The sequence below is a fragment of the Xiphias gladius genome, chromosome 23, assembly GCF_016859285.1.
Source record: "Xiphias gladius isolate SHS-SW01 ecotype Sanya breed wild chromosome 23, ASM1685928v1, whole genome shotgun sequence".
NCBI classification, from domain to species: domain Eukaryota; kingdom Metazoa; phylum Chordata; class Actinopteri; order Istiophoriformes; family Xiphiidae; genus Xiphias; species Xiphias gladius.
Window position 1 is genome coordinate 16,392,639 of NC_053422.1, and position 142,000 is coordinate 16,534,638.

General features: G+C 41.2%; 11 protein-coding genes across 14 annotated transcripts in view; 4 read left to right on the forward strand and 7 right to left on the reverse strand.

Moving 5' to 3' along the window:
• Positions 1–917: 917 nt before the first annotated feature.
• On the reverse strand, positions 918–13,041 carry bicc2 (bicaudal C homolog 2). The gene is made up of 19 exons (XM_040120778.1): positions 12,771–13,041; positions 11,542–11,588; positions 11,066–11,135; positions 10,836–10,915; positions 10,480–10,641; positions 10,319–10,372; positions 9,858–10,073; positions 9,449–9,700; positions 9,080–9,211; positions 8,581–8,770; positions 7,674–7,807; positions 7,355–7,563; positions 6,550–6,655; positions 5,942–5,981; positions 3,899–4,056; positions 2,893–3,112; positions 2,628–2,797; positions 2,308–2,407; positions 918–2,198 (listed from the first exon to the last, which is right to left on the reverse strand). The coding sequence occupies exons 1-19, from the start codon at positions 13,039–13,041 to the stop codon at positions 2,068–2,070; spliced, it is 2,742 nt and encodes a 913-aa protein (XP_039976712.1). The 3' UTR covers positions 918–2,067.
• Positions 13,042–16,687: 3,646 nt separating this feature from the next.
• Positions 16,688–24,396, forward strand: dele1 (DAP3 binding cell death enhancer 1). Of its 2 annotated transcripts, none has more exons than XM_040119007.1 (12): positions 16,688–16,886; positions 18,786–18,903; positions 19,197–19,299; positions 20,478–20,622; positions 20,808–21,047; positions 21,165–21,253; positions 21,385–21,478; positions 21,610–21,752; positions 21,866–22,024; positions 23,131–23,223; positions 23,426–23,585; positions 23,757–24,396. In XM_040119007.1, the coding sequence occupies exons 1-12, from the start codon at positions 16,856–16,858 to the stop codon at positions 23,990–23,992; spliced, it is 1,611 nt and encodes a 536-aa protein (XP_039974941.1). In that variant the 5' UTR covers positions 16,688–16,855; the 3' UTR covers positions 23,993–24,396. The 2 variants fall into 2 exon arrangements, with proteins under 2 accessions (XP_039974941.1, XP_039974942.1); XM_040119008.1 differs by having other exon boundaries at positions 23,760–24,396.
• Positions 24,397–25,162: 766 nt separating this feature from the next.
• Positions 25,163–65,076, forward strand: LOC120785633 (amyloid-beta A4 precursor protein-binding family B member 2). Of its 2 annotated transcripts, none has more exons than XM_040120504.1 (14): positions 25,163–25,396; positions 28,287–29,585; positions 30,317–30,525; positions 31,471–31,614; positions 32,215–32,300; positions 32,458–32,518; positions 34,369–34,515; positions 35,101–35,228; positions 55,654–55,768; positions 59,390–59,465; positions 61,666–61,746; positions 61,860–61,975; positions 62,474–62,656; positions 63,153–65,076. In XM_040120504.1, the coding sequence occupies exons 2-14, from the start codon at positions 28,319–28,321 to the stop codon at positions 63,327–63,329; spliced, it is 2,790 nt and encodes a 929-aa protein (XP_039976438.1). In that variant the 5' UTR covers positions 25,163–25,396; positions 28,287–28,318; the 3' UTR covers positions 63,330–65,076. The 2 variants fall into 2 exon arrangements, with proteins under 2 accessions (XP_039976438.1, XP_039976439.1); XM_040120505.1 differs by having other exon boundaries at positions 30,320–30,525.
• Positions 65,077–65,152: 76 nt separating this feature from the next.
• On the reverse strand, positions 65,153–87,205 carry LOC120784981 (putative methyltransferase NSUN7). The gene is made up of 13 exons (XM_040119176.1): positions 87,015–87,205; positions 86,005–86,388; positions 81,035–81,093; positions 78,217–78,347; positions 76,626–76,778; positions 75,313–75,496; positions 74,123–74,357; positions 73,354–73,497; positions 72,480–72,581; positions 70,872–71,007; positions 69,811–69,934; positions 66,493–66,757; positions 65,153–65,891 (listed from the first exon to the last, which is right to left on the reverse strand). Exons 2-13 carry the CDS (start codon positions 86,354–86,356, stop codon positions 65,476–65,478), a joined length of 2,301 nt encoding a protein of 766 aa, XP_039975110.1. The 5' UTR covers positions 86,357–86,388; positions 87,015–87,205; the 3' UTR covers positions 65,153–65,475.
• Positions 87,206–90,600: 3,395 nt separating this feature from the next.
• On the reverse strand, positions 90,601–96,393 carry LOC120785727 (neuronal acetylcholine receptor subunit alpha-9-II). Its single transcript, XM_040120599.1, has 7 exons — positions 96,354–96,393; positions 95,403–95,548; positions 94,239–94,289; positions 94,107–94,191; positions 92,844–93,052; positions 92,098–92,449; positions 90,601–91,379 (listed from the first exon to the last, which is right to left on the reverse strand). The coding sequence occupies exons 1-7, from the start codon at positions 96,391–96,393 to the stop codon at positions 90,649–90,651; spliced, it is 1,614 nt and encodes a 537-aa protein (XP_039976533.1). The 3' UTR covers positions 90,601–90,648.
• A 3,348-nt stretch (positions 96,394–99,741) lies between these two features.
• On the reverse strand, positions 99,742–105,816 carry ube2ka (ubiquitin-conjugating enzyme E2Ka (UBC1 homolog, yeast)). The gene is made up of 7 exons (XM_040120814.1): positions 105,451–105,816; positions 104,726–104,819; positions 104,423–104,481; positions 104,210–104,292; positions 103,549–103,648; positions 100,410–100,538; positions 99,742–100,311 (listed from the first exon to the last, which is right to left on the reverse strand). Exons 1-7 carry the CDS (start codon positions 105,511–105,513, stop codon positions 100,237–100,239), a joined length of 603 nt encoding a protein of 200 aa, XP_039976748.1. The 5' UTR covers positions 105,514–105,816; the 3' UTR covers positions 99,742–100,236.
• Positions 105,817–106,104: 288 nt separating this feature from the next.
• Positions 106,105–112,989, reverse strand: klb (klotho beta). Its single transcript, XM_040119247.1, has 6 exons — positions 112,093–112,989; positions 110,165–110,678; positions 109,790–110,058; positions 109,441–109,697; positions 108,300–109,231; positions 106,105–107,808 (listed from the first exon to the last, which is right to left on the reverse strand). Exons 1-6 carry the CDS (start codon positions 112,855–112,857, stop codon positions 107,381–107,383), a joined length of 3,165 nt encoding a protein of 1,054 aa, XP_039975181.1. The 5' UTR covers positions 112,858–112,989; the 3' UTR covers positions 106,105–107,380.
• Positions 112,990–114,658: 1,669 nt separating this feature from the next.
• tlr1 (toll-like receptor 1) lies at positions 114,659–118,042 on the forward strand. Of its 2 annotated transcripts, none has more exons than XM_040119250.1 (2): positions 114,659–114,736; positions 115,494–118,042. In XM_040119250.1, exon 2 carries the CDS (start codon positions 115,501–115,503, stop codon positions 117,904–117,906), a length of 2,406 nt encoding a protein of 801 aa, XP_039975184.1. In that variant the 5' UTR covers positions 114,659–114,736; positions 115,494–115,500; the 3' UTR covers positions 117,907–118,042. The 2 variants fall into 2 exon arrangements, with proteins under 2 accessions (XP_039975184.1, XP_039975183.1); XM_040119249.1 differs by having other exon boundaries at positions 114,674–114,955.
• A 143-nt stretch (positions 118,043–118,185) lies between these two features.
• On the reverse strand, positions 118,186–126,518 carry ints10 (integrator complex subunit 10). Its single transcript, XM_040119251.1, has 17 exons — positions 126,011–126,518; positions 125,804–125,871; positions 125,600–125,703; positions 125,283–125,422; positions 125,106–125,187; positions 124,880–125,020; positions 124,541–124,715; positions 123,624–123,793; positions 123,339–123,478; positions 122,992–123,145; positions 122,238–122,320; positions 121,654–121,809; positions 120,675–120,783; positions 120,311–120,390; positions 119,970–120,132; positions 119,736–119,829; positions 118,186–118,796 (listed from the first exon to the last, which is right to left on the reverse strand). Exons 1-17 carry the CDS (start codon positions 126,137–126,139, stop codon positions 118,640–118,642), a joined length of 2,145 nt encoding a protein of 714 aa, XP_039975185.1. The 5' UTR covers positions 126,140–126,518; the 3' UTR covers positions 118,186–118,639.
• Positions 126,519–126,817: 299 nt separating this feature from the next.
• On the forward strand, positions 126,818–131,449 carry slc25a51b (solute carrier family 25 member 51b). The gene is made up of 2 exons (XM_040119252.1): positions 126,818–126,930; positions 129,534–131,449. Exon 2 carries the CDS (start codon positions 129,607–129,609, stop codon positions 130,534–130,536), a length of 930 nt encoding a protein of 309 aa, XP_039975186.1. The 5' UTR covers positions 126,818–126,930; positions 129,534–129,606; the 3' UTR covers positions 130,537–131,449.
• Positions 131,450–136,446: 4,997 nt separating this feature from the next.
• Positions 136,447–142,000, reverse strand: part of frmpd1b (FERM and PDZ domain containing 1b) — a 15,049-nt gene continuing 9,495 nt past the window's right edge. Inside the window, exons 11-15 of the mRNA XM_040119079.1 lie at positions 141,729–141,821; positions 141,352–141,534; positions 140,862–141,009; positions 139,615–140,586; positions 136,447–139,390 (exon numbers count right to left, since the gene is read on the reverse strand). Coding sequence (XP_039975013.1) covers positions 136,803–139,390; positions 139,615–140,586; positions 140,862–141,009; positions 141,352–141,534; positions 141,729–141,821 — 3,984 coding nt within the window. The 3' untranslated portion in view covers positions 136,447–136,802. The remainder of the gene's footprint in view (positions 139,391–139,614; positions 140,587–140,861; positions 141,010–141,351; positions 141,535–141,728; positions 141,822–142,000) is intronic.

Consider the following 142,000-nt stretch of genomic DNA (forward strand, 5'->3'; position numbering starts at 1 on the left):
GACAACACATGCACAGTGAGGTACAGAATTGTGTGAGTTTCAATATAAGTCTATTAAAATGAAAAAACAATACACAACTCTTCTCCAGTACAGCATGCTTTATACGCCAAATGTTTTTTGGTTATCTTGCCATCATCAGGCTGGTGTATGAAGTTCTTTCTGGTTTCCTACAGTCCATCAATTAGCCATGTGGTAGTTTATATTTCTAATAATATTTCCCATTATATTTGATGTTTTTTTTTTTTTTTTTTGTTGACTAATCTGATCGATGGAGTGTATATAAGCAGACAAGAAACAGCCTTAGACACCACCATGATTAAACCACTGAACCTTAAAACAGCCATGCTTTCATTCATTCAAATCCATATCCTATACTATAAAGCTTGAACTTGTACTGCATCTTCATAATATTTAGAGATTTAGACCACATAAATAAAAGAACAGACTGCTGATAGCTTTACTTTGCATACCCACCATGTAACTGGGCCATGTGCCAAGACTGCCACTTTAGCGGGTGAAAAGTCCAAGTGGCTCTCCAGAGTCCTCAGGGTCCTGCTGGTTCTTCCAGGTAGTTTTCATTCTAGCTGTTTGATCAAGGACTGATTTAGACCTTCGACCACAGGGGAATGCAATTAACTGCCGAGTGGAATAGAAATCCAGCACTGCACCGGGGCCCGAGGACCAGATTTGAGGATCACTAGTCTAAAGCCTGCCTATGTAATTGGCAAAGACATTGTAATAAGTAGGGATCATCTCTCCCTAATCTGTCACAGCCCACCACTTCCACTCACACTCTCTTTCATGCATGACTGCCACTGCACCCCACAGCTTCTGGAGTGACTGAAGAGATCAGACCCCCTCATGCCCCCCAGTGGAGGTTTTTGCGGAACAGTCACTTGGATGCGCTAACCAACAACACTATTCCAAATTTACAAATTTAGAGAGAGGTCATACTTTTCTCGTTAGCACACTGCCAGCGAGGTCCCTCTGATAGTACTTAATTGCTGGGTGTAGCCCTCTGCTAAATAAATTAGACAGGAAACAATCCATAAGCAGTTCCAGTGGCTTCACTCCTGGCAACAGTGATAAAATAAATTGGAACTTTCAGGTGAGCAGTCAGGCAAGACCAAACCACATTAAAGAGTGTCACATTACCTTCACACTAACAAATGTATTTACCTATTTAGGTTTTCTAATAATTTTTGTTTATTATCTGATTATTGCTACTGTATATTTCAAAGCCAACTCCACCTTGTCTACTCAAACGCTATTGTCACCTTGTGTCCTCCGGAAACAAATCCATTATTTGACATGCAACAGAAATGTGATTCGAATTTGTAAGCACAGTGTTTGACAACAGTGCCCTCTGGTGGTCTGATCCCAGCTTTAAGCAGAAGGTAAGTTCAAGCTACAGTCGGTTTGATGTAGTTTTGAATGAAAAATACTGTCTCGAGGGATGCCCTGCTGGCTTTTGGGTGTAAGGCGCTGACCATATAGTTGCAGTTTTCCATTTTTCTGTCGCTCTTTGCTCATGTCAACCCTAATAAAAGCATACATTCTGAAACAATACAGTCTTGACGGATAAACCTTAACAGCAAAATTCTATTTATCATCACTATCATATTACAGTGTTGTTTTCTTTTGTAAATATCTATGTACAGTTGTATAAATGTAGTGGTTAATATGGTCAAAGCACAGAAATAAGTTTGCATAAGAAATGTACTTCATAACAATAAACGATGCCACAATAGAGAAATACAATCAACATTCTCACATGTTCATTTGTGTTTCAAATAGTTTGTTTCTTGCAGAATCAGAAGGGAGGACCTCCTTGTCTTGATTTTGTATTTTAAGTAAAGCTTTGGGTTATGGCTGTAGAGGAAAGGCACTGGATTTAAATGTTTACATAATGTTTGCTGCTCTTCTGGGTAATTTCATGCTTAATCATTTATAAAAAATAATAAGTAGATAAGACCTTTGTAAAGGCAACAGCCTCACTGCATTCATTTAGATATAAAGTAGCTCCATGCTGTTCAGATAGAGCTCAGAGCTGGTTGGCGTCTCCTCTCACCAGCGGTTACTCTGAGCAGCAACTTCTAAATCCATGATTCGTGGTAGTCGACCACTAGCACCGCCCTCCAGGTATCCAGGCTTCACAGCAGGTGTATCCGAGAGCCTCCTCTTGCTCTTGTTCAGGTCTGGATTGAAGGATAAACGAGTTAATCATTCTCACATGTGGAGGCAAGCGACACCTACCACCTTAACAGATGGAGAAGCAGATCCAAATCCAAGCTCTGGGATTCTCACCTGAGATCGCCAATAACATCTTGCGTCTGGCTCCAAAGGTGGAGACACCCACTTCCTTCAGATCTTCATCAGACAGAGTGAGGAATGTCTGGTAGTCAATCTGGATGGGTACAGTTAGCAATTGCATCCTGATGCTCATTCATAGTGCATACACTTTAGGCTGGGGGACAAGAGTGTGCTTGTTTGTTGGTGTGTATCTTTGTGTTTCAAGCTCTGAGGCAAGTTCTCCCACTGAGCTATTCCAACTAAAAACCAATGTGTTTTTATTTTAAAGTTTGCATTCAGAATATGATTGCTTGCAACTCTCTGCATGTGTTTACCTCTTGTTGTTCAAACACATCGATGTACTTGATCAGGCCAAGTAGACCAAGCAGCTCAGGTAGGTCATCTGTCATTTCGGGGGAGGGGCTTCGCTGACTGCAGGTCGACGCCCTCCTCAGTGAACACACACCTTCAAAGTAGCTGCTGCTGCTGCTCAGGAAATTCTCAGCTAGACATCAAAGGTCAAAGTTCACAGGAAAAGGCCAAAATTGGACATGAGAAAGTAACGACCTCAAAACCCCAAGGCACGTGTGTAAAACTTACAAGGTTTGTCATTTCCGCTCCTGTTCATTGATGATGCAAAAGCAGGAAAAGAGGAGGTGGATGAAGAGAAAGTAGAGGGAGGTGAGGAGGGGGAGGAGGAAGAAGAAGAGGAGGAAGAAGACGAAGAGACAGGCAGAGATGAAGATGTGGATCCACGTCTGTCCCTCCAGTTCTCAGAGTCACTCCCATTACACATCTTCCCCATTTGAGCAGCCCAGGACTAGAAAGAGAGTGAAATTTTAATGGCATTAAATATTAGTGTTTCTTTCATTTGCAACCATTTCTCACAACGGCAGCACCTTCTTTCATCTTACAACAAATGACAAATGTCTTCAAGTAATTACAATATCTCTTGTGTGCTGAAGATTGTGGACAGTGACATAATATCCATAGGTCCAAACATTTAAACAGAGAAGCTATTATGTATCTAAACTGACCTGTGATAGAAGCATTCTCTCAAATTATAAATGCAGTGGGCATAGCGAATGCTTCCTCAGAGCTGCCAGAGTCTGAGAAGAAAGCTGAACTTGTCTGAGGAATTCCTCTTGTTCTTATTAACCTTGGTGAGTCTGCTTTTCTATCACTGGATACCGGGCAATCAGAGAGCTGCAGTTTGGGAGGCTTTTAAAGAGCCAGGGAGATGAGCTATAAACAGCTCAGGTAAAAAGGAGTGGCTGTGTTGACCAAGGCGATGGTATCAGACCCCAGGAAATTGAGCGTACAAATTGGTAGTGCTTACCACACAGTGAGATAAATGCCTCAAACTGTTAGAGGGCAATACAAATAAATGAGACTATGTTAGTGGGCCGCAATGGGGGTGCTTGTTTTCACTGCAACAAAAGACAGCTTTGGCAGCTCAAAAGAATTCAGCAAGCTCAGCACAAGTATATAAGTCAAGCCAGCTAAGGCTAAAATTATCGATCAAAATGAACCGAACGAAGCTGGAGGATCATTTCTTTTCAGTTTGTTAAACCAGAGCTTAAGTTAGCATCAAATTCATTTGTACCTGGCTGCTGCTGGTGCTCAGGTAGGGTTTGTAGCTGCGGCGGCATATGTTGCGGAGCTCTTTGACAGCCTCAGCTGGCATGGACTTGGAGAAGCCCAGGCCACTCCAGGTGTCTGTGGGTGTCCGGACCTCAGTGACCACAGGCTTCCTCTGCATGGCTGAGATAACATACAAAGCAGACACAGAGAGGAAAAATGCAGACTTAAACCCGCCTTAACTGATTTTTAAGCCAACTGGGGCAGTGGACACAAGGTGTAAGCAGAACTAACGTATAATCTGCATATTGGTATTTATAAAATTGCTACGATGAACAGTGGCTGATTTACACATATAGCAGACACAGAGCAACATTAGAATTCCTTTTGAGTCATGTTTCTGAGCACCTGACAAAGGTAAGTCAAATATTTATTTTTTTTTAACCCAGTTTTGTTCTCTATCAACCCAGCTCCCGAGGGAAATATCTGGCTCTTTAGCTGCTAAATGCTGCACTATGTTCACCAGCTGGCCACTAACTTTGTCTGCCTGCTGTTTGGTGCTGAGCAGTTAGTGTACGGGGAGTTTTTAGAGCTTTTTGCTGAAATGAGCCATGCGTTGCATCTGACATAATCATTTGTTCCATTGTTAATGTAAAAATATTGATTGTAGCAGCTTCAAGGAGAAAGCTGTATAGAAACATATGCTTAGTACAGTCATTTCAAATTCAAATTTTTAGTCTCTGTAGCATGCAAATATGCTCCTGTCTGCAGTCTGTCCATCATGAAAATGTATTGCAGGTTTTTCACATCTTCTCTGATATTCTGAATTGGACAAGCTGGGTTCAGGTGTTAAGTAATGAATCTCAAGCAGTGCTACTTCTTGCCAGCATTAATAAAACTCAAATTGCTGAGACTGAGGCGGATACACACACTCAAATGACAAACAAGTGACCCTGTGCCTCTTCTGGCACCAAAACAGGATCCATGTGTGAATGTATCATAAAAACTGTGACACCCTTCCACAAAGAGTGCGATATCAACAGGATTTTAACTAGTGGGTTGTCATTTGTGTCCATATGTGTGTGTGTGTGTGTGTGTGTGTGTGTGTGTGTGTGTGTGTGTGTGTGTGTGTGTGTGTGTGTGTGTGTGTGTGTGTGTGTGTGTGTCTGTGTGTGTCTGTGTGTGTGTGTGTTTGTGTTTTGAGTAAATGTTCCATTCATATAATGGCATATGGGTGTCTTAATGACCGCGAGGCAGATGGCCCATTCTAACTGCTAATTCATAATCCCATAAAGCAACACTGAGGGAGTTTAGTACCATTTGGCTGCAGATCTTCCCAGTAGCTCTCATTCTGCATGATGGATGAGGTAGTGTTTCCTGTGTGTGTGCGTCCATGCACGTTTGCACACACACAGCTGTTTGGATGTATGTGTGTATGGTCTGCATTGTGTCCTGCCCCATGTGAATTAAGTGGGAGTGCCAGTGCTGCTCTATTATAACTTTGGCACGGTGCAGCCCATAAACAGGTCCCCTTCATCAGCTGTCTTGGCAGTGAGCAGCACTGAAATGGCCCCCCTCTATCAAACCCCTTCCTCTGCTCGGGATATTAATGTGTTGCGTCTATAACATGCTCAAATAAACTCAAAAGGCTACTTCAGCCAACGTAATAATATGACAGTAAATCATTATTTTAACAGCGATATTACCAAAACCTTTACTTGCATTTATACAGCAAACTAAATACATTCCCTCAATCTAGTGTTGTTTGAGGAGCTAAGTTAAATTAGTTTTCCAATCTGTGCTCTTTTAAACTCTAAAAACAACAACTTGGTTTATAAAGGTGGATGTTTGATGAGCAAAACAACAATGTACAGCAGGTACTGTGTGTCAAATGCCTCTGCAAAATGTGTTTTAATATATGTATCTTCAGTATACAGCAACTATAGAGCAATAAAAACACAGAAATACTTGCTCAGCACTATACCTAATTGTTGCTGCAGAAACTTGTGCAGAGCTCCTGAAACCACAGTATGACAGGAAGAAATATTAAACATTTAGGAGCACTAACCTCTGGTCGCCAGTAGTTTCTTCTTCTCATAGTCATAATCCTATAAAGCACAAATAGGAAATAGAGTAGGTAAATAATGCATGAAATTTAATTATTTTTTCTCTGGTTGCTGAGGAGAGGCAGGGGGAACCTAATTTACAGCGGGAACAAACACTTGCACAAAACCACATTTCCTGCTGCAGCGTCGGTAAACTTGTTAATCGTCCCTGCAGTAACCTTTGAGAGGGACAGATGACAAATAAGAGGGGAAGCAAACAAACATAAAAACTGATATCAGAATCAAATCTAGTCAGGGATGTGCAAATCAGCAGGTTACATAACAACATGCTGTTTTCAGTTTATCTTGTTATCTACAGCTGCCATAAGATGAACAGGAGTTAATCTTGTCTCCTCTTTCTCTCACTCATACCCTGTGCTCCTCTAATAATTATCTCTAAAACACTATAAGACTTTCACACCTTCAGTGTCCTAAGTCTTTCAGAGGGTCACAGAGATTTGATCATCTGTGCACTGAGAATAAATTTTAGCTAAATAAGGTTTTAGATGCAGTGTATCATTTTGTGAGAACACGGGGGGAAAAGAGACCTGCAATTCCTACTTTGCCTCACCTCAGCCTTGGATGAGTCAGCGCGAACATCCTGAGCCAGCATCACGTCTCTCCTCAGGCTGTTCCTCCGCTCACTTCTCCCTCCCTCTGTCTCTGCATTCAGCAATCTGGCACATTCAGGAGAGACACACACACACACACACACACACACACACACACACACACACACACACACACACACACAAGGTTAGGTTCATTTGTGATGGCTGTGTGCAACGTTTAAGAGCTTGTCAACTCTTCCTCTCACCCGAGCAACAACTGCAATATTAGAGGAGGATTTCAGTGTTAAAATGCTAAATAATTATGTATTGTATTAAGGCAGAGCTGCTCCATTAAAACTGCACAGCATTGCAAACCTTTTTCTATGTTTTTCAGAGAACAACAAAAGGGCAGAATAAGTGACTATGCGAAAAACAAAATGTGTGTGTGTGTGTGTGTGTGTGTGTGTGTGTGTGTGTGTGTGTGTGTGTGTGTGTGTGTGTGTGTGTGTGTGTGTGTGTGTGTGTGTGTGTGTGTGTGTGTATGTGTGTGTGTGTGTGTGTATGCGCGTGTGTGTATTTGTGTGTGTATGTGAATAAATAACACAGTAAGGGGCAAAATCTGGTCACAGTCATTGTGAAGACTCATCTGGGCACACACCCTGGGCCCCCAAAGGGTTAATCATTTATTTTTAGTTCATGACTTGGTTTTTGGTTTAGGATGGAGTTACAGATTAACATGAGGGTAAGCCGTAAGGGAGCTGATTTAGGGCATCACAATCCCTTAACAAGTGACAAATGGAGGTGTATAAGTCCACGAATGCTCACCTGTAGGTTAGCGCCTGCCCTGTTGAATGTCGTCTGCCTTGACCGAAGACCTTGGCAATGTCGGGGCCCTGGAGACTCCCCCTCCGACCCATCAATCCCACCCTGCAAATGTTGTTGTTCACCGCATCACAAACCTCGGATGATGAGATCGCCATGACCTTGGAGCTCTCATCCTCTGATTGGCCAGACTGGTCCTCATTTTCTAGGATCTGGGGAAAAGGAGAGAATACAGTGCTGAGTTTTGGTTTTCGTAGAGGTTTATCTGTCATGAAGGATTTATTGTGTACTAATAGCAGCTTGACTATAAACAGTGACAAACCTTCTCCAGTGGCCGGCTGTCTGTGCCCTTCACTCCTGTCCTCCCCTCTTCAGCGGGAGGATTGAGGCCTGGTGGAGGTGAGGGGCGGGGCTTAGTACCAGTCAGCACCTCTGGAGTGGGAGCAGGCACGGGGCCTAATCAAATGAAGGGGACATGATGATAGTGAGAAAAGGATCACACTAGTCTGTACTGAAATATAGACAACAATACACAAAAAACACAGAGTGACATTATTTCCCATCCACCTGTCCCTCTACATATTTTGAATGTGTGCATAAAACACAGCCTGAGTAGAAATACCAAAAAATGAAAAAAGAACACTTAAAATGTATATAATTATGTTGCCCGCCTGAATCTGCTTCTTTTTCTATTTTATATTCATCTGTGAAGATACAATATGAAAGTACTTCTGCAGCCCATGTGTCTCCATGTCTCATTCACCAGAAAACCCAAGCCACACATTATTTGTGGAGAGAGGAATCAAACTACTTTGTTAAAGTACCATAAATACAGCATTAGGTGCACTGTAAAGCAGAAGTAAAATGCCAAGAATTAATAATGCTATTTTTTCTCCCAATTTCAGGATTCTCACGTCACAATAGATTAAGTTGTTTGCATAACCCTTTTCCTTCTCCCTAAAAAATAATATGTATTAGATGATAATGTGAATATAACATCTTGGTATAGTGTTTTGCTGGTGGAAAAATGAGACAATCCAAAAAAAAAAGGGTGCAGCCTGCGTGCTGCTTTGAGCCCATTCACGTCAGTGTCGGCCAGGTTAGATATGTGGGAGGGAAGGGCAGGGAAACAGTGTGCACTGCTGACTGCCACAATTTCTTTTTTGGACAAAATTCGGATGGAAACACACCTACACAGATACATGCAGTATATGTGTGTGAATCCTCACCTTGCTCAGACAGACGAAGCTGCTGCAGCAACATGTTGAGCCAATAGGTGGTCAGTCCATTGCCAGCTAGCATGGGGTCAGGGGTCACCTCAATTACCTTGGCAGTCTCACAGGCATCAAGCCCAAGGAGCAGACGGCGGGCTTCATAAAGACAGGAGATGTTCCTTTCCAGACCTTTCACCACCACTGACTGATAAATATACAACACCACGGAGTTTTAACATCAGTATTCTCACCGCTCACCACAGAAGGGGAGAGTAGTTTAATACTCAAACTCAAAGTGAACGTTCAAGAAATATTTAAATAGACATTTCTTATTTAATCCAGCGTGTATGAAATAAGTAATCACAAAATCTATAGTGTAGTTCTAGCTTGAAAGTGAGTTTAAAATGATGGGACTGGTAGCCATCAAAACAACAAAATTACCATTTTCATTGTTTGAATCAGATGGTGATTCAAACAATGAAAAAGCAGTAAAGCTACATGGATAAAACTGTACCTTGCTGGTCTGTTTTACTTTGGGCTTGACACTAATGAAGACTCCCAGATTTTGCATCATCTGAGCGAGTTTACAAGGATCTGCCTCTCCATCTTCACGCATGTCAAACATCAAACACACAGGCAGACAGTCCTAGACGTGCACACAACAGATAGACAAAACCTTGTTAGGAACTTTGTTATCATAGCAGCAACAAAATCTACAAATAGATCATACTGTGAACAGAAACAGAAGGGCAGAGAAACAAGAAAAAAAAATTACATAGGCAAGCAAACAAACAAAACAAAAAAAAACACATGCACCTGCTAACTCTCGGCAATGTTCTTCAGTATAATTCTGCCTAAACAAAAACAAAACACCCCACTGTACCATGAGCTGCTGCCTAGCCAGACACACCCCATCAGGGGTGCCCTGGATGAGCAGCGAGGGAGGGCTCTGAGGAGCACTGAGGTCTGGTAAGATGATCTGGGTCTGGGTCTGGTGCATGACGCTCAGGAAGTGAGCTCCGTTCTGACCCAACAGGAAGAGATGCTGCTGGGAGGTGACATCCAGCTGGCTGCTCACTATACCGCCTGTGACCTCTGACCCCAGCAGCAGGTCCATCAGGATGCAGGTCGCCTTCTGCCAGATGATGATACGTACATACATGACATGATATTATATGATTTACAATAATATACAATAATATATGATATTCAATCATTTATACTGTATCTTATGCTAATGTTTATCGACTGCAGACAGGATTCAGTTTCTCTCCAAAATGTTTCATGCTGACCTTGACAGCAGCTGCGTTGCCCTGCAGGCCCCAGACGGTGCAACAGCTTCCATAAAAGGGGGGCTGTGCCTGAGGTTGGGGTGGCACGGCCCTGAAGCTCACACTGACCCCCAAAGTCTGCACTACCTGCTGGATGAGAGGGGAGCCAGCATCTGGCAGAGCCTGGGGCACCAGACTGACTGGGAGGTCAAAGGTCAAGGACAGCGGCTGCAGGTCCTAGGATGAGAAAGAGTGTATGGAAGGCAAGAGAAAGAAAGAGCGTGAGACACAGAGATGAAGACGTGAGAGAGAGATGAAGACAATCAGTGGCTTTTTGACAAATATACCAGTCTTCATTGTGTCAACCACGCTATTAATCACTCTATTGATCTCTATGTGACAGGAGTGAAGCAACTGAGTTTTGAAACGAATAAAAATCTATCCCGGGTAGTCTCTCCTTAGATTACACATTGACCACTCACTCTTATCTTCTTCCTGGCTTCCTCCACTCCCTCTATGGGCCCGGCAATGGAGACCTGGTAGAAGTTGAAAAAATAAATGCCATTTAATTGAAGTCGGTTTTTAGTTTCTTCCAAAAGCAGCAGTTAGTGGCTCATTAAAATGCCACTTTAGAGATTGTTACCTGATTGCTTTTTTCTCCTGTAGCATTGTGGCGGTTGGAGTCAGGGAAATGGATGTGGCAGGATGTGACCTCCATCACTTTTTTTATGTTTCCACCCCCTTTCCCAATCACGTGGGAGTGCTCTGTGTAGGCCACATCCATCTTTAGAGTCACCTTGTTCACCTGGATTTTATATAAACAGTGGTGTCGTTTGTGCAGATTACAAGGTACTTTTACAATAGAACAAAGGGATTTTCCAAAAGAACTTCATTTTGGGGTGAAACTGAAACAGTGTAGTAAAGATGTAAAACTATGTTTGCACCAGTACATTGTAGACTTAATTGTTCAAACTGTGAAAATCAAGTACCAGCCCTCACCCTGGTTTCCAGCACTTCTAGTATCTTGCTTTTGGCTTCCAAAACATTGGCTCTCTTCCCTTCCACCTTTACATGTGGATCTAAATGAAAAAAGAAGCTCAGTTTCACAGTAAAATCCCAAAGGGCCATTTTACTGTATTTGACATTTAACAGCAGATTAATCAATTTGTGGGAGACAGAAAGACTAAGCACTGATATGGTGTGTGACTGAAATATAGAGAGTTTGTCACCTTTCTTTGACTTGGCTCCAATCTTCAGCTTGGATGGCCATTTCACCTCAGTGTTAGTTTCTCTCATCACCTGTGGAAGCACAAACAATAGGAGACAGTGAGACAGAGAGACAGAGCAGTCATTGTTTGTGACAAAGATACACACACACATGCACAAATTACAACACCTACAATCAGAACACACACATCTAGACACACAGTAGATCCCTTCAAACTAAGAATACAAAGCTTTATTTGCATTTCAAAGGCTGCAATTATCACCTCCACAAAACTAGTAATCACTGGATGTACAGTATGGAACAAATGTTATAATGGTGGCAGGATGCTCTTGCTGATCTCTATTTTACATTTAACCAGGAGGCTTTATACTCCGCTGATTACAGGTTGCTGTCACTGATGAACGCAGCTGAATTTTCTTTGTTATTTCATTGTCTGATTTATGAATAAAATGTTTCCAGGTGTGGAGATTTACTTACTCTTTCAAAAAACTCCTCGCCTGTCTCAGCATCTCCATGCTTTGGAGCTGATAGACACAAATCGAGCAAACATGAAGAACATATAGATAAAGATAAACAAACATTTCAGAATTCTCGCAGTGTGATTTGTCACATATTCTTCAGTTTACAGCACAATAATGCTCAATATTAAGCATGTGTGCTAACTCAACATTTAAATGTTTACTTGGCTAAAATTTGCCAGGCAACTGGAACAAGAGGTTGCCTGGAACATAAACAATTTTAAAAGGCCATCGCTCCACGGTGACATTTACGGGGTACGGGGGGAGCATTAGGAACGCCAGCAAACGCCCCCCCCTCCCATCACTATGGGTTACGCTGGCCGGAGCTGAGGAATGGGAAGAGAACAGTATGGGGTGGAGAGAGAAGGTGGTGGTTTGGGGGGGGGGGGGGGCAACCACAAATTAGCCTAGAGACAGCTAATCACATTGATGGCATCTGCTGACGCAAAGACCTCCCACTTGACCAAAAAATTAAATAACAACTCCAATATAAAGAAAGAATGTACAAAAAAAAAGAGCTCCTCAACCTATTAGACAGCCATCTCAATTGCAGTGTGACAGATTATCACCTAAAAGGATGAGATTTACAATATATAACGCCTGACAGAGGCTGCTCAAACAGCCACAAAAGCACTGTCCCAGCTGCACACACAACAAAAACAATCCATAGTTATCAGAGCTGAACCTGGTCAAGCGCTTTCCCATCAAGAACCCTGCACGAGGACAAACAGACAAACATCAGCCTCTATCTGCAGCAGTAGCACACTGTCAGAAAGAGTTTCCCCAGTAACACAGGGAAAGCATTTGTTAAGCCTGCCAAGCTGTGATAACTAACAGAGGTAGTTACCTGTGCTCCCCAGACAGGAATGATAATATCAAAAAAGACTCCTGAATGCATAAGCCATTACGGGTCATAAATCATGAGCAACAGGAGTTCAGTGGATGGCAGTTACACTAATGGTAACAACAAGGCCGCCTCCAGCTCGAGGACCTGACAGACACACAGGGTCAGGTAGATAACAGGGAGGGAGGCCATCATAGGTGTCAGCAACTGAATATGTTTCAGAAAAAGCAGCTGTTGATGCAGAATGTGAGAATGAGGACGATAACAGTGCCAGTGGAAAACCATGGAGTTCAGGTGCATGGTATGGACTGTAATATGAACATTTCGCATCTCATCTCACTCACCATACAACATGTTCTCCAGCTTCTTCCTGTCAATCCTGAACCTCTCCTCCACCCACTCTGGGTCCAAACTCTGCCCTCTTGCATTCTCCTGCCCCAGCACAGAGCTTCCTCCCGCCTCCTCCTCGTCCTCTTTTTCCTCTCTGTCACATTGGGCCTCACTGGGCTCAGGCTTTGCGGCTGAGCCGGGTTCTAAGCTAGATTCCAAGTCAGGCTGCTGGGGTGCTACGGTGGCCAGGTCCAGAGAGCTCTCCTCGGTGGTGGTGGTGGCCATAGCAGGACGGAGCCCTCGTCAATGTTTGTGTGTGTGCGAGTAGTGTGTATGCATGTGTGTGACCAAGGAGACCGGCAGGGAGAGAAAAAAGGGGAGAGAGGGGCAAGAAACACCCCCTTGTGCCTTTTCTTTAAATCCTCCGCCCCCTTCACTTAATTTAGTACACAAATCTGACTCTTTCTCTCTCCCTCCAAGCTGTTTGAAGCTTTAAGGATTTGCTGCCATGGCCTTGCAAGCCACTTCTATACTACAACACGGTCTTCTCTATCCGAAGGGCTCCACATAGACAAACAAAATCTACAACTTCAACTGAGGCTCACTCTGCTCCGAACAAATCCTCCATAATCCTCAATTCAACATCCTCAGATTATGTGAATAGATAGTGAAGGCCTATGATAAGACAAGATACACATCTCACCCACACAGACACACGCACACAACCAGTAAACCATCCTCACACCAGTGCACACAGCTAACAAAATAAAGGGGTCATCCATTTGGGTTCATGTCTGCCCTCCCTCCCCTTCCTCTGAATGAGACCTACGAAGGCTTGAGATTCCACTGGTAGGGGTGAAGGGGACTGGAGGGGTGTATCACAGCAGTGAGTGTGTGGCGTTTGTGTTGAGGGGGAGCTTGCAACAATGCTTGGAATAAAAAAGAAGAACTCCAATCAGTGGTGGAAGAAGTACTCAGGTCCTTAAGTAAAAGTACCATTACAACAATGTAGAAACGCTCCACTACAAGTAAAAGTGCTGCATTCAGAATCTCAGCAGAAATACACAAGTATTCTCAGCAAAATGTACTTAAAGTGGTAAAAGTGAAAGTACTTATTATGCTGGAAAATTGCCCCTGTGACCGATATATCAATATAAATTACATTATCAAATGTTACACCTATGCATCAGTGTGCACATAGCATTTTTCTGCTGTAGCTGGTCGAGGTAGCGCTAGATAGGTTAGGTAATATAGTCCAGTGGTGCCCAACCTAGTGGTCATGCCCCCTCCAAAGAGATCATAAGACTGTGATATTATTAATGGGGTAGGGAGAAAGAAGTTCTGCTACACAAAAGTGTAGCCATTTTTAGGTCTTCACTCTTCTCTTTTGCTTCTTTTATCTAAAATCTTAATCTGTACACTAATTAGAGACTACAGCTGTCAGATAAATGTATAGTAGAGTTAAAACTATAATTTCTTCCTGAAATGTAGGTGAGCAGAATATAAAATAGCATGCAGTGAAATACTCTAGTAGAATACCAGTACTTTTAAACTGTACTTAAGTAAAGTAAATGAGTAAATGAAACCCATTTGTTTGTGAACAAGCAGGCAGTCAGAAAGTCATAAGCTGTAGTGACAGAGGGGAAATAGTTTAAAAGATGCAAAAAAAAAAAGGGGGAGGGCAACTGAGATTTCTGAAATTGCTTAGGAATTATTAAGTCCCCTCCCTACTTTAAATTTCTCAAGCTTGAAACCTTGAGTACAGACTGCTGAAACATGGGTAAAAACAAACTGCTCACTTAGTCAGGTCTAGCGGGACCCTGTTTCCAGCTCAACTCGGTGTTTTCCATATTGCCCAGACAAATTTGGCCCCAGGCGAGTCAGTAAACATTATTTGGCAGTGCGGAGATCTTGCTAACATTACAAATTACTGCAGGCTAGACTTATTTGGCTGAGGAGGATGGTAAGTGAAAGTCATGATGACTGTGTCACCATGGAAACTGGTCAAGAAGTGAATTACTCCAAATTTAATCTAACTTCACAACTGCAGAGCGCCTCCCTCCAGCCCCCCATTTAGCCCCGTCTGACTGGAAGAATGTGTGTTTCCAGTAAGTGTCGTGGCGTGCGTCACTGTTTGACCCACATGCAAAGCAGAGAAAAGTCTAGCCCTCCTGCAGGGTGACTGATGAGCTCTGGACAGTTTACTGAAATCAACCCCTGAATCTATGAGTGAATCCTTTATTCATCTAGACAGATAGATAAATAGCTAGATTTCACACACATAATAAGAAATCATTTTACCAGTATCTACCCTCCTGGTTAAAGCACAGTCTCCTTATTCACTACACCACCTCACTGCCCATTATAGATTTACACTAAGACCTGAGCTGGCACTCTAATCCTGAGAAACCTTAACGACATGCAACAAACATTCATGTGTCCTCAGAGAAACTGTGGAAGAGAGAAGTGCTACAGATGCAAGAAGTCTAAGAATTAATGCCAGAAAGGTGGTTAAGTTTTAATAAGACAGCATCATAAAGCCTGGTGGTCTCTATGCCTAATTCATGACTATGCAGAAACTTCATTTAAAAATAAAATGTTGCCTTCCTTCGGTGAGCTGACTCTCTACAAATTATTGATTTTAAAGAAATAATTCCATATTCCTTCAGGTATTTACTTTTTAGCATTTCTGAATCATGAACCTAATCCATTGTGAAGTGTGCCTTGCATTTGAAATTGCATTTTCAAAATACAGTTTCCTATTTATGCAGCCTGTATCTCTAATATGTGCATTTGAGCCTATAATGCAGGGTAGTGTTGTGGTGTAGAATCAGGACTCCATCGGTGTGTTAATACTCCATTTACTATTTTTTTGTAATGTAATACCGCAAAGAAAAATGGCCTTTTCTTCCGATTCTTGATGCTATTTAAACCTAATTTTAAAGTTCACAGGGTCCTGAAAGCCCTGTAGCACAAATCATTTCAAAAAAACAACAAAAAACCTGGTTAGGCCTGGGCCACAGTCAGGATTTTAGATAAACTGAGGTCATGAGTAGAAAAACTTTCCCTAACACATACCCCAGCTCTCAACTGTTAAATTATATTTTCTGCACATTTTCACCCTTTCAGACCTGCATCTTGTTCAGTAGTGTCATGTCATGTCAGGTCACAGGCCTTTTGACATGTCACAGTACGAAAAACAGAGGTGTGAACAGTAAAATTAACGACGGCGGATTTCCATTTACCTGCTTCAGTTTCAGCTTCCTGGTACTATTCATGCTGGGTCACTGTCACACTGGAATGGCTTATCAATTTATTTATTTCGGTTGGGCTAAAGGTTGTCAAAATTAAAAATATCTATCCTAAATATACACAAACCGGCATATATCACACACAGGAATGAAATGAAGGTCTGACCCATCCCTTGTGTATGCACACAGCATCTAACAGCACAACATAGTGACCTCATGCAAATTTGAATAGCCTACATGTAATGGCCCAGGAGATATCCAACAGTAGAACTCAGGCTATATAAATAAATACATTCACACATCAGCCTCCGATAAATACAAAAGTAAACAAAAGCATATACAAATATAAACCAACATAACCCAAATACAACGATACCTACACTTAAATAAACATTCACAAATGATATATCATCAATATAATCCTCATAAAATATGAGAATATGTCTGATGATATTTTCTTTTCCTATTCCACGTTTCAGAAATAAAGTCAGGTTTTTTCATCGACGTTGCTAAAACACTAAAAAATTACTGAGACTCTACCCACAGTGCCTCAACACACTGGTCTGCCGATGTGTGTGTGTATGTGTGTGGCGCTAGCTCCCCCGCCGCGCCGCACGGTGGCGCTGTGAGGTCTTCAACCAGCTTCTCCCACTTTCTCTCGGCTGCGTCGCCTCCGGTGCTCTCCCGGCGCAACTCGTGACTGATTTTATTTACAACCAGCCTCCTTGCCGACGGCGAGGCCACTACAAGCGGCGGCCCTCGGCCCCGACGACTCCCCCCTCCGTATGAATCCAAACATGCCAGCTCAGACGTGACCCGTCAGTTGAAGCTGCTGTAAAAGACGAACCATGTGGAGAGTCCAAGGTTTTGTTGGCAGAGGTGAGGGAAACTCTTTAACGCAGTCCCATGTTGTTTCTGCACGGAGGTTAATTATGGTAAAGTACATTAACACCCGCGTAGCGTAACGTTAGCCGTCCGTTGCCTTTCGCCAGCCGCTGGCGAGGTCCTCTGTCGGTGCAGCTGACGCCGTCAGTCGGTTTATTTTTGTTTCGGCGAAGTTACTGACTTGCTGCCAAAAGCCTTTTGTCTGGACCTTTTCATTTAGGTAAAATTCCCACGGGCTGTGTACGACTGACCCGTATAACCGCCGCACACAGAAACATACGTTAGGGTGTCAAACGCCAACACACGTAACGTCACCTGTGAGAAACACCGGGGCCAGTGTTTACACGTATACCCGTATACAGGACATCTGCAGGTCTTAAAAAACAGTCTTGAAAAAGCATTTGAATACAGCATTCCTCAACGAAAAAGGCATTAAAAAGGTCTCACGTTTCATTTGAAATAAACCCTGTGGAACCCCTAGTATACACACACACACATACCATGTATAATATTTGGTACAGAAAAGCAATACCACAAAATTTAGCTTTGATCCAATAGCAAGTAATACTGAGGCGAGGATCACCAATATCTATACAGATATTGATACATTTTTATTGTTAAAAGCAGCTTTTTATCAACATGTTCGGGTGAGGAGCATTTCATGATTTATGAAGTGAAAGTATTTTATATGCTGAATATATGATAATTACCTCCAAATAAATTGCCAAACATGAAGCACTTCTTTTTACTATTCTCCGTTAATTACGTAATTACACGTATTTTCAAACACAAGACAGTTTTTTTTATCAGTAAATAGCAAATGTTCATTATGCGAATTCTCTGAACTAAAGAGGTCACTGCTGCGAACACGCACACAACAGCAGCAGGGACGCAAATATTGCAGCACTAAGAAGAGTGTTGGTCTTCCCAGGATGGGATCTAACATGATGGAGCCACCTTTTTGGTATCAGTGACTTTGTATCAGTTGTAACAATACTTTGAGGATAGATCAGCCAACACCCAGTATTCGGTCTTTGTCTCTGTCTGAACTAAATTTCTTAATTTCTTGCCTTTTTTCTTGGCTTAGATTTACTTATTAATATATTTTGGGAAATCTATGTAAAATTAGTATTGCACCGCAAAACTACATTTGTCTTTACAAAACCTGGGCAGTATTTGTAATAATATCATGTCTTTTCATGTATATCAGCATACACCAGTTAACCAGTCAAATCACATTATTTGGGTTCTTACCAGCTCTGTGAAATGCATTTGCACAAGGGGAAATTATCCTGTTTTTCAGGACTTTGATACTGCAGGAGTGCCGCTGCACATATTCTGCTAGCAATGTATTTTACACATCTCATAGGTTTCCATAATTTCCTAGAATTTAACTAATATATAGTTGTAAATTCATAGAAAGTTTACTGGTTTACTGGATTAACATCCAGTTAACTAATTCCAGTTAGATCTAGAGAGTCTTTCAGTCTGTGTACAACAGGTCAGATACACATGCAAAAATGTGAAATTTTTCTACAGTCAAGTATACAGTTCAACATAAAAGGAACAATAAAGATTCCAATAATAAATGAATAATGAATTAATATTTACTCGGGTTTAAATGGAGCCATTTTCTTTACAAAAAATCTTTTGGAAATTGACAGTTGCTTGTCACCTAAGGAAACTAACTAAACTGAAATAACTGTCTCAGATGATTAGCCTCATTTTCCCTATACCTACAATCAAATTACAGGAAATTTCCCAGAAATTACGGATCATTTTTTGTATGTTGTGTTTTTCTGAGGAGGCTCAGCCTCCTATCTCTCCCTGAAATTTGAACAGTGGACATTAAAGTCTAATTTCTATGGTTTTTGTCTTCCCACCACTTCTCAGTTCTGCATCGATGCCATGGCAGCACCCCTCTGCGGCTGCCCCAGAATCACTATGTGGAGGACGAGGTCATCAACAGCTCAACAGTCCTCTCCAACTCTCGACACTGCTCTGACAGCAGGTAACTTCCACCTTTTGAATTGAGGTCAAACCTCAGAGACTATCCTCATGCCCATCCTTTCTTGTTCCTTTACCCCTTCTGTGAACCTGTGCTCTCCTCGTGGCACACTTGCTGCCACACAGCTGGTTGCATCATCCAGCAGCATCTGGTGTGTTTATGAACAGGGTTAGTTGAGGGAACAGAATCAAAGCCATCTGCCTTAAACAGTATTTCAATGATGCCTTAATACAACAGACTGGAGATATAAACAGACATGTCATTGTTAGATTGAGTTCGTGCTGTTTTTCTCTCAGCTCTCAGAAAGAACAGGATGGAGAGAGGAGGAAGAAACAGAGGACCTATCAGTTTGCCTACGCTGAGCTTCCACATTACACAGTTCTGGATGCTGTGGGTTGGGTATGTCTGTTGTTGTTACATTTTCAAATGTAGATACATAAACCAAAGACCTAACATATTTACTAGTATGGCCAGTATCACATTTTGTGGATGGCATCAGTTCATCACAGTTTAATGTAAGAAAGATTTTGGGAGGCTACTCTCTTGTAACAGTCTGGACTGATTAGATGAATTATGCATGATGGACTGCCTTAGTATTAGTATTAAATGGTTTTAGAGTAAATTTTGATTGCGAAAACCAACTTCAAACCTAATGATAAAAACAACAGCCAATGAAACTCCCATTCAGCACCTTTAAACTTCTTCTCATTTTCCCTGTAGCCATTTAATACTCCAAGCTTTGTGTGTATTAAACACAAGCATATGTACTTTACTCACAGAACTAAATATGTTTTCGGTATTCTCAGGAATCACATTATTTGCCATTATTTAACAAGGAAGAATAAAATGCAACCATGGAACAAATATCAGTCAGGCATTGTCACATTTGGCTTGTGCCAAAATATGAGCTAATACAGTCTTCAAATATGTTTTATTGGAAAAAATGTTATACAATATCTTGTTTACAAGAGCATAGGTAACATAAAGAAAATCATTACCTGTAATCACCCCTCCACCCCACCCCTCTGAAGATGTACACACTCTCTCACATTACCCAAAGCCAGCAAGTGAAGTAAATAAGAATCCTTTTCTCCAAGGTGGTCACTAATGTTGGAATAAGAGACTGTGAGTAAGAGGATCTTGTTAAACTGTAAAAGTTTACCCCAAACTCTTTATGTCAGGGTTGGGTCCGACTCACAACATGATAATATTCACAGTGTCATACATACACTAATTTCCCACACATATTTACATCTGAAACTAGCGGATTCATTCATTTGGCACCACTCAGTGGTCTCACTTGCTAACTGCTTTTTGAAAGCACTTGTACAGTTCGGGTCTTTGTAGCCAAACTGTACAACGGTTTGCAAAAAACAAATAATCTGCACATCGTCATTCCAACCAAATAACTACAGTGGAAATGCATTGTGGGATTTCCTTTGTAACCTGATTTTTCTGCATAACCTGTTTTTGTGTGCATGTAAACACTCAAACTGATGACTGTATGTTGGTACTTGTAGTACCAATGCACATCCTTATTGCCACAACCGGACAGTAACACTGATGTTTCTCCATAGGGTGCAGCAGCAGTTCTGTTTATGCAGATCTGCAGGAGGATCCACTCTCAGTTCTCTTCAAGCACAGAGCCCAGTCCGACCCCTGGAGCCCTGAGAGCCCCCTCCTCGCTGCACAAGTGTGGCTACCGCATCCTGCTTGAGATCTGTGAGTCCTTGTGGTGTCACTGTTATTAAGCAATGAACCCACCTTTTTCATATCAACTTATGAAATACGTTGTCACAATAGTTTTACAAAACAGACATTTGACATTCTCACCCAAACCCCTTTTCTTTTTAATCCTGTGATCCAAATCCTGACTCTGTTTTGTCGCTTCTCTCTGGGTCGTACAGTAAGCAGGCGGGATGTCCTGCCCAGAGGAAGGAGTGTGTTATGCCTACAGGGGGTGCCAGAGAGACAGAACCAAGAGCAGACTGCAGCTCAGAGCAGCAGCAGCAGCAGCAGCAGCAGCAACAGCAGGAGCAGCACCACAGGTGACACCAGTCTTCACAGCAGCAGTGAGCATCTGACTGCTGACAGCTTCATCTCTGACCACCAGAGGGCACTCCTGAACCAGGATTCACCCATACCCGGTTTGTTCTGTGCTCTGTGCTAAGCATAGTTGAAAGATTGTTTAAAAGTAGTATTTTTCTAAAACTTTTGTTAACCTAGTATTTGGGAGCAGGAAAATAATACATTTCTCTTTCCAGACTCAGAAGAACCATTTCTGTCAGCATCCTGTCCTCTGCAGAATGACACCAACCAGGACAGCACAGAGACAAAAGATGCTGATGACAAGGTGAGAGTCTGCTTCCTTTAGTAAGTGTGAAGTTTATTTTAAAGAAAGCAGCATTTTTTGTTTATTCATGCAAAGGATTGACTTACTTTTCATCTAATCTTTATTGTTTTTTTACTCTTCTGTGTTTCCAGGACATGTTGTCTGACAAGGAGAGGCTGGCAGGAGCAACGATGAACCTCAGACATGTGGGAAAGAGCAGCGTCCCTGTTATCCTCAACATCATCGGTAAGGATTAGTTAAACAAACCAAATATCCTATGTTCTCAGTTGTTACTCTGCAGTTTTTTTTTTCAGGATGTATTTTTGTTCATTTTTTTCTGTCCTTTGCTATTTTCGTCATCTCTCTGTTTATGGCAGGTCTAGAAAATGCCAAAAATGAGAACTACGAGGAAGCTTTTACCTGTTTTCTAGCTGCAGCTGAGCAGGGCTACAACAAAACCCAGTTTAATGTGGGTGTGTGCTATGAGGAAGGCAGAGGAGTCAGCAAGGATAAAGAGAAGGTGAGAATCCACACAGTACATCTTATTTTCTTGCGAGCTTCATCACTCTGAAAGTCATACATACTCTTCTCCTATATTGGAAATCAGTCTTGGGATGATGTTTTCTTTTCCAGGCTCTGTATTACTACTGGCAGGCAGCTGTCGGTGGTCACACACAGGCTCAGTACCGCTGTGCAAAGCTGCTCCTGACCAGTAGGGCGCGTCAGAGTTCAGAGGAGCTGAACACAGCCATCGACCTGCTGAAGCAGGCTGCTGCAGCTGGACTCACCAAGGTAGAAGTCATAACAAAGTTTTCTTTCTTAATTCTATTAGATAATACCCTTTCAACTTTAGCGTAAACACACTTATATACCGTTATAGAACTGCATTATTCTAAATCCCTCAAGATATGTTACTGACAAACTGCTTACTAAGTCATTTTCCAGCACTAATTTACCATAGCACTCTTGCCTTGCCGAAGTGCTGTAATTCATTTTAGTCATTGAATAACTATTTAGAGCTATACCTCTATATATGGCATTTTGACATGGCGCAGTAGGAGAACAAGTGTAAATAATAAAATTAATGACGGCTGATTTTTATTTAACTACTTTGGTTTCAGGGTCATGGTATTGTGCATTCTGGCTCACTGTCACACCCTTGCTTTTCCTGCTATGACAAGAAAAAATGTCTGCTGTGAAAAATGCCTGTCATACACAACTTGTTAAAATGAGGCAGTGAAAAGTGCAGCAGTGTTAAGCCATGAAAATACAACATTTAGATTTAGTTATAGAAATAAAAACTGGCAGAAACAGCTCACTTTATTTTGTCTGTTGGCTGATAGGTGGATGTACAGAAAGCAGTTCCTGATGTAACCACAAATTTGTTTTCAACTTCATTTAGAGAGAAAATGTATAAATCAGAAAACCAGAGAGCTTAACTAAGATGCCTCTTGCTGTCTTGTATCGACATGGCTTTCAGAACATAGATTATTATGATACGATACATGGAATAATTTAAATTCTTAAGCAATTCCATGCAACATTGATCAATGCAATTATCTGCTTCTTATTCAGAGTGGTACATAACCAGTAAGACAGGTCCTGCCACATGCTTTCTGTCATTTAGAGCGAATGAGTGAACCCAACACGTTTGATCTGATCACCAGGTAATGCTTGCACAATAAGTCACACGTGAAAATAGAAGAACTGAAAATATAAAGAATTTGTGATAACTCAAATAATATTGTAATCCCGCTGATAAACAACTATTTAATTGCCCTTAGCCATGCTGGGTTGCTACAGGTGTAAGTAAAGAATCCAAAGGTATGAGGAGATGTTTGTGTGCCTTACTGAACTAAAACCGCCTCTCCCCTTTCATTATTTCTCTTCCCCTTTAGGCTCAGGTCTGTCTTGCGTCGATCTATTCTCAGGAGCCAGTGAGAGACGAGAGGAAGTCTATCTATTACCTGAAGATGGCAGCAGAGAGTGGGGTGAGTTCCCTTCTAGATGCTTCTAGAGTTTTATCAATGGCTTTATCTTGGAGTTGCTATTTACTATCGCTTTGGAGCTACAGCCTTGCTGAATGTCCCAGCGTTGAGTCACAAAGAGCTCCTGTGCGTGTTTTAATAGTGACATCTTCATTCATTTTGAAGATTGTCATAGCTTAAATCACATGTTTGTTTTTGTGCTCAGGACGACACCGCCCTGCTGTCCCTGGGTCAGTGTTACGAGCGTGGCTTTGGGGTGCAGCAGAACCTGAGGACAGCGATTGAATTCTACAAAAGAGCCGCTCATGCAGGCAACAAGCAGGCTAAGAGCTTACTGACGCCTCTTAATGAAACAGACGGAAAGGGTAAGCACACATTCTCTGTTGGAAAGATAGGCATTTGTATTAGTCACTGCCTTTTATGCATTTGTTACTGATGACACTGCATAGGATAAGCTTTTAATGAGCCAAGACAGCAGTGATAATATCTTTGAGAATGAGCAATTGATTTCCCCTCTGTCTCTCTCTCCTCCTCAGCAGCGTTGCGCTCCATCCGTTCAGCTCCCTGTTTCTCTGTAGCCAACCGTCGGCTCCAGCAGCCGTTCTCCTCTCTGACCAGTCGTGTCCCACCCTCCACCACCCTTCCCTTCCTGCCTCACTCCTTGAGCACCGGAAGCCTGTGTGCCCCCCCGATGCAGTCCTCCACGCCTCTTCACCTCCATCCCCACAGCGCAGAGGGAGAAACCTGCCAGTGGACAGTGGGGATCGGATAGTTATCCTGAGCCAGCACAGGCCAAACTGAGGAATGTATTTTATACTGTGAATGTTTTTTCATCAGAGGAGAAAGGTCAAAGTGTGTCTGGATTAGAGTGAACAGATTTTATACATGGTCATGTATGTGAGTGTCGACATGTTAATATATTGGGGATTTTTTTTATAAGCCAGGAAGAGTTGTTGGATACAAGGTCTGACAATGTTATGCGCTGAATGAGATAGAGAGGCTTTTCTATCATGCGTTTCTATATAGTACAGTGTTTTCTTATGAGCTTCCCTGTGATATATATTCTATAAATGCTATTCTGCTGTGCCTCCGGGTGGGTTGAGAATCTAAGGGGGTTTCATGTTTCTCTCTCCACTAACCTGGGATTAATCACATTAAAAAAAAGATTTATCATAATTTTGACTCCTGTGAAATGTGTTGCTGGGTTTACACCGCTGAAACGGACAAAGTGCTTTACATTACTGTCGTATTTTGATACAGTAGGTGAAATGGTTCAGTGCTGTCTTGAAGTTTAAAAACTATGGATGGGGAAAAAAAGAAATTGCTCCATGTTTTTGATAATGTGCCCTATCTGTTAACCATACAACTGCCAAAGTGAAATATGATGCACTCTGGGGAAGATTTTCTACCGCTAAACGCACATGTTCAGTGAAATAATAATCCTAAAAAGCTATTCTATGGCTGTCTGGTTACCTTGTAAATAATATTAAAATTCCCTGATATGCAGTATGTGACTTCAAGGAGCAGAGAGTGTTGTCATCTGTCTGTATTCACAATAATCTTAATTAAGCAGCACTTAAGTGTAGGCTGGACTTGTCCTCTCTTCGGAAACGACTTTACAGGTGATAACAGAATTAGTTTTAGGACCACGTTGAGTCAATCCTCTTGCAATATTTAGCCTATCCAAACAACTACAGCCGCCTGTGTTTCGGGGACAGGCATGTGTAGCACTGCAAACCGTACTCCTCCAGACTACTGCATGACGTAAGACTCCGATGATGTGCGATTTGATTACCTGAGTTGCAAAATAACAGCGGTGGATTTATTGTGGTTGCGTCTCCTCCGTGCGCCGAGCGTCCTGCGTCCGCGGCTCTGATTGGCCGGCTGGCTGAGCCCTCCACAGCGCCGCGCTGCGCCGCGCCGCTCGGGGATCCTCTGGCGCAGAGAGAAAGCGCAGCTTGGCCGCCAGCGAGCACCGAGCCGGGCTGGGAGGGCAGATGATGTGATGTGATCCCATACGGGCGGCCGTCTGCAGCTACGGGCTGACTGGCGCTTAAAAAGCGGCTGTCGACCTCGGCCCTGCTCACTAGTGTTTGCGCGCGGGAGTGTCTGTGGGTGTGTGCGTTCGTGTCGTCGTGGGAGCGGAGGCATAGAAGCCCGGAGGCTGACTGAAGCGGTGAGTGGATGTAAATAGATGCTCTGGATGGGATGCGCTCCCCTCCCAGTGCGGCGGTGGTGATGGGGCTGGAGAGAGAGGGACTAGATGCTGAAGGTTTAACCTACTGCGTCTGTTCACATATCGACAGCTTCGCCTCTGCAATATTGGCGACTCCACCTATGCATGCTCGTCGTTATGGTGCATTTAAAGATGACCTTACGCTGTTTCCTATAGATCAGTGAGGGAGTTTATTAAGGAGGCAGCAAGAAACGAGCGGCTAGGATACTCCACCCATGACATCATCGACTTTTTCAAGTTCATTTTCTCCCCTGCTTGTGCTTTCATCTGTTGCATTTCATTTTTAAAGCAGTGGGCGCAATTCGGAGTTGCTGTTACGGGGAGAACAGTTGATAAAGGATGGTTTCCTTCTGACAGGCCAAGATCGCTTACAATACCTGGAAATGATCTGATGGCGAATGCACGAAGCATGATATTGATGTGAAGTGATAAGAATTTGATCTTTCTTTTTAGGTGACCTTCAGGTGAAAACACTCTTGTCTGTAAACCCTGTAAACAAGGTGAGCAGCCAGTGTAAAGAAGTAGAACAGATGTGGACCCTGTTGTGACACCTTGCCTCAACAATAGAGAAGGAACAGTTTTGTCTGTCAACAAGACTCGTCCTTTATAATCTTGCAAGTACATCTGTAAGAGATCAATGCGTGTTTTTTTTTTGTTGCAAGAAGCAATACAGCACATGCACAAGGAAAATTAGCAACAGAGCAAAAAGGGTTTTAATGGAATGTATTTGTTTTAATAGTATACATGTTGACGCTGTCCTGTGACCAGCTGCTAAAATCTAGTGCATCTCATGAATGACCTCTGCTGTTTTGGAGCACAACAGATTTATTGAGGACAACAGTTTAACTCCCTCTTTGTGGTGACTGACCTGCAAACTGCTGTGTCATTCTCCTTGCTTTCTGTCTATAATAACCATCCTTTCTCCTCCCCACTCCCCTCACGTCCTTTCTTCCCCCCACTTCGTTTAATTAATGGAGACCTGGTTGCACCGCCATGGGAAAAAGAAAGAAAAGGCCTCTATCTCTGCCCAGATGATCCAGTTCGTCCGCAACTAAGACATAATAATGAAAAAAATCGAAGAAAGTGACAATGGAGGGTTGAAATGCTGGTTGCTTATTGCTCCTGGTCAGTTTTGGGGTTGTTTCAGGATGTGTTACTCATCCTCTGAGTCATGCAACATGTTTGCTGTGATTTTCAGTTTCAGTGGCTCAAGGGACAATATGTAGCTGTCTGATGGAAAGCTTGTATCTCCCAAATGTGAGTTTTTCAGGCTTTTAGCTTTGTACCAATGCAATTTTGACATCATCAGACTTCTACAGCGAAAATGTATCTGAGCCTGCAGAGGAAGTTATAGCTCATCGATTAAATGGAAAATATAAAAACTGGAGTTTACATGACACTAGTGATAAGCATTGTTGATGGAGGATAGTTGGTATTCTGATAAGAATAGATGGTTCAGTGCAAGTAGTTTGCACCTGTTGACTCTGTGTTTGTGTCTGAGTCACAGGCCTGGAGCGTGAGCGCAGATTCAGCACAAACAGGTTGTTGTGGTTGTCTGGTTCCGTGACAGAGGGACAACACGACAACCACCCAGGGAGAGGAGAGCGGATAGGGGCCCCGCATGAGCAAAGTGCACTGCCCAGGGATTCTGCTCTCTCCAAAATCCTGCCTCTGTCTTTTCCCAAGATCTTGTTGTGCTTTAAAATCTGCTGCGTTTGTGTTTTCCATGTTTCTGAGAAAAGGCGCAGATGATGACTGCAGCATTGTTTGAGGTGTGTGCGTGTGTATGATTGGGTGAAAGGATGTTTATACATTATGCTTGCGTGCCTGGGCATGTTTTTCTACCTGTATTTGTTGTTTGCCGGCTTTCCTCAGGGTTGTAGCCTAATTAAATCGGTCATAAAACTGAACTGACAGTGATGCAACCCTTACATGTGCCATGTCTTAAGATCATAATGATTCTCTCCCACTGTCTTTGTTGCTATTCCTCTGTTTGTATTTAGCATCACAAAGCTGATCCAGAGATAAAAGAGACACAGCTAGCTAGTTAGCATAAGCTGGCTGCCACTTCTCCTCCCCATAGACCAGGCATACCGCTCAGCCCCAGCTTTGAATGTCAGTCCTGGATGAGGACATTGAGGGTCTGATTCACAGCTGGTATCGTGCAAATGCATCCCAGCTTCATGACTTTGATACAGTGTTTCTTAAAACTAAAACAGTGACACCTTATGTGTAAAAAAGGGCGAGTGGCCGGAAAATATCAATAAAAACCTCTGAGACTGCAAGATGTTTTACCGGCTTGATGTTTAGTTGTAAAATCAGAGAAAAGCAAGTGTGTTGTTAAATCGATCAAAGAAGGTAAGAAAAAACAACATTGTATTATTCTTTTAATTAGTAGTATAGTAGTTTTGGGACAGCATGCAAGCAGGGAGCCCAGAGAAACAAAGCTTTTAAAAGTATACTAACCCAGTGACCGACCATTAGCCAGCTACAGAGATAATTAGGCGTGAAACAAAGCCTGCAACCACAACAAGAAAGAGTATTATCATACTCTGACAGACTCAGCGAAAATAGAGTTAGGAATGTGACCAGTGAATTTTCCAAACACCTCAGTACATACCCAGGTCACAATTTTTTAGAAAAAACTTTCAATAATGCTTAATGAATGATGTTATGTATTTATGTACAAAAATATTGGTCCATATATTATTTTTTAAACTCTCAAGTATTTGCATCAGATAGTACTATAAACCAGGATCACGCTGTAATGTATAGCACATCAGGTTATACACTGAAATGATTTCTGACATTGCATTTCTTCTCCCATCAGCTCTATCACAGCAGTGTATTCACCAGTTGGCCATGATGTCAGTGCAAACCCCTCCACTCTCCCGCTCTGGCTCCTCCCCTTCAAATGTGGGTCTGGCCAATCGCAGCGGCCCCTCCTCCACCCCGCCCACCTCCCTCAGCCTTCGGTCGTCATACAACCAGCTGCTTGGGCGTGATGTCATCAAGGAATCCACGGAAACTGGAAGTTCGGCCACTTTGCCAAAGAGCCGTCAGAGGTACGCAATGACCAGTGTGCGGAGCGCCATGGGGATAAGCGACAACTTGGCTTTGTCCTCTAAAAACCAACCTGTGACCAGAGGGAGAGGCCTCCCCACCAAGTCCTCCTCCAGTTCAGCCCTCTACTCCTCCTCTTCCTCCTCCTCACTGTTTAATGCAGCCAACCCCAAACTGGCCAAGAATGGGGCCAACATGCAGAGACGAGCTGAGAGCCAGCAGCTGGAGCTGAGCAGGGCCACTACAGAGGGCAAAATACACAATGATCTCATCAATAACCCAGCTTCTGACTGGCTGGAATTTGGGAAAGACAACTCACAGCAGCCCCTGTTCCGTAGAAGGACCAAGAGCTTCTTGGAGTACCATGGGAAGGGCTGGGATCTAGACTTCAGCTGGGGAAACAAGGAGGGCAAGGAGGAGAAGAAGCAGCAGTCTTCTCCAGAAAAGGAGCAGGCTAGCCCTGCCAAGGACAGGGAGAGCCTGAAAGAGGAAAAGCCAAGCAACAAACAGACCTGCCAGGAAGAGAAGGAAGAAGTGGAGCCAGTGGTGGAGGAGGAGGAGGAGGAAGAGGACGATGACCCCACACCTACCCCAAGACAGCCCCTGTTACCAGTGGTGGTAGAAGCCCCGCTTTCCTCGGCCTCCTCCTCTTCCACCAACAGCCCAGAGTGGGTCCCTGACAACCACAACAACCCCCAGAACCAGTCTCCAGCCCAGGTCAGAGAGGAGCTCTGTGTCCAGGTTCAGGCTAGTCCACGCAGTCCCGCCAAGCCCCCTCGCAGCTCCCAGCCACGGGTGATCAAGGTGGAGCTGCACCCCAACAATGAGAATCAGTTCCTGCAACAGTACCCACCTTCCTCCCCTAAACAGGCCCGGGCTGCAGAGAGGAACACCCCTACCAGTAACCGAGTACCCTCTTCCCTGACAGATCCAGAACCAGAGATTGGGCTCCCTAAAGTAGGTTTAAGAATGGACCTGACTCCTGACACTCCATCAGAGGATGAAGACTCCAGCTGGACCACGCTGTCTCAGGAGACCCCATCTCCTCAGACTCCACAGGAGACAGGTTCGATATATGTGTGTTTGTCCTTTCATCTGATCTTTCTTTTAAAAAAAAATTGTATATCTGTGTCAGCCTTTAATCATGCCTTTATTACACCCTCCTTTCATTCCCTCTTTTTCTCTCTTCCTCTTTCTACCTCCTACAGACTGTTTGATCTGGAAATTTACCAAAAGCCTCTTCTTAAGCAAGCAAGTCACTCCAGTAATACTGCTGGAACCTTTAAGGCCCCTGTGAGCCCCCTTATGGCGCAGAGAGTGATTAGGATGGACAGAAGAATAGGATACTGCAGATAGCAGGGTGTGAAAAAGGAAGGAAAAAAGGAAAGAGAAAAAAAGCAAAGCTGGATTCAGTAAGCAATGATTGCCAAGGATTTATGACAAAACAATAGTTAGAGAATATGTGGGCATGGAGAGAAATATTAGAAAGAAGACAGGGAAAAAGAAAAACAAGCAGAGATACGAAGGGAGACAGGCTGTTACTCATTGGATCTTACTACAGGGGATTAGCCCCCGAGTTGCTATGACAACAGAAATTAAGTAGGGACAGACTGACCATCTCTGAAATTTACCCACTCCACCCCTGTGTGTGTATGTTTTTGTGTGCGTGTAGCCTTTTGTATGTGCATGGTCAAATGTGTTTTTGCAGTGCCCGTCTGTGTGCATACATACATATGTATGTGTTTGTCTGATAAACTCATGTGCAGTATGTGTTTATATATCACTATCATCCATCAGCAGATGTATGGAGGGAAGGGGACCTGCCCCCAGGCTGGCGGGAGATCTCAGACTCATCAAAAGTCTATTTCTGGCATGTCCCCACTGGCACCACACAGTACCACCGACCTGTTGCCTCTGGCAACCAACACACCTCTCCCAACAATAAGCCAGACACTGAGCGTGACCTACAAAAGGAATCACAGGGCTCCCTCAAACCACCCAACGAGGTCAGAAGACCCACAGATCTAACACACATTGTGGTCAAACATATTTATATTTAACTTCACATGTACAAGGCTACATGTAACCAGGTTCAACCTGTGTGAGTATTTTTTTAATTAAAACTGAAGATTGTTTTTGTCAACATACTCAATCCCCAGAGAGAATATGCAACATTTTATTCTGCCAAATATTAATAACATATATTCAAAGGTTACATGGTCAGCAACCAAACTGATATCAATTTATATATAGACACTTTAACAGAAGGTTAACATCTCTTTCTCATCAGACAGAAGTATATTATTTATTCAAGGCTAAATTTTCAGTGTTGTGTCAGAGATTAGGAATCCTGCGCATCCAAGCGCACCGTCCTGTGAGGAAACACACTTTTGCCCAGGTAACTGCGTAAAGCATATCTGAGGAAAAGCTAATATACTTAAATTTCTTTAAGATCACATTGTTGGTGAAAAACATTTTAAGTTGAGGCCCTTATAGATCCAAGTTATGCTATCCTCATTAATTGGTTGGCAGTGTCTCTAGCATATCTGCTTATAGTAGTTGAACAAAAGAATCTTAACTCAAGGTCCACTTACTAGTCTTTTCCAGTTTTCACCATATCTAACGGGCCATCTTCATGAAAGCTTAGCAAACCCCTTCATCTGCTGATGAACCGTGAAATGCGACTGAAAGCTCTGAAAAAGCTAGTAATTGGACCTTGAGGTAAGATTGCTTTTGTCAAACATTTATAAAATTAGTTTTCAAAAAGCGTTATTTATAAAATTTGTGACATGCAAAGACAAATTTAAATTCTCTGTGTAGTTTTGGTCAGGGAGGAACCTCCATAATTTCAAAGGCTGATGCTTAACTGGCAAATGTACAATCTTAGTCCGATATATTGGAAAGCTGATCGTGATCAATGATGTACCCACCATCCTCTCTCTCTCCCACAGCGCCCCAGCAGTCTGATATCTGACAGCTCAGTGGAGCCCGTCCCCTCCCCCTCTGGCTCCTCCCCCTCATCCTCCTCCTCCACCCCGTCAAATAATGTCAACTCTTCTGGACCAAATCTCAACACCACCACCTGCAGAGACAGCGTAAGACACAGAATCACATTTATTTGGGTATTCACTTGCTGGAATGGTCTATCTCCCTAAAAGTTCAGATACATTTTGTAATTATATTTTTTAAAGGTTTCATTGATTCATTTTGGTCTGATTAGCAATGTTACTTATTGTCATTTACTGTTTATTTTATAATTTATTGGTTATTTTTCTTTTTTTTTTTTTACCATCATAGCTACAAAATCTTCCATTCCCAGTCCAGCTTTTGTGTCTAAATCACACATCACAGTAGGCTTATTAGCTTTGGTTCATCTGAGTAAGACCTTGCATAGAACTGTTTTTAGTCTGCATTTTTCCCTAAAAGCTTGACGGCGTTATCCATTTATCTCTGCTTCCACTGCTGCACTTATTGAATTGAAATGAGCACACAGAAATTTCTGACCAGGCCAGTCTGAAGTGCATATACAAGAATGAATATCTCTCATATTAAGTTAAAATGAGTACTCTCATCTTCAGTTATTACAAAGCAAATAAGATCAAATAAGTTGGTAAAATCAATATCAGAACCTGAGTTTTTCATCTACCACTAATATTTCTTTCTGAACATCTGTCTGCCTGTCTGTTTTGCTCTAGGAGCTGAAGGATTACCCAGTCTATCCAGATCCCAGTCTGAAGGCATTTGAAGGGGCTACCCTCCGCTATGCTTCACTTAAACTCAAGTAATACACACAGACATACTCTACAGTAGAGTATCATTTCTATTTTTTTTCCACTACATTTGTGCAACAAGGCCATAGACTTGATGCTTTTTCATGTACAAGTTTGTGAAATACGACTTTAGTTTGACTATTTGTTATGTCTGATGTTTCCCTGCAGCCCTCCAGCGCAGTTAGAGACAGTGGACCTCAACAATACTTTCTCCAATCCAGAGGCAATGGTAAGATCATATCAACAACATTGAAACAGCAACATACTTGACATTTGTGTCTGAAATACAGTAACTTTGTGACCATCTGCCGGGACTTTTTGTTAGACAAAATCATAATAATTCATTGCTAATGATTGTACTATATCACAGTTTGCTAATTAATATACAAAACTGCAGCAGGCAGGCACCTTTCCATACTGTTTCACAATGATTTGTATGGCTCACAGTGTGTGTGGTGACCAGTCAGGACAAAGTTATAGGCAGTCAAAATTACAGGCAAAGGCCCAAAATTGTGTACAAGTGAGGATTCAAATATTATGACTTCAGTAACCAGCTGATTTACTGTAGCTCCCATAGACTTTCACCACTATTTGGGTGGTATTTCAAACTCTGCATGAATTCAAATACTATTCGGATACTATTAGTGACATTGTATAGCACCAATAAATGACACTATTTGGCACCATACATAACTTTTGATGACTATTCCTCTATAAATAGACCAGTCTGACCTTCAAATAATGTATTTGTCAATGAAGGGAAGTCACCAGGTTTGTTTTCAATGACATAATAAACCTGCTCACTGGTATCCTGTCCTCTCTCTCTCTCTCTCTCTCTCTCTCTCTCTCTCTCTCTCTCTCTCTAATTGTGTGTGTGTGTGTGTGTGTGTGTGTGTGTGTGTGTGTGTGTGTGTTAGTTGCAGTGCACGGTGAACGTGTTTCCAGGCAAACTAGCTTTTGCTGCCCCCATGTGGAAGGATAGTACAGGGAAATGCTCAGCCAGTGTTGACAGTGAAAGTGGAGAGATGTCTGAGCTGAGGAATAGAGAGAGAAAATGTCTCTTTGGTTAGATTTCATTAACAAAAAAAAACAAAAATGAGAATTTGGGATTTGAATGACAGTGCTCAGTCAGACATTTTGGACCCCTTTGAAAATGAACAAATTCCAACAATTTTTGCACAGGGCCTATTTAATTAATTCCACATTAAAAGGTTGAATGTTGCATTGCTCACAGTCATAAAGGCAAAAATGACCAAGTATGGGAAGTGCATTGTTGTCTCCCGCTGGTTAAAAACAACAACACATTTGGTCTTTGCAAAGGAAAATGATGTATGTTTTTATTTGCAAATAGAGTGGGGAGGTGAGATCCGATCACAATTGGTCAATTGAGACACACGTGGAGACGCATTCTAATGCCAGGTGTGAACTGTTTTACTTAGAACTGTTCACATGTGATCGGATCACTCAAGACGCATGTTAATGCCAGGTATGAACAGGGCCAGAGATGATGATGTGTGTCTTTGTGTGTCTGTGTGTGTATGTGCAGAGTGCACGTTTGCTTGACACTGTTACAGAGCCTGAGCTCCTTGTTGTTCTAGAGAGAATGAAAGAGGAGAGAGTATAGTAATAGCTGCTGGCCTGAGGCGGTCACATGTAGAAACAAAACACATATGTAGCTGGTCTGGCCCAATACTCCATTTTGCCACAAACTCTACATTGTGGATGATGAGGAATGAAACAAGGACAACTGCTGCCTTATTTAAGGTTATTATTTATGACAAATTGGTTTTAGATAATCTTGTTTACAATCTTACTTATCATCTACCTGCTCTTATTCCTTGCCCTGTTAGACTTTATTGTAGACATGCTTCTCTATTCTGATATTTTAGCAATTATTTTGGTGAAGTCAGTGTTATGATAACCAACAAAATGACAGCCAAAACTGCTAAACAATACCTAAATTGAAATGTAAAAAAAACAACTGAATTATCCAACAGAGGATAGAGGGAAGATATAAAGTTAAAGCAACTTTGTAAATCCCTGTAAGTATGAAAAAACAAAATTTTGTCTTCCTCCAAGTCATTTCCAGTACGATCTCTGGGCTGGGTGGAGATGGCTGAGCAGGACCTGTGCGAGGGGAGAAGTAGTGTGGCCGTCCACCACTGTATCAGACAGCTGTCCTACTGCAGGAAGGACATACGAGACTCAGCTGGTGTCTGGGGAGAGGTCAGTGTGTCAACAGAGACAGACGGCTACATACAATATACAGCATGTATGCTATTGTGGAGTGGTGACTTTTTGACTTGTGAGCAAAGCACAACACTTTGTCACAGTTTGCAGTCTATTTGGTGCAAGAAATTCAACAAAAGAGTCAATTTGCCTCTCAGTTTAAACATCCATGTGTGTGAGTGGACTGTTGCTAATGGTTTATTTAAAAGGGAAATGTAAGAAGAAAGTTTGTGATTGTTCGCCCTTATACTTATATGTGAATTTGTTGGACTTTAGCTCCTTACTGGTAGCAACCTAAAGGATTTCAAAAAAATTTAAAAGGAAGACAGTGAGTGGAGCTTGTTCTTTCCTTTCTTTTGCTTGTAGTGTTTAGATTGCTGATGAGTTAAAACTATCTATTATGCCATACAAAAAAGCAAAGATTTGAGAAGAGTCAGAAAAAGTAAATATAATTTGTATGGCAGACATCAGTTTTTTTCTAATGTTACTATGTTCTTCATCATCTTGCGACCCCTTGTGAAGTCCAGACCCTCCAGGTTGTGAACCACCGCTATAATGTACCGTATGTTTGTGGTCTTACAGGGTAAAGGGATGCTGCTGGTGCTTCAAGACCGCATGCTAACCCTGGTTGACCCAGACGATCGCAGCCTGCTCCACTCTCAGCCAATCAGCAGCATCCGTGTTTGGGGCGTCGGCCGAGACCACGACAGGTAGGTTTTAGATCACGAATATCTTTCTTCTTTGATGAAACCATTTTTGTGTTGAAGGTGCTTGCCAGGTATGCTTGTCTATTTGATCCCACTGGTTTAGCAATTCCAAATGTCTTATGTCCTCTTGAATTTGAATGAGATGCAAACAAGAACAAGCACATAAATCCTACCACAAACATACACATACTGTAAATGTGCAAACACACAACACATACAGTAACACACTGTAAATGGCATGTGTGGAACATTCTTGCCGTTAGAAGCTGAATCAGGAGTTTTAACTAATCATCAGAGATTGGAATCAGCCTCATTATTATTCGATGCATGTTTGCAAAAACCGCATTCAAAACACCCTAATTATGCTTGTTGCTCCATGTTTACCTTCCACACTGAGGACTTATGGAGCCTTCAGTCATTTGGCAATGTCCCATCGTCTTAACCTTTCGGTAGTGAGCTGACAGTTTGCTGAGGCTAGCACAGCTGCTAATGGAGGGGACAAGCTAAGCCCTCATTGATATAGGTCCCTTAGGGTTTTCATTCACTCGTGGAGCAACCACTTCAAACCCTCACACAAAGCCTATACACATCTGGAAACATTAGTGCTGATGTAATATACATACATGCATGGATTTAATATGTATGAAACATGTATGCATATATGCGTGTGTGCATATACTTATATAAGCTTAACATACACAGAAAGTCATTACTGCAGTATAAACATCGTGTGAAAATCTTTACCTCATAATGCTAAAGCTCTAGGAGCTAAGAGACTTTGGGAGATTCACACTGGAGATGTGTCACACGGTGACTGTACAAATGTGAAGAGTGGTGGAGGTTTGCAGTCCGAGAAGCTGTCTGGTCCTGACATGTGTAATCAGCTGTTAAGGGTGCGGTGAAAATGGAGTTGAAAATAGCATCTGTGTAAAAAGACCTGACCTCACGTCAGTCCCCCATGCCCACTAAGTCTTGGTACCTTTTTTTTTCTTATTTCTCTCTTCCTATCTCTGTGTTTTTTTCTATCTCTTGTCTGTCTTTCTCTTTATCTTCTAAGTGCTGCTATAATCTCACTCACACGCAGCATCCCTCGCACCCTCCCACACTTCCTCTCTCCCTCATGTCTTCCTCCCTTTTTCCTTCCCTCAAACAGCAACACGACCACGACATTAGCTTTGTGTGTGTGTGGGTGTGTGTGACAGATAAGAGGGGGAAAGAAAGAAAAAAAGTCCCTCCACCCTCTTCCATCTCAGAGGATTGAGAAACTTTCAGTGGCTATCTCTCTCAGCGGTAATGGATAAAGCGTGTAGTGGAAAGACGGGAGGGGGGGGTCGGCCCAGGATAACTATCCCTCTTATCCTTTTCTCTCTCTCTATCTCTCTTTCTCACAGCATTACAGCTTCCACTCTCCTCATCCTCTCCTCCTGCCAGTACTTTAAAATCTGCAATCTACAGTCTGATTTCTTCTGTTTGGTTGCACGCTCATGACTCTGTATGCACTATGAATTTACCCTGTAATTTAGAGGATATTTGATGCTCTGGGACCGTTATGTACTTCCCATATATGCAGCAAATTGTTTTAGCGTAACCCACCCCTGGCTTTATTGTGTGTGTATCCGACACAGGAGTTTATTTAGTCAGAGGTTGGAAGTACTTCGTCCTGCCACTAGAACGCACTATAATCAAAGTCTGTGTATCCAGAGAAGCAGATATAATGCAATTGAGTACTGAACAGTGGTGTCTACATACTTGTATTTACTATTGGTCTGAAGCTGTTTCACGGTTTGGGCTAGGCCTCTGCGTTTTAATTGAGGCAAATCATAGGGCACTTAAGGGGCTACAGCATACAATGATATTTCAGACAATAGTGTGCCTCCAGCTTTGTGGCAACAGTTTGGGGAAAGCCCTGTCCTGTTTCAACGTGACAAAGCCAGGTTCATGACGAAATGGTTTTCAAGTTGAATATACAGAATGGGCAATGTTAATGGCAGAGAATGCATCCTTTGAAATATTGATAGAGTCACAAATATTTTTTGTATGGTGCTGTGATATTGGACTTCCACAGTGTTGGTGAGATGGTGCTGTCATCTTGGTCGGTCTGTGTTGGTAGGCTCTTCTGATTATGTGTGTTTTGATTCTGTGTTTTTCTTTTTCTTTGAAAGAGAAAAAAATCACTAAAAAGCTAAATAACATAAAAAATTTAAAAAAGAACTTCAGTCTGGAAGAACTTGATTGGTCTGGAAAGAGCCTTGACCTTGACTCCATCCAGCACCACTGGGGATGAACTGGAGCACCGATTTATTGCCCCCGAAGTGGAGTAAATCCTGCTGCCAGGTTCCAAAGTCTTGTGAAAAACTGGAGTGGAGGGTGTTATAGCAACATATCAATGCCCATGGTTCCGGAGTGAGATGTTCAACAATCACATACTGTATGAGTGTAATGTTCAGTTGTTCAAATACTTTGCTTAAGTGTCCGCATACTCTTTCATACTTTGTAGAGTGTGACTGGCTTGATAAGCAGGGGAAAAGTGTGCTGACCTGTAGTTGACTGACTTGCCTGAAAACTGAGTGTGAATCTTTCAAGTCAGACAGGTAATGGCAGGGATGAAAGAGGGAGAGAGAGATTTCCGAACGGACGCATGGAGGACACTGCAAATTAAAGCTCCCTTTAGTCTCTCCATCCCTCTCTCTTTCCATCTCCTGTCTCTTTCTCTATCCATCTATCTGAGGAATATTCCCAGTCTTGTCCCTGAATGTTCCCTCTCTCCTTCAGCTTGATTCAATATGAATGAGTCCTCCTGTCTCTTAAGCGGGATGGGACGGGGGGGGTTTGCTCCACGATGAAGTCATGAGGCTATATCTGGAGCACTCAGCAAGTCTGACTACGTGCACACCCAGGGTTGCGCGTGTACGTTTGCATGTGTGTGTGTCTGCACGTGGGTATGAACCGATGAAGTCACAGGTCTATATCTGGATCACTCTGTTGTATATGTGTGATGGTGAATGAGTGGGTGTGTGCGTGTTGCCCCCCACTTCTCCATCCCCTCTTTCTGTCTGTAACGCTCTTGCGCTATTTCTACTCTTTGTCTCTGATGCTCTTTCTGCCTCCCTCTTGTTCCACTGGCTGCACAGCTTTGCCTCTTCTTCTTTCTGCCCGTCTTTGTTTGTCCCGCTGTTGCACTTTAGCAGGGTGAAAGACAAAGATAGCAACTGAGAAAGAGGAGAAGATACTGAAGACAAACCGGGAGAGTAAAGGAGAAAAACAGTGGCAGTGTTTTTTGAGAGAGAGTGGGATATAAACAGACCAATGGAGAGCTAGTGAGAGAGGAGGAGAGACGCATGCTTCCCTGCTTGCACTGAGCAGTACACAGCAGGACCTTGCAGGAGACTCTCTGGACCGGGCAAGCAAAGCAAAGAAAGCCGACCATAGAGTTAGATAGGGACAGAAAAGGTGTAGCAGAGGAGGAGGAAGGGGGGAGGGGAAGGAAAGAGGCAGAGGAGAAGGAGGAAAGAAGCCCCAGAGGATTAAAAAAAAGAAGAAGAAGAAAAAGAGGGGAGGCAGACGGGAAGAGATTTACCCTCGGGCAGCACGGAGAAGGGGCTGTAGCAATGTCCCCGTGGCGGAGGAGCTAACAAAGCAGGGAAGTAGTCATCGGTACCGGGGCGAGGATGTCTGCCTGTGTGAGTACCCCAGCTTCTTTTGCATTCGCTCCTCTAGCTCTCTCTCATCCATCCATCCCTTCACAGATTCATCCATTACTGCCTCTCTCTCTATGCCAACACCCAGAGTCTCTTCTTTGTTGATTTCTAATTGCTCTGTTTGTGTATAGGACACAATGCACAGCTCCCACCCTACTTTCATTCATTAGCTTCCCCTTTATTTTCTTTCACTCAATTACTTCTCAGCCTCCTGCCGTGTGTTTGACTTCAAGGTGTGTACTTTGTCTCTCTCCCTCCCTCCCGCTCTGGCTAGGTGTAAGGGTGCAGGCTGAGCGAGATGTTCAGGGAGCAAATAAGACAAAGAAAGAGTGAGAGAAAGAAAGGAATAGAAATGAAGTAAGCAAAGTGGGGATTGAGAAAGACAGGATTAAAGAGTCTGGATGCGCTGCAGGGATTTCTCAAAGTGTGTGTCACGGCTGTTTGGAGCTGTTTAACACTGCACTTGGTTTACGTGTGTGTGTATTCTTCAAAGCCAAAATATTACTATTTTTGACATATACGTCTTGCACTGCCTCCTGAATTTGTTTAAGTGAGGATACACACCTAGGTGAAGTTGTGTGTGGTTACATGATAAATGCTTTCACTGTATGCATATGTGGAGGTTCCCTCTCTCGCTCTCCTTCGGTATCTACCATAACAAGAAGAGGAGGAGGAGGAGCAGGGGAGGGGAGGAGGAGGAATGAGCAGGGAATCACTAAGTGAGAACAAAAACCAGAGTGAAATGATTTACGACATCTGGGGGGCAATTCCTGCTTGTTTTCTTGTCCTTGGCGTGTGACACTTATTAGGGTTGAGATAACACTGTTGAAAATCTGAGCATGTGTGCCACTGTGATGTATGTCTTTGTATAGCGCTGACGTCTGTATGCGTTTTGTGCTATTAAAGTGAACTACTGTTACTTTTCTTCACTAATGGCTCATCAGCTGATAAACGGCACACATGCAAAAACACACTATAACACACTTCTACAAACATCCACCGACTCCACACTTCATTCATAATCATTAGTAGGCAGCAGTGGGGCTCTGCTTTCTTATTCCCTTCAGCTTTCACTTATTTCCCCCCACTGCTGACCTTCTGTGGACAGCTGTGGCATGAAGAGAAGGGAGAGGAGAGGAGAGGAGAGAACACGCAAGCCTCCGGTATCATTAATATTTTAATGCTGAACACACTCCAGCGATCACCTCCATTTATGTCAATGAAGTGAGTTTGTATGTGCATGTTTGGGTTGCGGTAGCGACCCTCCAACCCCTTCCAGTTGTAATGTTCCACTTGAACAGCAGCTTATTTGCTGATGTCAACGCCCTTAATAGCTTTAATTAACATGCAAGGTCCCTCTGACGACCCACAGGGACGGAGCCTGAACACCTAGACCCACTCGATAGACGCCAGAGTGATTGATGGCCTTTTCCTTCTTGCTCATGCTCCGATTTGAGCCCCATACCAACCTCTCTCTTTCCCTGCGAGTCATCGCTCCTCCACGTCAGCTCCTTCCATCTATCCACAATCCATCACTCCCACTTCTCCACACACATACACACACGTCTTGTCAGGATATGTCCACCCAGCCTCCCAGAAACCCTCATGCTCGACAGGGTCACTATGGCAGGACTTGTGTTTCCACTCTCCAGCCCAGAGTCATATGTCGGACACAGTCACAGGAACAAAAACACACACAGAATTACACACAAAGGTTTACAACAACCTTAAAAAAACATCTCCTCCTTCTCCTCCTCCTCTCTTGCCTTTACTCCCTCAGCATCTCTCCCTTTCCCTCTCCCTCTCTCTTACATTAGCATTGTTAGGCACACCTGCTGTAATCCCCATCTTCCTGACAGATTACTCCCCCTGTTCCTCTTATAGATCCCCTCCCGTTTCCCAACCGGCCAATAAATCTCCTCCCGATAAAAACCTCCCTGGTCTCGGCCGTGGCCATGTGAGGTGATGCTGATGTTCACTGATCATACAGGGCTGAACACAGCAGGATGCTGGCACCGTCATCGTCTGCCAGTAGCTCGTCTATCTATTCCTACTACGGATGGCAGAAGCGGCCACACACTGTTTAAGCTGAATACATTTGAATCCTCAACATGTTTGGAAGCAGTTGATTTGGGTTTTTGATTATTTTTCTCTGGTGCAGCTGTTGACATGACCAGCAGAATAAATGTATTAGGTGGGAAATTAATCTTTCCTTAGTTATTGCAGAATCAATATCACACTTTATTCAAATAATTTACATTGACAGAGTGCATTTTAAAGGTACACATTTATCACTTCATGATTATGATTTAAAATATTGCAGCTCAGGATCAGAATACTTTTACTCATAAATAGATCATTTTCAAATAGATGCAGGTACAATCTTTAACTAGTAAATGTGTCTGGGGTCCATTAGTCACAATACTTGACTCTGACTGGCTAATAACACCAGCTCCTCCAAATTAAAAGATATAAACCTGATGGCTGGTGGCTCTGGTGGGAATGTGTCTATTTAACTTAATTGTTTGGAAAGATTTTAGTAATTGATCAGCAAAGTAACCCAATCCAATCTAGTTGAAATCACTCTAAGAAAGTAATAACATTTAATTGAAAAATTCAAATAAAACCAAACCGTAATGTCAAGTGATCTGCTGATTACTTTCGCCATTAATCTATCAACCATTTCATCTATAAAGTTCTAGAAAAATTCTAAAAAACCATCACTTTTTCCTAAAGCCCATGGTGGCATCTTCAGATCTCTTGTTTTTTTTATGACAAAAAGTCCAACACCCGAATATTTTCATGTTGTTATAAAATAAGATAAAAAGAGATGGAAATGTTTGGGATTATTATTATTATCGAAATTGTTGACTATGAATTAACTTCTGCTGATCAAGTAACAGATTCATCTACTAATCATTTTAGCCTTAAGTTTATCTTTAAAAATATTTTCTTACATACCTCTAGTGGTATCTAACCTTACAAATAGTATTGATGGTTCAGATAGTTGCAGAGACACTGTATGGGTCTGAGATTTCTGCCTGCAGCCAAAGATCCAGTAAACTTGCAAAATTGCGCAGCAACATTTCCTGTTTTTACTCTGAATAAAAGAGCAAAACATACCAACTGTTTCTTTAAAAAAAAAAAAAAGTTCACAACAGAAACATCAGAGGTGAGACCAAAAGTATCTGCAGGCTAGATACCACTATGAGAGAGAGGGATAGTAGAATGAGAGAGAGACTGTGCTGTACGTGCATGAAACATAATGATTTATGGTCCCTGCACCTAATCAGGTTACGTACATACAGTATGGTGCAAACTGCACTGTGCGTAGAGCTTGGAATAACTCTTCACCAACTTGACACCAAATCCCTGCACTCTCCCACACACTCTCTTTATCTCTCTCTCTCACACACACACACACACACACACACACCAGCACACACACATTAGTAAGTTACATGAATGGGGGCGTCTTACTGAAGTGACATCTCACTGAAGGTTTGTCTCAATAGAGAATATCGGTGCTTGTGTCCAAACACGCACACAGACACACACTTTCCAGAGCAGTGTGATGTATAAATGATCAAGAGCAGAGAGAACAGCAGGACATCATCTTTCTCCCTCTTTCTCCCCGTCATCGCTCGTTCCCAGCACACATTCTCTCCGTCTTTCCATCTCACCCACCAACCTATCTCTGCTCTTAAATATGTAATGAAATACAACGACTGTTGACACATGGATACTGTTTGTGTCTTCTCTACTGGCTGCCCCTCCCTCTCTCTTTTCACCTCTCAAATGCCACATCAAATGCGTGGAATATTGTCACAAGCCGCAAGCTGTGTCACAAAGCTCTGTCAACATAAACTAGGGTTATGTGCGTTTTCCCCTTTTTTAGTAAACATTTTCGCCATCAACGTTGTAAATCTGTGTGTTTTCTTAGAAATGGTACTGATGATGAATCAAACTGAGGCCGAGCTAAAGCTGTAAACATCATCAACTGTCTGCTCAAATCAGACAGACGCCCTGTGCTGCGTACGCTGTGTAATACACTGTAGACAACAGTTTTATTTTTATTTTTGACTTGATTTTGTCCTAGTTCTTTGCTGCCTCCGGCAATATTGGTGATTGTGTGTGCGTTTCTGTCTGCCTGCCTGCCTCTGAGTATGTATGAGCGCAAGAGAGACAGCGAGTATGTGTGATGTGGCACCAGTGATGCAGCACTCCTCCTTCACCGCGCCCTCTGGCCCACAGTGCTCATTTCGCTGCTCATCTTGGTGCGGTAAACAAGTTCACGGGGTAGAGAGGTAATTACGCACAGACATTCTACATTAGGCCTAATGGCTGTGGGCCATGACTAATTCACTAGGTCGAAGAGGGGTTTATCCTGTTCTGTTGTCACACAGCCTTTAAGTACTCCGGTGCCACTGTGGATGGGAGAGGTTTGATGGGTTTTACTTGAATTCAAGTATAAATTATCCCCAAAATCCTGCTCCTCAGACACCTTTTTGTCGGTGTGCAACTTTTATTTTACTAAATTGATAGTTCAGCATGTTGGGAAATACGTTTATTTGGTTTCTTTCCGACAGTTAGATGAGAAGATCAATACCACTCCTATATCTCTGCGTTAAGACAGAACTGGAGCCAGGAGGCAATCAGCTTAGCTTAGCATAAAGACTAAATGCAGCTTGCCTGGCTCTGTCCACAGTTAAAAGAATACTCCTACAGTCACCTCTAAAGCTCACTAATTAACACCATGTCTCATGTTTGTTTAATAACTACACAAGCAAAGATTTTAAATTTACTATTTGTGTCGTGTTTGATTTATGTGGAGTTACCGCTATGACTTTTTCTTCTTGAATAGTTTGCGCGCACAACACCTCCTAAAACTAAGGGGGAAGGAAATTTAAGCTAAGCTGCTAAGCTTAGCTAATTGCCTCCTGCTCCAGCTTCATACTTACCGCACGAACATGACAGTGGTTTCAATCTTTGCATCTAAAGCTCGATTTCTAATCAAGACAAGGGGTTAACAGGAGTCCCGCCGTAGGTACGTAGGTTTTGACTTATAGCTGAGCGTCGCAACACTCGACAAAAATAGTTATCAGGCCAAATTTGTAGAACCGGAGTTATAGCCAGGTATCTTATAACATTATTTCACTGTGTCTCGTTACGGAAAAACATAGTTGCTATGTTTATGTTCATCCACTCGTAACCAGTGATCACAGTGAGCAGGTCTGCAGTTTGCAGTGTAATTGCTTTGTTAGATGTTTGTTACTGAAAAGGCACAGAAATTTGAGAGTCTTTCTTTAACTTCCTTAATGTTGTCTTCACTCTCAACAAACCGGCATAAGAAACATGTAGGGGGAAACACAAGCAGCCAATCACAGTGCTTGCCGTCCCCACATAGTTTCTCCTTTGGTTGCCATAGCCCTTGCATGTTATTACATTTTGGACCTGGTGCACATCAGCTATGCCGCAACCTACGTTGTAACTCCATAACTCAGAAGAATAAATGGGCCTTCACTCTTGAAAAGACAGTGAATACTTTTTTTCCCAAAATATCAAACGAGAAATTAACTCTTACGTCCGTTACCGATACATCAGCAGGCCGATGTTTTAAGGTCCCTTAAGTTCACGTTAATGTAGAAACAGTGTCACCATTACATACAGTATTTTATCCAACAAAAAGCCAAATCAAGTTTAATTTATATAGCCGCAAAAAAAAAAAACACAAATTTGCCCCGGAGGGCATTATAATCTGTACAATATATGATGTTGTCAATGCTTACACCCACAATTTAGATAAAGAAAAATTTGTCACAGAAAAAGGGAAACTTTTCAGGAGAAGCAACACAGGAGGAATTCTTCCTCAGGGACAGTTGTAAAATTACTATTTTGAAGGAACAGAATGGTAATTAAGTATTTAAGTGCAAAGATGCAATATTAAGTGGGCACTGACAAAGTTTTACATTTTTCAAATGTAAAATCACCTGTTCATTATGTATTTTAGGCATATATTATTAATAGCTGAATGTAAGGGATCATTCAAAAATGTGTCTTTATGTTATGTATTTATGTTAAAAATGAATATTCACCTATATATCATCAGAGTTTTTTAGACTCTCAAATATCAATAACAATATCGGGCTGAAATATCAGTATTGGTCAGGCTCTAATTAAGATACTGGACATGAAAGTGTTATGGACAAAACCGTAAATACCAGGTACTGGACTCTCACAAAGCATCAATAGTGCAGTAAAACTAAGCCAATTTCTGTCAGCAGCTCTGTGCAGTCCTATTAATTGCTCTGTACAGAGTGTACTTTGGATCTCTTTTTGTCTGGTTTTATCTTTGACTTTTATTACCTTTTTTAGCTCCATATTCTACATTCTATTACGATAAACTACAATTAACTTCAGTCATGAGCAACATTCGCTGTTTTCTGCGAACCCAATTATCAGCACTCAGGGGTCCAATTTAACAGTTTCTTCACAGCAGTGTATTGAATTTTCCAACAGAAAACACGGAGAGTACGAAGGTCCATCAACAGAATTTTAATTAATATAAATGCATTTGTAAGCCGTGACAGCAGAAATGGTCACTTTTTCTGCGCTTACAAAGCTGTTCTTTAGGGTGGATTTCTCATTTTCTCTTAGCATCAGTAATTCTTATAACTGTCATGAATTTAATTTTAGCTCGAACAGATTAACTTCATACTGATAATATTATCCAAGTTCAAGCAACTGCAGAGTGTTTAGCTTTACTGAGGATGATTTCACGCAGCATCAAGTTTTTAAGTAAGCCTGTAAAACAAAGAGTCTCTCACAAGTGCTGCAAAAAGAAAAAAATTGGAGGGAAACAGCTGCTAAATATTAATAAACCTGCCAGTTGTTTTGTTATTCTCTTTACAGTGTGATGAAAGGGCTTTCCTCTAAATCAGCATCCAGCTGTTGTTTCCACTCTAGCATTGCTGTCACCTGTAACAGTTGAATCTCAGTGTGGAACATCCACTTTGGACTAAAGCCAGGGACACAACAACGTCAGAGTTACCAGTTCAGTTGCGATCAACACACACACACACACACACACACACACACACACACACAAGCACAGTGTACACACACCTAGCCCTCACAGCCTTGCCGTCTTACTTTATGCTAACAGGGGAGTCACAAGAACTTCCTCCTCAGACATTTCTAATCAGCATTTGGCTTTGCAACTAGCATATGTGAGTGCATTAGCATAGCAGCCCGCACTACCCAGACACTCTGTAAAGCTGTTTGATAATTGAAGTCTGTGTGAAGTGTGTGTTTGTGTGTGCGTGGGACAGATGGTTTGGAGAGGACAAGAGTCTCTACTGAGCAATACTGGAAGCTACAGAGCAGAAGAAAGTACAGCAGAGCAGGCTGGGGACTAGTTACATATGAGTTGCTTTCACTGCCTCTTAAAAAGTCTCTTTTACTGGAGCTTTTCTGGAACACGTTAGTTTTATTACAACACTTTAGTACCTGAAAATGCATGTTGAAGTTATTCTCTATAAATCTTCTGAAACTACTGGAATTTAAATAATATACAGTCCTCGGTCAAAAATTTAAATTGAATTTTAAGTACATCATTTAGAATCTGTCCAGAAATAAAGATTTAACTAGCCACTTATGTATAAACAGAATATTTTAATAAAATGTCCATGGTTACTGTACAAAAGAAAAAAAAAAAAAACTTGCATAATAGGGAAATAATACAAACACAAACTTTTGTGTTGCTGGATGTGTGCTTTGGCTCATTGTCCTGCTGAAAGACCCAAGACCTTCATCTCAAACCCAGTTTTCTGACACCGGCTAACGCATTTTGCTCTAAAATGCCTTGGTAATTTTCTGCTTTCATCATTCCTTTGATACATTCAATGCCTCCAGTGCCAGAAGCAGCAAAGCAGCCTCTGGTACTGAAGTCATTGAATTCATTTCATCGCCTATAAACAAACTGATGCACTGAATTCCCAAAGAGCTCTACTTTGGTTTCATCTGTCCATATAATATTATCCCAGAAAGACTGTGGCTTATCTATTAAAGTTTTTGCAAACATGAGTCTTTCTTGTACCTTTCGTTCATGTGTCTTTCTTTCAGTAGTGGTGTCCTCCTTGGCCTTTGCCCATGGAGCCCTACTTGGTTTAGGGTGCGGTGTATGATACGGGCCGGTGTTTTTTCTACAATCCGCATCAACCTTTGCAGACTTCTCTAATTGAGTTTCTTTTTAGTGCCACGTCCTGGAAGTGTCTAAACAATTTTATGACTGTGAAACATTACGAACTGTTAAAACAGTGATTTTAAGATCTTTGGTTATTGCCTTGTAGACTTTGGAATTGTTAACTTTTTTGATAAGAGCATTTCTGATGCACTCAGACAGCTCTCTGAGAAACTGGAAACAATCAGCCCCTTTTAATGCAGTAAAACTATCATTCATTTTTTTAATTCAGGTCATCTGAACACTTAGTATTAAGCACAGGTGAGACTTATCCTTATTTTGTTTGAGGAACTAATTTAAATTCATCAAAAGGGTGCCAATAATAGTGTCAAGCGTACATTTTATGTCTGTATTTTTTTTTATCTCACTATATGAAAGCATTATTTGGTGTTGTTCAGTAACTTTGGACATTTTATTAAATATTCTGATTATACAAAATTGGGTCATTTGCATTTATTTTTGAAGATATTCTAAATTATGTATTAAAAATTCAGGGGTCAATAACTTCGAACAGGGCTGTAGTATTATCAGTGAAAGTAGTCCCTTTATCTAAAATATTGAGCATTATATTTGTAAATAGTATAGTAAAACATCAACACTTTTAAATGATGTTATTGAAGTACCTCCATTCCTCTGCCTATTTAGTTGTTAACTGTTGTAATTTATAAAAAATAAGCAATATGGCTTCATGTGGAGTGTAAGATGAAGCTACTATCTGTTCATTTCACAAATATTATATATTTGTGTTTGTATTTTGTTTTTTCTCTAACTATCTTTATTAATCAAATAATAAAGCATGATTTATATCTGAACCCCACGTTCAATACACCTTCAATAAAGAAAAGAAATGAAGGGGAAAACCCAAGATTAAACTGAGTAATAGCTGTGTAATGGTTAATGGAAATATTGCACTGGGCCATATTGTATGATTTTTCTTTAAATGCTGGAGATGGTATTTTTATTGAGAGGAGGTCCAGATGAAAACAAAGTTGGTTTTGTATGCAGAAGGGCATCTTGGTCTCTAATTTCCGCTTGGCATCACAGCTCATCATAGCTACAAGCCGCATCATTATAAGGGAGGCAAAGGCACAAATTTCATGACCAACCTCAGCATCAGGGATCTACTGTTTTGCATTATAGATTATCTTTTCACATTCTTCTTCTCACATTTGTCAGCAGTGCATAATATTTCTACATTCTCGTAGTGGCTTTTTTGAGATTGAATGAATGGGAAAATCATCACAGGTATACAGGACACACTGTATGCATAGTAAGCAAACAGTCCAGACCATAAGATTTTAGACAGTTACATGCTTTTTTTTTGTTTTGTTTTGTTCTTCAGGGTCTGAGCTTCAGCTCATTCAATTTAAATTAAAAAAAATGGATACTACATTAAAGTGCCAAGTCTCAGCTTTCATTCGAGTGGGTTTACATCAATATTGAAAGAACTGCGTGGGAGATATAGGCCTTTAAACACATATTGCCCAAAGTTTAAGGGCTTCGAAAGTGATTGGACCTATGACACTTGAAGTCAAACAAAATCATCATATTTAATATTTTGTGGGAAAGTCTTCAACCCACAGACTCTCCCAGAGCTTCACTGCAGCTTCCTTCAGATCTTGCTTGTTGTGTGGTCTCTGCATTTAGACTGCAGCTCAATCAGGCGGAGATCAGGTGATTGACTCAGCCAGTCGAGGATATTAAAGCTCTTCCCTCCTCACAAAAGCTCAGTGGTTCCTTTGGCCGTACCTTTAGGATCGTTGTCCTGCTGAATGATGAAATATCAGTCAATGAGTTTTGATGCATTTGACTGAATGTGAGCTCATAGAATGCTCCTGTATATCTTTGCAGTCATCCTGTTGCTTCTGTCAGCAGCGAGATCATCAATAAATGCCGGTGTGCCAGTTCCATTGGCAGCCATATGGGCCCGAGCCATAACAGAACCACCACCATATTTGACAGATGAGTTGGTGGCTATGGGTCATGACCTTTTTCTTTTTCCTCCACAATGTCCTCTTTTAACAGAGGTTCATTTTTGTTTCATTAGTCCATAGAACTTTGATCCAGAACGCTACCAGTTTCTTTTTGTGTGTTTTTCTGAACTGAAGTCTGGCCTTTCTGTGTTTTAGGTTTACCTGGGGGTTTGCATCTGGTTGTAAATCCTTGGAGGTTATGGCTGTGAAATCTTCTCTTGATTGTTGACGAGGACGCATGTCCGCCTACATGCTAGACAGAATTCTTGACTTGCTTTGCAGTCATAAGGGCTTTTTCTTCACCATTCAAATGATTTTCCGCTCATCCAGTAGACTCCTCGGTCTTCAAGCTCATTTACCATTTTTCTAGTTTTCTTCTGTGTACCTGCAATTTTAGAGCGTACCTGTAACTGTTGATTTTGGCAAACCAACTACCTTTGACATCTCTCTGATAAATTTTTGCTTTTTTTTTTCATTATTATCCTCTTCACTTGCATGGTAACTTCTTCACTCCTTATATTGACAGATAACTCCAGCTCGGTTTTAAAGGCAACATTCAACTCTCCTTCAGCTCTGAATCATGTGTGAGCTTTTTTGTGTTGAAATGACACATAGCTGCGCAAGACACTTTTAGTAACCAAGTGTCCAATTACTTTTTTGTTTTTTACAGTGCAATTTGAGCACTATGGGTTAAAAGGGCTATAAATCTTCCACACAGTTCTTTCAATATTGATGTAAACCCACTCAAATTAAAGCTGAGACATGGCACTTTAATGTAGTATCCATTACAAATTGAACGTGCCAAAGTTCAGAGCCTGATGAACAAAAAAATGTGTCCAAATACTTACAGTCAACTGCAATAATGTTACTACTACACACACAGTGCTCTTAGTACTACTGATGGTGGGTGACTGATAGCAGAGCCGCAGATAATGTGACGGTTCTGTGCGACTTTCTCAAACCCAGTTCACCATACATCTGCAGTGGTGACCTCGTTTAATCTCTGAGCTGTACGCATCCTCTCCAGATGAGCCTGCCTCACAGCCGTCAGGATCAAAGAGAGATCGGTAGTTGTGAGTCAGTCATCCTTTATTCAGCTGTGGAAATATGTGAAGCACAGAGAGAGAGAGAGAAAGAGAACACATGAGTGGTGGGAGTCTTGCTTTAACTCATCTCTCTGCTTTGGTGTTTTCATACCTTTCATCTCGTGCCTCTTTCTGCCTCTTTTTCCTCTCCACCTCTTCCTCAGCCGTCCAGTGCCCAGTGGGTCTCACACCTAGTTCCCATTCCTCTCTTACACACTTCTACTTTTTCATTTTGGCTTTCTGGCCTCCTGCCTTTATCACTGCCCTCTCTCAACATTTTATCTATCTATCCTTTCTCCTCACTTTCCTGCTAGAAACTCTTCCTACACCTCTGAGGTCTACATGTCATTCATCCTCAGTTGTTTTTTGATTTGCTGCCTGTCTCTCTATACAATATGTCATCCCCTCTGTTATTTGCGGTCAGGAACCACTGCACCTTAATGCCAAAGTAAGCCAACAGCTCTCTCTCTCTTCTTTTTCCGCTCTGTCTGTTTCTACACTAAGACGCCTGATTTGAAAATACTGCTTCCCTGTGAAAGCTTGTCCACACTTCAGTTTTTAGGCTGTTTCCATGAAGACCTCTGTCCACACTAAAATGCCAAAATCAATACGAAAAGTACAACATTTGTTCTTCTTCCTAATTGGGTTGGCAATATTTAAAAGAATGCACTACAGCCAACACGTAGACCGGTGTCAGCAGGGCACTGAGGTCATACGGAATATATATCGTATTCGAAGAGCTAAATGAATAAATAAAGTGTGCTTTTCTTTAAAAACAATAAATAAATGTACATAGTTTGGTTGGTGGCTTGTCAAAAATATCTTAGATGTGAGGGGTTCCGCTGGGGGACTTGTGATTTTAGTATTTCTGAAATCCTGGCTAAAGCCCTGGGTTTGGGTTTCTGCGGATTCTCAGCAAGTGAAATCTCCATTCTCTCTTCTCTTGCACTCCATCATCACCTATACCATGCTACCCTGTAACCACACTCAAACTTTACTTGTTCTTATTTACAAAAACTTTTTTTCCTTTTGTTTGTCAGATAGCTCAATGATTAGAAATGAGTGGTTTGATCAAAGTTCATTAATGCTACCAATTAAGCAGGCAAACAGTAATGCCTTTACTGCTTCACTAAAATACAGATCAAATTACCTCTTTGTGATTGTGAAGTCAGAAGTAGCACGTACATATGACACAACCTGTTACTGTCATTTTAAGTGAGGGATCATAGACAAAGTCGGAGGCACCAGAAAAATGGCATCATAAGTTTACTGTCTGCCCAGGACTAAAAATGCTGTCTGAGTGTTTACAAAAGGCCAAAACAGGGAGAAAAAGATGCATTTCCAGGTGTATATGATTAAGGTCAGTGTGATGATGACAATACAGTAGTTTTTTTTAGGGGCTGGGAGTCTGTTCTGGGTTTGAATCAGGTGTGATGTTGTTCTTCCATCAGTAATAAAGCATTTGCAACACTTTCATCCTGACACTCACAAATTAGTTGTAGGGAGAGAAGAATGGGTTGCAATGTTGACGTAAATTGAGAGCATCTTTTGGGCTATTCAAGATTTTGAGACCGAAATACAATTCCACCAAAGTGACTGACAGTTAAATAGGTATGGAGCTTGGATTTGAAATGGAGCAGAGGGAAGTAGAATAGGTTTTAAATGGACTCAGAGCAAAAATCATGAATGAAATTCAAACAGAGAAACAGAGAGAAAGAGATGCATTTCAAAACGGCATATGCAGGCCCATTTACACGTGGTGAGTGAGAGCTTTTGGGCAGTTTATACATATGTTGATTTATCCACCATATGTCTGTGTGTGTTAGTGTGTGTGTGCATGTGGGTGACCACCGGCTGTTTGGAGAGCAAGTGGAAGCAGCAGTTTTGATGCTTTGACTCTGAAGATTCCCTGTTTGAAGTAATCTGCCAGCTGCTACCACACAGACACACACACAGGCTGATTCTTACTAAGTGGATCATCAAAGAATCAAAGCCAGTCAGTGTTTGAATTAGCCCTCCGTTCCTTATTCAGCCTGTGCCTCCTTTGTGGTGCTCCTGATAATAGTGTCACAGACTATATGGAAAAGCCCTGCTGTGACGAGTTACACTGTTGATACGAATCATTCTGGGCCGCATCTTTTTTCTTTTTGGGGGCTTTTTCGTGTTTCGGAAATTTTTCTAAAAATTGAGTAGAAGAGAGAGAACAAGAGAGCTGGGGAGCGAAAGGAAGCTTAAAGAGCGAAGGCAAAGAGTCGGATGAAAGAGATTGGTAGGAGGAAAAAGTACAGAGAAATGGGAAGTAGGGGAAGTTGCAGTAACAACAAGGTGTGTTTGTGTGTGTGTATGTGTGGGTGGGTGTGTGTTTGTGTGTGCGTGTGCGCACATGCGCGTGCGAGTATGATGGCAGATCTAACAGAAAAGGTGTGCTTCGTCATAGTGTAGCAGAACAGTAAGCCACTGAATTGAAAAGTACACAGAGCTGAGCCCCAGTGTACACATACTGTACAACACACATACACACACACACTCACGCACGCACACACACACACACACACACACACACACACACACACACACACACACACACACACCTCATGCCAAAACAGTGATGAGCATTCTGTCTGTTTCTAACTCACTATGCTGTGTATTAATGTTCCTAATTTTTTTCCCCTTGCCTTTTTTTATCCCATCTTCTTCTCCCGTTTTTCTTTTCCCTTTCCATCTTATGCTGTAATACTATTTTCTCATCCTTTTGTTTTTCCTCTCTCTTAACTTTTTTTGTATAACTCCTCTGTTCTTTCCGTACTACATCCTTCACCACCCTCCTTTCTTCCTCCTCGTTTCCTTCCCTCATTTTTCTCACTTTCCCCTCCCTCTGCTTCCCGGGACCCAGAGAAAGGTAACTGCTCTTCGTGGTGTGCTCAAGGGTGATCATGCTTCTCCGCTGTTTTCAGTAATTGTTGTGCCCCCCTGTCGTATAATTACATCTGTCACTTCAGGCATCAAATCAGTGGCTTTGCTTCGCCCAGAGTCACTGTTGCTCTTTACAGGAGGAGACCAGTAACTATTGAAGGTCTAAATCACTGGTGTTAGATCATCAACGAGCCAGACTGGCCGTAGGCTACGTCCTATTAAGAGTTGCATGCTGTTTTATAGCATTTTAATGCCCCAGAGAGTCATTTAAAAAAAAGCATTTGTAGTATTCGAGGCAAGGCCACTCATGCTGCTTTGATGACACACTGCTCAAATGTCCCTGAACGAAGTGCACTGGACGCATAGACACACACACACTCACACACACACATTGCATCGTACTTTCCTTCCTGGCCACAGGCACAGACCATTATCGACTCAAAGTGTGTCGATTAAGCAGAGGAGACAGGCCGAATAATGGACTCATAAACACAGAGTCCACTGTGATAAATGCTGGTGTGTTGCCATATTTCTGTTTGTGTCTATGGTTAATCTGAAGCATACACTATATATATATATATATATATATATATATATATATATATAATATATGTGTGTGTGTGTGTGTGTGTGTGTGTGTGTGTGTGTGTGTGTGTGTGTGTGTGTGTGTGTGTGTGTGTTTGTGTGAACATGAAGCTGTTGAGCTGCATCTGGTGACACTACCATCCAGCTGGCTTCTTTGCATGTTCCCACTCCCTCTCTTTCGGTCTGTGTTGTCTGTTTACTCAATCATTTCAGTCCTGGCTGGAAACACAACCTCCTACCTTTTGTTTGGCAGCTTGTTTCACCTGTTAATGAGGAAGAAATGTGTGTGTAGTATCTCCCACCCACTCTCTGCATAAAGTCTCCCTCTCGGTGGAGCTTCCTCTCTCAGTCTCGCCCTCATCCTCGAAATTTTTCCTCTGCCATTTGGCACCATTGTGAAGCTTGGGGCACGTAGTTTCCTCGGGCACTGGGACACACATCTGCCACCATTTTCAGTGAAGGAACTACTGAAGACAGAGTATGGAGCGAAAGCATCCAACACATAAGATTCTAAAGGGGCTTTAAGTAATCTAGTCGTCAAATAAACCTTTACTGCTGTACGAGGAATTGCAGCAAATCCAGTAGAGTTCATGGCAGCCTTTAAATGACACAAATAATGAGGCAACATTTTCAAAATAAATGAGTGAGCTAATTAGAGCAGAGCTCCAACTACAAAAAGTCTAGTGAAGAAGTAAATATATCATGATGCAAAATGGGGTAATAATTCTGTTGTCATTTGTGTTTTTTAACTTATGCATGAAATGTCTTGCAACATGTTTTGCTGGCTCTTTGTTTTTTCATCGCTGAACAGCTGACAATGCAAGAGAGGACGTTAAAGTTTTTGCTTCAGAAAAGAGTACAGGTCCAAGGGCAAACTTTCTTTTTTCTTCTTTTTTCTTTTCTTTGATGTCTGCAATGAGTCACCTCTTGACTGGATAAATACAGATCCTGATACAGAAGATGAGTAATGAGGATTAAATAAGGGCTAAAACACTGGGAGGAATTTCAAATGGAAAGTAATCAAGATACTGTATTTTCAGACGCTGATAATGCCAAACATGAACCAAACAAACTCAAGAAGAACTGATAAAGGGAATGTAAAATACAACCACATATCCACATACTGGCCCTATAAGCTAGGTGCCCTCTGGGAGGAGGTGTCTGAAGCCCTTAAATTAGTGTTTCATCAAAATATCCAACAATGTCGAAAGGTGGCGCTCCAAGGAGGAGGAAGTCAGTGTGTTGAAATTAAGTGGATAAAACTTGACTCTCCCACATACAATATATGGGATGTAGAAGTGTTATGAGATGGAACAAATATCATTAAGGCAAAAAAAATGCACATTTACAAAAAGATGTAATCCTGTTTTTGATCTATTACTGCTATGAGGTCATTTTTCAAACCTTAATTTTTCAAACTCCCGTCTCCCTTAGCAGACACACGTATACACACACACTTACTGCATACTGCATGCTGCATGCTAAAATACTAAAATTCTTTTCTTACCCAGGAAACAACCTGCTTCTTTTTTTCTTGTGTTTCTTCTTTCCTTAAATCTAATTTATTGATTTTTCCCTCCATTAGTTCATTATGACATTCATTGTGGTTTGTTCTTTCAGTTTTCTATCCACATATAATCATAAAAGTTGGAAGGCAGCTAAGAAATGTGTAAAGAAACTTTTATAAGTAACTTAAGTTTAAATAACTAAATTTACAGGATGTAAAATCAGCCATCTGGTGAAGTAAACAGTAATTACTGAATCACTTGCATTATCAGACCACAGAGATTCTTGCTTACTTACTGCCCCTTTGACAAAGCAAAATGTTTAATACATCTGCTGCTGAGGTTATGAAGGTAAATATTGTGGTTGTTTCTTGACAGCATTAGAAATTCATGTCTGACACCTGTGTGTCTCCTGTCCGTGCTTCAGGGACTTTGCCTATGTGGCGAGAGACAAAAACACGCGGGTGCTGAAGTGTCACGTGTTCAGATGTGATACTCCTGCCGCAGCCATCGCCACAAGTCTCCACGAAATCTGCTCCAAGGTGGGTGTCGTTACCGCCGTAGCCTCCGCACGAATGAGCTTATCTGTTGCTCTGAAACAAGCTATCAAGCTTTAATCAGGGCGACTATTGAAGAGAGAGAAAAAAATCTTTATCTGCTGATGCAGTTATTCGGAGCTACTTTTTAAGGTTGTAACTAAGCTTACACTCCTGTATGCATGTTAAAACTAATAGCTAGGAGTGCAAAACAGCCATAGTGCCCTGACAAGATTTTTGTTATCTTTTACTAGAGAAGTAAGAGCTGAGGAGAGAGAAGTTTTAAGAGCCTTTACAGTGAGAACAGGAGATAACATCAGGTTACAGAGCACATGCAGCATTTCTTGAAAAGAGTTTTTAGTGTGTGTGTGTGTGTGTGTGTGTGTGTGTGTGTGTGTGTGTGTGTGTGTGTGTGTGTGTGTGTGTGTGTGTGTGTGTGAGAGAGAGAGAGAGAGATTGTGGTGACAGTGTGTTAACCCTCTCTGGGACAGGGATTCACAGATTCTTAAAGGTGCAAAGCTACAGCATAAAGCAAAGTCACGCGCTCAATTCACACGTACACACTTTCTCTCTCTCTCTCTCTCTCTCACACACACACACACACACACACACACACACACACACACACAGACAGGCCAATCAGTAATCTCCTCTCCGAGCGCAGTCACTCTTATTACTGCTGAGATTACAGCAGGTCTTACAGAGTCTCCACACACTCAGATACTTGCTTGCACTGCTTCTTCTGAGTTAACCTCACACCTGTTTGCACCTCTTTTCCCACATGTGCACTGTGCAAGCTGCACTTGACAACATAATACCATGCAGACAGGCAAAGGGAATTTCAAGGTGAGGAACCTACCAAATTGTCGGAACCCAGAGTTTTAAATGTCTTGCTTTATACATGACTTTGTGAGTATGCCAAACATACTCATTTGGGCCTATTGTGGATCAGTCCTTTCAGTGCCTGAAAAAGGAAATTATGGCCTCTTTCACTCGGCGGAATAATTTGCAGATGATGGCATTGATGACTTTGCCAGGATCGGCAGGTTTAATAGCATTTCCATGATTTGAATAAGTGGTGGCTGCAGCTTTGCCAGCTGAGCCTTCAGCAGCTGACGCTCCCTGTCATCCTACGTACATAGCACTGATGATATCTCTGTTACTGGAACAAATAGTACCAGAATCTATGTCCTTTGAACCACAGGGGACTGAAATTCTGTCAAAGGCCAAGGCAGTGGCGAAAGCTTTGTCATTGTTTTCATCAGCAGCTGAATCTTCCTCACTGGAGCCAGTGTTGTCTCTATCACATGATCCAGTGGCAACTAAAGCCCCGACACCTCCTGACAATAAGCCAGCTTCACTGTAATTGACAGAATCCTCCCATTCATCTGGGTGGTCAAGATGGCTTACGGTCATAAATTCAACAGCAGCATCTGCATAAGACCTGTTGTCCATGTCATCAGCCGGTTGAACAATTGTGACACTCCTGTGCCTAGGTGCTTGCCTTGGACTGATTCTCTTTCAGCATCCAGATGAAGCAACCCATTTGGTATACTTAAAAATGCTGTTTTATCTTTATACTGAAAGGTGTCCACTTTCTTCAGGTATCTCTGGATTGCATCCTCCAGATTTCTGGCCATGTAAAAAACCTGGGGGTCAACGCCAGTTGTCTCCTTGTAATCATCTGGTTCTATATTTATCTTATTATCAAAAATCTCATGAAAAGAGCAATCTTAATAATAAAGCTGAATATATCTTATTCTTCTGTGCCCTAGGGCACCATTTTTGTCCAAAGACTATTAAAAACGATGAATTGAGCCACACTGTTGTGGTGGGTGACATGTTCCTTTCTTGCCATGAACACGGCACTGTATTTTCTCTTTAAGTCAGCCCAACATACACCATTTTGCTCTGGAAATACTCATTAGCAAGCAACAATTGTTTATTAATCTGCATCTGAAAATATTCATAGCAAATGCTCTATTTACTCCTGTTTGAGTAATGTTTGTTAAAAAAAAATAAGGTGTCCAGCTATTTCAGAGAATTAATTAGCTTGTTTTTTTTTTTTTTATATTAGTCAACCCCTTTCAAAGAAATGTGTCCTCGGTAAGAACTAATGGACTTGAGTCAGAAAATATTGAGTTTGTTGTCAATAGCACAAAAATAGAATAACACCTGAGCTCATTAAGTCACTTTAGTATGAGATCTTGTCTAGCCAACTATAGCAAAAGGACAGTCACACACAGAATTTGAACTGTTTCCTGTCACGAGTATGAGAAGTGCATTGGTCAGTGTTAGTCTAGAAAACCAATGTTATCTGTAAAATAAAGAGGGAAATTCAGTGTGTACTGCAGTGCAGTGATGATATATAATACATGAAAACCCATGACACTTGAATTAATTATACTGAATAGTCTAGACACATAGCATAATTCCCTTATTTAGAAACACATACACACACATACTGCCTTCTGTACACAAAGAGAATCCAGTCTGTCCTCAGGCCAGCAGAGACTTTGTAAAGGATGACTCTACCTGGAAATACAGATCTTCTTCCTTAGAGGCATGCTGACCTATTTAGAGAGAAAAGGTTTTTTTTCATTAATTTCTTCTTATCTCTTATCCCAAATTGAAGGAAGAGTGTGTATTTGTGTATCTGTATATGTATGTCTGTGTGTGTGACCACGACTCTTGAGAGAGAGAGAGAGAGATATGTGTGTGCGCTTGCGTTGTTTTGCCTGTTCCCCTGTGAGCAGAGTTGCAGACTCATCACAGACTTTGACTGATGACACCTACAATTAATCAAATATCTGTAGCAGGAAGAGTGTGCGGCGGCTCAGTGCAGGGGCCATGCAGACTATTCAACACTCTTTAAAGCGTGTGTACACTGTAGCGGAAGGGGCAGAAACAAACACAAGAAAGAAAAAGAGTTTCTTTTTGGACAGTTGAATTTAAATATATCATTTTGATAAGGATAAGGCCGGTATTAATCTCTATTTTTCTTATTGTCAACCAATCCCATGAAAACACCAAAACCAACAATGAACTGATCTGACTAACAAGTATTACCTGTGTAGCCTGTGTGTACTCACTAGTGGACCAAATCCAGGGCTTAATATAGTCCCCAACACACAGTATACACTCTTTTTTCCTGTTTGAGTAGCATCTCCCTAAAACTACAGTGCTCTGCTGTTTTAGGAATTTACTTAGCCTTTTGAAAAAAAAATCAAATAAAACTATATATTTTTGACCTGTTTTTAAAGACTGACATCTTCAGTAGAAACAAATGGGCCTGGGCTGAGTGCCACAGACAGGGTTGGGAAGTAGGAAAATATTGAGAAACTGACTATCGCACTGTTGTTTTTGTTTTTTTTCATGGGATTTGTTGACCATTGCAAAAATATAGAATATCGGCAGCAGTGTCCTTTAAATTTTGTTATTATTTGTGTGCTTCAGCTGTCATTCTTTCTTCATGACAATTATGTTTTTGCTGCTCCTTTCTAAGACAATCTAAGATTATTTGACCCTCCATCACGTCCGTTTTCAAGCGTAACTTTCTTTCTCCTCTCTCTATTTCCATTCTGATCCCTTTCCTCCTCTTTTCCTTTTTCCTCACCCCTCGTTTAGATTATGGCTGAAAGGAAAAGTGCCAAAGCTGCAGCTGGCAGCTCCTCCCAGACCAGCTCTGATGTACCCCTACAAGGTATATACGCATACACACACACACACACACACACACACACACACACACACACACACACACACACACACAAAACCACATTTTCTCTTTTTCTGTGAGTCTTGGTCTTTTGTAGTTCCCTGGTGACAGAATTGGATTTGTCAGCCGTGTGCTACTTTCCCTGCTGTGGTTCCTTGTGTCACATTACAGCATTCCTCCACATCCGAAACCATGTATGTTTTTAAAAAAAATGACCTTATTGCCTAGGGAGCAACTGTAAACATTTTTAATAGAAAAGATAGCAGTGTTTGGTTCTATTACACACAGATAATGCTGATTCCAGAACAGCTCCACAATCACTGAGCTTTATCCTCACAGTGCTAATTCTATTCACCTTTCCCATTTTTGATAAGTCCCAACGCTTGTTCCTCTCAGTCCCAAGTAATTATAGGAAGAATAAGAAAAAGCGCCAGCGCAATTCATCCTCCGCTTTAACTTTAGCTATTGTGCATCTCTGCTGAGCACTGGGTAAAGGAGCTTCGGCATCAGAATATAAAAGAACTATATCGGCTCTCCACTTACAGAAGAAGTCGACCTCATTAAAACCCAATTAGTGTTTCTTTGAGGCAAGGCCTGGTACTCCACAGCGCCCATCCCAACCCCAGGATCAAAGAACTTATTGGTGAAACATCCCTCACATCTTTTAAAGCTATAACTTGCTTGAACTCATAGTCTTTTCTTTAAGAAAAAACATGGTTGTATCCAGTGAGAGGTGTTTCCCCTGCCTGCAGTGAATAGACCAGTCCACTATCTCTAGAGGTTTTTCATCCACTGGCTTTGCAGTGAATTGAAAACAGTTCTTGCTCTTGCCTGGATTACTTTTCTTCAGGGTAGCAGTGAGTGTGAAATCCCATGCTGGGACACTTATGAGGAGATTAGCAGCGAATGATTTGGGATGAGTGCCAACATGAGGATGATGGCCATGTTTTCCTCATCATATCTTGCCTGTCTGAGCTCTACTTTAAATATGGAATTAATATGTGAAAACCTCTCACTGTTCATAATTCATGTAACTACTGTTTTCAGAGTTTCAGCACTACATACTGAATTTGTGAGATAAAATTGAAATGTTTCATGGAAGACACTGATGTGGTCATCAACCAGTGAGGGCAACGAAACCCTGCTCTTAAGCCTAGTGTCAAGTTACTATTTAATGCCACTATGTGTACAATTTTAAAATGATTATGCTGTCCTTCATATTATTCTGATGGTAAGTTTTTGGAAGTAGAAAAATTGAGGCAATCCCAGTGAAAACTGGCGCAGTCTGTGTGCTGTTTTCAGCCTTGTGTTACATGTCACTGTGACAGTCAGATTTTCAAATTGTCATTTTAATGTGTTCAATTTGGTCCCTGGCCAGACATGAACCAGGAGCGTTGCGACACTTGGTCAGCAACTTCAACTCCCTAGTTTCACCAAATCAAAGTTTTCATTAAACAATTATACATTACAATATAAATACCCTCAGTTACCCACTGAGCTGGATGTGTCATTCAACAATAATAAAAATTTAATTTTGGCAGCCTCAGTAATTACCACTAATTTCATCTTGCAATTGGCAGTCATTTTTAAATCCATGATGACTAGAGACTGAGCTAACAGTTAATAATTTATGTTACCATTTTGAAGGGAGTTCTTCTTTGTGCCCATTTTATTGTGTTCAGTTTTTATAATGCTGTATTTTAGCACATTCAAAGATCAACATTCTTTATTCTGCTGTTTTGCATTTTACCTTGTCAGAAATCATCTCAGGCTGGTAAAGTTAATTGTGTGGTGTGTTAATAGCAAGGGTAAATGATGTTAACTCCTGCACTGATTGAGATGCAGGTGTTATAGCATCTTTGATCATCCTCATTCAATGTGTATAACAATCTTTTCTGCCAACAGGCCATTGTGTAAACAGGCACAGCTGGGTTTTCATGCAGCAAATATCCACTTCTCAGAAATCCTGCATGCCTGCGTGTGAACGTGTTTTTTCATGCCCTAATCATGTCAACAGCACCCTAAAATATTAAAATATTCACCAGTGTTTGTTTATTTCTCTAGCTTAAGCCAATAATCATGTGTGGACTCCTTTAGAACTTTGCGTTAGATGTTGCCGAATGATAAAATTCCCCATGGGCGATCTGCGTGTGAGCTTGTTCGAATGTGTATTTTTTCTCTGCAGAGTTTCCCATGCCAAAGACTGAGTTGGTGCAGAAATTTCATGTGCTGTATCTGGGTATGACATCTGTGACTCGACCTATAGGTAAAGCTAAACCCATACTGCAACCCATACACACATCATAAGGCATGTTGTGCCCTTTAGTAAATTCCGCTACATATTGTCTCGGTACTCAGACCTCTGTGTTTTGTGCTCAGGTATGGACATCATAAATGGGGCCATAGACAGCCTCCTGTCCTCCACAGGAAAAGAGGACTGGACTCCTGTCATACTGAGTATTGCTGACACCACTGTGGCTGTGATCAAAGAAAAGGCAAGGGATTCTTTGTTGCTATCTTAAGAACTAACACGAACACTAAACCACACCAGGTGAGATTTGAACCCTAAACCTGATGGGAAGCCACTGTTATAGATGAGAGGACGGGTGTGATGTGAGTAGTCCTGCTATACCCGGTCAACAGTCTTGCATCAGCGTTCTGGACCATTTCTAGACGGTCCAGAGACAACTCTCTGAGGCAGGTGAAAAGGGAATTGCAGTGATCTAGTCGAGATGATATAAACGTGTGAATAATCATCTGTAGCTCTGGCTGTGATAAAACAGACTTGAGTTTGGCCATGTTTCTTAAATGAAAGAAACAGAGATGGGCTAACGATTTGATATGAAGTGATCGAAGTGCATAGCCTGAACAAATATAACACCAAAATTCCTAAGATTAAACTGAACAGTGGATGAAAGGGACCCAATAGATTGAGCAACCTGGGAAGCTATTATATCTAAAGCAGAGGCTGAAAAACTGCATCTTTTCCCCAGGAAGAGGACGAGGAGGTGTTGGTGGAGTGTCGTGTCCGTTTCCTGTCCTTCATGGGAGTGGGACGGGATGTGCACACATTTGCCTTCATCATGGACACTGGGAACCAGCACTTCCAGTGTCATGTGTTTTGGTGCGACCCCAACGCAGGCTGTGTGTCTGAGGCTGTGCAGGCAGCATGTGTGGTAAGCTCACAATTAATTCTTTCGTTATGAAATGATGATGAAATGATGATTATATACATGTTGTTTTGTTGTGTCACTATTCCTAAATGAATATTAAAAGAAGGGTTTTGTTTTTAAAGGAAAAGTTTTTCATTTCGGAAAATACACGTGCTTTCATGACAAGCGTTAGATGAGAGGACTGATACCAGTCTCATATCTGTACAGTAAATATGAAGCTTGTTATCCTATCTTAGCATAAAGACTGACTCTGTTTTCTGTGTAAAAGCTTAGCTAAAGGCATTTGACATTAGTTTCACATTTATCATACAGACATGAGAGTGGCATCCAGTTTCACATCTAACTCTCACCAAGAAAGTGAGTTAGTGTAATGCCTAACTGTTCCTATAATAGATGACCCACTATCTGTAGGCAACATACATTTTGCCTCATTTTTCTTCCTTTTAACCCAAAACCCAAATGAGAGAAACTCTACTAACCATCTCCTCTTCTTCCTTAGTTGCGGTATCAGAAGTGTCTGGTGGCACGGCCGCCTTGCCAACGCGCTGGTTGCTCCTCCTCGCCGTCTGCAGACTCGGTGACCCGGCGGGTGACCACCAGCGTGAAACGCAGCGTCCAGTCTCTCATAGACACTCTGAAACCCAAGAAACAGCCGTCGGAACTCCCCCAGCAATGACCGTCACCAGTGACCACAGCACCCCCCAGCCGATGCCTGGACGCCACTCACACTTTCGCCACGACAACACCTAATCAGTACCAGCCATGGTAACCAATGATGTACATATATGTTAACGAACACCACCCCAGATTAAGGAAAGGAGAGCAATCCTCAAGACTGCCTGATGATTAAAAAAATAACGAGAAAATGTATCTGTTTCATGAGGAGGAATGAAAATGCCGCAGCTTGTTTGCTGCTGTCACTTGGAGTCACTGGTTGAACTTTGATCTTTGAACACTAATGTGCTCAACTGGAAACCACCTGCTGGCTTCACTGGTCCTTACTGTATGTGGAGTTCTGATCTAGATGGATTACTTGATCAAGCTGTCTACAGACAGGATACAGGATTACCCAAAAGAAAAAGATCAAATTTGCAGACTGGTTTGTGTAGCCATTCATTGGTTTGCTCAGTTTTCTTTCGTTCTCTGTCCCCTTCTGTAAAATATATTCATCAGCACATTAAGAGCTCCTGGACTAGAAGGCGGAGATGCTAAGATACCGGAGCCTCCCAGTACAGCAAAAGGTGTTGTCTTAAAGTCAAGAATCTGACAGCCGAATGAGAAAAGCAAACATGACCAGACAGACAAGACCTGTCAACAGCCCCCAGCTCCCCACCAAGTGGCATAAAAAATATTTTGATCCTTAAGATGTGTGACTCGAAACAGACGAACACAAAACATCTCCTCTGACAATGAATGAAGTGATTGTAAATGATTGTATGTAAGAAAAGAGAATTTAGGGCACAAATCCTGTAGATATGAGGGAGGGGTGAGTTGTTGAAGACAGACAATGCAACAGATGTGGGTTTTGATTTTGCATGTTTTCTTGATGGGATGTTTTTTATGTTGATGAGTCAATAAGGGTTTCAGTAAGAAGAGTGGTGAACACACAAGAAATAGATGCTCTCAGCACAAGTCATCTCCACTTGACCATGACTGGATTTACACTGGCACAAAAAAACAGGCCTATTTCTAACCCATATCTAAATAAAAGATTACTTTCTGCCCCATTTACAGAACTACAATCAAAGATTGTCATTTAATAATTTTTACCTCCCATTCCTTGATGAATGGCTTGTTCAGCAAAAGAAAGGTAACAGTTTTTAATGTATTTTGAAGCTTTAAAATAGTAATAATATAGGTTTTTGCATACATTAGAGAAAAAAATTAGTTTAAAAGCTCAAGAATGTTACATTGCTTATGTTTAAACTTCACAATTTCCTCAGGAATCTTTATGCATACTCCCAAGACTTATGTAGTAGCAAGAAATTCCAGATCCAGGCTTTGACTTTGACAGATGTGATGTGCTCGTGGCTGTATGAACAGTGGTACACAATACTGTTTGACCTGCTTGGACAGCATAGAAAAGATCAATTCTGTGCCATATAGTAAGGGTTAACTATATTTTTTCTTCCTCAGTAAATCCAGCCAGTCTACTCCCACACTCAAACAAATATGCACACCCAAAAATGCACATACAGCGGGAAAAAAGTCTGCTGTCACTGCTATCAAAACCTGTACACTGCTCCTATGGCTCGGGGCCACCACTTGCACTCGACATGAACTCTGTGAATGCAGTCCAATCTAAAAGAAAAAAAACACAGACACACACACACACACACACATACACAAACAAACAAACAAAGAGATGCTGTATATCATTTCAGTTTTGTTCTTCACCCATCTCTACACCATGTAAATGTAATCTGTTGTGACAATAAATGCATTACCAAAAGAAAAAGGAGCAGTTTCTTGAATATTTCCTTTAATTTTTCAGGTCATTGGAACTCTATTTAATAGCTATTCATCATGTTGTGACATTGAAATGACATTAGCCCAGCCTTATATGCAGTTTGATTAGACTCTGACTGTGGCAAGGTTCTTCTTTAAGGAAGTCAAAGACACTGTAATAATGGCTTTGTAATAATGACAACTAAGGGCTCTAGATTCAAGGTAACTAACATTTACATGCTCTCTGAAATTTTGGCATTCAAATAATACTGCGTACATTTTGGTGTTAGATTTAAATACTACTGACTCTATTTAAGTAAGCACTTGGCACAAAAGATAATCCTTCTGTCATATTCGTGTTGCTTTTTGTAAGCTCAAAACAGAGGCCGTGATTTCACCATAGCGTCCTTCGAGGGGCCACCACCTGAGCGGGAGAGGGGTACGGTTTGAGCTGAGGTCCTCCATTTGTTGTAGTTGAAGCTGGGGCTGAATCCTGGTCGGCTGTGCTGGGGTGGGAAGAAGTTGGGGAAGTGAACGGGAGGCAGAACAAACACAACAGGTTTTAGCACCTCCTGTTGAGTTCTACGAGAGCGGACAACAGGGGTAGCAGGAGGAGGGGCGGGATGCAGAGTGGTGGTGGTAGTAGTGTTGAATACAGGGGTGATGCTTTTAGTAAGTGTGCTGTTTTCTGGCTTTGACAAGGAGGAGCAGGAGCTTTCCTGTTTCGAGAAAGAGAAGGGGCTGGTCACAGTGTTCTTTAGGGCTTGCAAGCGTACTGCTTTGGGTTTTCCTGAAAGACAAAAACAATGAGATAGAGGTCAGAAGAAGTGGACTAGATTTTTTGACCAAACTATAGAAAGCACTGAGAAAAGGGGATGATGAATAATAATACAAGACATTACATGCTGAACTAGTTCTGTTCAAACCAAACTTTATTCCTTGGTACTCCTCTTAGCCAAAATGTAAAAGAAATAGTTTGATATTTTGAAAAAATGATGCTTATTCAATTTCTTCCCAAGAGTTAGATGAGAAGATTAACTCTACGTTCTTATCTGTATAAATATGAAGCTACAGCCAGGAGATGGTTACCATAACTCAGCACAAAGACTGGAAACAAGGGAAACAGCTAGCCTGTCTCGGTCCAAAGGTAATCAAGAATCCAGTTTTAAAGTAAAGATTTAACAGAAAAGATATAACTTGTTAATCAGTGATCTTGATCTTCATATTTAATGGACACACATGAGAGTGGTATCAATCTTCTTGTCTAAGTCTTAGCAAGACAGCAAATATGTATGTTTAGCATAATGTCAAACTAGTCCTTTAATCTCCTTTATGTACCCATTGCTACCTACAGCTGATTTAAGACATAAGACTGACGTAACCATGCCCACCTTGTGATGGCTGCCGTCTGTTAGTAAATTCCTGATGTCCCCACAGTGTAGTACTGTTGCTGACCATGGTCTCTTGGTTTTTTGATTGAATACTGACAGAAAGGTGGGGCTGAGAGGTGCAAGCATGGGCTACTTTTGTCATCCTGTTGGTAAGTCTGTGGTGCTCTTTTCTGGTTGGCTGGTTGGAGCCGATCCTGTCCAGTATGCCCTTGGCATTCGCCCTGGCCAGCACTTCCTGTGGTGCCTCTTTGACTACTTGCTCGGGCTGTTGAGAAGTGAGAAAAGTTTCTAAGACATGACCACATAATGTTTTGGTGAAGGAAACTATTACTGTAACTACTGTATACTGTAAGAAATATTGTACATTATTATTCTAAATCAGAACTCTGGTGGCATCACACAAAGAAATGTATTCTAATGCTCTGCTTGATATGCCCTAAAAAGTACCTTAATTATATATCCACATTATTTAAGGAAAATCATATAATCAACACATACCAAGAGAGGAGAGGAGGGGAGAGTAGAGGAGAGGAGAGAGCCACCATGTCCTTGCTGGCTGCAGGGTCACCTGCTGTCTCAGCACCAGCACACACAGCAGCCTACTGCTTTCCTCAACGCCTGAATTATTCACAAGCGCAGTGTACACTATGGGGACATGTGTGGGTTTATGTGTGTATTTTGAAGAGCTTTCTTGTACTTTAATGCAAATGCATACGTGTGTTTTTATAAGCTATCTGTAATTTTGTGTACACAGTAATGTCGGCATACATAAAGTGTGCCTGTGCATAAGATGTGTGAATTTTTCACATGTGCATGTACCTGTGTGTGTTGATACACTCTGTGCATACAGGTAAACATGTCTTAGAAGCACCGCTGTAATGCAGTCTTTGGTGGACGCCCTGAACTTCATTGATGCTAACTCATACAGACAGGGGGCGCTGAATTATTCAAAAGACACTCTCCCGTGACTCCCTTTCTTCCCTCCACCCCTGTAAATCTGACTTCCTTCCATCTCCACTAACCAACTATGCTGTACGCAAACTAACCTGCAACAGCGTACTTTGGAGCTGAACCAATTCTGTTTCAGTACTTTTGTCCGATATCTTTACATCCAATATATCTTGGCAACTATATCCAAACTTGTGAAAATCTTCTTTAACAATAAAAAAAAACAACAAAGTAAAAGTGAAAGGTGTAGTGTTCTAAATCCCCTATTAATATTGTCCAAATGCATCCTTCAGCAGTTAGGGTCTTTTAGAGGAAAGTCCACATGTCATGTGTTCTGCTTCCTCTAAAAATCTGGCCAAAAACACATCACTTGAACGTCTATATTGTCCTCAGCTGTTCCTCTATGGAAGGCTCATAAAGAACTTCACTGTGTGCTGCTATGGAAGTCGATGTAAGCCAGACAGCATTCGAACACTTACATAATTGCTATTTTTATGGCGCTTTTCAGAGTGCCACAATAACTTTTGATTAGCTGAGTTTATTGGAGGTAGGGAGAAAAAAATCCTGTTTGAAGCACCATTACAGCAGTTTGATTATCTTTTCATTCCTGTCTGTGGAGGTATAAAGCATGATGAATGACCAGAGAAAAACAGACACTACAATGCGCGAGAGCTCTGTCTCACCCGGTGGGGGTAAGATGGCTTAATAACCTTGCACAGGCATCATAAGCGTAAGAGCAAATTTCATAATATGAGGGAGTATGTCGTAAAAGTAGCGATGTTGTGAAATATGAGAACTGTCACACAGACTTGATGAGACTTGCTGAAGCACATTTAACAACTCTGTAGATCTACTGCAACACACTATTTAATGATTACTGTTCATTAGAGTCAGAAAATTGATCAGAAAGCTACTTTCAGACACTGACATTTCTGAATTTGCTACAATAAATTCAAATCCCTCCAAAGACATTCCATCCAAGATTTCTTTGCTTTGTCTACTGTCTAATTTTCGCATGTAATTCCTAAACACCTCCGCAGACATATACACAAACAAAAGTGGACTTCATTTCCCTCATTCCCCTCTTTCTCTGCTTTAAATACGTACTCAAAAACTGACTTCAACCTCTCTCTCACTCTTGCTCCTCTCATCCACTCATCTCATCCTGACTTACCTGATTTCTGTTTCTGAAGTTGACCCAGACGTCATCCTCTAGCTTCAGAACTTTTTTTCCCCCCATTTTAGTATTCATTCACACTCCTCCCACCACCTTCTTCTACATCTCACCCGGCCGTTACTCTTTTCTTGTTACTGATTACACTTCTACCAGTCTGACCTCTTTCCTTCTCTCCTTTTTTTCTGTCTTAAGGGTTTGCTAAGTATCTGTCACAGTCGTGATGCTCATTTTCACCTGATCTAAACTCCTTTAGCCTGGTTCCCTGTGACCGTCCCATTCAAAGGGCTCTATTTCTACACTTAGACAAACATGCTTCAGTGTCCCAGAAAATGCTTGTTTTTTACAGATAGCAGACAGCACAATGTACCCGCTTTATCATAATTCTAACGCTTGTCTTAAGGTTAAACTTATTTCACCTTGTCTCAGATGTGTCTGTGTTTGTGTTTAACCATGAGGGAGCAGACTGTATGGTGGTTTTTCAAGACTCAGAGGAGAGAGGGTGAAGGAGAAGAGAGTTTATGTCTAAGTAGATATAAATAAGGGATCAATCAGTGTTTCACCTCAGTGTACGATACACTGTATGTGTTTAAGAAACCATACTCACATACTGTATCTTTTCTCTGCATGCTGCACTTTAACAACTGAACAAATTGTCAGCCAAACATACAACAAATAACACCCTGGTATCACACTGGTTAAGCCCTTGGTCAGGTCCAGCGCTAATGTTGGAACTTTTCTGTCATTGGAGACCAGACAGCTTGCCAGGGCTGGATGCTAAATGAGCTAAATTTATCCCTGCTTGTCTCTTTGGCTGCACTGCCTGAAAGCAGCAGCAGCAGTGGACGGGTGATGTTACTTTTTTAAAGATTTAAGCTGCAACAGATTCTGTTCAAGAAATAAAAATATCGTGCACACCCCTAAAATCATGTAGGAAAAGGTTTTGACTTTACATTTTAAGATAGTGAGATAGAAGTTCCTTATTACAATATTTTCGAAGCAGAACCTTTAGGCCCATAGAGAAACTTAGGAAAATTTCACATTGGCTTCGACACTGAGTGATGGTGGTCGCTGCTCAGTGATGTTAAGTATTTTACATACATGTTGCATACATGTGCAAATCAACTGGAGTGCATTCCTGCATCACTATTCCTTTCTTGTGTCACTACTATACGTAATAAAATATTGATGCTCACCTCTCTGGTGAGAACAGCCAGGAAGCAGCCATTACTCTGTTCTGAGGGCTCCAGCATGAGGAAGGGGTCTGTCTCCTCTGGGCCCTCGGCATTATCAGGAGAGCTGAACAGGGATGGACTGAGCCTAGATGAAACAAAATTCACATGGGAGCAGCTGCTAAAAATACAACTTAACACAAGATACATTAACTGTGTAAGAAAATGCACTAGGGCTGCAACTAATGATTATATTCATTATTGATTCATCTTTGGATGATTTTCTTTAATCAAATCATTCAATTATTTAGTATATGAAATTGTACCAACTTGTGAAAAATGCCCATCACAAATACAAGTTCCCAGAGCCCAAGGTTAGGTCCTGAAATGCTGTATTTTCTCAGACCAACAGACCAAATATCAAAAATCAGACAAAAGCAACAAACTCACACATTTTAGAAGATATAATCTGTGAACGTTTGGCTTCCTTGCTTGATATATGAATTAAACAGTTGCTTAGTGATCAAAATTTTTGTAGATTAATTTTGTGAAGATCAAGTAACCAAGTAATGGTTTTGTCTTTAAAATGCAGACAAGCACCAGTTGTCTAGTTAAAGCCAGATGATTCCACACCAGTATTACTTGTGTGTTATTTATGCTAGCCTGAGGCACTCCAAACACACCAGGCCAGCCTACTGCAGAGAGTAGTCAGTCTCGGTACATTAAAGTCTACGTAAATGTCTTCAAAACACATGAATTCTTCAAAACACACAAATACACATAGAAAAAAGAAAACCTTCTAGTTGAAAAACTAAAAAGTATGTCTATGGGAAGGCAAGCTGCCTTAAAACTTTTTTCTCTGTCCTTTCAAAGTATCTAGAGACATAAAATGGCACTTTGGATTATATTTTCACTGAATCTCCTTCAGTTCCTGCCTGAGGTGTGCTGAGACTTTGACAGAAGCCTGTCTGAAAAGAGACAGACAAACAACTCGGCAGGCTGAAAGGCGGCGAGACAAACAGACAATGAAAAAGATATATGCAGAAAGTGCAGCAGGGTTTTGAGGTACAGAGACTGAGGCTGACCTGAAGTTTGCTTGTCTTGGTTCCCCCTCCTGCTCAGAGCGGGCCTTGGCTTGTTCAAGGGCTCTTCTCACCACCTCCTCATTCTCCTCTGGGTATGAAGAACAGGTAGAGTATACCACTGCCAGCACCTTGGGGACTATACACAAACATGCATGAGTGTATCAACATATTGTATGGATATAAATGTATGTATAATATGTATATGTATAATAATCAACCCTGTGTGCTGCAAAAATATTGTACTTTTACATTCATATCTGAAAACATGTGACACATTACACATACAAACAAAGCCGCTTTATTGAAATGTGACCACACCTCTAAACAACAAAATAATTTCATGTTCGATTAAACCAGAAAGAACAGAGAAGCACACACACATTCAGTTATAGAGTGTTTCTTCCTCTCATTTTATAACAATTAAATCTGATTATTCAAACTGAGCCATCCTCCTCATCAAGAGCTCCCTTTGAAGAATAGGTTCTTGAATATTAATTTCTTGATGTTGTTTTCGTATGTACATTGCTCATTTTATTCAACTGCTGCTGGCTTGTAGATTTGTGAGGCTGTTGGCCATTTGATTTCCTTCATTTAAGATTTGATTTCTTTCTTGTTCACTAATTATAGTCAGAGAGATACATTTAACACTGAGCTGTTAACAAATAAAATTTGATCAAATGTGGCAAATAGGCTCCAAACAAATGTGAAATATCGCTTGTAAGGAAGTGGAACTGGTTCAAAAAGACAAGAGGACGGAGGCATGAGACAGAAACATCTGTCATACGGGTGTCCTGCTCCACAACACACCCACCTCACAGCTGGGGCATTAAGGGCTAAGGAGTGTGTGTGTGTATGGATGTCTGTGTGAGCATTTGTCTAAGCATGTGCCTACATTCGAAACTGAAATGAGATCGATTCGACCAAGCCAAAGCACTCAATACACACCCACCATTAATTAACAGTCCTTTTAGAAAGTATCTACACTGGCAAAAATGTAGAATGGGTCGATCAATGACTTTCAATGGTTTTCATTGCCCCTGACGAACATGGCCCCAACCAACAAAGAAAGAAGAGCACTGAACAACACAAGACGGAATAAGGCTAATGAGAGGAACTCATGGATACCAATTAACGAGCTACTGAATTCACTAAAATAAATTATAAAGAATGCAACTGAGCAGAAAAAGGTCTGACTGCAGAAAAGAACTGTAATATCTGTATAAAATAAAATAGAATATCTCTTGCTCTATGTATCATGGGACTTAACAAAGTAGGTCCTTCTGCGAAGTTCAGTTCTACAGAATCTATACAATACAGGGCAGAATTACTAATCAGTTGTTTAAAATATGCAAGGAATGCTGCAGCAGACTGTGGCTGACTGGCACCGAGCAACATTAGCATTCCTAATTAAGACTCAGACAATCTCCCAGGGTCAGCACAGGATTGAGTCTAATGGCATACGAGATTAGATAATTAGGAAGTATGAACGTCATTTTCTCAGAAAGGCGAAAGAGGCTACACGCTCAAGACTGAGAACGCATGGTCCGTGTGTCTGAGTGTGTGTGTGTGTGTGTATGTCTCCATGAGAACAGGTGGTTCAACTCTCACACTTCAAGGCATGATCAATATCCTTCCTCTGCTGGGCTACCAAAGCTTCCAGTTTCCTCTGGGCTATGGAGTCCTGGGATAAGTCCTGCAGCAGGTCTGTGTCTGAAAAAACGGAGAAGCATTTTAAAAGAGAAGAGTTTTATTAACCTTTCTGTTGAAGAGTGTGCTGCGTGCAAGTACGGATTATATAAAAGCAACTTTAATATAAATAACACACACATAAGTAGATGGATGGACTTGATTTTGCAGGTTTGTTTGGGTGTTAGGATGTATCATCTATGAGAGGGATTGAGGCTGGATTGTCAAGAATTATCTCTGAAACTAGATCAAACTTGTCAATAAAATGGATGAAATGGAAATTGATATTCATAGTAATGGCCTTCATCATCTGTTTAAGCAAAGAAAAAGAAGTAATCAAGTAATGGGAACCTCCGTGGCAGAGTTGTTCGATGTGACAATTTTATTTCAATAAATCCTGCCAGATCAAACCTTAAAACTAGTTGATTACAACTTTACTTTTAAATCTTAGCACATTTTTTACTTTTAATTTAAGATAACACTGTTGCTCCAAAAGATTTACTTCCATATTTTTACAACAGCCTTTTAGGAGTAGGAACAATGCAGGGTTAGGAATTTGCATAATTTCCATTCACACAATATGAGTTTGTGTACTCATTGTCTTGCAGTATGAAGTAAGGATGTTGTGAGTACACTGTATATACAGCACCCTGAATTTTGTAGACTATTCAACAGTACATACCTCTGTTCTATTTCAGTATGAACACAGACACAAAAGGATGTAATGTAGACTTACAAGCTGTACTTCCCAAGTCCACACTTAATGGCCCTGCTGAATGCATAGATCCCTACATACCTCCATTCTCTTGCAATATGAATTCAACCGGGTTGCTGACTGCAGACACGGAACACTTGGGAGTCAACAGGATAACTCGCACATGCTGAAGTCGCTTGTCACCACGGTCCAAGGACTGGAAGACCACTGGTATAAGCTTCACATCTGAGTAACATGCACATACAGTGTAATGATAACTACATAATAAAAAACACACATTTGCTCAATGCTTAAAGTCTATTCACAATGTTCTACTGCATATCTTTGCAGAAAAATTCCCTGCCCGAAGGCATCTTTTGCAATTATAAAACTGTCATCTTGTCATGCACTTAATTGTTTCCCTAATGACTAGCTAGGGTGGCAGCCACTATTAGCAAACATTATTTACATATAGCCTGGAATCTCAGAAGAGACTGTCTCGTCTAAAGTACACAGGCTGCATATAAGAGTCTCACAATAAACTCCCAATTTTTCAAGCAAAACCTCCTGTCTAAATACCCATATCTTTGTTGTAATTGGTCAGCTCACAAAAAGCCCATCAACATTTGAACAAAATGCCGTCACTATGCTGTACCATTACAGGGATTTTAATTTTCAGTTTGAAAAAATAGTGGACCGTAGTGACAACGCCGCCAGTTTCCCATCCTCTCTTTTATTCAAATAACAGAGACACAAAGACATAGATAGCCTATGGAGTCATAAAAACAAAGAAAATCTTCCTTTACCTTTCATACAATGACACAAACAGATTATGACAACACTCTCATAGACACATCCAATCTGTGCCTACTTTGGCAGCCCATTGTGGAGACGGCCTGCTGTAGATCCTCCCTCTGAGCGTCTGTTCGACCACTGACACAGACATAAACTGTGGGCTTGTTGTTGCTGTTGGCTTTATGTTTCTCAGCAACGAGGGAGGCAGTGTGGGAGACAGTGAGGCCAGAGAAGCAGCCCACCATGAGAACATCTCCTTCCTCTGGTAACACGGAGCACACCGCATTTGGGCCGAGGCTGCAAGACTTATCCTACAGGCACATTGAGTAAAAACATTAGTTTGGTAGAGAGACCAACAGATTTCAACCTATGACTCTAAGATCCAGGTCTTCAGCAACGCTCTGCAAACTAATGGGACACAAACTAAGATAAGAGAAAGTACGAGGAAGAGTTACACTCTATGATAGTGGTAAATAGTACTTAGGTGGGAATAGATGAGAGAGTAAAGGAAGTTTGGAGCAGCTGTTGCAAAGCATGTACTGAAGGGAGGCAAGAGGAGGAGACGGAGCAAAAGAGAAATGTAGAAAAAGAATGAGAGTAACAGTGCAGTCAGATTACAACAGAGATGTCCTTCAATCAATGGGGTTCCCTCTGGAAATAGGGCTGAATGTATCCCTGTGGAGCCACTGTGCTGGGTCGAGTTACTGTAGCTAGCATCCAGATCAAAGGATTTGTGAGGAAAGACATACCTGGGAGGGTGGAGACAGGGACAAGGACATCTGAAAAGAGCTCAAGAGAGATAGTGTGATGGAGACCCATAAAATGTGAAAGGGAAGACGTGGAGAAAAGGAGAGGTGATTAATTAGGTGGCGGCATTGAATATTTGATTGAATATGGCTGCAAAATCTGATTTAATTGTGTTGTCGTGCTGTGCGCTGCTTACGGCTTGTATGGCAGCTTGACTTTAAATGAGTAGAAATTAAATGATTAAACCGCTTCCCTCCTCCAAGGCTGGAGAATTCTTTATGGCTCATGTGAAGTTTGGCCAGATGAAAGGAATTGATCTGAAATGTTTGTATCTCAGCAAACTAATCTTAGTTGGCATAGGGACCTCAGTCTTATAATCAATTTGAGCAAGACCATTACCAAAGTGAAATCATGAATATCAGAGATAGATGGGACCAAACAGATTTCCACAGCCATATTGAAGTTTACAGAAAGGAGGCTGCCCTTGTCAGAAACCTCCTCTCTCTGTGCAGCATGTACCTGGATTATGAGTTTGTGGTCACTAAGCAGCCTGGTGGAGTACAGCTGAGCCTTCAGCTGAGCAGGGAATACTAGTATATCCCCACAGTGGGGATCCTGACAGAAGGTCCGGCCCTCTAGCTGCCCAATCGATTTCACCCGCGAGAAGCCCACTGTCTTCAGAACACTTTGGACCTCATCAAGACTAGAAGCAATGGAGAGGAGGAGAGAGGGGAGCAGATTAGTGGAAGCCCAAGAGAGGAGGGAGGGAAGAAGGTTAGAGTTGGGAGAAAGAGGAAGACTGTCATCATAGATAATAATTGTGTGTAGAACTGCTATGTGGCCTTTTAAACGGCTTTAATAGTAATATGTGCACTAAAACTATCAAGATACACACTTTCACTCATGCACACACATACACACACACACCTATCATCCCAACAGGTGACCTTTACAGTCCCAGAGCTTGCTGAGGGTTGTTGCTGATTGAATCTGTCCACAGCAGCAGGATTTACACCTAACTGAATCAGCCTGACGGGGCGCGTGCAAGAACACACATTAGCACACAAACACAGGGACACATAGACACACACACGCACGCATAGTCTGGTGGTTTAATTGGATGTCAGCCGGGCACCTGGCCCATAAAACATTAAGCAGCACCCAAAGTTAAAGGTCTGTGTGTAGATGTAGGTGTGTGTGTGTTGATGCTTGCACGCGTACAGTGCATTCCTGTGTTTATGTAAAGGTTTGCATGTACAGATGTACTAAATCTTTGAACGATTAGAACCTATTTTTTGTGCAATATGTCCATAAGAGGGCAAACCAATACATCAAGTGAGATAACTACCTGAGTGCATATTTTCGAGATGTGCCCTCAGGTTGCTCGTGCTGGAATGGTAGGAATTCCAGACAGTGTCTCGAAGTGCAAATCACGCTCTCTAAGGCTGGGTTTGGTTGTGAACTCTCTGCCATCATTACCAAACAGTTGGTGTTGAACTACTTGCCCATTTCAGCTTGACCTAAACTTCAATTTCAATCAATGAAAGTGACATTGTGTGACTCCTGTCCATCATGCAGTGCATTTGGTGCAGTGGCCCAGGCCCATGCAAGAACTTGCAAGGCAGACACTTGCAGTAGAGCTGCGTTTTTTTTTCTTCACAATCGAATATTAATTTTCACATTTAAATGTCTGATTTTTTCTTTACCATTCGATGATATGATCAAATTTAGAATAGTCGTTGACAGCCCTAGTGAGTGTGTACTCATACTAGTTTTGTATAGGAGAGAGAGTATTTCTGTGTGTACAGTAAGTCTTTGTGTACTCAGCTGACCTGCTCTTCAGTGTGTTGACCCATGCGTAAAGTGGAAGGCTGCTTGATCTCTTCTGCTTCGTCTTCACACTCTCTGGCAGGATACACTCAATGGACAAGATATTGTGTTTGATCCTGCACCGGGCCAGAGAGGCTGCCAGCTTGGTTTTAAACCTATGTATAACATATAAAACAGAAAAACATTTTTTTACCTCTTCTACATTTCTTTCTCAGTTTGTCTACCCTTTACAGTTCTGGTTGAAATTATTGGCACCCCTGAATTTTAAGAACAGAATTTAGAATATCCTCAGAAATAAATGTAAAATAACCAATTTTGTATAGTCAGAATGTTTTAATAAAATGTCCAAGGTTACTGAGCAAAAGAAAATTAAAAAACAGAACTTGCATAATAGTGAAATAATACAAACACAAAATTTACCCTAGACACAAGAGCTGGCACCCTTCACTAATATTTGGTTGCGTAACCTTTGGCAACGACAGTCTCTAAACGTTTCTTGTAGCCATCTAGAAGCTTCTTGCACCTGTCTGCTGTTAGTTTCTGCCGCTCTTCCATTGCTATGCGTTAAAGTAAGAGTCCTTTTTTGCAATGGCAGATTTCAGCTCTTCCAAAGGTTTTTGATGGGAATTAGGACAGGACTCATTCCTGGCCAGTTTAAAACAGTCCATCTTTTCCTTTTTCGCTGCTACATGTGTACTTTGGGTTGTTGTACTGCTGGAAGACCCAAGACCTTTGCCTCAAACCTAATTTTCTGACACTCGATAACAAGTTTCACTCTAGAAAGCCCTGGGAAACGTCTGGTTTCATCATTCCCTTGATACATTAAATGCCTCCAGTACCAGAGGCACAAAGCAGCCCCACAGCAAGATAGAACCTCCACCATGCTTTACTGAAAGTAGTATGTTCTTTTCCTTATGGGTTCCATTTCATCGCCTATAAACAAACTGATGCACTGCATTCCCGAAGAGCTCTACTTTGGTTTCATCTGTGCATAGAACATTATCCCAGAAAGACTGCGGCTTATCTATGAAAGTTTTTGCAAACATTTGTCTTGCATTTTTGTGCCTTTCTTTCAATAGTGGTGTCCTCCTTGACCTTCTCCCATGGACCCCTATTTAGTTCAGTGTGCGGCGTATGGTACAGGCTGAAACCACCACTCCAGATTGCTCCAGGTCAGCCTGTAGCTCTTTAGATGTCTCGCGTGGTGTTTTTTCCACAATCTGCTTCAACTGTGAAACATTATGAACTGTTGAAACAGTGATTTCGAGATCTTTGGTGATCGCCTTGTCGCCGTTGAAATTGTTATGTTTTTTGATAAGAGCATTTCTGATGCTCTCAGACAGCTCTCTTGTCTTCGCCATTGTGAAAAAGAAACTGCAAACAATCAGCCCCTTTTTATGCAGTAAAACCATCATTAATTGGTTAATTCAGGTCATGAACACTGAAAAGATTCATTTGCATTTATTTCAGAAAATATTCTAAATTCTGTACTTAAAATTCAGGGGTGCCTATAATTTCAACCAGGACTGTATAATTTCAAGTTTGAATTCATTCTTTCTTATCTTGTGCTCCCTGTTATTTTTCTTTCCTTGCCTTAGGAGGTAGTTCTCCACATCTCTAACTTCTTGTATGCTCTCCTCCTCCCCCTGGCGCTCCCGTGGGAGGAACTTCCTGTCCTGGAAGTCATACAGCATGACGGCAACAAGAGCCATCTGATCATCTGGCTAGGGCATAAGAACAAAAGGTTGATTGGTGACTTATGTTTTAACGAGAGAACAATGCAACTGCATGCCTAATAGACAAATGTCTAGAATATAAATGTACATAAAACCATCACAACCTGATATTTGATAATATTGTACTGCAGAAAGCTCTGTTTTGGTTACCTAATGAGGGTTAAAGTTCAGTGATAGTATTTATCGGTATTGATTTAGAGACCAAAGTTATCCAATATTCAGAAACTGACACACGCAGATAGTAGCTCAAGGATGTCCTGCTATGACCCTACCTCTGCTACTTAATTAACCATAGGAGGAAGCCTGTGTTATGTCTCTACATCTCCTCCTCTAGATTTATCTCTCTCCCTTCAACCTTTCTCCCTCATTTTCTTCTTCTTTCCATGTTTATGCCTCTCTCTCTCCCTCTCTCTCTCATCCTGTCTCTGAGGGTTGGAGGGCACCAGCTGCATTAGTGGCAGATGGTGATCCACAGCAGAAACAGCTTGCCACATCCTTACTACTGGGCTAATGGGCCAAGAAGCTAGAACGCTATAAGAGTTTATGTTGCAGCTAAGGGATTAGCCAGCGCTTATTATGCATTCCAGAGATTTTTAATTTCATTTTTGGAAAGGTTGGATTCTGAGGTTGTGGCACTCCACTTTTCCTCTTTTGTCCTCCCTCTCTAGCTCAAGTTCCACTCGCCCTTTACCAAGGTTAAACCCTTGGGTGTGGGAAAATTCCCAGTCATTAAGTTGCCCGGCAACAGCTTCCCATGGTGGGAAACTGGCCCACAGTAACCATACCAGCATTGTTTGTCATTTTGGATCCACGTCTATGTCATAACAAATTAAATTTCTTTCACTTTATTTGGACTAATTCTCAATTGTATCACATGACCATAAGATGGATTGTTCAATCAATCAATGTGGCCAATGGTTAAATTCAATTAAGTATAATTAGAATATTAGATGAGTTTTAAAGATAAGGTAGTCGGAATACATAGCATTAATATATACCACTGATTAAGTGTTAGTTGATAAGAAATTGAATTTAAACAGTAAACAGATCAAACTCTAAACTCTTTTCCAGATTATTCTGGGTGTAAATTTGTATATTAGATGTGATTAAAGTCTCATATGGCTCATTTTAAACAGGGATTGGATTTATTTCATGTTGAATATGCCAGTGTACCTAATATGTTTTGTTTGCCTCTTCAGATTTTACATTGTTACTCAGGCATCCTCCACAGGATTAAGGCGTAATTTTCTATCTCTCGATTGTGATCAAATGTGCCTTAGCCTCTTTCAGCATGCAGGCCTGTCTCTATCTTCAGTTTCCGTTCCCCTTTATTTCCAGTACCCTAATTTACCCCCCTTCTTCCAGCCCGCCCATTCCCTCTCACCCACCTCTTTTTCCCCTCTCTGTCTCTCTCTCAAGGTTGAACTTTATAGATGCCAGCAGTGTAAAAGGAGGTGAGCGTGAGTTCTAAAGACTTTGTCATTGTGTCTGAGCTTTATTGTCTCACCAGAGGGATGCAGAGTAACGACCTGCCACCAACACATAGGGAGACCCATTAATTTCACATAGGGCCATATTTGACGAGGCTACAGTGGGAGTGTATGTGTGCGTATGAGGGGTTTGCTTTGCAAACACACCTTAATGTGTATTAATCTGTCCGTACAGTATATGTTCGCCCCTTCACTGAAGCAGACATTGGATGTCTCCATGACTGCTCTGTCTTCTGTTTATACATTGTACACCTCTTGCTTTCATTACTTTTCTCCTCTACTAGCTATGTGCACACAGACTAGCTCTGTACTCTGTGTATGTTTTATAACCATCCAGACTGCTGGAGAAGCAGCTGAAGCGACCCTCCTCTTTCGACAGCTTCTTTTATGTGGAATGTTAAAAGTAGGGCGAGTACATGCCAATGTCCTCCAAAGGATACCTCTTCATGTAAGTAGCAGGGCGTTCTACTGCTGTCCGACAGAAGCAGGTTCATGGCTATGTTGGGAATCTTTTTTTCATGACTATGCAGCATTGCCTTAGTATCACTAATAACATTAAGCACACTGGTACTGGGACAGATGTTGGGTAGACACTGTGCAGAATACACTTAGAGGCCATATCCAAACACACTTCCCCCTGGGTTGTTACGGTATTTTGATTTCATCATTAATTAAGGGGGTGTTTTGTTTGAGAAAAGCAATAAAGGAAAAGACACAGCCAGGCACATTCTGCAACATAATACCTTTTAGATGCGTTACTCCACAGGGAGTGATTGTCATCGATTAGGGTAGGGAATATAAAAGACACAAGGTGCTTTGTTAGTTGATGAAAGGAGTGTATCAGTGATATACATCAAGACTACGTTTACTGGTTAGAGGTCTTGAGAACAGAACAAAGATTATGTGGAGTATGAACATCAAGACGTGAACATGGAAGAACACTGGGTACGGTGCCGTCAAAGCATTGGGAGGGAAAGAATTTAGGAAAACAGCATGTAGTAAACATATAAACATATTTCTAGCTTTGCTCAGAGTCAAAAGTACTTTGATATTTACCAGCAAATTGGAAGTAATACATGTGCCTGTCTGTCATATAATGCTGACATACAACAAAGGATTGACATGTTTTTTCTTCTCTTAAAACACTGCTGTATTAAAAACACAGCTCTCATCGAACTCACTTACCATTGGCTGAGTGAGGTAAAAGCAGCTGTCAATCATGATGTCCTCCAGCAGTTCTTGATCTGTGTAAAAACAAAGTAAAACAAGATTAAGTAGAAGGATGGAAATGTAGTAAAGGGGATTTCCATTACTAAGTAGGTGTCTGAGTAAAAATTATGAATATTAGTACTATCCTTTATATCACTGTCTAATTATCCTTAGAAACCACTCACCACTCTTTCATTTGGAGCAGTAGATGTAGGCACAAGAAATTATTGCTATTCATTAACTGGTAAAATATATGGTAAAAAGGACAAATCTATATCTAATAATGAGAATACTTCTAGAAAAAAGAGAGAAAAGTAACAAAGACAAAGCAAAAAAGGCTCCTAGAGGCACTGCAAATGGTTGTGATTTAATTTGAAAAGATAATTCAATTAGATGGGGTTGGGGGGGGTAATTTCCCATGATTAAATGCTTATTAGCTGCTTAATTCGACTTAATCTGATTCTTCATTTGCCTCATTTCTTTCATTTATTGTGGCTGTGGTGAGTGTGTGTGAATTGAAGGACTAATGAATTCATGACATCTTAAGTAATAGACAGGCTACATCTAAATATGATCTGTGAAACCAAATATAAAAGGCATGCATGTATTTCATACCAGACTACACTGTGTTTGTATGACTCTTGTTATTGTCTTTATTTTAGTCAACACCTGTTACTCACATATGATGCAGTGGTGACTTGTTGGACACGTTTATATTATACAGATACAGGACTTAAAAAACTATTACTTTTCTATTATCAGTCACATTTTTGGAGTTTTCCTTTTCTTCAAACTGTAGGCTGTATACAATTGCATACAATTAAACTTTGCTTGACCTTCTTTATCAAATTTAGACAGTAGTCTGAAAAAGGTAACTGTGAACTGCAAAATGGTGAGAGCTGCTTATCAGATATCTATGTGTGGTTTATAGTGTTTTTTCACGTCATATCATAAAGGCAGCAACTGTCTCGCCAGCCACCAGGATCCTTTCTCTCTGAAATACCACTAAAGACACAAACAGACGTATCCGCTCCATTCCATTCCCATCTGTGAACAGAGGGCTCCCCTTTTCAATATGAGGGAGATAGAGAAAGCAACACTATCCAGGTTATCATGTTAGGATTAAAGAAAAGCTGCTTCAAAAGCCACACTGCAGGTACAGTGTTTGCTCATTACATACTGGGAATGGGAAAAAGGATAAATTCTCTAATGTGGATGTGTTTCAAGTGAGGTTGCAACACACCTCTTTATGTCACTGCAGAAGAGTAAATAAAAGGTGGAAATGAGGTGCATATATTTGTATGAGTGAGAAAATCCACGGTCTTAATATTAATATGTGTGTACAGTGTGTGTCTGCGTCGTGGTTGCTTTCTTGGTTAATTCTTCTTCTTGACAGACACACTTCTTAAGCTGCGAACAGGAGGTAAACCCAGGACAGAGCCCATCCACTGAGACACCAAGGAAACCACAGACACTGCTCTCAACTTATCACAGCATCGCAAATCATGCCAAACTGTACTCTGGGTCTCAGTCAAATGCGTACTGGGTATATTGCATGTAGGGCAGGACAAACACGTGCATCTGCATCCAGGTATATTCACATACACACACAAGCAGCCAGGTGCACAAATGTATGCACGTAATAGAGCTTATCTTTAACTGCGGAACTAAAGGCATAACATCAGCAGTGCTTTAATTTATAGCTGATGTAGGTTGGTAACGTTTAAAATAGTGGCCATTACTGCAGAGGGTCTTAAAGATAAGCCCTGAAGAGATAACCACTCACTGCACACAGCGCAGCACAGACCCCAGAGGGGACCATGATGGTTGGGTCTGTAGAGGTCACCGTCCTCCACATGCAATAAATCACACACAGCAGGTTGAGTAAAACACAGAGAAAATTTAACTATAAATCACATACAGTAGACATCTCTACACAGCAGATACAGTGCTGGATTATACTTGTGGGAAAGACAGAATTTCTCAAATCAGAGCTCCTGATTTTTGAAGCTGACATGCATAAAATGGCATGGATTTAGTCTTACAAGAAATTAGTCCTACACCAGCAAGAGGCACTAGTCATGACAAGACTTGTGTTGAGGTTGTGTCTTTTGTGGCTTCCATCCAGGTACTATACAATGAACAGTGACTGATGGGGACTGTAGTCAAACAAATCCTTAGTGAAAGAGCCGGACCTGAATGCAGTCTCCCCTTCTCTTCAACTAGGTCTTTGTCTTGCATGTTTCGCATCAGTGCACCAGACTGCACATTAATCTGACAGAGGAACAGCCAAAAAAAGGTAAGCGCCATCAGTTACACAATTGCCTTTGGACTAAATAGCAAGGCTGTCTTACATGTTATGCACCTGCTAAATGTAATATCTGCTGTGGCATAATGGTGGTAGCTGCTCTGATTGTGGTCAAGGACAAAAAAGACAGTCTTCCTCTCTCTAATGCTCTAAGCCTAGCCTCACACAAAGCGGTCAAAAAGAACCTTTCTAGTCGCACATAATACAACAGCCACAGTCATCTGACAAGGGCGTCTGGCAGCCCAGTTGCACAGTATGGACAATGAGGCAGAAATACTCAGAGGAGTAGCCAGTGGAAATAAAGAGGGAAGCAGGAAAGGAGGAGAAGAAAAGGAGGGGGACTCTCATCGCCAGCAACAAGGTCAACTATTTTCTACCAGTAAAAATTCACACAAAATGACTTTACATTGTTTAATATCGGAATATACCTCAAGCAGTGAGAGCATACAGTATGACCAATCAACAAAAAAATGAAACCTTGACAACGTAAACTGCCTCTATGTCAGAGATTGAGCAGAAAGTCACTCAGATATGAAAAAAGAATTTCTAAAGAGACAGGAGAGGTCAAAAAAACAGAAAAGCCCTGAAGATATTAAAGAAAGAGAAGAGTCAGAATAAAGTATAAGAGAAGAAGCAGCGGAGTAAAGAAAGCAAAAAGGACTTGACTGCTAATATTTGTCATTTTGCCGACTTCAGCCTCGTCTTTGTGTATGAAATGTCAAATCCACACCAGGGTAAACATCATCACCAAGTTTCACTCTATATTTTAGTAGTGACTGACATTCACAGCAACAGACAAGTCTGTGTCCTCAGCCACCGATATGGCACTTACTAAGCATCTTTTTTGTTTTGAGCAGATAAGAGTTATAATCACAAGATCAATACCAGAGCTCATTGGCATTTTGCTCTGTGTGTTTTTTTGCTGGTGAAGCATTTCTTCTTTAGGTTAACAACTGACCTCAGCTCAATTTTGGATCAGTCATTGCAAAGAAGTGCATGAATGAATGATGTGTGTGTGTGTGTGTGTGTGTGTGTGTGTGTGTGTGTGTGTGTGTGTGTGTGTTGCCAACATGGGCGTGTTTCACTAAAAAAATCAATTTCTGCACCAAAAGTCAAACTGTTCATAGGACAAGGATGAAAAGAGATTAACATTGGCTTCCAGGTCTGTGTAATTTTCTTCTGCAACCAATTTCACCGCAGAGCGAGTGGGAGAGAATCTAACATGTGAACAAAATACGTATGTGATCGATGCAAGTCACCAATCAAGTCTCTATAATAGGAATAAAGTTTCATGAAAAACCAGGGCAAGCTGCACAGCCTCAAATACACAGGACAATTACAATTTATTTAATACAAAATCTGTTCATACAATGGTCCATATCAAAAACAGTAAACTTAAAGAAACATTCATTTGTTTACTATCCTGAAAACTACCCAGTGGTGGCTTCTCAGCCCATTCTTTCATTAAGTTATCTATAATATTATCCTACTTACTGAAATTCTACAAATGAACTAATTCTAGAAATGTCAGACGTGGGAGATGGGAACTGTAAAGAAGAATTGTACTAACATTGCACTGATAAGACAGATAAATATTTGTCATTGAAATAAGGTCTGAACAAAAAGGGAATTTAATATAACAAATAATGCAGTATACTGTAATTATTTTAAGCTCAAGCATACCATTTTTCCCTCTAACTAGAGCTCAAATACATGGTCTTGTAAAAGGCAAAGCAGATTCCTCATCCTGGTTAGTGCATAAAGGCATCCTCTTGTAGACTGAAATGAAGGGTGATGGATGAAAACAATGTCCGAGCAGAAACATTTGTGCTCTCTTGTTATCCTCAGCAATCTAGTCGATTTCATCTGGTAATGTAAGTACTATGACCTGCAGCTGTAAAGCTAATAAAGGTTACTGCAATGAAGTGCTGGGGCGTGTAATGATAGGTTAGATGATAGATTTCAAGATGGTGTGCATTAATTGTGGGACATGTAGGCTCGAGGCTTATCCAAGTTCAGCGGATGGATAGTGAGAATGAACAAACTCCTTCATGGCTACGAGGGTGTTCCTGCTACCTGACCTCGCCATCCACCAGGAACGCATCCAATCGATTCCAGCCACCTTCCTGCACTGACAGTCGGCTCACCTCTCCTCCATTATCACCATGGTGATTACACACTCTTGTGACTGCAGTCACCCAGACCCCACCCCAGTCCCAGATAACAGATTACGGGCCAAATTGAGCTGTAGCGTCACACAGAATTCCCCCTGGTCATTCAAGCATTTTTTTCTCTTCTACTTGTCCTTCATCAATCTACTGTCTCTATATCCAATTCTACCTGTCAATTAACTTCCCCATAGCTATTCTTTCTCATTTAAAATGGCTGTTTATTTGCCTGGAATCATATGCTTCACTTGTTTTACATGCCATTCAGTTTATCTCAAATGTTTCAAAATAAGGGTTGCGGAACACCCTTTGCTGATGTCCTCACTCCAAAGTCACAAAAAACACACAACGCACATGCAAAGTTGACACAAAAAAAAAAAGAAAGCAAGAAATAAAAGAGGGAAAAGCAATAATGACACAAGCTTTAACAGATCCAATAACCTGAGGCCACCAGTCACTTACAAACTTACATTTAAGCGTATTGAAGGCTAGTTCATAAGCAGTACGTTGCATCTCCTCATCTTTGACTTCAGGTAATGTGATTCCTCTCTCTTTGCTATAATTCACCAACCGGTGGGCAGCAGGCTTCTCCAGGTGGTTATTCTGGAAGATGGCTGATGCCAGCAGGTACACTCTGTCTGGGAAGCCCAGCTGACCTTGGCCAGGTGTCTGGAGCTCTGGAGGAGCGGGAGGGATGTCACGGTCGGCTGGGTCATCCAGAGACGTCGGGTCTTTTCCGTTTGAAATCTGGGAGCCAGCTTTTTTTGTCTTGCATGTGGAAGAGCGATTGGAACGCTCTCCGATATTTTTATTTTTCACCATCTTCTCAGAGATGTGGTTTGTTTCTCTGACACCTGTAAAACACGCCAGAAAATCTTTACTCTGAGGAGTTAAATTATGTACAAACCACTCAAACACGAGTTAGACACTGAGATAGCTTTGAGATTTGGGGCAATGTAAAAAGAAAAACTGACTTTACTTTACCAATGTAAGTCAAATTTATAGACATAATTAACTTGGGTCCAATGAGTTAAATAAGTTACTTGTGAATAAATGTCCAGCCACATAAGTACACTCAAAGCTAACATTTATAACTACGTTGTAAAATGATCAGTTTTTACAACTTTGATTTAAACTAGTGTATTATCTATGAGTCATGCTATCTTTGTATCGTTTAATGTAGGGTCAGCTAACCAGATTGCAAGAAATTTGACCAACAATAATCACTTTTGAGGATAATGTGGCCCAATGACATATTTCAAAATGCAACTGGCTGTGTGTACTAGGTAAGGCACACAACAGTTAACTAGTTAAATATTCTGTTTTGAGACAAGTGCGGTACCGTTAGCTAATGGCAACGCTACCTTCATTTGATTCGTTAGTCAACTAACTATCCTACTGGGCGACGAATTAACCAAGCTAACGTCGCAGTCTGTGGTAACAGTGGTAAACTTGAAATTATTAGTGTAATTCACCTTACCTTATGAGAAGAGTGCCCGGTTATCTCTCCCCGAAACACTGTACTCGTATCGGGAAGTTTGCATATTTATTTCCCGGTGCAAGAATTTTAACGATAGTTGTAACTGTAGTTGGAGCTGCGGATCGTTCTCTTGACTCCGTGATTCGACGCAAATAAATTCCCCGCAATAAATCTGGTTCCGTTAAGAGGCGATGGGCGTCTCCGCGGATGTTTACTGCACTCCCCCTGCTCCTGCCCTTGAGCCTCTATATCTTTAATTATAAAACCGCTTTCAAGTCTTAGGATATCCAGGGCTGTGTCTCCGGCTAAAAACAAACTTTCTAAATGTCTGTAAACATTGTGGAGCACTTTGGAGCTTAGCGCGCCTCCGTCACCATGGCAACCGCTGGCCAATTTCAAGATCCTGCTCTTCACGGATCAAGAATTAATCTCGTTAACTATGGATGTCCTCTGTCTCTCTGGTACATTGTGGGCTTGTTAAAGTTTTACAGAGTATTATGTCAAACGAAAGTTAATGGCAGCACTGGTGGACAGTAATACATAAACCTAAATCAGCTGCAGATGGCGTGCAGCTGCTGTTTCAAAACTGGGGTCCATGAAGGAAGCGTCATGCAAACGCAAGCGCGTAGCTAAGATGTGGGCCCTGTGCACAGGGGGGGGGGTTAGTCTGGGCCCCTCCACTTTCCTCTGCCCCCTGCACCACCATTATTCCACCCGAGAAAATCATCTAAGCTACTGTATGTCTATGTAAAACTTGAACTTACACACATTGCACCATACACACTTTTCAAATGAAAGCAGCACGTTTATAATCGCACTCTGAACAGCAGACCCCTGTTTGAAATCTGGGCCTGAAAAAAAAAAACTGTAAAATTGTACCTTTGATTCTTCCATTGTGTTCTCATTAACACTCTTGTCACATCATTTGGTAATGATTCATTTGTATAATATGTCATTTGTTGGTAGTTTTGCATATTTCAACCAAAACCTGTTTCAAATGTAAAGTGAAATAAAAGTTTTACACACTCAGGACCAGACACTTCAAATTCCTTTCCATAAGGTCAGTCAGTGACCGTATTAAACTACCTACACAATAATGCAATGAAGGCAACATTTCATTCTGTTTTGATTTTTCAAATTGCTCTCAAAGCCCCATAAAGAGTTCCAAATAACAATTTAAATCTCTTCTTTGTAATAAAACAGAGAATAATGTGCAATTTCAGTATGAAGTACTCAGTAACAATGTGACAAATTGTCTATATTACTGGATTATATCATATGTTTTGTATGTAAAATCTTAAACTGCAAAAGAAAGACTACAGCTGTCAGATAAAAGTGGTTCAGTATAAAGAACAATATTTCCCTTTGAAATGTGGATTACAAATATAAATTAGTATATAATGCAAACACGTGTAAAGTGCCTCAAAATTGTGCTTAAGAGTGGTAATTGTGCAAAAGGACTTAGTTCCTTTTAAACACTAGTCGGTCATTGGTGAACCCATTGTATCATCACAGTGATTTACCCCTTCTGTGAGTAAATCTACATGACAACAGATAATATCTCTCCGAGTGAAATTTTGTAAAGTACTTAGTAATTTTCCCAGCAGTCTTTCCCTCGGTGCCTGAGCTGCAGTGCCTGTCCAAATTACACGGTTTGCACTTCTCCTGGTCTCCTATGGTGATTACAGCCTGCTGCGGCCCCTGCGGCACGCTCAACACTAATGGAACACAATGCAGTCGGCTTTCCTCAGACAGCAAATGTAAGATATTCTCACTTATACCAGATGCATCATGCTTTAGCATGACAATCACTTCGGAGAGGAAGATAGAAAAACAATGACTCCTCTGGCAATCTGATTTCTGCTCAACATGACCCAAGTGGAAGAACCGTGACAGAACAATCAACATACATGCTGACTGCTGCCTCAGCATTTTTACTAACACGCATTCATTAATAGCCTCAATTTAATCATGAAATTTCAGCAAACCATTCATTGCCATACAAAAACATGGAGGAATAATAAATAGCCTACAAATCTTTTTTTCTCCACTCAGTTGAGAAATTTGATGAGTGTATCACTCTAGATGATGAAAAGACAGAAGAAATAACTCTGAGGTCTAAATCCTGTGCATTTGTGTTGCTGCATTCAGTTTCAAATGGTATCCACCACCAAAATGTGGGTAATGTACACCCTCTACTGTAAGATTAAGGTATTGTGGTCAAAATACTGTGAGACAATGATTAAAGATCCTCTTTTCTTTAGTATCATTCTGACTCCCTACATACTAAAGGTAGGAAGAAGAAGCAAAACACACTTATGAGTACGAGTGGTGGAAGAAGTTTTCCTTGCTCAAATAAAAGTAGTGATTCAGTGTTGATGTATTAACATAGGAACAGTATTTTAATGATGTTGTTGGTTCTGGTGGCATTACATCTATCCGTTTTACAGCGCATTCAGAAAGTATTTAGACCCCTTCACTTTTTTCACATTTTTTTATGTTGCAGTCTTTTGCTTAAATCGTTTAAATTCATCAATCTAATCTCAATATCCCAAAATGACAAAGTGAGAAAAGAGTTTTAGAAATTTTTGCAGATTTATTAAAAAGAAAAAACTAAAATATCACATTGACAAAAGTATTCAGACCCTTTGCTGTGACACTTGAAAGTTTGCTCAGGTGCCTCCTATTTCTCTTGATCATGTTTGGGATGTTTCTACACCTTGATTGGAGTCGACCTGTGGACGATTCAATCGATTGCACATGATTTGGACAGACACACACATGTCTATATAAGGTCTCACAGTTGACAATGTATATCAGAGCAAACCCCAGGCCATGAGGTCAAAGGAACTGCCTGCAGAGCACAGAAAACAGTTTGGCCTCAATTCTAATAGTCATGTTTGGAGGAACCCGGGCAATGCTCATCACCTGCCCAATACCATCTCAATGGTGAAGCATGTTGGTGGCAGCATCATGTTGTGAGGGTGTTTTTTCCCATCAGCAGGGAAAGGGAGACTGGTCATTGTTTAGGTAAAACTGAACAGAGCAAACTAAAGAGAGATCCTTAATGAAAACCTGGGACAGAGCCATCATGACCTCAGACTGGGCAAAAGATTCACATTCCAACAGGACAAAGACCCTAATTACACAGCCAAGACCATGCTGGAGTGGCTTAGGAACAACTCTGTGAATGTCCTTGAGAGAGAAAACTGAAAACAGTGATTTAAGAAAAATCATTTGTTGTACCTGATGTCTGCATATATTCCTTTGATTACACAGTAAGTCCTTGGCATTCCCTGTGTATTTTGTTAGAGTCTGGTGCATTTTGTTGTGTTTTCTATGAAGACCAAATAATGTAATGCTGCTATGTGTGGGACACAAAATCACTGTGTGTTTATGAAATCATGGGTTTTAATGTTTTGTTAATATTGAGGAATACAGCCTGGGCTATATGTACCTGGGCAAAAACACTGAATGCAAAGTATATTATGTTTATTTTCATATCATTGTAATCTATACTATTAAAATATTTTTTCAACATATATAATTTTTATAAAAAAAGAATATTGTCCCTCCACCTTTTTTATCTGACTATACAGTCAAATATTTAAAAATCCGTAGCATCACTGCTTGGTCATGGTGCTTTGCCAATGATGAGGATGCTCATGAGAAAAACCATGATGAAAAAGATCCACATGAAGAATCTGTCCATCACCTTAGCAATCTTCTTCCATTCTGCCCCCTTGGCGCATGTGGCCCTCTGCTCTCGGAAACAGTTGGCGATATACTCAACATTGCACACCAGCTTGGTGTCCACACCAGGGATGCCACTTCCGTGGCAACAGAACACGCAGGGGCTAAAGGATACAGTGGGGCCTTGAGGTGGAGCCTTTTTTTCTTCTGGGCTGGAGGGGACCTTCTGGTCCTCTTTACAGCAGTCACCTGTGGGGATTTTACCATTAGAGCCTTCATACTTTCCAGGTACGAAGCTGGAGAGGTGGCTCCTCTCTTTTCTCGTGATGTGGTGCTGGGCTTTCACTTTGGGATGGTGTTGTGGTTTGGGCGTCTGGGGCCTGGGGTATTTGTGATTTTGCCTGTCCTCTCGGCTACTGTGGCTCCTGGGTTTTCCATTCGCATGAATGTGAGAGCTGAGATGCTGGTGACGAATGTCATCCTGGGAGGCAGAGGCACAGTTCTCACCTACCTCATACACAAAGAAAATCTTGGACATGTAGTCAATGATGAGGACTTTTGCCCAGTGGGGAACTGGTTTGGCCTCTGCACCACAGAAGTGAATGTTCATGATGAAGATGGTGAGAGCTGTGGAGGCTGTGACCATGGTCATAGTAGCAATATAGTACTTCCCTGTGTAACAGACAGGGGGGAAAAAGACAGGAGGGAAGGTTTCTGTTAGGACTCTCAAAAAGATACTCCATGACTTTTGTTTTAATTTGGCAATATTTGTCTTGAACTCCTTCACTGAACAACTGAGATCTCACTCAAATGCAAAGCCATGCTAGCAGCTTTGTGAAGCTCAGCAGCACTTCGTGCTAAATGCTAACATCAGCATGTTAATGTTACAATGACAATGCTAATGTTTGGCAGGTTTAATATTGCTACACTATGTTCACCATCTTAGCTGAGCGTGTTAGCATCCTAACATTTGCTAACTAAAACTAAACACATTTAGAGCTGAGACTGATGGGAATGAATAGTATTTGGGCATGAATATTAGACAAATTATTAATTTGACCTAATTATGGTGCTATATGCAAAGTTAATGGTGGTAATAGAGGAAAAGTAAGGAGGTCATTAGAATACAATATCTAACGACCATGAATGTCTTTACAAAATGTATTGCATTTCATGCAATAGCCGTTGAAATATTTCAGTCTGGACCAAAGAAGGGGATCAACCAACCGACCAACCGAAATTGGCATCCCTATAGCCAAGCTGCTAGCATGACTAAAAAGACACTAAGACAAGTTGGCAAGCCACTATGATAAATTTAAAGATGCTACAGTTACATAAAATATTCTAAACATAATGGCTTCGACACAATCCTAAACAAACACATTCTTACCTATAAGCGGCACACTCTCTGATGGAGGCATGCTCTCAGCCACCATTAGCTGAAACACAGTGAGAGCCAGAAGAACCGTCACTCCGAGGGAAACCTTCTCCCCAGAGTCTGCAGGCAGGTAGAACCCCAGAGGAGCCAGAAAGGAGATGAGGAAACAGGGGAGGAGGAGGTTGAAGATGTAGAAGGAGGAGCGGCGCTGCAGGAGCAAGGTGTACGTGATGTCTGGATATGGGTCAGAGCAGCAGCCATACATTATGACATTCTTGGTGGCCGGCATCCCGTGGCACTCCCATTCCACATTTTCTACAAAGTCTGACAGGTCACCGCTGTCCATGCCCATAATGATGTCTACCTGGAATTAGGGTAAGGACGAGTAGGTGTAAAGTAGGCACACAACCATCTCAACCCACTGACGTTTTCCAAGAAAAGACAAATTCAACAAACAGATATAATGCTCTATACAATGAGTCTTAAGGCAAGGGTATAGAGTATGTGTGTCTGATCTCTTTTTCAAGCTAGTCAGTCTCAATTACCCACTGATCTAACACTGAGGTCAGAGCCTCACAACCCAAACCTGAGTGAAGCTTGTGTCATTTAACGAAGTCATCTGACCTGATAAATGTAGGTGACACAGATCTGCATCATCCTGAAAAGGTGGATAAACTGAATTGAGGTGGGTTTATCCTCCACAACATTCCCTGGTTGTAAGTGAGTATGGCTGCCTGTGTGCATGTGTTTCTCCATACCTGGTTACCATTGTAGGTCCAGGAGCCAAAAGTCAGGTTACATTCCTGGCTATCAAAGGGGAAGTAGGAGACATCCACCACACAGGAGCTCTTGGTGATGGCAGGAGCATCCCAGGTTATCTCTCCATTGTAGCGCAGTTTCACGTTGGTGTCCATCGGCCCAGAGAAGTCATCGTCAGCTCTGGAGGAGGAGAGAAAGTAGACACACACTAACAAAAGCTCACGTCACCAATGTCATTTAGTGAGCTGCAATGTCGTCTTCAGTTACAGTAGTCAGAATGGGACCTGGATGTTATTGGCTAAAATCCAGAATTGACTTACTAGTGTTCTCTTGTTTGTTTCAATTGTATACTTTATGTTCTATGCTTTCGACAGTGTGTTACCTGTGTATTAGACACACAAGCACAATGAACGTATTATTCAGATTACAGACTCAAAAATGGAGTTGATTCAACATCTCTGTGATACACTGTCAACAAAAAATTTAAGATTATACATTTTATACAGGTAGGATATTTGTATGGCTATTGCATTTGACTCTACAAGCATTCCTAATAAACTGGCAATTTAGTGTTTGTCAATGTACAATGTCTGATTATTGTATGTTATGTAATTATGACCACTTTGATTCTGATTTTCATGTTTTATGACATAATGTCCAAAGCATATTATGTACTAAACTACCAAGTTTGTCTCTATCATTGCATGATAGCTGTATCACAGGGGCTGTGATCACGTGAGGCAATTCTTTTGAAAAGTATGCTTATATGCAAAGGATATAAATGTACCACATATAATTTTATCACCTATATATTACTAATAGACGTTTGAGCTTTGTTAAATATACTGAAACTGTTGACAGGAGAATTTTGCAACTCTGCAGTTGTAAGTGTTTTATTACAGATTATTATTATAAAAGTATATTTATAATGTCACAAATACCTAGATTATAATGAAATACCCTCAAGAAATGTTAGTCCGTGAAAGTGGTGAGCTCCCAAGGGTGAATGTGTGTATGTGCATAATCCTGCCTCTTGCTGGAGTTAGTCTTTTAAAATAATACTGCAATAACAGTGTTTTAACCTGTTATAGTAAAATAAAGGTTTGACAAGAATTGAAACTCAGGGCCCATAGAGGCCGAAATTAGTTTTTGCTAAAAACACTATGCTCATAGGAATAGAAAGATCAGGAAACTATTTTGTGTGTGTGTGTGTGTGTGTGTGTGTGTGTGGATGACATGTTTTGGAGTGGAGAGGGAGGGGCCAGGCCTCCACACCAGGCTGCTAGGGATGTGGATGACTTCAAGTCCGTCATAGTCCTCTTTTTTCCACTTCAGGTAAGCATTGATGTCAAAGTCCAGTAGTCCTCTTTTTTCCACTTCAGGTAAGCATCATGCCACGTCTGCCTAATCCACAGATAGGCGATCAGCACCTGGTTCCTCTCATCCTTTGCGCACGCACACACGCACACACACTCAAATAAGAAAAAGCATTTGAAGATGCACTCATACAAACACACACCTACCTACAGACAATGGATACACATTAACAGCAGATCGTCTTGATCTCTTTCTCATTTCTCTACTGCTCAACAACTCTATGAGAATGACGGGGACAGATACGCCTCAGATTATCTCCACAACTGAAATCTAGCCCTGTCTGTCAATATCAGGTGGATGAGCAGAGTGACAGGGGGGATGAGGGTGATTAGTGGGGGTGGTATTGGTGTCGCTGCGAGAGCTTCAATGAAGCACCGAACCGAAGAAAACATAACCCTGTTGGGTAACAGGACACCCTAAGACACACACACACACACACACACACACACACACACACACACACACACAACCTTGTCTGGCTCTCACTGTTGCCCTCTCAAACATGACAGACTGACATCAACAGACAACCTGGTATACCACAGAGACATTACATTCAGTAGGAAAGCTGGTTCTCTCTCTTCAGCCACACAAAGCCAAACGCACGTGCCCAACACAAGTGCTAATTCTCATTGGGCTGACCCAGCACTGAACCTGAACAGGAACCTAAGCCAGCTGAGTAACAGTAGGCCTGGCCTGTACAGTAGGAGGTCTGCCTGTCCTTCATACACATCAGCACCTACACATCCATCCTTTAGCGACCACTGTCTTTGCAATAATGAAAACCCAGTATAAATTTAATACAAATACAACTTAACATCTCATCTTCATGTTTTGGATCTAGGTTTGGCATATCTATGGTGTCAGTTATACTCTACAGTTCTATGTATTTGCATGATCTCTACCAAGCTAATCATAAAGCATAACAATATTCACAAATACACCTTGGTCTTTAATAAGAACTTTTTGTGTGCGTAACAGGTTCTTCTGACAATTTTACAGATTTTTTAGTTCAGCTCAGTTCTATTTGGCTGAGACAGTGTTTTAGTTGAGGACAGTCCTGTTGTCTAGTTTGAAGAAATTGTTGTTATGTTGATAATTAAGATCTTATCATAGAATACAGTACATACAATAATCACTTTAGAATTTAGTAATGAGGATCTTGCAGATGAGCTAGCACTCACCATGTCTTTGATCTGAGAAAGTGTGATCTGTAAGGTGACGTTGAGGGCTCTGTCTGTGTCCTCCACAGGCCGCAGGGCGCTGGAATAATTCTCCATCAGATCATTCAGAAGCTTCTGGGCATAGTGACCTTGAGCAGAGTTAACCACTGGAGGGAGAAAGATGTGGTCATCGGTCATTTGTTTTTGACAAATGAACATTGGTGTTTTCTAATGTGATTTTATGTACCATTACTTCTGAGATTGTTATGTTGTCTGGCACTGTCACATACATGAAGACCATGGACTCACGTGGGCATAACCATAATATTAATGAATTTAATATCTGTATTTTCCTGTACATTGCTCTAATAGTGCCTTTAAATTAATCTTAAGAAAAACTAAAAAATTAATCTGAAAATCTAAGAAATTAGAGAGATAAATATAGACTGTGTGGTTGTAATATTTGTTACTGATGCTTTTTCTACATGCTACACTGTTTTTAGGCAATAAGTACTATAAAATGATAAAATTTATTTGGAAGCATTTGTAGGAATAATTCTTTTGTTTTTGTTGGACCATTTTAAAAACCTGCATCAAGTCTTAGTGAATTGAGAGAAAGTTAATTTTTACATTGGGTTTAAATACCAGTTTTTAATATATTAGCAAACAAACTTCCTCATCTTCATTAAATTCATCTTTTTAGATTAAGTTAAATGGTTTGAAAGCCATATGCAAAATTCAACTGGTAATGGTTTTTCCTCATGAGCATACTGCTTTGGTAACTGCTCTTCAAAGCCACTGCGGTTTGTGCATAATTGCGCGCACAGCACTGCATTTAACATTGATAAACTTTCTCTTTTAACCAAATGAGAAGCATGCGTTTAAGTTTAAAACAGCACAATCTGTTCGAATGATTAACAACACCACAGACACTTTTCATTTTCTGCAAGTAAGAGCTCGAGTCTGACTCACCTTCAGGAAGCAGCATCGCCAGACAGATTAGTGCGATCATCTTGAGCATTTCTGAATACCTCCGAGAAGAAATAAAAAACAATTGGGAACAGAAATCCACCGGTCCTGGATTTCATCTCCTAACAGGCCTACATGATGCCCGTTCAACCCCGATTGAACCCAGTTGCAGATAGCAGGGCAGTTTTAGCTGGTCGTCATGGTGGTCAGCTCAGCTCAGCTCTGGCTGCTTGGCAGGGAAGGGAGCACATCTGCTGTCTGAGACACGGAATAAAACTCCTGCTATCACATAGCAGCAGGAGACCGAGAGAAACAGGATGCCCACAAATCATCGCCTCACCACACAATGGGCTATCAACCTGTCAATCAAACGCCTGCCACCAGGTGGGCTGCTGCTCTGCCCCTACAACATACTGCCAATCCCAGGAGGGTATGGAGGAGAGAAGAGGGGAATTTTAAAATCAGTTACTCGTTTTGTTTCTCACTTAATCAAACAAACAATCAAGTGGTGCTCCATTAGTATTATGGTTGTATTTGTAGTTATAAACAGAAATAACAGAAGTTATACAGTGTTTTTAAACTTAATTCATGTTGAGGCACTTTCTGCATGTTGTCTTTTCTACGTTAAAAGTCACACAAAAAAGTAGAATCTCAATTTACAGTTGAAAATCTGGACAACTAATTTGAGCGTGGGTCATCTGTTTTCTGTTCAAAATATTGATGCACCACAGAAAGGGCGGTCAGTGCCAGGCACAGAAAATGACTGAGTTGGGCACCAGCGATCAACAGTAAAGGGACATTAATTAAAAAAAAAAAAAAAAAAGAAAATGTATGCATATACACCTTTGGAATTTGGGAGTATTGATCAGAGAAAATCAGCTATTTAACTTGTGACAGTCACTTTATTTTAGGCATTCTATCGACTGCTGAAGAAGATAATTGCTATTTCAGGACGAGTTGCAATCAGTCATGTGACCTTGGTTAGGTAAAATGCTACTACTAATAAAAATGCTCAAGGCTCACTAGGCTCCCCAGAGAAGTTGCATACATTACTCATTAATAAAAGGTCATAGATCTCTCACTTAACAAGGCCATTTTGCCTGCAATTTCAAATGTATCTTCCTTGGTAATATTTTTCAGTTTTGATGCTATGGCAGCTTCTTGCAGAAATATGGGGGTCAAACAGTGCATGGCAAGAAAGCTTCATGATTCATGAAAGAACCAGCTCAACATTATAAAAGAACAAAAATTATGGTGAAAGAGGAGCGCTGAGGAAGATACACGCAAACTATTGATTTAAACTGGAAATATTATCCTAAAGCAAAGCTCTAAAAATGTCCATCTAAACTTAGTTAAACCTAGTTATGCCATTATAAAAGTTTTTTTTTAAAAGGCCACTATTTGATTTCCCATGTGTCCAAGCATAAACATTCATCTATTATAGCAAGGCCGGAACAAGCTGTAGCCAAGGAGGTATGCTGTGGTGACATCAGTCCTATGGAAGTTTCAACAATTTAACAATGCAACGAGTTACTTTATTTTGTGTGCATTTTAATTGCAAAGTGATTATCTCAGGGCCATTGTGTAAGCCAAGCAGCATGCTCTTTTTCAGTCTCATATATTCAGCCCTCTCTAGTACAGTCTGCTGTTCTGGGATGCTTGGAGGAGTTCCAGATGGTAGCTACACTATAGAGTTATGCCAACATCCAGTGAAAGGATACACAATGAGCTTTTGTCACTGGGGATGCCTGTGAAACCTGAGGCTAGGTTAGTGTGCAGCAGGTGCAGTGCTGTACAGTTACAGATCTACACTACGTACTGCTGTTGATTAGCAGACATAAACACATCAAGTGGCAGCTTCTCTCCTGTGTGGTGCCAGTGTGCAGGCTGAAATATAATGTTCAGATAACTGCCAGGGTTTTCCTGGAGAGATTCAGCATAACACAACATGCTACCAGGCAGGCCATCTGTTATTGTGCCCAAACTCGGTTTCCCTCACCATAAGCAAGGTGATCTGAATATCATGATAAGTGCCCGAATCACTTCCTTGTCGAGGCTATAAATCCATTAAAAATGTGCTTGCTCAACCAGGAACGTCACGCAATAGCAGTGTAATACTACTGTAGAAGTCCAAAGTACTACGGTATAGAAAGGCCAACTTCAATATGCATAATTCATTCTCCAGTTCTTCTGCAGCTTCATCTAAATTGGCTTGCTTGCTCTATTTTCACTGGCCATGCAATTCCCTGCCAGTTCAATATCTGTTGGTCTTGTAAGGTTAGTGCCTCGCACTAGTTTTTATTCAAATGTATGCACAGCCAAACAAGCTTACAAACACATGCTGAATCCCAAACAAAAGCATACACAAACAGTTCCTCGATTTATCATTATGCGACTGAGATTAAACCAAGATTGACTGTCATATACTGACATTACTGAAGGTAACATTATTGCCAGTTAGTTTTTAGATGTTGCTTGGATTTTTTCTAATTTCCTAAAGGGGAATACTATTAAAGATGACTATCATGCAATAAATGTGTGTCATTGAGAGCCAACACAGAAAGGACAGAGTGTGGATTAATTTACACAGACTTTAATATCTTTATTTACAGATGAATCATTTTGACATATTTATCTGTTGGCGTAGTTAAGACGATGAAATGTTTTTCAAACTTGTTTGGAGCTATTTCCATCCAGACTTTTGACAGATTGTGTTACTGCTGAACATGTTTTTTTTTTTGTTTGTTTTGTTTCCTCTTAGTTTAAAAACAAGAATCCAAATGTATTCCTGTAGGAGGTCAAAACCAAATAAAATTTTTTTTAAAAAAATGTGGGGAAAGGGACAGGTGGAGTAAGCCATGTTGAGAGCAGGTGTTGGGGTGGGAACTGGGGTTTGCTGCAGGAGGTTTGGGTTCGTCACAGTTGAAGGGGGGAAAAAGTGTGATGAAAATGTGTGTGGCTACATCTCAGTGATACTTTATGAGCTGGTTTCTAGAACAGGGAATAAGCCTCATCCTATTCAATGTCTGAATAACTCCATATTTTTTGCCTGGTGTGCTATATAAACTTGACCAGAATTTTATCTGAATGTCCAAATTTTTTGTGAAAATGTATACCCTTTATAGTGCCTTCAAAAACTCCCAGTGATGGGACAATATAATGATTTGTAAGGGTGCCGAAATTTCAACTTACCACTCATTTTAGAGTACCCTATACAATTATAAACAAAACACTGAGTGTTTATTGTGTAAGGATGAATGAATGAGTAACTGTAGTGATGTTGGACACAACACAAGAAATTTTCAGTAGAGATACCATCTTAAAAGTCTAGGATTCTGCTTAACCCGTTTAGAAAACAGGACCAAAGTGTGTAAAAATCAGGACCAGGTCTGAGCCTCCTTGAATGGCTTGACTCTCTCCTACAAAATGTTTACACAAATTAAGGTAAATGCACTGCATAGGCAAGGATAAGCTGCTGACAGCCACTTCTTGGACACAGCCAGAAAGCTGAGAGACTGGCAGGCGTGGGTGGGGTCTTAAGTCTGGCATTTGCTTCAAAGGGGGTGAGATGTGGTTGGACTTTTGATTGTAGCACTGAGTGGAACGTTGCTTGAACTTAATGAAACCAGAGATAAAAGCTCACAGAGCGGCTGATTAGAGTGTGGTACATTCGAGGTGATGACCGGGGATGAGAGATGCCACACAGAGGGGATAAAAAGGGGGATGGAGAAGAGGGGAAGTGCGGAGGTGAGGAGTCCACTGTGAAACAAGAGGATGCGACAGAGGAAGAGACGCTTTCAGAAAGCAGAAATTCAGAGGAGAGAAGATGTGTATGTGAGAGGAGGGGAGATAGGGATCAAGAGGAAGATGAACGGGGTGTCAAGATTCAGTTACTGAGCAGTAGCTCTGTCGCTGTTTCCACATCCCAGGATTTCGACGACAACGCCACTATTACTGCATTCTAGGAGAAAAACAAAAACCCGTCAGAACCGCAGTTTTATTCAGTGGTATTATTTAGCAGTGCAATGCTAGTGACAAAAAAGGTTTAGAGATACTCACTTTTTCGAAGCCCATGGCACAGAGTTTGTCTATTTTGCGTGTGTACTCTGGACTGGAGACAGGAGCTCCTGCATAGACATGAGACCAGAGCCTCGCTGTCTGTTTGAACATCTCTGGGTTTTGCTTGTACTGTGTGAATGAATGTGAAAAGAAACAGTAAGTTTGTGTGAAAGGTGTTCAGCATACCACCATCAACAAGTGAAACTTTCTATATTTTTCTAAGTAGTTTAGATCAAGTTTTGAGATTTGTTTTCACTTTTTACAAGTTCTTTTGATCACTGTCAAAAAAAATCTTAACTAAATCGGCTGCAAAGCCACAGCAATTAATTAGTTATCACTTAGTCAATCAACGGTAAAATATTGCAAATATTTTGATAATCAATCAATTTTTTTTTTTTTAAGCAAAAATGGCAAAAATCCATGGGTTCTAGCTTCCCAAATGTGAGCATTTTCTGGTTTTTATCCTCTTCCATTATAGTAAACTGAATATTTTTGGGTTTTGGACTCTTGGTTGGACAAAACAAGTCATTGGAAGACATCATCTTGGATTCAAGAAGAAACATTTGATAGGCATTTTTTGCAATTTGCTGTGATTTTAATGGACCAAATGACAGTTCAGTTAATCAGGAAAGTAGATTAATAAAGAATGAAAATACTCGCTAGTGGCAGCGCTTATGTTCTGTGATTTAAAGTTGTAAAACAATACAACATGTTAAAGTATAAGGGGGTGGAACTATTTGCTACTGCTTTGAATAATATCCCTCAGCGTAAAGATGGCTACAAGCAGAGGGGTGGTGAACTTACGGCCCATCTATACTACTGTGTATATGTGGCTCCACAACAGATTGCCAATAAAATAATGTTCTGCAAGATTTCAAGGCTGCTGAGACATTCAGAGCCAGATGAACTGATAGAGCTGCAATCTGCCAGGCAGTCATTTCAGTCCAATGTTGGCCAGCTTTCTGTTTCCAATGCTGTGTTTGCATGGTTGAAATGTAATGCAGGTGTAGATTTTCATCATCATAAGCTATTAGCTCTTTAACTATTATGTACATAAATAAACTATAACATCATATCAAGTTTTGGACTCGACATACGATATTTCAAAAGGGTCATTATATAGTACAACACTAAGACCTACCAAACACTGTTAATGTCAAATGTTCATGCAGCATTTTTAGTGCAGCTTTAAGAGAATTTAAGGTGCAACACCTTCTAAACCACCTGAACAACCTCAGGTTTCTACTCTTTACTGGACCTCTGACCAACTGTTTAACATTCAGTAATATAAACTGTGTTTAAAGCATGAACATCACTGGACAGCTACGACATTTAAAAAAAAAAAATCACAATTCCACTATTCTAAATTTTATATAACTTTACTTCATTCCTTCGTCACATACATTTCACTGGGATATGGGTTGTTAAGCAATAGATGCCTGTTACTCTATGCAGGATAAGTGATTGTATGTAGGTGTTATGTGTTCAGTAGAGCAGGATAGTCTTTTCAGTAAGAAAAGCAGGCGATGAGCACACAGCATACTGCCTACACATTATATTTCACAACAGTTTCACATTACTGGCACTGCGCTGAAGACTGCTTAACCTGTAACAATTAATTGGTGTTCAGCACAGAAGAAAAGAATAATGTATCAACTCATATAAGGGTGTTTAAGGTAATAAGCCTGGGTCATACACAGGTGGATCTGACCTAAACAACAGAACGAAAACATTTTTAACTTGGCATGACAATTAACATCAGAGGTGCATTCCTCTAAGGCAATACTTTGGTGGTGCCAATAATTTATCTTGTTAATAGAATAATCATTATGTCACACTACCTGTCCAACCTCTCCCGTGATATTTAGTCATGACAGGGCCTGGGGGCGTAACTAGCAAAATATGAGAGATTCAAGAGCTCTTAGATATTTTACTGAGGTACAGTTTGTCCCAGGGACATCATAATTATATTCATAGTTAGGGGTTTGAAATGTATAACATTTAGTACTTGTACAGTCCACAACTGTATATATGTATAAAAAAAAAGAGCGCTGTATGAATGTGTGTGAATGGGTGAATGTCACAGTAGTGTAAAGCGCTTCGAGTGGTCGATAAGACTAGAAAAGTGCTATATAAGTGAGGTTTACTTAACATTTGACTAGGTGCCAAGGTGGGATCTGTTCAACTAACCTTTGGAAAAAAATTCAATTGTTAACCTAATTTATGAAAGCCATAACACCATCAAAACTAAGCAATTGCTCAGTGTCCACTTTTTCATGGAAACAATATCCTTGAGCTCCAGGTGTCTTCATCAAGTGCCATTCATTCATTCATACCTACAGTCCAAACCCCAATAATATTCCATTTATTTTATTTTATTATTACTAAGAAAAGCATAACATTGTCACATCTGACAACCTGGAACTATCAATTTTTTTGGCAACTTTGTTTAAGAAATATGTTAAATGATCTGTCTATTATCAAAATAGTTCTAGATTAATTTTCTTGTCAATCAACTAATCAATTAATCTAGCTGGAAAAATGAAGTACCATGCCTATGCATGTGTCACAGTAGGACTAAATGATATTGACACAATATAAGTATCACAATATTTTTGACAAATTCTTCCAATTATGCAACAGTTTTTTGGATATGAGTACTGCTGCTTACGGAAGGTATTTAAGTTCATAAATTTTAAGTTGAATTCATTAGTAGCAGTTGTTGATATGATGTCTAAGCAGGTGGAGGAACTGACATTTGCATTTTACTCACCAAGTATGGTGTAATACACGGGCCCCCAACCATACCAGTAATACATTTAAAAGACAACTCTCTAAATACGAAGGTTATTAGAATTATTGTATCTTAAACACCGTCATAATAAGCTGAGAACCCTTGGCATTAGTTTGGAAAACTACATCAGCTAACTGTAACTGAAGCCTTTACAAATAGCAAACAACCGAGCTTTCTGTTTGTAAAGGCTAGTACAATAACCATATTCCTAGAAGGTATCTAATGTCATATAACGATTAATATAATATTGTATGCATATGTTACCCCATTTGGAAATGTTTAAATACATAGCTGCAGTAAATTTATTCAACCAAAAGTGAAAACATAAAACACATGCACACCCACCTGATTGGCTACCACTGCGTCCTGTGGGTCATCTGGTTCTGCAGCTGCCAATAAGGCTTGTAGTGACAAGAGGACTGTCCTCAGAGTCATAGCTGCCGCCCTGAAAGAATATAGAGTATAAGTCACCTTTTAGTGCAACACCAATATGAGAATGAACTCTGCTCATGGCCTCTGACTCCTAGAGATGTGTTTCCCCAAAGGTTTCTATTTTTGGTTGGGAGTAGTTAAGGAACATTTTCAATACTCGACATGATAGTAGAACAGCTAGTTTAAATACCTTTGATCTGTGTGCCTGAACACTTACATCACTGTTCATAAAAACTGTGATTAATAATAACAACTAATGCTTTCTACATTATCATCAGTCTGACTCACCTATTTAACTCTGTACCTCTGTTTTGTATTGTATCAATATATTATAATAAGTGGGAGTTTGGTTCAATGCATATTGGGGCATTTGGGGGCTGCATAGTTTTCAAGTTGAAATTACTGACAAGAGGATTGTGTTATCCAACATTTACAGGGGTGGACATTAGAAACAACTTGGCTACAACTTTGGCTTTTGGTAGGGGAAAGACTGTCTCACATGACTAGAAAAGTATTTCGTGATGGATGTATAGTGGAAGAAGAATGTCAAGAATGCTGGCGCACATTCACTCACCACTGGTCTTTGAGAATGTCCAGACATATTGCACCTGTGACTGAGCTGATGTTGGGATGCCAGATCTTTGTGATAAATCGCACCTGAGATATTAAATGAAAGTCAGACGAAGTAAATCATTGGCAGATTAGCACAGCAATGGAAAGTTTCTGAAGCCAATGTTCACAAGGAAAGGGATAGTTATCAGTAACAATAACAGCAATGAATCCCTACCTTTGGTGGATTGAATGGATACGTCTCTGGAATTTTAATTTCTAGTTGATATCTACCTCCTGGAAGAAATGAGAGGAATCACAATTATTTAAGAAGCATCCCAGGGCCATTTTAGGCATGCAATAAAAGGGTAACCTATGATGCAAGTTGTTTTAGATTACATTATTAAATATTAAAAACCTCTTTAGTTAGTTAGTTGGTGAGGCCCTCTCAGAAAAAAGTTATCAGTGACGCCCAATATCACAACTGTGCAACCATGCATACGGGTTAGCAGACGGCAGTGTGTCTAAATGAGCCCCTCACCTTCGTATGGTGTGTCAGGTGGCCCTGCTATCTCCCCTTTAAGTTCTGTGAAGTTCTCATCCACCAGATCCACCTTTATCTGGTTTTTGCTCGTCTGAAAGGGGGAAAAGGCAAAGAAGCATTTTAACTTCAGCAGACAGACTGCAAAGTGTTAAGCTAGCTTGCTGTCAAACTTCAAACCTGCCTATGCAGCATAAATTGACCGACCGACCCCCCATTGGCATTAGCGAAAGTTGACCTCAACTTGTTGCACACATCTTACGGATCTACATGTAATAGGGCCGCTAATGTAGGTAGAGAAGAGTCTATACGGAGTCAAGAGGAAACATGTTAAGAGTACATCTTCAGCACTACAGCCGAATCACACCAAACTCTTTGCTAGGGCTAACCCACCTAGCTTATTGACTATAGAAAGCATGGTAAGCTAGTCAATGACGTGAACTTAGCAATATTAACTTCAGGCTAAATTTATTTCAACATCTGCTTAACTTCTTTCAAGCAAAAATAACTTTCTTGGCTTCAACTTCCCCAGAGTGGCATATTATTGCTAGCGGTAGTAGCTATTTGTGAAGCCGGATGCACTGCCGTGTCTGTTAGCTAATGCTAGCAGCTCGGTGATTAGCAAGCTGACAGCTGAGCCAGCGACGCGTCACTCACATTCAGACTGTAGTCACAGAAAGAAAAAACAAAAGCCGTAATTTTAACTGGCGAACAAGACCACCAACCTCTTCACTTTTGAGGACTTCCTTGAATTCCCGTTTTATCCTCTGAACCGCGATGTTGGCCATGGTTCCCCCGTGTTCCCGTCCGGTTGGGGCCTCGCCGCCGTCCGACCTGCCTAACGTTAGCTAGCTTCTTCTGCCCACAAGAGCTCTGCACTTTTTTTGGACACAACCTCAAAAATAACAGCTGTACACTCGTTAACCGGGAGTGCTGTCAGTGCAGGTTATCAATGTGCGGTCACAATTCGTTAAAACAACTCAACATGTATCTGTCATCTCAAATGTGTAACAAGACAATGGTTGGTGGTACTGAAAACATTTTAATACCAAACTGCATGCAGTCTGGAGGAGAGGGGGTCATGTGATCTGTATTGCCATCCTGGACGCCTCCTGCCATTGGTTGGTCTGTTCAAGATGAATAATGTATTGTGTAATAATAACCACAATAATACATTATTATTATTATTATTATTATTATTATTATTATTATTATTATCATCATCATCATCATCATCATCATCATCATCTTTTAAAACATATACACAAGGGTGGTATATATTGAAGAACAAGGTCAGTGTGTCATTTTAGATCCCATTTTAATGCAAAATAAAAGTGATCTCAGAAAAAACCTAAATAGTAAACAGGGTTTCACACAATGACTAGCAGATTACATTTTATCATTACCATGTGATCAGTTAGTTTTGGACAAAAAATGCTCTAAAATGAAGTTAGGCAACACGGTCCTTGTAAGCAGTTTTCAAGTCTAAAGTATATGTCACCTGCAGTCTTGTGAACATGAAGACTCAGTTGACTTCCATTGCAGCTGTAAGTTTACAAGTAAACAGTGTTCAGCTACTTTTGTCTGATGGTCGACGTTAAATTAGCATGTCTTTCTCTCATTCAAATCGAAGATGGAAGTCACAGGGTATATGCCTTTAAAGACAGATGGGACACAGATGAGTGAAAAAGAAAATATTTTACTTTTAAGTGACCAGAAAGTCCTGAGAGAAGCATACTTTACACACTTTAGAAGAACAATTCAAATATTTAAGCTACTAAAATTCAAAGTGCTGGAGATGCAGTTATCCAGATATCTTAATATACAAGCTTTACTCTAACTTTACTGCACTGAAGCAACAATCATGGCATCTTCAAAATGCAAAGTTATCTCAACTTCTGTAGCCATGATGCTTCATTACTGGAAACACATGAGCATTTTATGTACTTTTAGTATTCTTCACATTTTTTAACAAAATATAGACCCACATTTTACAGTGTGCTTCATCAAAGCTGCAAACAGTTACACTAGGGGGCATCATTGTTCCATGGAGATTGACACAGTCTGTGGCACACAGTAAACATCATGTCTCCTGTTTGAATGAAGTGGATACCACTCGAAAATACTTTTTTTAAAACTCTTTCTTACAAAATTGATGCAATCTACTTTTAAATTTGAGATAAACTTGTCTTATATGATATAGAATATCGTATTAAAGTCACGTTTTAGTCTGATGTACACAATATAATTATCCCTGACTGACGTTATTACAATACTAGAATCATTACATTGACATATTTTCTCCAAAGTGAAGATCAAAAATAAGATCAGCATTTATGTAAAGCATTTATTCTTTACTGTAGACCACAGAGCTCACATAATCAGGTTTTTTAGAAGTACAACACATGGCATTTGGTAAATCTGTTGGCATCTCATGGTCGTTCAATACACAAATAAAATAGCTTACACAATTCCCCAAACTGATTACCCTCCGTCTAAATAACCCGTTCTAACAGTAAAATGGAGTAGTATTTTTGAACTGATCACACAACAGGCATTAATGGACCAGACAAAATCAGAGATCATGGATCTTCTCTGTCAATGAGCTACACAAAGTTTGTCTGCTACACAGTACGGAGTTGACCTCCTCTACAGTTAGCACTTAACAACAGGTGGACATGAGCATACGGGTACTCCTTCCCTTCTTCTCCTCCTGCTCATCCTGTTTGTTCTCCTCCCTCTGGCTCTTGTTTGGTTTCTCTTGGTGATGATGACAAAGATGACGAGTGCTGCCAACATAACAGCTGTTATCAGGAGGCAACCACCGAAAACCAGCATCGCTTTGTACTTGAACATCCATACACATACAGAGCAAGGTTCGTGCAGCTCACTGAACCTGCAGGTCTGCATGGTGTCATCCTCTGGGAAACCGCTGTGAGTGATAATTTCTCTGTAGACAGCAATGGAGGACTTGGCTTTGGATTGATGTTGGGTAGAAGTGAAAAGCCCATACTGCGGGACATGTCGATCTTGCAGTTTCCACACGTAGAAGCCCTCCAGGTGGACCCCATCTATTTGGTGAGCTGGAGACAAATAGGATAAAAGAGGAAATTGAGATAAGAATCATTCATCTACTCTCCAGTTCCTCATCCCTTTCAAGCAATATGAATAACCCAGATATATTGTTATTTTACCACTAAAAGAAACAATCAAATGTTAAGAATACATGCCCGTGGGTGTACATATGTTAGAAAACAACATATTTGTATGTGCAAATACAGGAGAACCATAAAGGGCAAAGTATGAACACAAAACTGATCAGCACTGTCGTTGATTGTGTTTCTCTACCTGTTCTCTCTGTTTTTATGATCTTCATCGTTTCTCATTAAGTCTGGGTTTTTATAGTAGGTAGCAATATGGTCATAAAACCTATATTGCTTTGTCTACGTCTCAACGTAATGAACACTGCAGAGCTCCATTTTGTTCCCACTGAAATATGATTACACTTCACATTCTGGACAAAATAAGGACATTACATAATGGCAGACTGATAGAGATTAAGTGCTTGTCCCACCTTTGAGAGCCTCCTGCAGGTAACCCCTAAGGTAGTGTTGCCTGAGTTTGTCCTCAACAGGAGCCTGATCATCAACCCCACTGGCTGTGACAAGGATAGGTAGAGCCCTGCCATATCTCTCGCTCACCCAGTTCAGGATCTTCCTCAGACCCCAGGGTACAAGAGCCTGCCCCAGACTGGATGAGAGCCAGGTGGGATCAGAAAGCGTCAGACAGTCATGATCAGGAGATCTCTTCTCCTGAAAAGTGGTCTTTGTGTGGAGATATGGAGAGACCAAACGGGTGGTAAAATGGTTCAGTGCGATAAAACTCAAAGCCCCTCTCAGCTCCTCCTTCTCCGTCTCAGTAAAACTAGGCAGAGGAGATCCAGGGAGGCCCATTACTCGAGCTCTCTCCTCGAGGTATGCCTTCATTTCTTGTGGGTAGCCCCCCTTGCTATGCTTCTCCTCGTATACAGTTCCCAGCAACGGGTCTAAGAAGCGACCAAGTTCAAACAAAAGGAATCTCTGTGCTGCTGCTGTATGTGAGTCCAGGAAAGGGTTGGCAGGTTCAGCCCAGTCAGCATGTAGTGCGAGTGATACCAGCGCTCCCTGTTGACTATAATGTTCCCTCTCATATAGCCTCCAGGCTTTTGCATGAGCCAGAAGAAGATTATGGGCTGCTTGATGCTTCTCTTTCCCATTCGAATAAACATCTACGAGTCGATTCGGCTCATTGATGGTGATCCAGTATCGAACCAAGGATCCCAGCTGCTGGTAGCAGAGTGCTGCATATTCCTGAAAAGCTGCAACTGTGCTGTAGTTAAGCCAACTCCCAGAAGCATATATTGGCCTAGGCAAGCCCATGTTTGGAGCTCTGTGTGTCGGGTAGTAGAGAATTACTACAGCATCCAGGTTCAGCTTCTTGAGCTCGGTCAGGACACAGCGGTAGTACCTGTTAGATGTAATAACAATGTGAAACAAAGTATAGAATTATGAGTTAATTTGTGTAGTTTGAGTGACTGACTCAGACAAAGTTAGGTGGTGTCACCTTTAAATCAAAATTGGGCAGAATTTTGGGATGGTCCATGTTTGTGTGTGTGTGTGTGTGTGTGTGTGTGTGTGTGTGTGTGTGTGTGTGTGTGTGTGTGTGTGTATTTCTACCTCAGAGCCTCAGTGTTCACATTAGAGAGATCTCCCTGGGGTAAAATCAGAGACCAGTTTAGGGCAAAGCGGTAGTGAGATGCCCCAGTGGATGCAAACAGGCGAAGATGACCATGGATGGCCAAATAGTCAGTGCACTGGGCTGGTCTCGTATGTAGCTTCACCCCTGGGACTGGACGCAATGATCCATCTCCTGTCAGGTTCCAGCTGTACAAATGGGGGTCAGTAAACTGTGGTGAGAAAGGGAAGAAATGGACCTACAACAACAAAAAAAGACATAAAAGAATATCAGGGTCAATATAGACTTTATTTAGCATTTTCTGCTGCAAAATCAACCTCGTCTTCTCACCTGTAAAGTGGAGTCAGCAATACCCCAGTGAAAGTCACAAGGGAAACGGCCTTTGACTTCTCTGAAGGTTTCATCACTGAGGAAACCATTGTTAGCGACAACATGCTGATAGTACTGAGCAGAGGTCTTGGGGGTCCTGGTTCGGTTTTGTTGGCTAAAGTCAATGTGGAAAAGTCCTCGTCTAACAGTATAGCCATAATTCCACTCAAATCCATCCACCAATGACCAGGCGGAGTAGCCAAACACCTGCACACCATCAAACTGAATAGCTGTAACAGAAATACAGAGAAAAAGGACTTCACATATTTGTTTCATGATGACTTCATTAAATGATCTAACTCATATTTGTTTGCTCTTTTACAGTTCTCCACTCACCTTGCAGGACCTGGTTGATAAAACTCTTCATCAGATAGATGGCCACTGTGTCCTCCCTTCCCACACTTGCTTCAGAGAACCAGCCTCCCTCAGCCACCAGCACCCTCGGGTCCCCATACTCCAGTTTTATCCAGCTCAGTATGCGCCTCAGGTCTGGGGTCACAGTCTGCCCATACTGGACCAGGTTCCGGCCCAGACGGAGGTTGTTAGGTCCAAAGGACAGAGCAAAAAAGTCAGCTGTTTTCTGCACCCAAAACTTCTCCTCAGAGGTGAATGTGGGTAGGACGGCCCCATGCTTGATTTTTAAAGAGAATGGATAGTCCCCATCTCCAAAGATGGGGTTGGCAAACCAGCCAAGCACAGCCTCTACAGACTGCTGGCAAAGCTCAACATTGGCAGCTGTGACTTGGCCTCTTTGAGGCTCAACCCAGTGGGATCCCAGAACAATGGATATTTTACCCTTCTGAGTTGGGCGGAAGTGGGTGTCGTAGGTGTGCCATGCTTTGGCATGTGCCTGGAAATCACAGCAGACATATTATTATGATGCATTGTACTGTTGTCCACAACAAAATCACAACGGTATAATAGGCCTTTTCCACCCAAGACAATACACACACCTGGTCTTTGTTCTATATTTGTTTATAACCCTCATACTGGATGGCTATTACACAGTGGTTGTTTTCAGCAGCTAGTTTTTTGCACGATGACATCTTCCTAGTTCCATTTTTTTCTTTCTATCCCGAACTCTTCTACTTACATACCCTTACTATCTAATGAATTCTCTGAATGTGTAAACAAAATATCCCAGTCGTTGGTTAAACACTGGATGTCGATGTAGACAAAAAAATGAGCGATCGTTGAATTCCATTTAGCTGCTTCAGTTTCAGCGTCCTGGTGCTGTTCATGGTGACTCACCGTCACGGCTTACTGGGACACTTGAAAAGAACATAGCTTTTGGTAATTTTAATGGTAACATGTTTGCTTTTGCTACTATGATAAGTGCCGTGCAAAAGGCCTATCAAACTTTTTAAATACTGCAGAACAGTGTTCACAGAGTGCATATATCTGTGCCAAGCCTGCACAATCTTCTAAATTTAATCATTTAAAAATGTTAATAAAACACACATCTGGATCAAGCATTAAAAGACACAGTGAGAGAAAAACATGTAATAGATTGTTTTCATTTAACTTGTTCCTATGCCTTGAACTGACTTTACTTTCCACAAAATTTAATTAAAATTTGTTTTTAACTTCTTGTTTCTTGATATGTCATGCTAAATAACAGATAAATATGCAATTAACAAATAGGACCAAAGACACAACTTCCTCAGCAGAAGTACCAGAGTAATTATGAAAACAATCTATTAGGCACCAGAGAAATATTATTCCCTCATGCTATCTGTACAAATACCATCTGTTCTAGACTCTCAACTGCATAAACTTAAGTGATTATTAATGAAGCATATCTCCATGACTTCCTGTAACACGTTTCTCGCACAAAAGTGCTGATGTGGTGGACTTTGAACTAAATGTCTCTTTAAGTGTCCTGTTTACTGATCACAAACCTGTCAAAACAAAATATGATCAGCTTATTTTTAAAAGATATATTAGAATGGAGCAGTAAGGCTTTGCACTTGGCTCCAACAGTTATATGTCACAATGCAATAAATCAAACTTCATTGTCTTAATTGATTTAATTTGATTGCAACAAAATATCAAAGTAATGGTGCTTGCTTCACTGTCTTGTGACCTCAAAATCGTTTGGAGGACGCAAACATTAACTGACCATCATAAACTGCTAAAGCTTATAGATGGCCTATATCATTAGATAATTCTTCATGTACTCTTGTTTACAGCCCAGGCAGCTACAATACAATATGAGTACATTAATCTACAGACTCCTAATCTATTGAGCCGGTCTGACTTACCCTGATCAGGTTGTGGGCCACATTGAGAGAGCCAGAGGGACCCCCTGTCTCTCCAGGAGCGTGCACACCTGTCCCATACCCCTGTACAGCCACCAGGTATGGGTTATGCATTGTAAGCCAGTACCTAACACGACTCCCAAACGTTTGGAAACAAAAAGCAGCATACTCCTCAAATAGTTCCACCAGTGTGTCATTTTTCCAGCCTCCATATCGCTCCTGCAGGACCTGTGGCAGGTCCCAGTGATGGAGAGTGACGATGGGCTCGATTTTCTTTTGCAGAAGTCTTTCTATGAGGCGGCTGTAATGCTCCACAGCAGCTGTATTGGGCTGACTCCTGGCATTCCCATCAGGAAAGAACCTGGGCCAGGAGAGAGAGAACGAGTATGATCTTACACCTAGAAACTCCAGTGCCTTAACATCTTCTTCCCAGTGAGTGTAGCTGTCACTAGCCACATTGGCAGTCTCGGTTGCCAAAATACCACTGACAGCGGAGTGGGTGAAATGGTCCCAGATAGAGGTTCCCTTCCCTTCCTGGTCCCAGGATCCTTCTGTCTGGAATGCAGACGTCCCCGAACCCCAGAGGAATCCTGAAGGGAAGGTGTCATAAAGGAAAGACTGGTCTTTGGTGATGGGGTCATGCTTGGGCTGCTGCCAAATCTCCCTGCCCTCTCCAAGAGAGCAGGCTGCCTCGTTTGAACCACACACCAACAACAGGGCACAGAGTAAGAGGCGCTGACATGTGGGAGGAGAAGGATGGTTCAGCATACTGAAGGAGTCCCCTTTCTTTCAGAAATCCACTTGAAGGGGGTAGGTGGTGTCAGTAAGAACAGCTGCTCTGTTGAACATAAATCCTCTTGTCACTGACACAAGATCCATAATGGTGGTAAGGAAGGGAGAGAAATGATCACAGCCAGGAAAGAGGGACATCTGAAGCTGTGATGTGCTGCAGGATCCATCTAACAACCTGCTCAGACTTCCCTATCTCTCCCTCATTGTACTTGTGCTGCCATAGCCCCTCCCTACCGCATAAGGTTCACATGTACAAAGGTTGACTCATATCCACATACGCTTTCATTACTCTCCTTTTGAGAAGTTTCCGGTGAATTATTTTCACATGTAATTCCAAAAACACCATCTCCACCATCCTCTAATTATATCACCAAATCAAAAAAAGACTTTAAAAGAGAAGACAGACACTATCCTATCCCTGTGAAGACACACAAACAAAGCTCTAAACATGCTGTTGATTGCTGTAAAAGAAGATTCTTAAGTCAATAATTAGCTTGAACTCTGATCTTAGTAGTTCAGATTGTGATCTGTTTCCAACAAACACATACAGATTTTTTGCCCACATTTGAGTAAATGGATTTCATTTTTGTCAACATGAATTCACATGTTCAAGACATATTGACGATATTTATTGAAAAAAAGCGGGATGGACAATATAATGATGTGCTGCCTAATGAAAAATCAGGCTATTCTCTGTTTTCTTGTGGCCAGAGGCTGTGAAGCATGTCCTCTGTGTTCTTCCCAGATTTGATCAAACCACGCCAGGTGAGAACAGTCACACCAGCTCATATGACCTATTCCATTAAGCTCCACTTACTGTGTGAGTAACAGTCACTGAGCCAAGGAAAAAGCAGAGCTGCCAGACTAAAAACGTTATTGGAAGAGTGTGTGTTTGAGTGTGTGAGAGAGAGAGAGAGAGAGAGAGAGAGAGACTGTCCATCTGTCTGTACACACGCTTGTCTTTGATTAAGCCTCCCAGTCACAATAAAACAGGTCAAAGCTCATCAAAAAGCCCCTTTCTCACCTGCCTTCATTAAGGCAGTGTGCACAGCTGTCTAAAGTCAACAGCATAGTTGCCCAGGATACACTCTGCCTCAAAGCATTAGTGGGATAGGTCAATTGAGTTGGGAAATGGTCATCTACCACCCAGACTGACCTCAGTGTGGTTGCTATGATACAGAAAAGATGCCTCAAAAACACTGAACTCCATTGCGACTGTATATCGTTCATGCAACTCACAGCACACGTTCATATCGGAAAAAAATGGGGAAAAAATAGAGAAGAAAAATGCTAATGGTCTGCAGTGCAGTGTGTTTGTGAATGGTTACTGTCATGAATATGTTAGTTGCCCCGTTTCTTTGTGTAGATAAAATAAACTAAATGTCTCTTACAGTGTAATAGCATAGTGTATAAAGGATGTACAGAAGACGCAGCCAGCCAAAAAACATTAAATTATTCAGATTTAAATTAAGTTAAATCTGAATAACTTCATATTGATTTAGTTGTTCATTTAAAACTGAATAACAAAATTTAAACCAGAATTAACTTCTTTCACTGTCCCTACATAATAATATAATGTAATGCAACATGCATCTCATCATGAAACATAAAAAAAAAGTTTGTTTATTTATGTTTATTTCCTATTACTTTTTATTGAATAATAGTTCATTAAAAGCTCTCTTCAGTAAATTTTAGGGCAGTGAAAAGAGGATGTGCATGTGAGAAATATGTGGTGTGAGAATAACTTTCATTTCTGCATGTGTTTCCTCTCAGCACTGTTTATACTTTACCATCAGAAGAGGTTGTTGAACAGAGACAAAATCCGAGAAGAGCAGAGGCAGATTCACTGACTGCAGTAAGTCTTTTTATTCAGTTTTGGTTTCCCCCCTCCTAGATTTTGAGCTTCTGCAACCGATATTTTTATGGACTTAAAGACAGAACACGGATTCCTTCTGCTACTTATTGAGACTCAAATATGATGGACTGCAACATATCGACTAATTAAACACTCAGCTAATTAACAAGATACTAAGTACAGTGGTTCTGCTGAAAAATTCATCTAAGCTCAGCACAGGTTAGTGCCCTGTTTTGTCTGTCTGTGTGCTGTATTGTTGTTAAATTTAGGTGTGTTTAGATTAGATTTATTTTTGCTAGGGTTTTATTATTCTTTAATTAATTTATAATTTTATTTTACCAACATAGTCTCTTGAAACTGACATGTCATCTTGACCAGTATAGCAGAATATTAAGATGACGCAAGCCAACATGCAGAGAAGGTTGCAAGGTAAAGTCTATATAAGCATAAAACAGTTGAAACCAGGCATAAGAGTATGCTATGCATTAAAAACTAAAAAATTCAAAGTTTTTATGACTATAAATTTAAAGAAAATAATATTTTTACTTAAATTTGTTATGGGATGTGTGGACGCATAAGTAATACTAACCTTTTGAATGATCAAAGGCAGTTTATTCCCAAACAAAAGACTCACTATTATGGCCAAGCAGAAAAAACGAACGTGAAATGAGGGAAAATTAAACAATAAAATTACATATACAGTCTCTGTGAGATGAACAATGATAACATAGATGTTTATTTCCTTACTTTTATCCAGGCAAAAAATGAGCCCCATGACTGCTGCCCTCTGGGCGGCGGTCATGTTGACGAGACTCCAGCAGATTTCTTCATCACCTGACAGCACCGTAGACCGCTCATCCAAAAACCTCTCCTCAGTCCCAAGAGACCTGCCACAGAAGGTTGAGATTTTAGACCTTTCCTGCAACCACATACAGCAACTTCACCGAGGAGACTTTAAAAACACCACTCTCCTGAGGTTCCTAAATGTGTCATGGAATACTTTGGAGGAGATCGATCCAGAGACATTCCTCGACACACCACTCCTGGAGGACCTGGACCTGTCGCACAACAGGCTGAAGAACCTGTCGGGTCAGCAGTACCTGCTACACACAGGGAACCTTCAGTTGCTAAATCTGGCCTGTAACAAGTTTCTCACGATGACACTTGGGAGTGTGTTCACGTCCCTGGTAAAACTGAAGAGATTAGCACTCGGAGCAAAAAACATCAGTATTGGGGATTTCAAGAATTTAGCTGAAGTGAAACTATGCCAACTGACCCTTTGCCTGGGGGATGAACTGGATTATGAGGCAGGCAGCCTCGAGGATGTACACGCTCAGAGGCTTCAGATAGCCCTCACTAGCAATCAAATAATAGAGCGCGCTCTGGTTGCTGATGCTCTGTCACTCTTTTCTGAAGTGGAGTTGATGAATTTGAACGGTGGCTACAGGGAACTAAGTGAGCAGCTGAGTGAGAGACTAGAAATCCGCACTTCTCATCTTTATCTCACCAACATATCAATTAAATGGCAGGATCTAACTCACTATGTGAATGTGACTCTGCGTACATCTATTACCCATCTGGGCACTTCTGATGTGGCCATGTACAATTTGCCGTATGATGACAGTTATCTGCCCCGGAGATCTAAAATGAAGTCCTTTTCAGCCAGGAGGGCAGTGGTGAAATCTTTCTTCTTTTCACAGGAGGCTGTGTACAATTTTTTTATCAATATGCCAGTGGAGAGTGTGGCAATCCGGGAGACTTCAATCATACACATGACATGCCCAAAGTCACAGAGTCCAATCCTTCAGCTGGACTTTTCCTGTTGTGCTCTGTATGACACCATCTTCTCCAGAGTGGAGGGTGAAGAGACTGTTGAATGTGAGACTCTTGGTAATGTGACGAAATTGATTCTGGTCGACAACAATCTGAAGAGTCTTCAGTTGCTGAGCAAACGTGTGCAATACATGAAGTCCCTGCAACATCTGGACCTCAGCCTCAACTCCTTGGTTTATGACGGTCTGGAAGTGTGTGTCTGGCCACCGAACATCACCAATATGAATCTGTCTTCTAATCGTCTGAAAGACTCAGTTTTTAAATGTCTACCAAAAAGAACAGAGACACTGGACCTCCAGAACAACCAGGTGTCTGTGGTACCATCATCCATCTTGAAACTGGAAAACCTTTCATCTCTGAATCTGAATGCTAACAGGCTGCGGGACCTGCCTGTATGTAATGGTTTCCCCATACTGAATGAGCTTCTGCTTAGGTCAAATTCCCTCCATGCCCCATCTGTGAACAGGCTGGAGAGCTGCCCCAAACTGAAAACCCTGGATGTCAGTTACAACCCCTTCACTTGCACCTGCGCTCTGAGGAGTTTCATAAGTCTTGGCATCAAATCTGAAAATAACAGTCACACAGGAATTGAATTGTTGAGCTGGCCGTTGGAGTATTACTGCACCTACCCAGAGGATGTCAGAGACTCTACCTTGAAAGACATCTGGATCCCTGAGGTCTCCTGTGATGTTGGCATTCTCACCGCCACTATCTTGTGCCCAGCAGTGGTACTGATTGTGGCAGTTGTGACCCTGTGCCACCGTTTGGATGTTCCCTGGTACACGCGCATGATCTGGCAGTGGACCAGAGCCAAACATCGTGCCAGAACACGACAAGTTCGACCTGAAGACCTGGTGGGTGTCGAATTTCATGCTTTTGTGTCTTATAGCCAGCATGATGCCCACTGGGTGCAAAACTCCCTCCTTCCTAACCTTGAAGGTCCTGCAGGAGGGCTCCGAATTTGCCATCATGAGAAAAACTTTGTACCAGGAAAGTCAATTATTGAGAACATCATCAGCTGTGTGGAGAAAAGCCGACGCTCTGTGTTTGTGCTCTCTGCTCACTTTGTCAAGAGTGAATGGTGTCACTATGAGCTGTACTTCGCCACCCACCAACGCCTTTCTCGGGGATCGGACAGTATTGTGCTGGTGCTGCTAGAGCCTCTGCCTCAATATACAATCCCATCCAATTACTATCAGCTTAAATCCATGATGAGCCGGCACACCTATCTGGAGTGGCCACAGGACAGGGCCAAGCACAGGCTGTTCTGGGCTAACCTCAGAGCTGCCTTACAGGCAAATCTGCCAAATGCACCAGTCGTAGAAATAGAGGAGTGACTGCAAAAGCGAGGCTTAAAGAGGAAAAGGAACTGGAAAGAGGAAGTGTGAATCCGACAGGGAAATGTTGCAAGAGGGAACATAGAAGTAAAAACGTTTTCAACGTTTTCTACTATTCTTTCTTTAACACATGAGCATACTTTCTTGAGCTAAAGTATCTCATTTTTAATCTTGTACTACAACTTGAAAATTAACTGACTGTTCTTGTAAGTTTGTAAGATATAAATCATATATTAAACACGTCAACTTCTTTAAACCATTCAAATGACATTTAATGGCAACGTTTATATAAATGAACAAATTGATCAAGTCTGTAACAAAAACAATAAACTTTATCCAAGAATATCAAAAATTCACTCAATTCTTTTGTCAATACTGACATCCACAAAATATCACAATATGATCAAACCCTTTCAAATGTGGTTAAGCATATTGTGGTTAACACGAGTAAAGAGGAAAACTATGCACACACTATGAAAACTGCATGAGTACTGTATATTTAAAAAACCAGTATACTCTCCAACTCTGAAGAGAGAGATCTACTTTTAAGGCAAAAAAAACCTATTATTTTCTTAAAGAGTTCAATAATGGATGAAAAAGATGAGAGAGATAGAAATGAAGTGTCCAGTGATGAGACAGCAACAGCTGTTGGCGTCATAAGGTCAGTCCAGCTGTATTAAAACTGTGCCTGGAATATCAACAATGAAAAGGTTCAAAAGACACGGGCCAGGTGTCAAGGAAGAGACTGGATGATGATGATTTTCTCATTGATGCAGAAACGGTGAAGCACATTCAGCAGGTTCTCTCCACAGCGCGACACCTGCCTCTCCATGGCCAGACGGAAATCCTCTTTCACTCCTTTGGTGATTCCACGAGTCACTGTGTGGTGTCTGTAAGAGTAAAAATAAAAAATAAAAAAAATAAAAATTATGATTAATTTAAATTAAAATTTTAAAATATTATAATAAACACAAACATACACATGGTCAGAAATGTATTATTATGAGCTGATTTGTCACAAACACAGAGACTGAGATCTATATGACCTATGCAATAAAGACAAAGTCGTGGAAACAGCATGTTATTTCTTCCTTACACACCAATCAGCCAGTCAAGATTATACAGCAAAAGTTTCATTGTCATAAATACAAACGACATAAAACATATCCACAAATGAAATGAGATCAAGTGTTATGAAAAGGCATAAAACTATATTGGCTGTACAACAAGACCAACATCATCCTCCAATAACAACAACAACAACAACAACAGTGATGACCACAGAAAGACAAGCAATGGCTCAAATAAACAAACGCCGACAGGAAATCAAAGAACGTCTAACTCTTGATGTAAAATGACAGGCCCAAATCATAACTGGGGGGATGACAAGCCTTGGAATTCGAAATGAAGGAAGGGTGACTGGTGTGGGGGAGGAATGGGGACTGTGGGAGGAGGGGCCTGGGGTACCTGTCCATCGCCTGCACCCCTTGTAGCAGAAGGGTATTTAACTCCACCCCCAGGGCGGGACTAGGGTTCCTGAGGGACAGCAACATTCAACAACTCTCAGTCAGTGAGGGTGCATTCAAGTGTCTAAACCTCTACAGCAGTGAATGAAGGAGTTTGAAAGAAGCTTTATTTTAACCTAAAACCCCTTCTCTTTAAAATGCCCGCTCCGTTAACAGTATTTTCATTTCATCTTAAAATTTTTCCCACAGGCCATGTCTACTTAGATCATCAATCAATAGCACTGTTTTCTATAAAAACACACCAACAGAACGGGAGTGCGCACAGTCACGATGCCAACTGGAAAGTTTCTGCGAGGGCCTTACTTGATCAGCATTCCCTGATTGGGCAGCAGCTCCAGTTGAATCCTCCCTCCTTCTGGAGTACGCAGGTATGCAAACTCCTCCAGCATGTCAATGTCTGACAAAAATCATGAGCTTATGGAAACTGACATCCAAAACAAAAGCACACAGACAAAGTAGCCACAGAGTGATAGGTCTACAAGCAGTATTTACAAACCCATTCTTGTCAGGTTCTATTGTGGTTACAAAAAAGGATACTGGTGACATAGTTGAAGAAATTCTCATACTGGAAACTGCCTTGCTGACAGATTTTATCCACTGCCTTTAAAAACAGCATCTCACCGTGTGGCCAGTCGTACTGCAGAAGCACCACGACATGACCAAGGGACAGGTCGTCACGATTGTCTGTGAAGGCACGGAGCTGATTGGCCAAAATAAGAAAAGGAGAAAGATGGTCAAACAAAGTTTTATAGCTACATAGTGTCGAAAAAAATGCATCAGCACAAATAGTGCTTATCTTATCACAGTCTAACTATAAAAATCATCGACTCCAACCCCTAAGTTCTGATCATTTCCACAGACTTAACTAAAGTACGTACCTTGAAGCAGGCCAGCATGAGCTGGAGACAGAAAGGTAACACAGCTTTGCTGGTGCAGGGAAGCAATCTCAGGTCATTACCTAGTTATGACCAAAAAAAGAGGCAGTATATAATGTTCTGATGTAATCCCAGTTATACATATCTGTCACATGACAAACAATGTCATTATTATGACTTCTGTATCTTGAATCATAAAAGGTAGACATTAGTTTGAACAAAAGGCAGTTTTTAGTCAAGAATATGAGATCTGTAGCAAAGGGAACTCATTGTACAAATGATAGCACTGTATTATGTTCTATTCTCCCTATTCATAGTTTCAGAATTGGCATGTAACAGCTGTTTTACAAAAGCAGGAAGTGTTTACCTTTCCTTGTTTTGGTCTTGACTCTACCCTGATCTTCGGGGCTCTTTGTTGGTTCTTGGTTTGGGGGTACCAGCCCACTGACAACATCAAGCAGCTTCTCACAGGCCATCTGATGAACAGATATGGTACAAAATCTAAATTACAACTGAAAAGAGTGCAGGGATATTACACAAAATGTTTCTACAACGTTTAATTAGAACAAATATTCTGCATTTATTTTGTCATTTGTACTCTTAAATCCCATTGTAAGCTTTATTGTGTTTTATCTATTGTCCATGTGTTATGGGTTGCATTGTTCTAGACCAAACCTTTTCTGAAAATCATTGGTGACCATATACGTACACATTTGTACATTTGGGAAAGCTTATTATAGAATTTAATTATACTTAATAATGGCACACATGTTAAAATCTGGTATAAACAGGTGACAAATGCAGAAGCTTTGGGCTAAAATAATGAAATATCAGTTAGTCACAATGGTTACAATGACACGTTCATTAAGCAAAGCCAGCAATATAATAGTACTAAACTTCTGAAATGTATCTCTAAGCTTCAGTTTAACTATAGTGCCACCCTCAGGCCAGTCAGTGTCATAGATTCCTTTTTAAGGCCTGGCCCACAGAGCATCAGGTTTTTGCATAGTGCTGTATCTCTAAACTCAATATACTGAAAAAAACAACAACTCTGCACTTATGTAACAATGCAGTATGAGTATCAGTACAGACAAGATTAAAACAACAGCTCTCTGTAGAAGTGTAATTAAATGAACAAAACTGTAAATCAGAATTTTATTGTGATACTATACTAATCAGATTTGCTTTGCAATGTTATAGTTTAACACAATATATTTAGAGCCAATTGTTCATTAAATATAGATAAAAATGGAAAAGGGAAAGAGGCATGAAACCTGTGTACATCTACAGTATGTTTCCTATTGCCTTCCTACCTTGTACACGTGTGCGTGTGTGTGTGTGTGTACCCTGTACTCTCCCAGTGCGTAGTGGCAGGAGGCCTGCTGTATGAGGGCCCTGTGGTGCTCCAGACTGGCCTGACCTGAGGGGCTCTGCTGCCCAGACTGTGGCTGCAGCACTGCAGCCATCTGGTGCAGGCTGGAGAGAGCCTTACGGTACTGTCCCTGGAGAGACACAGACACACAAACAAACACACAAACACACAAACACACACACACACACACACACACACACACACACAAAGATATTTTAATATTTATAAATATCCCCAAATTAGGATAAATATATATTTGTCTCAATTCTATTGAATTTCCGCCAGATTCATCCACTTTCTGTAATCAGTTGTGTAATGTTTTATAACCTCTATTTATCCCATTCTATAAAATACATTTATAAAGAAAATTTTCATATTAATTTTATTATAAATATTGTATATGTATAGTCATATCCTGTTCATTGCTGGACCTGCAATTACTGCATTTCCCCACAGGGATCAATAAAGTTTCATTTAATCCAGTGTAAAATAATTAAATACTCTAAAAAGGTAGCAAGTGTCTCGTCACAAACAGAAAACATCTTAACGGTTTCTTGCCTGGTATATGATCATATCAGTGAGGAATATTCTGAACCACAGCCAGCTGTCTGTCTTCCATGAGGCACAGATCTTCTTGAACTCTGTCAAAATGCAAAGTTACAAAAATATTTAAATTATTAATTTGCTAATCTTAAATTCATCTACAAATGCCCACATAATCGGGCTCCTACGTTGCTAAGTGAGCTGATGGTTCTTCTCATACTTTGACTCAGTAACACAAAGTGCATCCACTGGGAACTGTATGTTGCCCTTTCGTAAATCCTCATTTAGATGGATGGCGTTTTTCTGTTTGGGGAATCAACATGTAAAATTCTTTACCCAGAGAATTCAAAAAGGATCATGACTGGGATCATTTTAGACTCAATTTGAAACAGTTTTTAAAGAGGGATCAGTCATGTAGTTATGAATTTTCTGGTGGTTGTCATTTTGAGACATTTTTATTGTATCATTGTTTGCAAATTCCTTGTGTCGTGTGCTGTTTTGTGTGTATTTTCTTTGCTATATTTGCTGTAAATGTTGCGGTATGTGGCATCGGTTCATGTTATATACCTGTACCTCTACAAATAAACATTAATAAAAAATTAAGACATTTTTTACTTGTTCTTCCTTAAAAATTATTAAAGAAAGTTCTTTAGCAAAAAAATCTTAAAAGAGTAACAATACATCTGCATGTGTTTTAGTTATTAGTTTAGAGACTGGACCCTGTCTGGATGTTTAAACAAACACACAAACGAACATTAGAGGTGCTTACCAGTTTCCAGGCCATCATTAGAGTGAAGGAGATCCCAGCTCTCCCTCGCTGTGCGGAAGCTCTCCAGAGTCTCTGACCAGCTGGGCATCTCAGTCTTGTTCACTAAAATGTGTCGACCGCGGCCTTTTCCCAACCCTTCCTCATCATCTGAGCTCTATAAAAGGACACACGCACAGTAACCAAAAAAAAAAAAGCAACGGAAACAAACTATAGTCATAAACTACAATCTATTTAAGAACACACACACACACACACACACACACAGACACACACACACACACACACACACACATCTGTCTCACAAAAATCATTTAGAATCATTGAAGTGATCTTTAATCTGTCCTCACCATAGTCTTCTCTCTCCCATCAGCCAGTTTGCGTTTCTTATGTGCATGTTTCACTGCTCCCCTCTCCACCTCCACATCATTATACACCGAGCTCAAATCCTCTACAAGGATCCATGGTCCCAAACTCAACGCATTCACACCTGCCAAACATACATAAACAAACATAAAAACGTCATTCGATTACTGAACCTTTCATTGAAAACACAACAAGTGCGCATATCCAGGAGAACTAGTGAGAAATGGACAAACAGTGAACTATGTGTGCTTGCAAAGACAGAGGCTGACCCTGGAACAGCGCAGGCTGTACAGATGAGACATAGAGATAGGCACTGCGGAAGAGGACAAGAGCAGCACAGATGACCACTTGACTGCAGCAGCGGGACCATGTGTCACCTTCCAGACCAGGCAGGTAGCGACACAACTCCTTCACTCTAAGCAGCATGTCCACATAATTCCTAGTGCCCACACATACACACAAAAATAAAAATAAACCTTGTAAAAACCTTTAAATTATTCACCTTCAAATGGCAAATGTTGCACATATGTGGGTGTAGGAAACATATGTAAGTACTGCAAGGAATATAATGGATCTAAACAATGTATTTCCTTCTGCCTCTCACTTTTACAGACTTGAACTGTATTTGCACATATTTTTATAAAAGCAAACATTTAATAGTTTTTTTCTAATTTTACTGTTACTTTTTGCACCTTTTGTATATTCCTACACTACTATATATTAATCTGTCTTGTATGTATTATACTAAAAACAAAGGCACTGCCTTGCAACTACATTTCATTATGATCTATTCTAGGGCATCTCTGTCTCTCACATGATGGGTTGGAAGCAAAATGTATTTATCCATTTATAGAAATGAAAGTAGACTAAATATTACAAACACCTCTCAGTATAAGAGAGTACAGTTCAACAGAACTACAAACTACAACCTCCAAAATGACCATAAAGTTATATCATCACCTCTGTAAAAGAGTTAAAGCAAAAACTGAACATTATGACAGTCATGAATGTAGGATTTATTCCAGAGTTGCTGTATTAGACTACATTAGTTGTAGGTAGGTGTACCTAATATACAATCATTAACTCGGTGTACCTAATAAATAGTTCAATATCACAAGAGTCACCTGAATAAAATACAACCCCAAAGAATAGTACTGGCTAACTGACAGGCAGACTGAAAGAGCACCTCTGTCCTTTGTCTCCCTGCCACTCGCATCGAGCTCCAACAACAGTGAGGATATCCAACAGCCTCTCCCAAGGCTCTGTTACCACTGAAGACTTTTCCGACAGGCCGTCAATCACATAACGCTGTGAGCCACGGGACACGTTGGGTGACTTCAGAGACCCAGATTCTTGAGAGCCTGAAAAGAAAGAACAAAGAACAAGCGGAATAGAAATAAATGTCAGGCAGGCAGTGAATAGAAAAAATATGGAGGCAGACCCTACTGTAGGACAGGGAATCTTGAGATTCAAAATGATCCCTAAGAAAAATATTAAGAACAGCATCAACACTGTGCAGCTTTACCTTGTATCTGCACATCAGGTGAGGGTCCACGGGTAACATAACCAATATAGAATTCAGCTGCTTTCAGCATGTACTTCTGCATCAGGCTGGCCGGCAAGCGCATGTCCATGTTGTTAATGACCAAAGGAAGGACATCACACACTGTAATAGTAAATAATAATATATAACAAGTGTTTTTTGCAAATGAATGAAAACCAACAGAGTTTTATTTTAGTGTTTCACCGACCAAAGAGTTTTCTGAAGCAGTTGACAGGAGACTCCACGTTCTCTGACACCTCCGCCTCCAACAATGTCTCTCCTAAACTGACCTACAAATACAGCAAATTGTTATCATTGACAGTTTAATGGCTATTTATACTAAGTTCAAACATTTAAATAGAAGAGCTATTGTATTATTATGTACCCCATGTTGGACAACGGACTCTGGAAAGCGCTTCAAAAGGAGCAGCAGCATCTCTGCCTTCTCCAAAGTGTTGAAACACTGCTCTGTGGCTTTCAGTAGCATCTCACACTGCACACGGCCAGGTAGTGTCTCAAAAAGCCCTGGAGCAGCAAACACAAACACATGCATAGAGAAAAAAAATAGACCCTTCTGATTTCCAAAACAAAGACTGTTCCTCATGTAGCCACCCACACTTCATTGTTACACTCATCACAGTTATGATGTACACTAATACATGCATGACCTGTTTACTAACAAGGAAGTTCAACCCCTCTCACCTCGGAGAAACTGTGCATGCTTGTCCTGAGAGTCGCTGCGCAGGGCAGCTGTGATGACACTGATCTCCCGCCAAACAGTGGGTTGATCTGGAAAGTTTATAAACCTACAGGGTGAAGAAATGATTGGAAAAACTGAGCGCAGGCTCAAGACAGCGCACTTGTCATTAACACTAGTACCGTTAGAAACAGCACACTGTAACTCACATGTCATACAGGAGTCTCCCAGCAGAGGATGTCCTCTCTGCATTGCGTTCAATGGTGTACATTTCATACTGTGGAAACATGTCAACCAAACAGAGGATCCTTACATTTCAAAACAAATGATAATGCTTACACATTTAGAGAAATTCATATAACTCAGGTGGTTCTATCATCAATAACTAAGCAGCTAAAACCCAAGCTTAATGTTACCTGGATGTTGAAGTCTGCAGGGTACAGGGTCCTAGCTGTTATGAGCCAGGCTTTGGCCGCGCAAGGATCATCAGAGACCAGCTCCCGGGCTCTTTTCACCAAAAATTCGCAATCTTTTTGTGCTGACATTTTAACATGAATCGAGCTTTCAGTGCCAAAGGCAACACACTGCCCCCATGCGCAGCTCAGGCTGTAGTTTAATGCATACGGTTACTTACTTAAGTCTCGGCAGATAAATTTCGCTAAGATAAAGACCTTTTATGTGCTAAATGTAAGAATAAGGCTAGCAACAGCCAGCTAGTTAGCTATGTCACTATCTATCGACATCTTTACCAGTAATGTTCACCAACCCGTGCTCTATTATTCAACTATCTTATACACATTTCAAAACTGCACATATAAAGAAAAACCAGCGCAATTAAAAGTCCTTTCGACATTGCAAGTCATAGCTAAACCTTTATTTATCGAGAAATTTGCTAGCGTTACGATAATCTCACATCGCAGTCGTAAATAGTACGCTGCGTCGTCCTGCTTTACGGCCAACCTTCAAGCACCACCTGATTAGCTGGTCGCACCAAAACAACGCGAAAAAACAGGTTGTTTTAGGCTTTTTACAAGATATATGTTGTGCGTTGGAAAACTTCCAGGATGATTTACCAACCCAAAATATCCAGTAATTACTTCGTACAATACAATTAACTAAGTTTTTACGTGTGAAAGAAGCTCTCCGGAGTCGGTTGTAGTCCCAACCGTGTACTCTCAGATCTGCAGTAGTGCGCAGGCGTTAAAGAATAACTGCTGCGGTCACCTGCAGCCGGGGCTGCAGACACGACCTACAGCCTGTAGTGGCCCAATTACCCTGCGAATAAAACTGCACTCCACCTGTCCAGGGACGGGGTAGCGACTGGTGTACGTGCCAGGTAAGGACTAATTCATGAGCCCGGCGGTTGTTTGACCAAAACTGTGAAACGCTGTTCTGCATCTGCTGTCAGCGGACGCAACCAATCATCAACCAGCGCTTGTCCGTTTTGACTCTGCCTATGTTAGCCACTTAGCATGCTAATCAGACAAGTAATTTGGATGTAGCATGCTGCCATTACGGCTAACCACGTGTCGGCCCTTTCTCGATTTACCTTAAACATATATCTGACTTGGTATTATTAACATAAATGCGCAGGCCCAGTGACTAGCACTGCTGAGGTAGAAATCGTGGCTAACCAACCTAGCATTTGAGTGTGTAGCTTTTGAGTTAAACATGATCCCCCGCGGTGATTTGTTCATCTTTAGCAATTCATGCACGAACCAACTAATGTAGGTTCGTGTCCTTGTTGTAACTAAGATCAGGGCGTTATGTCTGTATCAGCCGGCTGACTGAGAGCATGGACAGCAGGCATGACACGACAAGCTAGGAAGCTAAGACGAAGCAGTACATAGAGGGCGTGTTCGCCAAAGATTTAGTCATAGCAAATCATCGGATTTCGTGACAGGGTGGTTGCCTTCTGCTCAAATCAGTTATTGCCAGAGTCAGTATTATAATGTGGTTGTTATCCATAATGGGAAAATACTAACCTCTTCCATTCAAAGAGTGATGCAAAAAGTATCCAGATATTTTACCTTGGTTAAAGTAGCAACACCACAATTTAAAAAAAATACTTTGTTACAAGTAAGAGTCCTACATTCAAAATTCAACTTGAGTAAAAGTCTGTATCTAAGTATGATCAGCAAAATGTACTTTAGCTATCAAAGTAAAAGTACTCACTATTCAACATGTATGCAGCAGTTCGGTATTGTAGCCGGCTGCTGCAGAGCTAGTTTTACTAATTTAATATACTGTTGAGTGGTTTGATTTACTGTGTAACAATGCCTTGTGTTTTATATGCTTATTATAGGTTTCATCTGAAAAGTACCTAGTAACTGTAGCTGTTAGATTAATGTAGTGGAGTGAAAAGTCCAATATTTCCCTCTGAAAAGTAGTAGTAGTAATGTAGGAGAATTCAAGTATAAAGAAACATAAAATTATAATACTCCAGTACAATGCAAATTCCTTCAGAATTGTACTTAAGTACAGTGCTTGAATAGATGTACATAGTCACGTTCCACCACTGCATTTAAATATGACATAGCAAAACAAAAGCACAGAACCATCAGCACTTAAGTGTACTCCACTATCCAAAGTAAAATAAGTGATTAGCCCTGAATGTTAAGATTATGCATTAACCTGTAAGAAGTACAATAATGGAAGTGATCGGAGAACGTTATGTAGTACTGCTGAGGAGTTAAAATTTTAACAGCGCGATAATATTTTATTGACTTGTATGTTTGCATTTTTAAAAAAACAACAGGTTTGTCATACTTACCTGAAACAGAGTGTAAGGATTTCTGGAGTGCAAGCTTTGAGAGCACTGTCTTCTCCTTGCTCTATATTTAAACAACTCTTAGAGAACTTGCTTTATGTACTAAATGTATTTACACACTTGTTTTTAATTTTGGAAGAATCTTGCTATATTATTGCTATTGTATGTGGCAAGCTGTGCCAGTAGTTTCTTTCTTACTTCAAAAAAAGAAAAAATACATTAAACACTTTATGATAATGTTGAATACATGGTGCTTTTTAAAACATTAAATGAATTAATCAAGAGTGTTCTGATTCACTCTCCTCCCACATGAATGAACTGACACTTTTCAGTCCATTAGGTTGTGTAATAACTCTTATCAGTGACCAGTTACAGCAGCCTGGTTGTACAAGTTTAAGGCGGGTAGCTGAGGTTAAACAGTTCAGTCTGCTTCAGGCAACGTTGAGCATGAGGCATTTAGCGTGTATGAGGCATTTAATCTAGACAGCAGCCAATATATTGCATATTATAGAGAATATTTTCTCAAATGAATCGAATCAGCATATATATTGACAAATATGCAAAAATAAATTGCATTGATGTTCTATAGGCTGCAGTTTTATTTATATATTTTATATTTGATAAATACTTATTATATTTAATGTAATGTATTTTGATTTTATTGGTTGTGTTTGATTTGTTTTTTTGTATGTAATTTGTGGAAATTTTGCAGTGAAATTATTGTTAATTGAGTCTTTTTTATGTTTACTGTCACTGCCTTCATTGGCGAACGTTTATACAAGTACATATTTCTGTCATAACTCTATAATAACCAAATTTGAGGCAAAAGTGTTTTTGTATTACATTTAAGTGAAAAGAAAAAAAGATCAGATCTTTTATGAAAAATTTTTGCAGTTTCCAAATATTGATATTTTGTGATGGTTTCAGGCTCCAGTTGAATTCTATTCACTTTTCACCAGAATGTAATTGATTGATTGAGCAATGTCCACATTTTGATTGTGGATGAGGACTTTTGTCACATCAGGTCATCACTATGTGATTCTCCATGTTTTTTGCCTCTCTAGTGTCGTACTATCAAATGAAGTCAAAAAATGCCATAAAAATACATTTAAAAAAATGATGAAGAGTAATCAGTTCGGTATAAATGATATTTTCTCTCCCTCACACAGGGTGCATGTTTAACAGAAGAGTGTGATGCTGATGTGATGCTGGAGGATCAGGCTGTGGTGCACTGAGCCTCCCATGGCTGTTAGCACCATGGACTCTGAGCAAGGCCGGACACCTAAGCCCCAGGTTGCCCTGACTAACGCAGGCCAGCTGCCTGCTGGGGCATTGAGTGCTAGGCTGGGCCCTCAAGGGAAGCACTATGTCTGTGGCTCCATTGCAGCTTTTACCAATATTGTGGTGACCTTTCCAATCCAGAAGGTGCTGTTCCGCCAGCAGCTACACGGTGTGTTGGCCACTGAAGCGGTGCGGCAGCTCCAGAGGGATGGGCTGAGGAATCTTTACAGAGGCCTGTTGCCCCCGCTGCTCCAGAAGAGCACTACAGTGGCCATCATGTTTGGCCTTTATGAGGACTTTTCTAGAGTCTTATTGGACCGGGCCGGTAGCAGCGGTTTGCCAGAGCTACTCACACGAAGCTTTGCTGCAGCATTGGCAGGAACTGCAGAGGCTATCCTGACACCATTTGAGCGTGTGCAGACGCTCCTACAAGATCATCGGCACCACGGCCGCTTCAACAACACAGCCCACACCTTCCGGACACTTCTGACTGAGTATGGTGTCAGAGAGTGCTACCGTGGCCTCGTGCCCATTCTCCTCCGTAATGGTCCTAGCAATGTGCTCTTTTTCGGACTCCGGGGGCCCATTAAAGAGCAGCTCCCAGAAGCCACTAGCCGGGCAGGTCACTTGGTGAATGATTTTGTGTGTGGAGGGGTGCTGGGGGCAGCCCTTGGCATTATGTTTTATCCATTAAATGTGGTTAAGTCCCGGGCTCAGTCTCAGGTTGGCGGAGCCTTCCAGCCTTGCAGGATGGTGCTGCTAACAGTGTGGAGAGAGAGGGGTGGCAGCTTGGCTATGCTCTTCAGAGGGGCCCACCTCAACTACCACCGCTCACTCCTCTCCTGGGGGATCATCAATGCCACCTACGAGCTGCTGCTGAAGCTCACTTGAAAAGGGGAATGGAGATGACAATAGATAAACCCAGAAAGAGAGAGAAAGTATTTAAAGGGAAAAACCTGTATGGAGTGATAGAGCCAGTTTGTCGAGAAGAAAGGAAAGTGTAAAGTAAAGCCAATGCACTTGTTGTCTGGCACTGTTTGTGGGAGATTGGAGTTTCCATGACTGAAAGACAGCAATGAAGTTGCACTTCTGACAGGGGCCAACAGTCAGTGTGAGATAACCACCTGCCATTATGACTATTTACTGTTGTCAGAGTATTAAAAACAAAATACATGCTTTAGCCTATACAAAACTTGTGCCAGGGTCCAATTGAAATGCCCTTGTTTGCTCTGTGTACAAAAATTTTGTGGAACAAACTGAGCTCCAGCGATATTTTTTCCACAGTTTCAAGCAAAGGTTACTTGACTGGATAGACTGTTTTATAGGAGAAGCAGTTTCTTTCTATGTTGTGTGTGCTGTGTTGTTTTGTAGACAATATTCATCTGTTTTTTTGACCGAGAGCACTTTGTCGATGAAGTTGAATTCTGCCACTTAACTCAAACACTTTTGTGCTTTTGACTTTTGAAATATCCCAAAAATTATTGTCGAGAATGTAATAAACTGTGTGAGTGTTGGCCCTTTTATTTCTCGTTATACTGACTCTCCACAAAGAGTACAGAGTACATGTCAATGAGATCAGAAAAGCTAAGAAATTGTTAAAATTATACACGTTATTGGAAATGCTGTCCAGTAGACACAGGCAGGCTATTTTAAAACATTTCTTCTTTCACACTTAATTCATCTATGTGAAAAGTTTTGTCAAATATTTGATTTATTTTCTGAAGTGCAACTAGCAGAGTGTATGTGTTGAATTTTGACAAGTGCCCATTGATGTGTATGTCAGTAAAACATACAGTTACACCCACTTCTTGTTTGTTTTTATAATTTATTGGAAGAGAAAAAAATATCAAACCAAGACTATTCTATTACGAAAAATAACCCCTCAGAAAATGTTTTTCCTTTTGTTTAAAGTATCATTTAAAAAAAAAAAAAAAAAAAAAACCTTTACAGCTTTGGACCTATGATAACTTAATTTAACTATGAACAAATGCAGCATTTGCTCATTTTTGGGCTATTGTTTGTTTATGGACTAAAAGTTCTCCTTGATGTTGGTTTCCTTTCTATAAACTTTAATGTCACTTGTTTTATACAGTCAGGTACAGAAGTATTTGGACAGTGACACATTTTTCATAACTTTGCCTTTGTATACCACAACCATGGATATGAAACAAAGCCACCAGGATGTGATTGAAGTGTGGACTTTCACTTTTAATTCAAAGGATTTAACAAAAAATGACATTAATTACAGCCATTTTTATACATAATCCTTCATTTTCAGAGACCCAAAAGTAATGGGACATTGGATTCAGTAATTGGACTCAGTTTTGTCTTCAGTAAGTGAAAGGCATGAGGTCAGGTGACTGACCTGTCATTATCCATCTTTACTGTGAAGCACCGTCCTATTGGTTTTGCAGCGTTTGGCCGAATATGAGCAGGTAGGATAGCCCTGTATGCTTCAGAATTCTTCCTATTACTTCTATCAGCAGCCACATCATGAGTAAACACCAGTGACCCAGTTCCATTGGCAGCCATACGTGCCCATGCCATAACACTGCCTCCGCCATGTTTGACAGATGACGTGGTATACTCTGGATCATGAGCCATTCCTTTCCTTCTCCATATTCTTCTCTTCCCATCATTCTGGTAAAACTTAATCTTGGTTTCATCTGTCCAAAGAGTCTTGTTCCAGAATTGTGCAGCTTAGATGTATTCTCGCAAAGTCTAATCTGGCCTTTCTGTTCTTGACTGTTACCAGTGGTTTGCACCTTGCAGTAAACCCTCTGTATTTACATTGAGGAAGGTTTCTCTTGATTGTAGACTTTGAGAATGATACACCTACCTGCTTGAGAGTAGTCTTTACCTGACCAGATATTTCTTTACTTGGTAAAGAAGCCTTTTTCTTTACCAAGGAAAGGATTCTGTGATCATCCACTTCAGTTGTCTTCTGTGGTCTTCCTGGTCTTCCTGGCCTTTCGGTGTTGCTGAGTTTGCCAGTTCATTCCTTCTTTTTAAGAATGTACCACATTGTTGTTTTGGCCTCCCCTAAGGTTTCTACCATCTGTCTGGTAGGTTTGTCTTGTTTTTTAGCCTAATGATGGCCTCTTTCATTTGAATTGACACCTCTTTCGACCACATATTGAGAGTTCCCATGAACAGCTACCAAATGCAAAGTCAACACTTGGAATCAACTCCAGACCTTTTAACTGCTTCATTTGTCCTGAAATAAGGGAATAGGCCACACTTGGCCATGAAACTGTCTGTCAACTGTGCAGTTACTTTAGAGCCACTGAAAATGAGGAACTGTAGAAAAATGGCTGTAATTCCTTAACAGTTGGTTAATGCAATATTTTTGTTAAACCCCATGAATTAAAGCTGAAAGTCTACTCTTCAGTACCATCTTGATGGCTTCATTTCAAATCCATTGTGGTGGTTTACAGAAGTTAGGAGAATTGTGTAACTGCCCAAATACTTCTGTACCTGACTGTACATGCCTATCTCTCCCTCTGCTCACTCTTTTATATTTCCTCCTCTCACACTTGCTCTCCTCGCTGTCAGTAACATCTGTTGACATAATGGGCTCAGATTTCAAGCTTGAGTAGATGCAGTCACCACGCGGCAGCTCTCCCTGGGTATGACAGCCCAAAGAGGAAAGGCATGCTGCTTGGACACTGAGAGCGAGACTCAACAGTAATGGTGCTGAGAGAAGATGGGCAGAGGGTAATGTTCAGTGGCACAAAAATCTCAAGCTGCCATGTGAAGGGATCACTTGGCCTATTTCTTCAGTCCTTTTCCTTTTGTCTGCCCACAGTCTACAGAGTTTCATTAGATCATTTTAGGAAAGTACAACTTTGTATTCTGTTAGGTTTTGAAAGCGGGACACCACTGATACTAAATAAGGCTGTTTATAATCACCACTTTGTGTCACCAAATCACTAAAAAAAATGTCAAATTAATAATTGCAACCAAATGAAATGTTTAAGTGGATTTTTTTAAAAGAATAAGCTTAATTCACCAAAATTGGTGAGAAATGATGTTTTACTTACGTAACAGAGGCAATATATATTATGAAACTGAATGGCCTCTGTGTGTCTTGTGCACACCTCTGTGCCAGTCCTCACCATCAGTCATAGGCTATTTTACAATACTGCAGTATGTCTCATCTGTCTGACCTACCCTCACCCAAATATGCACTGTAATCCTTTCTTTGTAATCAATCACACAAACAGCATCACCATTACAATGATGTATTGTAGTCAAGCTGCACACTGTACACTGTGTAGTTTAACAACTCTGTCTGCTTTTTTACTATGTATTCTATCATAGAAGTGGCTCTCACAGCAGCACTACACTGTCAGACCATGTTTTGTACGTGTTGGAAAGTGCAAAGTGCGACTTTCTGCGTCAAGAAGTCATACTGCAGATAGTGATCAGATTAAGGGCAATCTGACATGGGTACTTTGGATCAGGGAGGGTTGAGCTGCTGTAGTTACAAAGCCTCTCAGCTCTCTCGCTGTTTCTCTCCACCCTAACAAATTTGTCTTTCTGACGATCGTTTTAGTCAAAATCTTAAATTTTTACATTTAAATTCATTATATATGAATGTATTTTAATAATAGCGGTGGAAATGTTGCTCTAACTCAGCTGGCTCTCTGTAAATAATTTAGAGACATTTGCCTTTCCAAATGAAAGAGAGAGAGGAGAGAAAGCAGACCGCAGTGATACATGCTTAGATAAACACTGCCTTCGTGGAGGTACAGCAACTCAGTGCTGGGAAAGAAATCCCACAGTAATACTCATTAACTAATTAGTGGTTAAGAGATGGTACAAATAGCAAGGCTATTAAGACTGCTTTGATTTATCTTCAGGTCTTCATCGTGTGTGCTGTTGTTAAAATATTTTCCCCTGGGTTCAAAGTTTGGCCAAGGTTGTAAATTTAATGTCTTCTAATAAGACTAGTAAACTTAATATTTAGGGAGAGAGCTTATATGAACTGGATGTTTTCTACATGAAATTAAGTTGCTACAATACAAGGAGACAAAACCCAAACACTTTGACCACCAACATTATTAAGGTCAGTGTGTACTTTATTCCCAAACAATACATTTCTTGGTACATCGACTTCATTGTATGTGGGTATGGAAAAGTGACTGATCATGTAGAAACACAATGTCCTCTTTGAATAGGAAATGCTGTTGATACAATTTTACCATACAGAAACAATACAAACAGGTGACACAGGCACTCTTCACTGTTTGGGCCTGTTTGTTGAACAACTAGAGATGCTCCTGAGACATAAAGTATGTCTTGATGTTAGTGCTATGATGGACACTGCTACTGGACATTACCTCCATGGCAACTGGAAGCTCTGAGACCTGCCCTCTTATTTTTTTTATCATAGCCACCTTGACAAAATTTCCCTCAGTCATCTATTTGGAAGATTAAATATACTACCTATCCCCTCACCAGCCGCCTCTGAACACCCCTGAAGCAGTTTTTATTTCAGCTAATCCCCTTATTATATTTGTATAAGCAACTGCTGACTATTTGGCTTAATTACCTTCCTGCTGTCATAGGTGGCTCAAGTAAATCCTTCAAACCGGATGGCTCATCAAATGAGCTGGCATCATGTGATATGGACGAGCTGATTTAGTAAACACTGTACATCAGCAAACTGATCGAGCAAGGTAATCCTTTTACTGACAATTCACAAACATCAGTATAGACAGGAGTCTTAATATTGACAAATGCTAATGCCATGCAACTTTGCAGAATGTTGCGATCCATAATGCAGTAAGTTTTCCCAAAACAAGACAAAAGCCAACATTCCAAACAAAGAAAGCACCCATTATCTTCAACAAACATAATGCAGCTATTGTTGTTTTTAATGTTAGCACAAGAAAACTAAGAATACAGTATGTGGGGGGTGAGGGGTTTATGTTTGCATAGCCATAAACTAAGGTAGAGACAGAATAGGACACAGAGATATAAATGTGTATCTACAGTTCTGACCCCATCATTCAGCAGTCAGTCCATCTGTCAGTATGTTATTAATAAGGTGATGTGCCCAAAGAGAAAACAATAGTGGGGAACAGTTGTGGCTCAGTGTTTTAAGACTTTGGATCTTTGCTACATCTGGACAGAGTTTAACAGTCACCCACGTGCCATGTCAAAAACTTTTTAATTTTTTTTTTTAACTACATAAATAAGGTCCACTATTTTGCTCCCTAGGCGCTATCCACACATTCCCAGAAAATATATATGTAGTGTCCTTTGGATGAAAACTAGATTAATGTTATAATACTGCATACGTTTGGGTAATGGGAGGATTTCCAAGAAGCATTCACTCAGAGTCAGTCAGGACTGGGGAAGGGGTAGAAAAAACACTTTACACAAGGGTATGCGTCTCATAAAAAGGTGCAATCTGTAACAGTCAAAAGTGCTTTCCCTGCTTCGTAATGGTATAGTTTTGTATCCAATTCATATGTGATTGTAATGTTGAAAAAGTAAATCCTTAAAAAGGCGCGATCCCCGCACGTACAAAACAAATGAGTTAGTTACTTTATTTTGCAAATGTGATAAAGTATATTTTCTGCATTTTGTCAGTTAAACGTTCTGTAGTTATAAACTTGAAAAATGACAATTTACAGATTACACCTTGTGGAGTGGAGAAATCTTGAAAGCAGCAAAAGATAACGTAATACTGTCTCAAAGAGAGGGAAAAATAAAAATTCCAGTGACATCCATAGTTTTTTTTTTTTTTTCACCAGAGACCTGCAAGTTACAGACCATGGTGCAAATACTGTAAAAATAAATACATAAATACATACATGGGTAATCCGTTCTTACATACATACACATATTGTATCATAAAATAAGAGAATTATAAGATAATTATAAAATTCATATGTACAAATGCATAGTCCTCATGCGTCCAAGAAGAGGCCAAGCAATGAAGTTTCCTCTCTTCGTTTAGGGTTTTGTTTGGTGTGTTTGGTTTTCCATGTGGGCATGTGTAATGTGGGTTTATGTCTGTGTGCTGTAGTGTGCATGGCACTTACTGTACAAGAACACAGGGGTTACACACGAGTTTAGTCTGTGCTGTTTCATCTCGACTCACCTCAGAGACAGTGGGTTATTAGTGGGTAAAAGTTCACAGATCAAAAGTTGAGAGGTACGTGGCCAGGCGTGTCTGAGGTTTCTAGTGTGCGTGTCCGGAAGAGCTGTGTGAGTGCGAATACAGAGGAGATGAGCACAGTGCAGCGTTTAGCAAGTAGCCTCACCCCGTCACTCTCCCCCTGACCCTGTCCAGATCCAGTGAGGCCCACACTCTTACCCCCAACCCCAGCACCAGTTCCAGCTGTCTCAACAGCCCCAACAAACTCCCGGTACAGACCCACTATCTCCTTTAACTTGTCCATGGCCTCCTGACTGTCATCGTCCTCATCCCTGTGGACCAGACTCGCATTATGGCAGATTTCACAGCCAAAACAGGGGTTTGTTCGCAGGCAGGCTGCTGACAATTGAACCAGAGCACTGAAGCTGTTGGATAAAGAACGTAGGGCTTCATCAGGAGCCCAGCCTACACGTGTGGCCCGCTGACACCCGGATGCCAATCGTCGAGCCTCTGCCTGGAGAAGACTCCTTTCAGCCTCTGTCATGGCGGCAGGGCTTGTCCCAGTACAGTTTGGGCCTGGTGCTGGGGTAGTACTGTCTTCTGTCCCATTGTGATTTAGGTCAGGCCCTATATTTATGCCTGTGATATCCTTCTTTGAGTCTTGACATATTGTTTGTTGTGGTTGCTCAAGTGCTCCCCTCTCTAGGACCAGCAGAAGTTGATCTATATCTTGACGAAGGGAAGCAAAACCTCCCTTCAGCCCACCATAATTCTTGTTGGTAAGAGATCGAAGAGGACCACCAAAAGAGGTTGTGGGGGAAACAGGACGTGAAACTAGGGGACTGATTTCAGAGGAGGCCGTTGAGAAAGTAGAGAGCGGGCGGGGGTTGTCTCTCAGCAAAGACAAGATATTGGGGTTTGGAGAGGGTGTTGTAGGAGAAGGGACAGGTGCCTGTCGGGCAGGTTTGGGCCGTGTGCGGCGGGAGAACTCATAAATGGTAAGCTCCTCATCAAAGCTAACACCATCCTCAGTGTCTCCACTGAAACAATTGGCGTAAACGGTGCGACAGCCACAGGCCTCCCGATGCTGCTGCGGTGGAGTACTGTCTGCGAGTGAGGAGGTTGGTGAGTCACCTCCAATTTGCATGCTGGACACTCCTCCCAAGCCCACTGCTGAGTGGGGACGTGACTGAGGCTGCTCTGATGACACACTGCCACTGTGTGTACTATTTTCTTTGAAAGTCAGATTAGGGTGTGAGCCGTTTGTCCCATTGGCCTTTTTCATGTGTGAGGTAACATCCTGGGCCTCTTTTATTGTGGCTATGACAACCTCAGCTCCATCTTCTAAAAAGTTCCCTTTCCCTCCTGATTTTGAGGCCACAGTCTCATTTTCCTTGACAGGGGTTTTGTTTAAGTCTGATAAACCACTGGCTACAGACAAACCAGAGCCAAAGCCAGATGTGTCTCCATTGATGGAGTTAGTGGAGGGATAGTCCAGAGTTCCCAAAATCTCCTGGGAACGGGTCATGTACCAAGGCAGAGCCTGGATCTTCCCTCTCAGGGCAGAGGCTGGTAGCCTGCCTCCCAAGCTGGAGGAGCTGGTCCTCAGGTCTGATCCTGATCCAGATCTTCCAGGTTCTCTGCTTTCCAGGCCCCCAACACCTTTAGAGTTGGTTGAGGTGAGGGAGGTGGTAAGGGTGAGAGGTGCATCTGTATTTTTAGGTGACAGGCTCTCATGGCTCAGAGAGACCCTGCGGGGTCCTGACTGGATGCTGCCATTGCAGCTGCTCCAGGGATGGATTCCATTTGGTGGACCTATGCTATCCTTGAAGATCCCTTTGCTTGGATCAGTAGGAGAGATAGGAGAGCTAGCAGGTAGCGACAAGGGGTGGAGATTGGTGGGAGAAGTGGGTTTGGGGGGCACGGGAGGGGGAACAGCTAGCTTTGTACCTGAATTAGAGTGAGGGATAGGGGGTAAGTGTGGTGGCTTTTTTACAAGTAGGGTCGTCCCATTGCTTTTCCCCTCAACTTTAGGACTTTCCTTTTCATCAGGAATGTTTTCTTTATCTTTGAAAGCCGCATGTGCTCCATTCTCATGCTTCAGATCTTTATTCTGTTTTGGGTTCTTTTCCTGCCTCTTTGTCCTTTCCTCAGTTTGTGATGTTGTGATGGGTAAGGTTTGCTTGCTGCACCTCACTGCTGTAATCAAAGGTGATGACAGAGGCAGTCCACCTGCCCCAGATGTGACAGACTTGAACTCCATGGTGTCTGGTTCCATTTCCAGGAGTTCAGAAGACAGGCGTCCAGAGGCATCCCCATTGCAGTGGGCATATGATCTCCCATGCTGGGGGGACTTGGGAGAAATGGTCTGAGGTTTGAGAGGCAGCTGGGGCTTAGGTGCCAGTGGTGGTTTGACTTTAACCTCGGGTTTCTGTGACGGCTTTGGTGGACTGGGCTGTTGGTTGTTAAGTTGATTTGTGGGCCCTTTAAGCATCTCCACTTCCTTCTTTACTTTACAGGATTGGGATTTATTGGCAAGGGGGGAAGATGGCTCTTTCCGTGGGGCACCTGGAACACCATTCCAGGTTCCACGCAACTGATTAGCATTTTGCTGGTCAGCCAGTTCAGCATCTGTGAAAGACAGACACAAACCAAAAGAATAAAGCATCAATGAACTAACACAAATCTTACCCGCACCTCCTTTAATCACATTAATGTTTCAGTGTTGCCACATGTTGCCATCACATAAAAAAAAAACATAAAACATGCCACCGTAGACAGAGGGAGCTTCCCAAAAATGTGACACGGATAAATAATCTTATTAATAGGTCATAACAAACATGCTGTGAACAAACCTGATAGATCGGGAACTGGAGGAGTAAATCTCTCCTGTGCGTCAAAAAACTCATCCTCAGATTCTGAGGCAGTCTCTTTGATGAGAAGAGCTGGTTTAGGGTTGGGTGAAGGTGTCAGGAATAGACCCTCTTCATCCTTGGATAGGCGCTGCTCAGACTGTCCTGCTTTGTGCACAGGAATTGAACTTGTCCTTAGAGGGACTTTGGGAGGTATCTTTTTCTTTCTTTTAATTGGTGATCTTTGAAAGGGTGTGCTGTCAATCATTCTCAAATCTCTTGAGCTGGGGATCTTGGAAATGCGTCTGAGTTCCTCCACTCCCTCTTCTTCCTCCTCCTCTTCCTCTTCATCGTCATCATCACTTGTAGCTTCAGGCGGGCTAGGGAGGAAATCAGCCTTGGAGAGCTCAGCAAAGCAAAGGCAAGAGTTGTCATTGCCACGGTAATTTAGGTTTGTGGGTCGCAGGGGGCCTTGGTGGCGTTTTGGCTCTAGGAGGTAGGGGTGGTGAACGTCCAAGCTTGCTATGTCCTCGGCTGCGCATGGTCCACGGAGTGCCCCAATGCGAGATGGGGCTTTAGCCCCAGCACTGCTCTCCTCTAGTGCAGCGCTCAAGGAGCCACTGGACAAGCTGGAGAAGCTGCTGGTGACCCGTGGGTCAGTGTGGTACCAGGTGGTCTCCAGGTTCATTTCCTCATCCATAATACTAAATTTACGCAGACCACTTCCTGTTGCTCCTCCTTCGTCTTCGCCCTCATTGTCCTTACCTTCTGTTGTCACTATTATCTTCACTTCCTGTTTGCCTTTTTGCTCCTCTCTCTCTTTTCTCTCTTCTTCTCTCCTCTTCTCTTCCTCCTCTCTCCTCCTTTCTTCCCAGTCCTGACTTGCAGGGTCTGGACGTTTGTAATTCTGAGAATCCATTGGGTCATCCTCATCTGTTGAGTCATCTGAGTCACTACAGCAGCGAGACACGTAACCTAATAACATCAGAAAAAAAAAAACACAAGACAAGCATCACAAAACAATTAGCACATTAGTATAACAGACAAATGTTTAAATTTTGATAGTATAACATGATTTGCTTTTCTATCCGTACCCGTACTGGCTGGTGACATACATCAACACGTGATGTGAAAAATGTTTATCAAAAGGCCAAAGACAGAAAGTGATTATTTTAAGTGAAACAGTTTTTGCTCACTTGATAGGGATTCATAGCACACGCCCTCTATTACGGCGAACCTCCCACACACACCTTCTTCAGCAGGAATCCTGTGCACCCTCACTTTTGGGCGCCCCAAACGGAAGACATTGACACTGGGATCCACCAGGAGTTTGCAGTAGCCTCCCAGCAGACACCCTAAGTCTTTGGCTGCCAGAGAGTCCATCAGTAAGGCAAATGGCTGTGAGAGAGAGGGCATTGCAGAAGATAAAGTAAAGAAGTAGTGATTAAAGCCAAAGGGTAAGGGAGAAAAGGCGATGGAGTCGGAAAATGAGAGAGAGATAGTCACCCTTGAGACCAGTGAATTAGCTACCACACACTCCCTTAGGCTTCATATTGTTTGTGTATTGGAGGAGAAATGTCTGACCTATATTTACTCTAGCATGAGCACTGGCGCAAATATAATGTGGTGAATGAATATCCATTTTTCATATCTGTGTCAGTGTAGAAGTGCCTACAGGTTTATGAATAATAGAGCCTAGTATCTTGATGACCATGTATATGCACCCCGTGTCTTCCATACCTTCATGTCATGCAGTGAAACGCGCAATAGGCTGACTTTGTCCGACTCTGATAGCAGTTCAACTCGGCTGATGCTGCTGAACTCAACCAGTGTAGAGATCACATTGAGCTTGTGGTTGATGACCTGACTCATCCCATACTTGGCCCCAACCAGCAGGCTGACCAACACTTCCCTGTCTTGAAGCTGAGTGTAGATGAGAGAGACAAGGGGTACACCAGAATAGAATGAAGTGAAGAGGAGGTAGTGCAAATAAAAAGGGCAAGGAGACAGACATGTAACAAGGGGTCCAAGATTGAGTTTGAGTTGGTTAAATTGGTTATATGCTATATGCTTTAACAATTGGACCCACCAGGCCACATTAGGCTCTTAACACTTACCATCATCGTAGCTGTGTACGATCGTCCACCATATGAAATGAGCTCTCCCAGCTGAGTGAGGTAGGCCAACCGAGCCTGAGTAGCAGATATTACCTACAACGCCACAGTGGTCATGAAGGAAGAGAGAAGAATGATAGTGAGAGCAGGGCAGACAGACAGCAAGGAGACAGAATGAAAGAAAACCAGGGGAAATGTAATGATTAACTCACTGACCAAAACAATGCTCTCCACAGAGAAATATGATTCATTTATTTTCCCAGAAACATTACCCA

Coding starts and splice junctions, on each gene's coding strand:
- LOC120784981 (XM_040119176.1), bottom strand. CDS start 86,356: ATGGTGAAAAATAAAAATATCGGAGAGCGTTCCAATCGCTCTTCCACA. Junction 72,582..73,353: donor CATATTGCAAGAGAATGGAG/GTATGTAGGGAT, acceptor CCGTTTTTTCAG/ACACAGACCTGCTGCAGGAC. Junction 66,758..69,810: donor TGGCTGTTCTCACCAGAGAG/GTGAGCATCAAT, acceptor ACTTCTCAACAG/CCCGAGCAAGTAGTCAAAGA.
- tlr1 (XM_040119250.1), top strand. CDS start 115,501: ATGAGCCCCATGACTGCTGCCCTCTGGGCGGCGGTCATGTTGACGAGA.
- ints10 (XM_040119251.1), bottom strand. CDS start 126,139: ATGTCAGCACAAAAAGATTGCGAATTTTTGGTGAAAAGAGCCCGGGAG. Junction 122,321..122,991: donor TAATGATGGCCTGGAAACTG/GTAAGCACCTCT, acceptor GCATTTTGACAG/AGTTCAAGAAGATCTGTGCC. Junction 119,830..119,969: donor TTTCTTCAACTATGTCACCA/GTATCCTTTTTT, acceptor GATTTTTGTCAG/ACATTGACATGCTGGAGGAG.
- ube2ka (XM_040120814.1), bottom strand. CDS start 105,513: ATGGCCAACATCGCGGTTCAGAGGATAAAACGGGAATTCAAGGAAGTC. Junction 104,482..104,725: donor ACCTGACACACCATACGAAG/GTGAGGGGCTCA, acceptor CATTTCTTCCAG/GAGGTAGATATCAACTAGAA. Junction 100,312..100,409: donor GTGCCATGGGCTTCGAAAAA/GTGAGTATCTCT, acceptor TTTTTCTCCTAG/AATGCAGTAATAGTGGCGTT.
- bicc2 (XM_040120778.1), bottom strand. CDS start 13,041: ATGGCCACCACCACCACCGAGGAGAGCTCTCTGGACCTGGCCACCGTA. Junction 10,916..11,065: donor TGGAGCCAAGTCAAAGAAAG/GTGACAAACTCT, acceptor TTTTTCATTTAG/ATCCACATGTAAAGGTGGAA. Junction 9,212..9,448: donor TGGCTAGGCAGCAGCTCATG/GTACAGTGGGGT, acceptor GTGCACGTCTAG/GACTGTCTGCCTGTGTGTTT.
- LOC120785633 (XM_040120504.1), top strand. CDS start 28,319: ATGATGTCAGTGCAAACCCCTCCACTCTCCCGCTCTGGCTCCTCCCCT. Junction 59,466..61,665: donor CTCTGATGTACCCCTACAAG/GTATATACGCAT, acceptor TTTTCTCTGCAG/AGTTTCCCATGCCAAAGACT. Junction 62,657..63,152: donor CTGTGCAGGCAGCATGTGTG/GTAAGCTCACAA, acceptor CTTCTTCCTTAG/TTGCGGTATCAGAAGTGTCT.
- dele1 (XM_040119007.1), top strand. CDS start 16,856: ATGTGGAGAGTCCAAGGTTTTGTTGGCAGAG. Junction 21,048..21,164: donor CCAGGATTCACCCATACCCG/GTTTGTTCTGTG, acceptor TTCTCTTTCCAG/ACTCAGAAGAACCATTTCTG. Junction 22,025..23,130: donor CTGCAGCTGGACTCACCAAG/GTAGAAGTCATA, acceptor CTTCCCCTTTAG/GCTCAGGTCTGTCTTGCGTC.
- LOC120785727 (XM_040120599.1), bottom strand. CDS start 96,393: ATGATCGCACTAATCTGTCTGGCGATGCTGCTTCCTGAAG. Junction 93,053..94,106: donor CAGCCTGGTGTGGAGGCCTG/GCCCCTCCCTCT, acceptor AGCTTTTGTTAG/TGTGTGTCTACTTTCTCTCC. Junction 92,450..92,843: donor GGACCTACAATGGTAACCAG/GTATGGAGAAAC, acceptor CCCTAATTCCAG/GTAGACATCATTATGGGCAT.
- klb (XM_040119247.1), bottom strand. CDS start 112,857: ATGCTGAACCATCCTTCTCCTCCCACATGTCAGCGCCTCTTACTCTGT. Junction 109,698..109,789: donor TTGCTGACTCCACTTTACAG/GTGAGAAGACGA, acceptor TTGTTGTTGTAG/GTCCATTTCTTCCCTTTCTC. Junction 109,232..109,440: donor GTGAACACTGAGGCTCTGAG/GTAGAAATACAC, acceptor TACATCTAACAG/GTACTACCGCTGTGTCCTGA.
- slc25a51b (XM_040119252.1), top strand. CDS start 129,607: ATGGCTGTTAGCACCATGGACTCTGAGCAAGGCCGGACACCTAAGCCC.